Source organism: Schistocerca americana, chromosome 2 (assembly GCF_021461395.2).
Source record: "Schistocerca americana isolate TAMUIC-IGC-003095 chromosome 2, iqSchAmer2.1, whole genome shotgun sequence".
NCBI lineage: Eukaryota > Metazoa > Arthropoda > Insecta > Orthoptera > Acrididae > Schistocerca > Schistocerca americana.
The window spans coordinates 645,938,957-646,072,569 of record NC_060120.1 but is presented as its reverse complement, the minus strand read 5'-3'; the positions used below and the strand labels follow the sequence as shown (position 1 = coordinate 646,072,569).

Here is a 133,613-nt window from a genome sequence, read left to right as displayed (position 1 = left end):
CATCAGTCACTGACTGTTTCGAATAATGCTGCAGCACAATGCACTATTTCCAGACCAAAGTATGTAACAGAAACCTACCACCTGTAACACCACAACCAGCCTGAGAGTGTATAAACACTCCAAATTCAGTCAGTAGCATCATTCCTTTGGCATTGGGCATTAGACCAGCGCTATTTCTGCGCAAGTCTATCAGTCAAACGAGCAGCTCATCAAGCAGTGCCACCAGCTGGGTTAAGCCGCTGATCTAATACCTGTTGGCAAGTCTTTATGGTTCTGGGCTTCCAACAAGATATGCTGATGCAAAGCCACCTCATGGGTGCTATTGTCTGACACCCCAGCCAGTCTCCTACAGCCTAAGATTTGACATGTAGCCTGTGCATTTATCACTAGCATCGCAAAGCATCAGCCATATTCTACCACCATCTGGCTTGGCTTTATGCCACCAAGCTGACAAAGAATCTTGCGTCAGCTAGGTCACTGACCATTGCAAATCTCTGCAGTCCCAGCGTACTGCTGGGTACAACACCTGCTGCTACTAGTGATGACTGGCACCTAGGCCATAACTGTTGTAAAGGGTGTCCATAAATGAATGTCCCAGTGTCAATGGTGTATTGTAATAGTTTAATTTAGACTATTTACTTAGTTTTCCTTACAGATGTTCAATATGTGCACCTTTAGTTATATGGTACATATCCAACCTAAAATCCTAGTCTTCCCATACTTTGGTTAATAAGTCTGGAATAATGGGAGCAACAGCCTCCTCAATTCCATGTCTCAATTCTGTTAAATTATAAGGTAGTGACAGAATGCAGACATGATCTTTTGTAAAGCCCCAAAGGAAAAAAATTCCAAGGTGTGAGGTCAGCTCTGTCGTACTGTTCATTACGATCAATCTAACAGTCAGCTAATTTTACATTCAACAACTTTTGTAAAAAGAGATGTCAATGGGGAGAGGCTCTATCTTATTCCCAAATGAACTTTTTAGGTTCACCTTCTAATTACGAAAAGAGCCATTCTTCATTCTTGCAACATATCCCGCAAATCCACTCCCACTACAGTAACTTCAGCAAAACAAACTGGTCGATACAATTCGACATCAGGAGACAACAAAAAAACATTTAATTTTGGAGAATGTCTTTGATACTACGAGGCGTGTTTTTTAAGTAAGTACCACTTTGAAATAAAAAAGAGACGTGCTAAGATATCTCAATAATTTTATTTTTACATGACATTGACACCATTACGGTCTGATTCTTCCTTGTTTATGTTGTGTGCTAAGTGTGTGAAGTACGGGCTGTTATAAGATTTCTTAGTGCTAAAGGCCTAAAAGTGATCGATATTCATCGAGAGATCTATGCAGTTTATGGAGAAAACATTATGAGTGATGGAATGTTAAGAAAGTGGGTGAGAGCATTTAAAGATGGCCACACAAATGTGCATGATGAACAACTGAGTGGGTGAAACTTCCTGGCAGATTAAAACTGTGTGCCGGACCGAGACTTGAATTGGCAGAAGTAAAGCTGTGAGGACGGGGCGTGAGTCGTGCTTGGGTAGCTCAATTGGTAGAGCACTTGCCCGCAAAAGGCAAAGGTCCCGAGTTCGAGTCTCGGTCCAGCACACAGTTTTAATCTGCCAGGAAGTTTCATATCAGCGCACATTCCGCTGCAGAGTGAAAATCTCATTCTGGAAACTGAGTGGGTGTCCTTCGGTCGTTAATGAAAGTTTGGTGCAGGAAGTGGACAATAAGGTGAGAGAAAACAAGACGCTTTACGATTTCCTCCTTGCGAGGTGACTTTCCTGATGTTTCTCATAGTGTTTTGTATGGCATTGTGACGAGCACTTGAATTACTGAAAATTGCGCACACATTGGGTACCAAAAATGTTGACGGATGTGCAGAAAACCAAATGTTTAGACAGTGCATTGACTTTCCTTGAGCGGTACCACAATGACGGTGATGATTTCTTAAGCCAAATTGTTACGAGTGATGAAAAATGGGTGGCCTACGTCACACCAGGATCATAGCAACAGTCCATGGAAATTGAGCAAGGGCATTGTTTTGCTGCAAGACAATGCCCGTCCGCATGTAGCGAATCAGACCAAAGATCTCATCACATCTTTTCGATGGGAAACTCTGGATCATCCTCTGTACAGCCCCGATCTTGCGCCCAGTGACTACCATCTGTTCCTGCACTTGAAGAAACACCTGGGCGGTCAGCGTCTTCAAGACAATGACGAAGTCAAAACAGTGGTGATGCAGTGGTTAACAAATCAGGTGGCAGACTTCTATGAGGAGGGTATTCAAAAACTGGTACAACATTATGACAAGTGCCTCAATACTGACGGAAATTATGTATAAAAGTAGATTAAGCTACAGGCTTTCATGTAAAAATAAAATTATTGAGATATCTTAGCACGGCTTTTTCAAATTTCAAAACGATACTTATTTAAAAAACACGTCTCGTATATACGCTCATGAGGATGTTCTAACCCTTCCCCCCAGATACAAACATTATAACCACCTCAATTAGGTGCAAAGTTGCCTCGTCACTAAACACCACACAATCAGGAAAGTCATCTTCCTGCTGGAACACTTTACTTGCAAAGTTATAGCATACACCATAGTCATCTGACTTTAAACCATATACCAACTGTAACTAGGATGGACGCATGTGTAAACATTTTCTTAAAAGCGTCCACACTATTGTCTTTGGCAAGTTAAGTTCAAGACTCGCTTTCTGGAAAGATTTCTTAGGACTATGGAGGTAAAATGCTCTGGTAGGGTCAATATCCTATTCAGACATTTTTGGTCATTGCATGCTTTTCCTTTTACACACATCCAGTTGTTTCAATCTGACTACACCAACGATGGATGTCTTTGTCGCATGGAGACTCACAATTAAACTTTAAACGAAATGCAAAGTGAACATAAATTACAGATTCCCTCTTAGCAAACCGCAGAACATAAAAGTTTTACACTCAGGAGTCACCATGTTGTGTATTTAGCACTGCAAGCAAGAGAACAAAAAAGCAGCACTCACTCATCCACTAAATTAAAACTGTTTGAGTTACTCTCTAATTGTGACCTCAAACAAATGCCCTACAATGCTTACAGTTGATACTATTTAAAATTTATAACTGGAACATTATTTTATGGACACCCTGTAATATACCAAATGTATCAAGTAATAACTAACATTTCTGTTAAGTAAGCTTTCCTGACTCCCTGCTTATCACAGAGCCAGAGAACACTTCCCATAACATCGAGCACACACAACTCTGTGGCCACAGCTGGCCATCCCATAGCATTAGTGTCAAAAAGTCAGTATCTATGATGCAGTGACAATCAACAGCATCACCTCAGCATAGTGATGAGAAATGAACTGGTTTTCATGAGGTAGGATTGGGCACACTATGTCTGATCAGCTGGGTAGGTGGGCTGGATGGAAAGTTCAAGCATTGAAAGGGTAACTTGTTGAGGCACAGTGCTTTGAGCAGTCATCCCATGTGATTTGAAGAAAACACTCAACTTCCATTTCTAGATGTGTTGTCAAGCGAAGACCAGATGACACACTAGGACACAACACCTACCATAAACGGACAGCTCGGATTTGCACTTGCATGCCTGCAGCTGCCATGCCTCCTCACAACAAAAAGGTGTCCCAAGTGGACAGAGCATGCCAAGTCTCAGACCATGACAGATTAGTAGGTGAATTGCGGCACTTACAGGTCATGTTCTATGTTGATGGTTACAGTAACCACCAGATACGAAACAGATGAGACCATAGCCTGCTAAGGGCTAAGACAAACTGGCTGTGACTGCAGTTATTCCATATGTATAGAACAAAAAGTGGAAGACTACTCCAGAAACACATTGTCAAGTGTGTGTTCTTCCCACCAACCAAGACAAAAGCTTTATCCACTGAGGGAAAATGTATGTAGGTCACACTATCTGGACAGTACAGGAGAGATGCACTGAGCATAACACCACACAGACAACAAACAGCAAACGAAGTAAACTTTTGGCAGAGCACTGTGTATGTCCATGGTAGATGCTCTACCACAAGTTTACCATGGACATACCATGCATTATGACAAAGCTGTTGCAACAATCCGACAGCTTCTGGTGTTGTATTCTCAAAGAGGCTGCAAAGACCAGACTATGTGACAATCTAGTAAAGAAAGACAGCGGCTATCCATGATGCAGTGCTTGAGACCATGCTTTGAATGCAATCACAGTACATTAGCAATCTATGTGGAATTTTGCTCTCATCATGATAAGTGAAGAAGATGAGAGCATATTGCTGCCTTGCCAGCAGAGATCCGTGTTTGGTGCCAGTCACAGCACTACTGAGCATCCTGAATCGACCCCAGAAATGCACTTTCCCCATGACCGCATCAGGTTTGTGCCCAGTGGTGGCAGCTGAAGCCTGTGGGAGAGGATATAAAGATACCACTCAGCTGATATCAGTCAGTCATCAAGAACAACTAAAGATACCAAGAAGTCAGCATGCTGAAATACTGCATCTTTTGGACTTGAGGGAATTTGTAAACTTCAGAACAAAGGAAATTTTGCTAGTTACACCAGTCAGAAAGATTCCTGTATTGATGGCAGCAGAAGAGCTGTAACAATGCCAGAGGGAGTAGGTTACACTATGCTCCTCCGTGTTGGTGGAAACTGTCTCAAGGACATGTGAAATGGATCTGTTCCTGGGAAGTACAGAGGCAGAAAGATGCCCACTGGAATTATGGAAAAGTAGGATACTATTAAACAGGACTCAATGTAACAGCTTAGCACCAATCTTTCAGCTATCAGTGATAATAACAGACAGTATGACTCTGAATATAACGCATCTTCTACTGTATCTACCTTATAATCCTTTCAAAATCCTGCCAGCAAAGAAGCTAACATACCTGAATGCTAGCCTTGAATTGTCATACTTTGTTCCCTCGACAAGCTGTTAGCACCACATGGTGGGTGCATATGCACAGAACAACTGTATACTATGCAGCAATACCGCAGTGAGTATCACCACCAACACACAGTAATGAGAATTTCAACACTGGAAACTTTATCTTGTTTGTCACTTGTGTGGCCAATGTCCACCACCCACAGAGAGTCATGTGCCCAGTCCATTATCTGCCAACCCAATGGACTGACCACAAAATTTAACAGTAATGATGGAACTGTCAGGGTGGAGGGAAGAAAAACAGACAAAAGCACTAAGTTTAAACAATTGTGCAGGAAAGAGTGCACCTCAGGGGCAGGGAGAAAACTCTAGATATCGTATAAGTAATACCACATTGCTTTAGCAGTTCTCTGGTTCAGTAGGCACCTGGAATTTGATGGGTAGAATTCTCCTATGGGGTTTGTAGTGTGGCCAGAGCTTCAGGAAGGTCTTCACAACCAGCTAAGCAATATGTGGACCAGTCATTGATGAATTCTTTGGTCAGGGTTTATACTTGGACAAGGAAAAAATATTCCAGGATTTCCCGGTTAAAAACACACATTCTCCCCAGTGGGAAAAAAAAAAAAATCCGAAGATCTTTGATGTGCAGCAACATATACGTTACATATTTTCTTATTACGGTATGCTGCATATTTTTGTATTATGAAACTATACATTCAAATTCCACCAAATATAGCAAGTTAATTTCCAAAGCATTGAAATCAAGATTGTATTGCACTTTTGTAAGCCAATCATGGCTCATTGTATGTGGTCGTGCCAACCAATGACAGTACATATTCAGAGCGTAGGACATGTGATGTAGTCAGCCAGTAGCAACATCACCGTTAAGAAATGCGAACACACAAGTTGGAAAAGTTAATGGTTCAAATTAATACACTTATTGTAGATACAAGAAAAGCTAAGCTTTCACATATTATATTGGCCTCTAAGATTAATAAGCTACAAGAAAAGCTATAATATTGGTCTTTTTTGAGTGTGTTACACTTCAAGCTACATCACACAAATGTGCCAATAAACAAATGTCTGGTCTTCTGGGCTTCAAATTCTTCTAAGTGGCTGGTCCTCAAAGAGTTAAGTGTTAAATGAGAGTCAAACACACTGTGGTTTAAGAAAGTCATCGCACATTCTCACACTTAACATAACTCATACAAAAAAGGAAATTTACTGTGAAAGTAACACTTTTCAAACTACCTTTTGCAATATTTTCCCGCAACCTGTTAGAAATACACAACGACGATTATTGAACTATATAAAAAAATGTAAATTAGTTACAAACTATGGTGTGCACACACTTTATTCAACATGTAAATGTTACTGCAGATATTCAGATTTAGGTTATGACATGTTTGAAATGCCAACCATCACTGGCAATGATGTCCCGCAGAAAAATAGTGAAATCCTGCATGACCTCTGAAGTGTCTGAACATTGATGTTGTCAATCTCCTGAATGGCTGCTTTCAGCTCAGCAATAGTCTTGGGGTTATTGCTCTACATCTTGTCTTTAATACAGCCCCACAAAAAGGAGTCACATGTGTTCAGATCCAGAGAATATGGCAGCCAGTCAAGGACCATGCCTGTAGCTTCTGGGTACCCCAGGGCCAGAATGTGGTCCCCAGAGTGCTCCTCCAAGACATCAAACACTCTCCTGCTTCGATGGGGTCAAGCTCCATCTTGCACGAACCAAACCTTTCGGCCCCTTCACGCAGCAAGCATTAAGAGATTTACATTACGTCATAAAGGAAGCAGGACATCAGAGGATACTCAAAGAGCATCGGGATTTCATTAACCATACTCGTATGCAGAAGTTGGCTTAAAGTGCACATTCATATGTCCAGATTCACAATGAAGCATACTGGAACCTGTTATTAAGCTTTTCAGTGTGGTTTTCAGGATGTAAATTTTCTTGAAGTAGCAATAATGTATATCTCATTTTTGGTTCTTTATTATGGCACAATGCCATGTGCCGGAAGATGAAAACATGCACCTGAAATTCAGGGAACAGTTGAAACTAGCCAGTAGTGTGGAATGAAACACTTCGTTTCAAATAAATTGACTACCTCAGCAGAAAAGATTAATAAAAGCCAAATTTCTTCATAAGAGTGACAGAAATGACTTCATTGTTCTGCAGGGCTGTTAATGCTTGACTGCCAAAAACATGGAAACAAAATCACAAAACTGAAACTAACATGTTTTAGCCTTCCATAATTATGTTGAATGTGTTTTAATTCACGTAACAGCTCCCAGCCACATAAATATTTTTTGTTTTCATTTGAGGTAAGCTGTAAACGAAGAGGAAACATTAAAATCACTAAATGTAAATTCGGGTCACGCAGAGACTATCCCCTTCCCACTAAACTCCAGACTGCTCTGTGCATGCTCGATTCTGGCAACTTGGCCACACCAGAAAAATGTTTCCAGGCAGCATGTGACTGCTTGTTGCTACAGCCGATATATGTTAACAGTCACACTTCAATTAGCCAAAAGCTGCAGAAGGTACTGCTCATATGAGACTCGACTGTCCATGCACATGAACCCTTTGACAACTGCTCAGATGAACTTAATGTAAATACCTGTTACGTCATGCTCATTGGGAGCAGTTTGTTGTTATGAAGTATTACAAAGTCTTCATCCTAAAGCCTTTGATACATTTTGCTGTTGGCAGACACTTGTGTGTGCAGTGTGTTTTGTTGCTGTAAATTGCTCATTCCTTTGCAACTTAAGTTTTACTTTTGTTCTCTTGTTTATGTTTTATTGCTGCAGTATTATTCTGCAGCTGCAGAAACAGTAATATTCTTTGTTAGAGTATCAGTTCATTCCAGTCAAATTTACATATATTTAACTGAAAACAAGAACTCCCAGAATTAAAAAAAAAAATTCCTGAGTTTGTCCCAGTTTTCTCCTGGATGAAAAAATTCCTGGATCTTTCCCCCAGATTTCCCGGTTGTCCCGAGACATACACCCTGTTGGTTCAGTGTTGCACGACGTTTGTCCAGCACAGTCTCTGAACCATTCATCTGTCACATGTACAGCTAAACTGCTTCTGCCTCATAAATCAGTGCCACCAAGTAGGTGAAGATGTTGATCAATGATCTTTCAGCTAGCCTTGATGGTTTCAGGCAACAAACTGGATCCATCGAGGCGAGGCTTCCCAGTGGGTGCCATCATCTGACACTCCAGCCAGTCTCTGTGGGTGTTGGGTTTGACATGGGGCCTGTGCAGTTACCACCAGCATCAGAGTGTGCTGGCAGTATTTGTTCACTACCTGGTTTGACTTTGTGTCACCAAGCTGACTAAACATCAAGCACCACCTAGATCACTGCCTACCACCAACTGCCACATACACTGCTAGGGACAACACTCGCTGGCAACTTGCCACAACCAGCACAAGAGTCCCCAAAATTAAAATAGTGCGTGGAAGCCATCAAGTAATAAATGGAGTTCCTACTGAGTAAGCATTCTTGACTCCATGCTGTGGTTCACTTCAAAGTGCATTATTATTGCTGGGCACAACAGTGTCAGCGTGTCTATGCTTCCGTGCAAAAAGAAGCCAAGACAAAGGTCACTTCATTGAAACTGTAAGTGGCGGCGAGGAAGGGGACAGGGGGAGCGAGATATATAAGTGATCCCACTGTCCATGAAGTGTCGTATTGCAAACAATCTCTTTTCCATACATAACATCCTGTATAACCATGCAATAGATACGTCTATATTCTCATATGCTAGTCATGTGGGGGCATCGAGATCCATCAAGGAGTTGTGCAAGGTCAATACTTGCATGATAGTCATGAGCTATCAACCAATAGTAGCAGCAATATAATGGAACAATAGACCACAGTCTCGATAAGCCATGATCCTGCTGCTGAATTCTGATATGTGCTAGTACACATTGTCCTTCATACATGAACCATAACACAATCTTCTCACAACCAATCAGTAGGTGCGATTTCTGAATGAGAAACCCGGTGCACGACCTTTCTTTAGATACAGAATATGGATTGCATTACTCCTACTTACTTTGTGCAGTTGTGCTGAAATGCTACTTATTTGCATATTCAAGCACTTTTAGTACACTTGATGTGAAATTAACACCAATTACAAGCCACCTAAATGGTGTAGAAATTTCCAGGGCCAATAGTGTAAACGGTTGCTGGAACTACATATCAGATTCAAGAAGCACTTTAAGAAAACTATTTTATTACAAAACTTGTGTGTTATTAAGAAAGCAGCTGTGTAATGTGTCCAACACAGAGACAGACAATTGTATTGTACTGTATTGAACTGGGGACCTAGAAACAACAGAGAGGCTTCATCCCCGCCTTAGCCCTCAGGGGTTCACAACCCCACAACAGGCTACAGCAGTCCACTCACCTCACTGCCGCCCCACACCAAACCCAGGGTTATTGTGGGATGTACTGTTTTGTTAGCCATGTTAATGTTTTACCAGAGTGAATTTTCCACAACAAAATCACGCTCACAGCTAAGAAGGAGAAGTTGTGTGCACTTTCTGAATAATTCAAGTGTCAGTTTATCGAAACTGACGGCATCATTCTGCAATATGCTATCTAAGATTAAAGAATGGGGAACTTTGCAAGCTGAAATCTAAGCAACTTACTCTGATCCATGCCTTCAGCTTCAGGATCTGGGAAGCAGCAGACACTGAATGAATTTAGTGTGGATCTTGCCATAAATCCAATCAGGAGTATCAATCCATAAGGCAAAGAATCTCGCATTCAAATTGTTTCTTGAGATGCACACACGAAGGCCAATACCAGATGAGAACACTTTGAGAAAAAGTTACTAACAGCCAATTTATGAAAATTGTTTTAAAGAAAATAACAGAAGCTGTCAGAAAACGTGAGATGGGATTCATTTTAGATGAAACTACTGATGAGCTGCTACAATATAATTTGAAAGTGTTGGTTTTTCCATAATCTGGTGAATGGGTAACATCTATGCATCTTATATGAGCAACTTGAGAAGATAAATGCCTGTACAATAATGTAATCATTCAACTACTAATGTACAAACCTGTGGCTAGGGGACATACAACACGAAAAGGCCAGGCTTGTGGTGATTGATGAAGCACATTATATGCTTTCGGCTTTCCAACAATTGAAGGGCATGTACCCCAACCTCAATCATGTGACATGTGTTGTACATTGTCTACATCATGTTTGCTGAAGTATCAGGGCGAATTACTGCTGAAAAAAGACTTCACTGCTGCTCTGAAAGAGATTCTGGTACAGGCTCCCAGTCATAAAGTTTTGTATCAAGAAATGACATGGCTCCACCTTCCACAGTTTCCTACGATCAGAAGGTGGGTACTTTGATAAGTTGCAGTTTTTTTGTGTGGAAACTTCGATGAAATCCAACAGTTTTTATGTGCCTTAGACTCGATGGATGCAGTAACCATTAAGCAAGCCCAACAATTTGTCAACAACAAAGACCTAGCCACGATATTGCAGTGGCTGTGTTATTAAGAAGAACAACGCAATTTTCTTCTGACATTCATGCAAGTCTGAAGGAACATGCACTGTGGTGACTACAGATTATGAAATACATGAAATGAATTTGCAGTTGTGAATACAAGCAACCATCAGCTGTATAAGGAAATTATGAAAACAAAAATCTGTGCCACAATGGGACTTGAATCCAGATTTCCTCCTCTTTATGCAAGTGCCCACCTTAACCACTTTGGCTATCCACGCATGAGTCACAGCCACATCAAAACTTTCATACGTTGTCATTCCTGTATTTGATAAACATCTGAAGAAACATCATGCTGCTGTTCTTCTTACCAATACAAGCACTGCAATATTGTATTTATCCATGACAACCAGGCAGCAACTTTCAATTAAAATGTACTCTCCCATAGGGGGAATTACATAATGTGTGTACAAGTAAAGGTTGTGATGCAGGAACGATGACATACGTAAGTTTGGGTCTGCCCTGGACTTGTGCACGGATAGGCAAAGTGGTTAAGGTGGGAGTTCTGAGTTTTCGTTGTTGTCATTCCCTTATACAGCTGATGGTTTTTCAAATTCAAAACTGTGAATACATTTCACATACAAACACCTAGAGTTGGAACTTTTTGCACTGTATGGCTACAAGTATCTGCCTGACATGATTCAGAGTTTGGAAGAAGACGATATGGAGGAGGAGAAACAGTAGGAGAAGTTAATGAGCATTAGTGACATTCTTGATGGATTTGTTAAAGACAAATTCAAATTAAATCTCAAGGAAAGTTCAGATGTTGAAACCTCAGAAACTTTGAACTTCCTATATGGGTGTTTACAAGATATGCTCTGTTAGCTTCCTCTTCTTGAGTTACGGCCTCTGTAGGACCACGGGTAGTCTCTTCGTGGACCGCATTTTCCTCTTCTTCTCCCAGAACCTCTTCATTCTTTCTCTTCTTCTCTCCCGCTCTTCTTCCGAGATCTTCAGTTTCCGTTTCTCCTGTCGGCTCCACTGGTGACACACTAATCTTTTCCTGCATTCTTCTCTGTCATTGATCTCCGGCATATTGGTCAGTGTGTATTTGTTCCTCCGATTTTCCTTTCCTTCGACCTTGATCCCCAATTCCATGCGGTCCTTCCGAAGTTCAACAACCCACTTGTTTCCTGTCTCTCCCCTTGTCCTCCCTGTTGTTTCCCACACTCTCTTCGTCATTCTGTCCATACTCATCCTAACAACATGTCCAGCAAACCTTGCCCTTTTGAGTCTCATTTCTCCGGATAATGTTCTCATGTTCCGGTACAGTGCTTCCCTACGTCTTCGCATCCACCTCTTTTGGGACCCAGTATTTTTTTTCCTTCAGTATTTTTCTCTCTTCTTTCTCTAGTTGTTCTGCCCCCTGTTGGTTTCTGTGGATGCTGAGCAGAGTTACTGAGCTCAAAGCACCAGCGACTTATTGACAAAAAATTTAAATGAGGTGTGTAATCCAGTTTAACAAAACTGTGTTAATGAACCATAGAAAGTTATTGTACCTAGTTTAAACCCAAATAAATTAATTTCACCAGCAGCTTTTTGTATTTATTTTCTGAACCTTTTTCCCCTTTTCTGACCATAATTTGCGCATTAAAATCCCTTCACCAGATACGTATCAGGTATTAAATGACATTTATTAATTATATCACATATCACTTGTCTCTAGAGTATGCATTTTTGGATTTCTTCTTGTTAAAAATTATAATCCCATAAACATTTCACTTTATTTCATTCTGAATTCACAGTCATATTCAAAGACAACAACAAAAATACAACACACAATTTGGTTTGTTATTAAGCAATGAAACTGGTACGTGATTGGTTGGTGCTTTTTCAACAACAAAAAATTCAGAAGCGGAAACATTCCACAAACATATTCTTACAAAAACATTTTTACAACTCAAATTAGCATTCATTTTCCTAAACACATTATAAATAACTAGACTCATTACTCATGAAGAAAAGAAATATAGATTTACAAATGTTACAAAATTTCCAGTCAGCTCACAAGTGTTCTAAAATAGACTGCTACATGTTTACTGTATGACTCCTTACATTATCCCATTCAAATATCCTGAAATGTGTTCTAGACACATACCTCTAACCATACGTTAGCTATCATCTTAACGACAACAGTATTTATATATCAACATGAATGCAGGTCCATCATCTTTAGGAAGCCAAATGACTAAGTATTTATTTTACTTACTGTAAGTAGCTGATAATCGGTTTATCTGTTTGTATGTTATTTCCGTTGCAGCCACAGTGCACAACATTAACCGTTGAATATGTACAACTAAAGATGTATGTAATTCACAGCCTCGTAGAACACTGCAATTCGCTTCGATCAACTTGATGCGAACATTTATAAGAAACTTTGTCTCTCTCAGAATGACTGTAAGAGTGGAAGGTTGTAAAAACTGAGTTTACCACCCTGAAACTGCTCCCGGCTAAATCTGACAATGTGGTCCAAGAAACTCCATCACAACACCATACTATAACTACAGTCTCTGAAAAAATTGTGTTGGAGGCTACATAAATGGCCACTTGCTGTACAGACACTTTAAAACTTCTGTCTGTGACTCCTACTTTTGTGCTACTTTTAAGACCAACAATGGAATCAACACCATCTGAAATTGGAGAGCTGACTGTTCACAACAAAAAGGTACTTATCACACTGTCTTGAGAATAATTGTATGTCATTAAGGCAGAGAAAATAATATTTATAATGAGTTTACAGGACCAGTATTAATGATAAAAAAAACTGTTCAAGCGGTAAAAAAAATGTGTTTAGAAAACTATCACATTTTGTATTATAAACAGCTGCTCATTTTCTTATCGGATCACCACTGTACCCTTTTCAACAAAACACACATGTTAATTAGAAATATCTTGCTAGAAGTTTAAAAAACTTTAATCTGCATCAGTATGCATTTGATGTACACATCTGTTAAAAAATATAAACTCTCTAAAATGGATTTCTCAACTACAGCCGAAGTGTTAATGTCTTTGTGTAATGTATTTTCGATTATCATTCACACTGTACACTCACTGTTACTGCAAACGGAGGGTAAAGCAGTTTGACAGTATTTTCTATAATAAAATATATCCAACAAAATTCCATGGTATTTCTACATAAATTTAACAGACTGGGCTGGATCATTTTAATTGTCTATAACAGCAAGCAATCCAAATACTATTCACAGAAATAGACATTGGTGAGCAGTTTTCCTCCACACTGTACACATTAATTTAGGACAAAGTTTCTCATTGCTCAGTTGGCATTATCAGTTTCCATATGTAACCGAGATGTGGATGGGCAGGGCTCATTTGGTGTGTCCTCATCTGACGAATCAGAATTGCCAAGTTCAGAGAAGATGGAGCTTAAGAAGTTTCCTAAAATAACAGAAGAAGTTCAGTACAATGTAAGCTGTTATTGTTTTACCAGATTATTTAACATTTTTTAATGAACAGAAATAAAAAATTAATCAAAATAAAATACAGCAGTATGATATAAATCATAAAAGTAGTTATAACAAGTATCTAGCTTCACACATCCATAATAATCCACAGGGTATGTAGGGTTTTGAAAGTCCTTCACTATTTTCAAATTATTATCACATTACTATCACTTAAATGACCTAATACTAGATACTGAGGTTTTAGCACCAATGTCTCTTCTTTGGTGTAAGTAAAGTATGGTTTGTCAGCAGCTGTAAAACATGGAGCCAAGATGGCTATGCATGTCTGAATGTCTAATGGCATATGCACGAACAGCTAATTACTGTAATGGGAAGCTAATAACAATGGTCTGGGCCGCTGATACGACAGTATCAGGCAGATTGTCATCCACAAGAATCAGTGATAATGTTACCACCATTAAGCTATAGGTCCCAAAGCTTGGGCATAGTATTCTCCACTTTTGACTGATCAGTGGTGCTTTGGTGTGGGGCCAGCTAGTATTTGTTTTTAATTCAACAGGTAATGGCATTGGTTTCTATAGGACTTCATCTTATGGATACACCTTCTGGGATACCTTACGTACACTAAGTATTTATTTAGCAGAACTGAGCAGTACGAATGTTACGTAAAGTAGGTAACTGAATACTTGGCAGGGATCTCTTTAAGACCCCTGGATTTCTTGCACTCGCTTCCAAGTCCGTCTACGCTTGTTGTTGAGTATCAGCTGAACTGCGACATACACAATCACAATATTAAACACTATTGGACTTTACCTGTTTGTCTAAGGTTCACAGTAGAGTTACGTATTCTAGTACATACAGCAAGAAATTATTAATCTCTGCAAATTCCAGTCAAAATTGAGAAGATAACCTCGTTACCCACTTCTTCCGCTGATATTCTTCACGGATTTGCAGCCAGAACATATCGTCGTCCAGACACAATATTTCGGCGGACCAGCTGGCCGCCACCTTCAGGTGAGTTAATACTCGTGCACTGCCTCGCTGTTGCACGAGCATTAACTCACCCGAAGATGGCGGCCAGCTGGTCCGCTGAAATAGTGTGTCTGGACGACGATATGATCCAGCTGCAAACCCGTGAAGAATATCAGCAGTTATTACGCCAGGAAAGTCTACGAAATCACTTCTTCTGCCAATTATCTCATTAACTACTTTCAATGACAGTATTCCTGTAATCTACACCAGAAGAAGCCATTTTCATTGTAAATAGATATCGCTTGTTACAAATGTAGTTATCTATATTCTCTGATAAACACCCTTGTTATCAATTGCATTTGAAACTACTAATACAGTACCAATAACAGACTTTTTTGTGTTATGTATACAGCCACTATGAATTTCTTGAGGGAAGTCCTTTTCCGGGATAAGACATTTTATTTTGAAATAAACACTTTATTTCACCATTTAGCAAATAGCTTATTTCACCCCCTTGGACATTATCAATCACTATCACACATAACAAGGAAAATGACTGACCCAAACAAAAACAACTTAATATAAATGATAAAGCAACACCTTTTTTTTAGCAATGGGTTTCCTGCTAATTCAATAGGCTACATTTAGCTAGTGTAAGCACTTATACACTGTCCCGTAACATTAATGTGACCACCTGTCACAAAACTGAAAAGCCATCTTTTGCAGTATGGACCACTGTGAGATGAGAAGGAAGATAGTCAATGAGGTTCTAGAACATACAGACAGGGATATGGAGCCATGCTGTCTTCAGTGCTGTGGGCAGCTGCACTCTTATTAACTCGTGCAAGATGTTTTAGTAGTAATCTCTGCCTTGCATATTACCCTGTCTGCCACCTTTAAGCTCTCAGATTTTCAAATCTCGTCTGATATAGTCCTCAACAATCAGTCTATCCTTCTAATCCCACACGGGAAGTCTCCCCTGACCCACAGTTCTAGGTGACTTTCCCAAAATCTACCCCTTTTCCTAGACCTCTCCAGTCCTTTTCCTTTATCCTTCTTTCTTCCCCTTCAGCCCTTCTGCCTGACGAAGGAGCCACTGGCTCCGAAAGCTTCTCAATCACAACAGTCTTTTATGTGTGTGTTCTGCCACCACTTGGTGAGTAGATTCTTTGTCTACTCGATTAAATAATTTTATCAATTATTTATTGTTTTCATTGTTAAACTGCATGTAGCGCTGAACACGATCCTCAAGGATACATGCATACTTGTGTTGATCCACTGTGTCTTCCAAAATGACAATATCACCCAGGTATGTCATGAGACCATTTCTCAAATCTTAACACACTCTCCTCCAGCTTATACCCTTCCAACGACTGTTGCAGGGTCACACACACCAACGCCCAATGGAGCTTCTTAAAACAAAATTCATTTGTAAAGGCCACCTGTCGCCACTCAGTGGGCATCCAGTTGTGGTATCGGCATGTGAATTCCAGTCTTTGTTGCTGATGAACAGCTATCAGCATGGGTGCATGAACCAGGTGCCTGCTGTAGAGGCCTGTACACAGCAACATTTGGTGAACAATCATTGAGGTGACACTGTTGGTAGGCCCTTGGTTCATCTGGGTGATCAGTTGCTCAACAGATGCATGTCTATTCACAAGTACAGGTCTCCACAGCAGTCATTCAGCTTGTCATCTACAGCCGTGGTGCACCAAAGTTGCCTCAGCACTGGTTTTGGATAGTGTCATTTCGCTATGCATGGGATACTTTAACCACGGCAAGATGCAAACTGTTAGAAACTTAGTTGTTTCAGAAATGCTTCCACCCTTGGCCTGAGAGTCTATGATCATGCTCTTTTGGACATCAGATAAATCTCTCCATTTCCATATTATGACAATGACTGCATTGTCTTTCTGGATCCCCTGAACATGAGTTATATACCCTCCACTGCTAGTGCTGCCACATGCTATCTGTAAGTGGTTATTGCATGCTGACACTGACCATAGGTAGTAATCACATAAAAGTGACTGGCCCGTGTAACATTAAGCACTATATTGATTGTCTGTTGTTAATGCACTGTACAGATTAAATTACTAATAACAGCTTCTCTACTGTTCAGGTTCTCCTTCTTACTAAGATCTGCAGCATGACATATGCTATGTATGTATGTACGTATGTATGTATGGTTGGATGGATGGATAGACGGACGGATGGATTAATGAATGAATGAAAGACATCAAAAACATTGGATGCATTGCAAGTAAGAATTGCCAATGTGGTCACAAATTTTTCCAAGTAATGTACAGAGAAGAGTAATTGTGAACATAACTGATCATCTACAAAAATATTTTAGCAATGCTGAGGCTCATGTGGAGATTTAATTGATTCCAAATGAAAGAATGTCTTGTGCGTAGTAACTAAACAATAATGTAGTCAGTTTGCAAATTATAAAGTTGCTGTAATTTGACAACATGAAGTTGAGAACTAAACTGCAGATTACAAATGTCACAAAAGTTACAAGTTTCGATATCTACACTGCTCTTCAGTACAATGAAACAACCCATTCAGTTTGGACAATTTAGAGAATTTTGAAGTGCCCAAGCAAGTACTTGTATACAGATCCTTCCACTCATTAATCAGTTAGTCTACGCTACTGAAAACTGAGTAAACCAGTAAGACACTTGGGGAGCAATGGGTAGGAGAGGACGAGCCTGCCTTAGGCATTTAGAAGGGATATTAAACACTTAGGTTCAGATCTACATCTACGTACATACTCCACAAGCCACCATATGATGCATGGCAGAATGTACCTTACACCACTACTAGTCATTCCTTTTTCTGTTCCATTCTCAAATGGAGTGAGGGAAACGTGACATCTGTGTACAAGCCCTAATTTCTCTCATTCTGTATTATCTTTGATGTCCTTATGCAAAATGTACATTGGCGGCAGCAGCAGAATGGTTCTGCAGTCAGCTGCAAATGTCACTTCTCTAAATTTTCTCAATAGCATTTCATCAAAAGACATCCTCTTCCCTCCGAGATTCCCTTTGAGTACACGAAGAATCTCTGTAATACTGTTGTATTGATCAAACCATCCAGTAACACACCGACGGTATGTATCTATATCATTTTGATGTCTTTCTTTAATTCAATCTGGTGGGGTTCCCAACCGCTAAAGAATGGGTCAAACCGATGTTCCATACACTGTCTCCTTCATAGATGAGCTACATTTTCCTAGAATTCCCCAACAAAGTGAAGCTGACTACTACCGACCTTACGTGATAGTTCCGTTTCATACCTCTTTACAAAACAAAAGACTGCATAAAGCAGCGCAACACTAATACTGTATTCGAACATTACATGACTGTTTTTCCTAATCATTCTCGTTAACTTACATTTATCTACATTTAGAGTACGCTGCCATTCAACACGCCAAATTTGGAGCAAGCCACCATTCATCACACCACACAGATACTCTGTTTAAGTTAACATGTATTCTCCGAAAGGCTCTCAATGTTAACACTTTCTTGTACATTACAGCATCATCAGCAAACAGTCACCCCTATCCATCACATTATTTATGTTTATACAGAACAAGAGCTTCACACTTCCCTGGGGCACTCCTGACAAAATCCTTATCTCTGAGAAACACTCACTACCCAAGACAATGTAGTTATGAAGTCTTCGAGCCATTCACATATCTGAGAACCTGTTCTCCATACTCAGACATCTGTTAATGGTCGGCACTGGAACACTATGATGAGTGCTTTCTGAAAATTGTGAGGTTTCCCCTATTTTGAAAAGTATTAATTTTTCCAAATTTTACATTTACTGGAACTTGGCAGAGAGCCGAAGCCAATTTGCTGCATTGAGCAGTGTCGCAGAGTAAGATTGCAGTAAGTAGGTAGCTCACTCCCATAGATATAGATGTAGCAACTGAACCATATGGCATATCAGTAATTATGAGAGGGAGGAGAGGAACTTGAGCCTTGAGAATAGATTTTACTCTGCTGAGTAAATATGTAGGGGAATCACTTGATTCTACTTTATTAAATTTTAATAATTACAGTCCTCTTTTGTCATATCTGGTACTAAGATAAGCCTACGGCTTATCAGAGCTTGGAAACAATGATAATGCTGTGCAGTAAACCAGTAAATTCAGTAAGCATTTGAATACTGTTAATTTACCAAAAGACATGGATTTGCTATGAAGTTTTACAATGTAAGCAAGAGATTTCAGCTGTGTGCTACTCTTGCCAGTCGGTAATAAGATGAACTCTGAGCCTGTTCATATGTGATAGTCACCAATGGGCTGTACACTGAGCCTGTTCTTAACACTTGGCCATCCGGCGACACCAGAGTGGTGTCGTGTGTGAAACAGCTGCCAACGGCCAGCTACACCTCAGTGGTGTGTGCATGGTATCGCTCAGTGGCCGGTGACACTACAATGGTGTCGTAAGCATAGTATCGCACAATGTCTGGTGAAAGAACTTTAGTATCTTTTTCATTCTGTTGGTATTTTGTTTAGTTAACAATGAGTGACACACGTCAATAAGTATTTTTGGTTTTATGAGTACTTGTGCACTCAGACGAAAGAGACGATACGATTATTTATGATGAATTTGTATTCATCTTGTCTGACGTTCTTGACAACTTGGCTGATTGGGAAGACATTGGATATCAAAAAAATGAAAGTGAAGCAGAATTGTTGGAAGATAGTGAAATACGTCCAAGAAGAATTCAGTAAACACTATGGTTGCCAACTGATTCGGATGAATCAGACGAAGAAGACGGACTATGATTTACGGAGGACCAATAATAAATTTGAAGGATCTCCCGGTCCACACGTATTTCCCCAAGATACACAGAGCATCAAGAATATCGTAGAATTATATATTGCGAAGGATCTATTTGAATATATTAGCAATGAAACCGACCAGTATTACAGTCAAAATTGCAATAGAAGGAAACTGAATTTAAAAAATGCCAAATCTGTCAATGTTATGAGATCCGAACTTAGAAAATGGTTTGGGCTTGTTATACTTAAGGAAACTGTAAAAAAAGGAAGGATCGATGATTATTGGTCAACGAATCCATTGATACACACACCAATATTTCGCAAAATGATGTCTCGCAACTGATTCAGACAAATATTATCATTTTTACATTTTTCCGACGACAACAACAATAAACCGGGCAATGCCAACTGGCTATTCAAAGTGCAATTTGTAATTGATTATTTTTCTGAAAAGTTTAAAGAAACATTTAATCTAAGTCAAAACATCTCAATTGATGAAGGAATGATACTGTGATGTGGACAGTTAAATTTTAAAGTTTACAATCCATCGAAAATTACGAAATATGGCATACTCATTCGGATGCTGTGCGATTCGAGTACGGGATAAATTTCCTCATTCAAGATATATTCCGGCACTAGACACCCTTTATCAAAAACAATGATGGAACTATTGACAACTTCTTATGGAAAGTGAAGTCACCTCTACATGGATAATTATTAGAACAGTGTAGAACTTGCAGAGAAGTTACATGAAAAGAAAATTCGAGTTTGTGGAATGATACTGCAAAATAGAGGATTTCTCGAAAAATTAAAGTGCGCAAAAGTCGATATCATGAACGGAAAGGTGACAAGTGGCCATCGACAAGCCAAGTAATCCGAATTAGCACTGCCGACACCAAGCGAATAAATTTGTATGAGACATGCGGATGGCAAAGTGTTGGCTTTACTATTATTTCTGATTTTATTAACTTTTTGATAGCAATCATTTCATAATACTAAAATGCTATTAGTTTACAGTGTTTACAAATAAATGCATTTTAAAGGCCCCCTGGGACTTATTTCACATAGATTAGCTACCAACACCACCAATTAAATTACAGGTCGCTTGCTTGCACCTTCTGAAGAATGCAATGTGCTACAGGAGCCACTTTCAGGGGCAACCTCTATGAGAGCTTCACAGAGAAGAGGTAGGAGGAAATCCTATGTGCCAATTCGCTAAGATAACTCATGAAATGGTCATATTAACTAGTACAGTCTCCAGCAGAAAGGCTTGACCAGTAAACTACACCTATCACTCATACCATTTTTTACAGAATCGCAGATGAACTGAAAAACTTGTATGGAGGTTTGGGACCGTGAGGGGAGTCTGCAAGATCTAGGAATATTAAACCTGGCTCTTGCCTTTCATCCATTGTTCACAGGAAATGGTCAAACCGAGTTTCACGTGGTCAAATGAGTATCACTCTTTTGACATCATGGATCATATTCTTGAACAGACTGGGGTATCATTTTCTTTACATTGGTGAAAATATCAACACCAATCAGTAACACAGAATGCTGAGATTTCTGCGTTGTTTTCCACTGTGGTCGGTAAACAATGTGCTTTCAAATGTCGAGCTAGACTGACTGTCTCATTTAGTACACACATCACTTCAATGAAAGATGCAGTCCCATTTGTTATATGTTGCGAGTAATCATGTGTGACAAAGAAGCAAATCTGTCAATACCTGATCAAAATCTTGCATTAGCCATAAAAATACTATATACAAAAATGGAACTGTCAAGTTGTCTAGAAACCCAAAAAGTATCCTCTAATATAGGAACAATATTTAGCTTACTGATTCATAAGATCATTATTTATTTTTGCTCTGGAGGATTATTTCATGGAAAAGACTGCCAACATCAAAACTACCAGGTTTATTCAGTCCACCAGTTTCTACCAAATGACAACTATGGAGTCAAGAAACAAGGAAAACTGAAAAGGTTACAATGCACCTTCACTCCTATTCAGTCTGTTTCAGAATGGAATGGCAATCCCCGAGGCTTACTACTTCAATTAGTACTCCATTCAATGCATGTGATATAAGAAAAGGAATTTAAAAATACATTTTATGACATGAAAGAGTACAGTGTACAGAGCTTCATTACTAGTATTTCATTCCCGAAAAGCAGAAGGGTAACACTACACAACACACGCCACGTAAGTAGCAAACACTTTACAAATAATGCCCCAGATGTATTGTTAATGTTGTCCAATGCACTTAACATCAAAAAAGTAACGTAGCTCTGTGACACTTGCGTGTAAATGAAATGCAAGAATTCAGTAAACGTTTTCATTACCTAAAAATCCTTGTGTCTTTGGACGGGCAGCAGCGACACCAAAAAATATTTGGGAAATTTTATCAAGATATTCAGTATATGATGGATCCCTTTTTATACTTGGCTCATATTTTTCACACAAGACAATAAAAGCAGCTAGCTTACCACTGGAAGAAAAACAGTCATAATTATAAGGCACACATGACAGACAAAGTGGTAAGTAAACAACTTCACAACTTCGAAATTTTGATATTACAAACTACTACACAAAACAGCAATAAGTTTGATACCCAAAAGAGAGAAACCATTTACTGCACTTAATTTCTGTGAGTGATATTAAACTGAATTAATCTTTTCTAGATATTTGATCACTGTAGCAAAAATTACTATAGTTTTTCTGTTACTGTATTTCTCAGCCTTGGGTCACACTTTTTTCGGCTTCCTATTAAGTCAGTATCAGATATGTTGAATCCTTTACATAATAATGGACACAAAACATCGACTTACTAAAAAATAAAAAGCAAAACTGGTCATGATGCTTATGAATAAAATGACTTTGGATATTAGGCAACGTCACTGTAAAACGCTAAAGCAACTAAACTGCTGATGTTTCGATCAATGTGCTGCAGTCAAATGATTGGCAATTCTGTTCGTTTAGTTTTTTTACAATGATGAGGCCTAAAAGCCAAAATTATTTTATTCAAAAATGACACTGGGTATGGAAGCTACAAACTTACAGAGTCACAATACTTGTGTGAGAAATACAATAAAGGAATTTGTCACACAATAGTTACTGTGTTCTCCCTTGTATAGTACGCCAAGTCTGTGTACTATAGTTTTATTTGAGGAAACAAAGGTGATACTAATATCTCCATAATTAACACTGACATCACAGAAGACTATACACAGTTTAATGAGAACTTCATTACAATTCGAAGTGTGAAAACAAAATTATGATATCTTACGTGGTTCCACAAATATTTGAGGTCAACAGCTTAGGTGATTCATGTAGTATATTACAAAGAAACCACTTAATTTGTTTCAAGTGTCAATACGCACAGTTTAATATCCAACATTAATTAGCTTTCCTTCTTTCAGTAACAGCACATGGTAATTTATGTCTTTGCATTCCTGTAAACTTCTGTGACTTGTAATGAAAAATTTTACTTGCCACACCCTTAAGACCATGCAGATATGTGTACTGATGTGTTAGTACATACCTTTCTACAGTTTGCAAAAGAAACCATATGAAGTTGAGCAGGGGTAAAATATATGGTGGCCCAGCCTGAATATTTGGGTGTTGCTTTGTATAGCACTTAAACGCTTCAACTGCTGATTGTTTATTCTGAAGACAGAGGTACCTGAAATGTTTCAAAATATTTTTTTGTAACATCAATGACAGGAACAGGGCTATTACAGAAAAATGGAAAGAACACCAACAATTTTTAGTTTTTAATCAGAGAATAGTTTAATTTTTTCCTTTCATTCACTTCCCATTCGCCATTTTAGGTTAGAATATCTCACAATGAGACATTTCCAAGAACAAATACGCTTTGTCCAGAATTTGCCCATTATGTGAAAGAACTGAGGTCACAAATGATCATTACTGAACATATGTTTACACTCAATAGTGTTAAATACACTTGGGTCTGTCTTCCTACACCCCTGGAAATTGGTAAACATAAGGCGGTTTATGCTTCCCATCAAAAGGGGTTAAGCTGCCTCATCCATCCATCCATCCATCCATCCATCCATCCATCCAGAGTGAGCAAAAGAAATTGGGGAACTCAAATCTGGACTTCAGGTTTGATACACAGAATTGTCATGTTGCACTTGGCCACAGTCTCGCTCTAATTGGGCCTTATGGTTAGTATTCTTTTAGCAACAGGCTTGTGCCTGCCATCACATCCAAAAACTTGCAATTTACAATACGTATCTGTGAAGTAAATCAGAAAAATGTCACATTATCAACAAATATCAGAATCATGCCTATGACTTCTAAAATAACGTTTATTTCAGTCCTAATATTTACTGTATGTATACTACAGCATGTTCTATGGCTGAATGAGGTCACCAACATAAATGTTGGTATACTTGAAGACGACAAGAACTATCAATGGAATCTAAGATTTTGTCCATGCCATTCAATGTCAATTAAGTGATTGGATTTGATTTTTTTTTCTCATCTCCGTATTCATGAACATCACCTCTCAGCGCGCAAAATAAACAAGTACCCACTACAACGAAAAACACAATTTTCTCAGATTCTGTGATAAGCACATGGTAGTCAAAATGAATGTTAACGTTGTTCACAAGCAGGTAAGACATCTTGATACAATAATACACACAGTATATTTTTATGTATACCACAAAAACTAGAAAACTTTTAGTACACTGCATCTAGTATCAACAATTTATGGCCTCATCTGGTAGACTTCAATGTTTAACAAATGGCATACGCCACATGTCCATTATTTCTTTCTATTCACCGGCTTATCATTAAGGACATATCCAGTAGGGGACAGAAGAAGGCTGCTGTTTCCAACCCCTCCCCTCAGAAAAACGGAACAGTCATCTTCATAAATCGAACATGCATCATGCCCTGTCAAACATACAGATGTATCTCTTCAATTGTCACTTTGAGGAAAGCCACAGCATGCAATTGACATTGAGGGTTATAGCAAGTGTATTGACATCTATTGTGAAACTTGCAAACTTGGTTGGTTGGTTTGTGGGATTGAAGGGGCCAGACTACTAGGGCCATTTGTCCCTTTTTCCACGAACTTGAAACACCCACAAAGAATAAGAACAAACAGTGGAGATGACAAGAAATGACACAGGACAAGAAAGACACAAACAGAGACCAGAAAAAAGGAATTAAAATCACACCAAGTGTGACAGTGGTTGGCCGACCATAGAAACAAAACAGGAAAAGCCAACCACCAAAAAATGCACTAAAAACCCCAGTCTAAAATCGTAGGCCAAAGGCCAGACTCAACACAAAAAAAAGAACAAACACTTAGATCAAGCGATGAAAACCCCTGCACGAATAAAACTCAAAACTAAATCTGCCATCACAATGTCATCTGATAAAAGTGCAGGAAGCATATCAGGCAGCGCAAACGTCTGCCTGAACAGAGTTAAAAGCAGGCAGTCCAACAACCACCGCCAAAGCTGACCCGCAGCGACATAAAGGTGGGTCTCATGGCTCAATAAATAGCTGTGTGTTATCCGAGTGTGGCCAATGCGCAGCCGGCAGAGGACAACAGAGTCCTTGTGAGAGACCCGCAAGGAGGAGCGCCATGCACTGGTAGCCTCCTTGATGGCCCGAAGTTTGTTGGGTAAAGGAAGGATGCGCCATATTTCACCCCAGGTGCGAAGTACCTTCTGTCATAAAACGGACCTGAGGTCACTCTCCGAAAGGCCAATCTCGAAGGTTGGTGAACCGACAGCCTGTTTAGCCAGCGTGTCAACACGTTCATTTCCCAGGATGCCGACATGACCTGGGGTCCACACAAAGACCACAGAGCGGCTGCAACGGGCAAAAGTATGGAGGGACTCCTGGATAGCCATCACCAGTTGAGAGCGAGGGAAACACTGATCGATAGCTCGTAAACCGCTCAGGAAGTCACTACAATAATGAAGGACTCGCCTGAGCAGGAGCGGGTATACTCTAGGGTGCGAGAGATGGTGACCAGCTCAGCAGTGAAAACACTGCAGCCAGCCGGCAATGAGTGTTGTTCATAATGATCCCCTAGAGTAAGAGCATAACCGACACAACCAGCAACAATTGAACCGTAAGTATAGACACTGTCAGAGCCTTGAAATGCGGCAAGGATTGAAATAAAGCGATGGCAGAGGGCCTCAGGAGGGACTGAGTCCTTCGGGCCTTGTGCCAAATCGAGCCGAAGGCATGGGCGGGGCACACACCACGGGGGTATACGCAGAGTGGCCCGGAAAAAAGGTGGAAGACGGAAAACCTCAAGCTCAGAGAAAAGAGCTCTGATGCGAACCGTGATCGTACACCCTGACTGGAGCCACCGTTCCGGAAGATGGACGACCAACTGAGGGAACAGGAGACAATAATTGGGATGCCTGGGCAAGCTACAAATGTGTGTACCATAAGCAGCCAGTAACCGTTGGTGCCGAAACCGCAATGGACGGACACCTGTCTCCACAAGTATGCTGTTGATAGGGCTTGTTTGGAAAGCTCCAGTGTTGTATCAGATCCCGCTGTGAAGGGTGGGGTCAAGCAACTGCAATGTGGAAGCTGATGCCGAACTGTAAGCCAGGCTCCCATAATCTAGACAGGACTGAATTAATGCCTGGTACAGCCATAGAAGGGTAGACCGATCAGCAGCGCAGCTGGTGTGACTCAAGCAATGAAGAGCGTTAAGATGCCACCAGCACATCTGTTTAAGCTCCCGAATATGAGAGAGCCAAGTCAACCGGGTATCAAAAACCAAATCCAAAAACCGATGTGTCTCCACCACAGCAAGAGGTTCACCATCAAGATAAAGCCGTCGCTCAGGGTGAACAGTGCGTCGTCGGCAGAAATGCATAACGCAGGTCTTGGCAGCCAAAAACTAGAAGCCATGTGCTACAGCCCAAGACTGCGCCTTGCGGATAGCGCCCTGCAGCTGCCGTTCAGCAGCTGCAATGCCAGTGTAGCTAAAGTATAGGCAGAAGTCGTCAGCATACAAGAAAGCTGAGACAGGCGTTCCCACCGCCGCAGCGAGCCCATTAATTGCAATTAAAAAGAGGCAGACAATTAAGACAGATTCTTGCGGTACCCCCTTCTCCTGAACTCGGGAGGAACTATGGGAGACAGCAACTTGAATGTGGAAGGAACGAAAAGACAGAAAATTTTGTAAGAAAATCAGGAGCAGACCCCGAAGACCCCAACCATGAGGTGTAGAGGGGATGTGATGTCGCCACGTCATATCGTATGTCTTCCGCATGTCAAAAAAGACGGCGACCAGATGCTGACGGGGGCAAAGGCTGTACGGATGGCAGACTCCAGGCACACCAGAGCGGCCCTTACGGAACCCACCCTGAGACGGACCCAGAAGGCCCCAAGACTCAAGTAGCCAACTCAACCTCTGGCTCACCATGCATTCGAGCAACCTGGAAAGAATGTTGGTGAGGCTAATGGGGCAGTAGCTGTCCACCCCCAGTGGGTTCTTGCCAGGTTTCAACACGGGGATTACGATGCTTTCCCACCATTGCAACAGGAACTCACCCTCAACCCACATATGGTTGAAAAGGTCTAGGAGACGTCGCTGGCAGCCCAGCAAGTGGTGTTTTAGCAGCTGACAGTTTATGCGATCTGGTTCAGGAGCCGTATCAGGGCAAGCAGTAGGGCACTTTGGAATTCCTACTCACTGAACGGAGCAATGTACGATTCAGGGTGGCGCATGTGAAACGAAAGGCTCCGATGTTCCAACCGCTCTTTCAGGGAGCAAAATGCTCCGCTAAGTGGTTTGCAATTGTATTGGAGTCAGTACAGACTGTTCTATTCAGTAAAAGCGCAGGTACGCTGACGGGGGTCTGATAGTCATAGAGTCGCCTAATCTTGGCCCAAACCTGCAATGGAGAGGAATGGACGCCAATGGTGGAGACATACCTTTTCCAGCACTCCTGCTTGCATTGATGAATGAGGCGGCGTGCTCGCACACAGAGCTATTTAAAGGCGATAAGGTGTGCCAGTGGGGGATGCCGCTTGTGACGCTGTAGTGCCCGCCTGCGATCTTTAATCGCCTCAGCGATCTCTGGCAACCACCAAGGCACAGTCCTCCACCAAGGGGACCCATAAGAACAAGGAACAGCAGGTTCTGTGGCAATAACGATGCCGGTGGTGACCGAGTGAGCCACCGCATCAATGGCGTCATTGGAAAGAGGCTCAATAGTGGCAATGGAGGTGAACAAGTCCCAGTCAGCCTTATTCATAATCCATCTGCAGGTGCACCCAGAAGAGTGACGCTTTGGCAGTGACAGAGAGATCGGAAAAAGGTCAGTACCGCACAAGTCATTATGCACACTCCATTGGACAGATGGTAATAGGCTAGGGTTGCAGATTGAAAGGTCGATGGCTGAGTATGTGCCATGCGCCACTCTGAAATGTGTGAAGGCACCAGTATTTAAAAGAGAAAGGTCGAGCTGTGCCAATACTAGCTCAATGATGCTGCCTTGGCCTGTTGCCACTGATCCACCCCACAGTGGGTTATGGGCATTGAAGTTATCCAGTAACAGAAAAGGTAGCGACAATCTGGCTATCAGCGCAGCCAGGACATGCTGCAGGACATCACCGTCCAGTGGAAGATAGAGACTGCAGACAGAAACAGCCTGAGGCATCCACACCCGAACAGCAACAGCTTCTAAAGGTGTTTGTAAAGGGACAGACTCGCTGTAAAGAGAGTGAAGGACATAGATGCAGACGCCACCAGATACCCTCTCATAAGCTGTCCGGTTCTTATAACAACTCCGATAGCCATGGAGGGCGTGGGTTCGCATCGCCAGAAACCAAGTTTCCTGAAGAGCAATTGAGAGGAAAGGGCGAAGGCTGAGCAGTTGTCGCAGCTCAGCAAGATGGTGGAAAAAACTGCTGCAGTTCCACTGGAGGATGACATTGTCCATGGCCGAGAAAGACGTGAAGGGACCGAGGAGGCAGATTACACCGCTGGGTCACTTGCTGCCACCGATTGAGTACCGGCAGGAGTGACATCCATCATGTCTGAGGGACTGGCGAGATCTAGGTCGTCAGCGGATGCCAGAATCTCCACCGCATACTCAGACGCAGAGCTTGTAGGTAGCGGTGGAGTGGGTGCCACCGCAATTTCCTTGGTCTTACAGGTCTTAGATTTCTATTTCTCATGCTGTTCCTTTGGTTGCCCTTGCTGGGAGGGCTTCTTTGATTCAGTCTCCAGGACTGAAGAGGACCGCGATGCCCTATGACCAGCTACCTGGGGCTTCTTCAGCCCCTGGCGGTTGTCTGGTTTGCCACTGGTAGGAACCTGGGAAGGGAGTGACCCAAGGGATCCCTTCCTAGTGAGAGAAGCCGATGAAGACATAAGCTTCTCCGGCTTACAAGTGTGGACTGGTGTCCCCGATGGTTGGCGGGTTGCTGCTCCCGAGGTAGGAGGTGCGGGAGCAACAGGGAGGGAAGTGCCCCCCACTATCAAGGGGCCAGGTGTGGTCCTTTAGCTCTGAGAGCTGACTGTATGTGGTGCAACGGAGCTGTAACAGGAGTGACAGTGGCAGCGTAAGATGACATCATGCACATGGGACGAAGCCGTTCAAATTTCCGTTTAGCCTCAGTGCAGGTCAGTCGGTCCAGGGTCCTGTATTCCATTATTTTCCATTCCTTCTGTAGAATCTTACAGTCCGGCAAGCAAGGGGGATGGTGCTCTCCACAGTTGACACAGATGGGAGGCAGGGCACAAGGAGAATCGGGATGGGATGGACGACAACAATCTTGACATATGAGGCTGGAAGCACAGCAGGAAGACATATGGCCGAACTTCCAACACTTGAAGCATCGCATCAGGAGAGGGCCCTTCTCGGGTAATGTGTCACCCTTGAAGGCCAAGATGAAGGCAACGGAGGCAACCTGATTATCCCTCGGACTCCGGTGGACGCGCCAGATGAAATGGACACCTCATCGCTCTAAGTTGGAGTGCAGCTCGTCATCGGACTGTAAAAGAAGGTCCCTGTGGAAGATAATGCCCTGGACCATATCTAAGCTTTTATGGGGCATGGTAGTAACAGAAATATCCCCAGCTTCTTACAAGCGAGTAACGCCCGTGACGGGGTAGAGGATGCTGTTTTTATCAAGACTGACCCAGACCGCATTTTTGCAAGCCTCCACCTCCCCAAACTTGTCCTCTAAATGCTCTACGAAGAACTGAGGCTTCATGGACACAAAGGATTCCCCATCAGCTCTCGTACAGACTAGATACCGGGGCGAATACGTCTCACTGTCATTCATAGCCTTTTGTTCCTCACATGGTGTGGCCAGGGAGGGGAACGATTTGGGGTCACACATGTTTGCGTTAAAGTGAGCCCTCTAACGCTTCAAGACTGCTGGTGGCTGGCCACCAGCAAGAGAAGATGTGCCATGATTCATTGCGTGTCATTCACCCTGATGCCACCAACTCCGACCAAGGGCCCTCCCCACAGGTGCAACCCAGTCACAGCAAGGGCCACCTGCAAGGATGGCCATTGCCGGGAGTCCCGATGCCCCAGGGAGATAGGCATCTACTCCTTGGCATACGTGGGCAGTTAACAGCGCAGGCATCAGTAGAGCGATCCCTGTGTTGTCAGGGGGCTACAACCAACATGGTACATGGCGGCCCCACCACAACGAACTGGCTACCGTGCTGGATATTAGGTGGCAAGTGGTCCATGGTCATCGTCAGCGCAGAAAGCGACACTGCAGAGTGCATGGCGGAAATCGCACCCAGGAACGTATCCTCGTTCAAGAGGTGGAGAGCAAGCGGGACTGCAATGCAACAACGAATGAGCTAGTTAAAGGTCCCAATGCACGATGGACACAACACACCAAGTAAAACACCCTTCCCCAATTGGCTCGCTCTTCAGAATAATTTTGAAATATGGTAGCCAAACCCAAGAGCGGACCATCACATAGGGGCTGAAACGTTTGAGACTCCTTTTAGTTGCCTCTTATGACAGGCAGGAATACCGTGGGCCTATTCTAACCCCTGAAGCCGCAGGGGAACCTGAAAACTATTTAGCCATTTACTACTATTCTTCTTGCAACTGAAAATACTAAATACTTGTAGCATTGTACTTTCATCCTGGAGTGTCTTTCCTTGTGTGATGAGCCAACAATAAAAACTACTAAAAACATGAAAGTACTATTGCATATATCTGAACATTACCCATCCCACAGCAAAATAATATATCATCATCTCAAACAAACTACGCTCTCTCAGTTCAGTAAAATCGAAGCAGCAGCATTACATTACATTACTTGGTGAGAAATAAAAATAGTTTTTAACTAGTTTTCAGTTTAATTTTGTAAGAAATTGTGACTATTTTCTCACCATCTCCCCATACCACGAAACTAGTATGTGTTCCCTTTTCCTCTCCAGATCATATCCTTCACGCACACACACACACACACACACACACACACACACACACACACACACACACACACACACACACGTCTTCACACAACAATAAAACTTTTCACATTTTGCACTGTATGCATAGTATTGACACTCATGATGCTCTAATTGGACACAGAGAACCCAACACCACAGATGTTCTACAAAAGCAGTAGCTTTCACGAGTTTCCTACCAAAGACTAAATTTCTTGAAGATAAAACAATGTGTCTCATTCATTTAAACCTTTCTTACATTCATCATCTTCATGCCGCTAATCTTTACAGCATTTTACATCTTAACAGCAGTTTTCCCACTCTGAGGTAAGGTGGTGTGAATCTGTAACATCTTTCTCCTTATCGCCTCAGGAAAGACAACCTTTACTTGCCAAAGCATGTGATTTAAACTTAACAGCAGTGTCTGGTATGCCTCAGGCAATTAGTTTACAAATCAAATGTATCACCACCTGATAACTGAGACAATGCGTAGGGCAAAGTCTGAGACATGGAAGTGGTGGCACTTTGGGAGATACAATATATCTAGGTCACGGATGGGAGGCTCTCCTAAGGGCATCACTCTCAACTTTATGTCAACTGGTGAACTTCTTTGACTATCGATAAAGTACTGTGTTACCGCATTCACATATGGAGAGAAAATATACTTTAAGAGAATCGCATGGCTTTCTGCTTACAGACAAACAAATTTTAAACTGGTTATTGGAGTTTGATTTGCTGTGAATAGGAATTTGATAGAAAGAAGGAAAGAAAGAAAAATGAAATTACACTGTGATTACTGGAAATGAAGCTACAATATTACATCCTTTAAATGGAGTTACCAACTGTAACTGACTGGACACACTAAGTTTTCATGTATCAAGCTCATGGAACACTCTCACCTTTATGGATGCAAACAACAAAGTATCTGAATTCACTGTTTTTTTTTTTACAGGTTTTATAAACTACGGAAATGACATTTTATAGCACTAAACTCGATAACAAATGGTTCAAATGGCTCTGAGCACTATGGGACTTAACATCTCAGGTCATCAGTCCCCTAGAACTTAGAACTACCTAAATCTAACTAACCTAAGGTCATCACACACATCCATGCCCATGGCAGGATTCGAACCTGTGACAATAGAGGTTGCGCGGTTCCAGACTGAAGCACCTAGAACCACTCGGCCACACCGTCCGGCACTGGATAACATCTTAGGGTGTTATGTAGTGTTATTTCTATGAGCAACCAAAGTTGGCTTATCATTTCTCTTTATGTACACCATTTTAATAAATGTAGTGATGACTCTTTTGTGGAGACAACACACAGGATTCATAAAACTGACACACTAATGAGTTAGATGTTGCACAGTGTCAAGAAGGGAAAACACACGCACATAAGAACTTTACTCCTGGCCACAGTTTTGCGATGGTCACTCACACGGACAGTTGGTTGGAGGTCATGCCAACATAAAAGGCTGGGTAGAGCTTATAGCGACGTTGGTATGTAACACATTTGTTTTCATATACAAAGCTGCCTCTGACAGTGCAGAATTTTTCCGTGGCAAGACTAAAATAAAATTTGTTTTCCATAATTTTGCACAGGGATTCGATAGATGAGGTGAGGAGTTGGGAGTAGGTAAGGCACAAGACTGGATAAAGATATTTGGTAGGTTGGATGAACAGTGAAATACCACTTTGTGAGAGGTGGGAAGCAGAAGAATGTTCCACTTTTCAGTGCATTATGAATTTTAGTCAAACTCCTGATGGAAGATACGTTTAAGATATTCAAAGTCCAGGGTGATAATAGGTAAGCAGGAGGGTATTCCATTACATCTGGTTAATGAGGTAGATGGAGAATTAGGGGCATAAGTGGATACAGCACCGGAGATCTGTTTGCTGGCTAGTTTTGGAAAGTAGTGTCTGCTTGTGAAGGCCTTACAAAGATCTTCAGCATACTAGACAAGGTGAAACCTGTGTTCCTCTTGGTGTATAAAATGTTCAAACAGCTTACAGGGAAGCAGTCACGTGACATCTTTGACAGTTGCCGATATTTTTACACATGCATGCCCTGCCATTTATATGGCATGATGTAATGAGAGAGCACTTGTGCAAGGAAATTTAAATCTAGTTGTGTGACAAAAGACAGTATACATGCAGGAGACAGCATGAATCCAAGTAGAACTTAGGCAAAAATTCAATGTCACTTGCTATTTTAATCTCAACTGCATTCTTAGTAACACTATCCAACAGCTAAAAGAGCATGGCAGAAACTGTTTTTTTATTTCATAAAATGACCAGTACTAAGACAATTTTCTGCAATAACAGATATACTTTGCTGTTGTAAGCGTGTATGATGCACTTGTTCAGTTCAGTGCAATGTTCCTCCACAGTCCCGATTGTGGGAACAATAAATAATATTTCACAAATGTGAAGGATATGGTTGATACTCACCTTATGCAACCAAAATAATTCTTTGCAGGCTTTAAAACAATTCCTATCTTTGATAGTGGTTGAGAAACACATTGTACATCATGTTTCCACAAAATATGGCTAGTCTTGCTCAAAATGCTACCTGCATAAGGCAAAATGTCTGTAGAATCTGGTGCCACTATGTTATTTTTATCACTCGGTTGATTCATAATTGGTCAACAGTGCAACACGCAGCTGATCTCTCTTTCACTATAACCATCCTAGCAAATGGTGATTTCGAGGTGGGCAAACCCAGCTGACCAACTTTTGGTCTGAGATGACATGGGCCCTATGAACTTCTGTACAAAGTACCATTTCACACTGAGCTAGAATGGTCTGAAGAGACCAAAATGTGAGAGTTGACTTTCTATAAACAAAGAACAGCTTGTCCCAATGTTCCATTAACCTAACAAACACACAAATGAAAGGAAGATAGCTATCCTTTCACAGTTCCATTGAGAAGCAAATATTCAGGTGGATTGAATTCAGATGTTCTAAAATGCCATTTAAATTCTGACTTCCCTTAGGCCAAACAACTGACATATGAACTACATATCTGGGGAGAAAAAAATGCCAGTTTCAATGCCTTTGACTCCAGGGCATGTTCCTAAAAATCTTCCACAAGTAGACTGGCAATAGTAGATGACAACGAACTCCCCATTGCAGTTCCATCTGTCTATTCATAGTTCTGGCCATTCAACAAAACTTAAGTCTTGGTGGTGGTGGTGGTGGTAAGTTCCTATGGGACCAAACTGCTGAGGTCATTGCACTGGTCCCTAGGCTTAACTACTCATTGATATAACTTAAACTAACTTTCGCTAAGGACAACACACACACCCATACATAAGGGATGACTGGAAAACTTGAATGGAAGTCAACACATGTTCTTTAATTCAATACCACACCTAACAACAATTAACCATAGTAAATTAGACACAAAAACAGGAGTGAAAAGAGAGACCACATCAAAAAATCAAAGACACTGAAGTGCAGTCCGCCTAATTGACGTATTAAATCCGCCGAGTTCTTAATGTCATCCACATGCTGACCAACTAGTAGGTTCAACAGAGCAGCAAGGTTTTTTTTCTTCTCTCTCTTTTTTTTTTTTTTTTTTTTTCCACAGTAAGACTGAGCACCAACGGTACTGGCAATAGGCCTAAGAGGAACCCCTTCCTTGTAGATCTTCAGAAGGCCATATAACGTAGTGGAACAGCACAATAGTCATGTGGTACACAAGCTAAGCTGCAACCACTGTGCTGCATTCTACGTGGATATGACAACGAACAAGCTGTCTATCCGCAAGAATGGCCACCGACAAACTGTGGCCAAGAAACACCTGGACCACCCGGTTGCCAAGCACACTCCCCAACACAACGTTCTTCATTTTACTGACTGCATCGTAGATTGTGCCATTTGCATTCTTCCTATCAACACCAGCTTTCCTGAATTGCACGGTGGGAACTCTCCCAGGAGTATATTCTATACTCCCATAACCCTCCTGGCCTCAACCTACATCCACTTATCCCCCTTCCCTGTCCCACTCCTGCACTACATAAGCCCTCTATTCCACCAATGCACCCACAGTCTTTTTACTTCTCTCGTTTTCTGCAGCCCTCCCACCCCTGCCCTCCGTCTAACCTCCTGACTGCACCTAGCTGCCCTACCCTCTCTCCACCCTGATCCCTCTATGCTCCCACAAGCAGCACTTTACTGCCCCAACCTATACCCTGCTATCCCTCCCCCTCCTGCCCCAGCCTCCTCCTTACACCCACTACCCAGATTTTTTCTCTCACCATGCACCACTACTACTACTACTACTACTACTACTACTCGCTGTCTGGCCTTGGCAACCAGAGACTGGTGTGTGTGTGTGTGTTTGACAGTGTTTTTGCTGTGCCTATCTGCGACTCACCATCTCCACTATATGGTGAGTAGCAACCTATCCTTTTCATAATACTGTCACTATTTCATTCTCGATTTTCTATTGTTTGACAATAGAAGTTAAGACTTCTGACAGTCTCTTTCGACAAGGAACTATTGTTCAGGAGGTTGTTAGTCTTCCTTTCAACCCTTGTTGTTGCTCAAGCACTGAGCCTGCAAGTCACGGGGTGAGATAGTAAACACAGCGTCTTTTGAAAGTAATCCTGCTTATCTAAAATAACTGTAGCACTGCTGTTGTCCATGAGTGATATAAAGATTCAGGATGTACCCTGAGTGAATGCAAAGCAATCCTCTCAGGTCCTTTTATTACTTAAGGGTGAATGTGCCCTAGTCACAACATAACATGCTTCTCTCCAAATGTCCTTGGTAGCATCAAGAAGCAGTTTAAAAGCAACCTGTTCTACAGAACTTATAAAATCAACAACTGTGTAAATGATTTGGCATCGGTGCACAGTTTAAACATTTTCCTAGCATGGATGAATCTGAATTGTCCAAAACTTACTCTGTGAGATTGATCACAGAACATCGGGATTCAGTATTACATTTCCAGCTACAGAAACGTTTTATCTTAATTGAATCCCATGTTGTCACAGATTTAATTCCCAGTCAGACTGTGACAAAGAAGCACCATATAGCCAATATTAATTCTCCTGCCTCTAATCACATCAGTCAGTGTGGTGGTTTAGCTCTTGTTTGTGACAGGAGCCATTATAGTTGCCAACACTTGGACTTCATTTGTAAATAATTATTTCACTTCATTTAATGACTGTTTACAAAAAAAATTTATTTTCCTGGTATTCTCTGGATGATGCTTCTTGGTCGCAGTCTGACTGGGAATTTCATCTGCAACTGTCTGGCATTCGGCTAAATTCAAAAGTTTTCATGGCTCAGACTGTAACATTACATCTCAATGCTGTTTCATGAACTCTCAAAGGAAGTATTGGATGAAGCAGCTTCATCCACGCCCACCCAAGCATTTGCCAGTTGTTGATTTTGTAAGTACTGTTGTACAGGCTGTACTTTAAACAGCCTCCTGATGTTGCCAAGGAGGTTAAGAAAGAAGTATGTCATGTGTTGAATGGGACACATTTACTCATGAGTAATATAATAGCAACTTCAGAGCTGCTTTGTTTCCACTTTAGAGTGATCATGATATTGTTATCTTACCCACGGGCAAGGGCAATGCTATTATGTTGGAAACAAGGGAGCACACTCGAAAGAAGCAGTATTTACATCTGATCCTGCGAACTGCAGGCTCAGTGATGGCCCAACAAAAAGAGTTAAAGAAAACTTTAGCCTATCACAAATATTTATGTGCTGTCCTGCTAGATTATACAGCCTTCCGAAGATCCACAAGGAAGGGGTCCTCTTAGACCTTCTGACAGAAACATTGGTGCTGCACATACCGTGTAGCGAAACACATTGTTACTCTGTTAAGGCAACTATTAAATTGGTGTGTGCATCAAACTGTAACAACTCATCAGATTTCTTATGTCAATTAGAGGGACTGCATTTGAATGACCCTGACTTTTAGTATGTTGTCTCTCTTCACTCACTTTCCTTTCACTGATTCGCTACAGTTAATTCAGGCTAGGTTTGGTGTTGGATTAACAAAATCTATTTCAACATTTTTTTACTTCCACTTACTTTTTATTCAATGACCAACACTATGGACATATGACCGAAGTTGTGGTGGGGAGCCCTTTGTCACATACTGGCCAATCTGTTTATGCAATGTACCCTGGAGTCTGTGTCACTGAAAACTGTATGCCCTCTTTGTTTTTTTCCAGATACACAGATGTCACTTTTGGCTTTTAGTCCCATGGAAGTGCAAAATTAAATGGCTTTTTAGAACATCTGAATCCAATCCACTGGAATAGTTGCTTCACAATGGAGATGTAAAGGATAACTGCCTTCCCTTCCTTGAGTGTTTGTCAGGAGGAAGACTGATGTAATGTTGGGACAAGCAATTTGCTACTTATAGGAAGTCAACTCTCACTGTCTGGTATCTTCAGGCTCATAGTTGTCACCATTTGGCTACACATGAACAGATACTTCATACCTCAGCTCCGCATCGTCTCACATCCAAAAGTGTGTCAGCTGAATTAGCCCACCTCAAAGCCACCTTTCACCAGAGTACAATGGTGGTCTGAAAAGTTTTCGATACGGAATAGAAAAAAGTACTTACAACACTGACACTTTTTTATTTTTCAATTTAGTCTCCTTGTAGATTAATGCACTTGGTCCAACGATGTTCCAGTGCCTTGGTACTATCTCGAAAATGAGTTTCCTCCAGGCCTGCAAAAGAGTTGTCAACTCCAGCTATCAATTCTTCGTTTGAAGTGGATCTTTGTCCACTAAGAAAATTTTCGGTTTTGGGAAGAGATGGAAGTCTGATGGAGCCATATCAGGCAAATAAGGTGGGTGTGGCAACAACACATATCTTAGTTCATGTCATTCTGCCATGGCAATGGCATGTGTGTGTGGGCACACACTGTCTTGATGGAAGATGACTTTCTTCCTTGCTAAATCTAGCCTTTTTTCGTGTATCTTTTGTTGCAATTTGTCCTGGAGGTTAGTATACTATTCTCCAGTAATTGTTTGCTCCATGGGGAGATAATCTACAAACAGAATCCCCTTCACATCCCAGAACACTGACACCATGACCTTTCCCGTCGAAGGAAGTGTCTTTGCTTTCTTTGGTGGCAAAAAATCTTGTTCATTTCTCCGAAACGGGCTAAACATTGTTCCAATGTGTCCTTCCTCAAGTGTTTTTGATCCACCGTCAAGAGTCGCGGCACTCATCTTGCAGATAATTTTTTCATTTCTAATTCTTCAGTTAACATGTGATATACCCTTTCAGATGACATTCGACAAGCATGAGCAATTTCATGCACTTTCAATTGGCAATCCTCCATGGCCATTTTGTCCACTTTTGCAATGATTTCTGGAGTAGTGACACATTTTGGCTGACCATTGCACGGATCATCATCCAAGCTATCCCAACCAAATGTAAATTCATTTGTCAACTTGGCAACAGTTCAACATGAAGGAGCAGAGTTCCCCAGTGTATTTGTAAATCAGCATGAATGTCCTTTGTTTTCATACTTTTCTTTACGAAGTACATAATCACTGCTCAAATCTTTATTTTTTCCAGCTATGCAAATCACTATGCGGGAACAACAACAGAACTACGTCACTGCCACAGTTCTCTTCAAAGTGCACTAACGTGGTACATACACTTACAACAGCCAAGCAAATCTGCTATTGCAGAGCACTGCCTTGACATCAGTCATCCTATGGAATATAACAACATTGAGATTCCGCCATGTGCTTCCAGTTGTTTGTAAAGTGTTGTTAAGGAAGGAAGAGAGATTTGAGACATAAGATTTCGCTTAAAGCCTGTTTAGAATCCTGCTCTCTCCCTGGTCACACAACATAGGGACAGAGTTAACGCTAACTGACATTGGTCATTGTTGTTAGCATAGTGAGACTAGTATTTGTAGTGTGTGTGTGTTTGTGTGTGTGTGTGTGTGTGTGTGTGTGTGTGTGTGTGTGTGTTTTTTTCAATTTCTTTGCAGTTTTTTGCACCTGTCGAAATACTGGCAGTCTTGCTGTTTTAGGGATTGCTCATCTCTCTATATGCACTGTCCACAGCTGGACAGATTTTACAGAAGTGACTTTAGTGTAGAATAAATAACAGCTATCAAAGTGGAGGCACTGATGATGGTTGAAAAGCTTGATATGATATGGAGATGTTATATGGAATCACTGGCAAGAAAGGAAGTTAACATCCAGGAAGAAAGTTGCAGAGGTGCAGGTGAAAGGGCAAGAGAGAAGGTGTTTAAGATGTGAATTACCATACCTTAAACTTGGGTCCAGATCATGAAGATATCAATGAACGTGAACCAAACAAGAAGTTTAGAACAGGGATACTTTGGAGGTTACCTCTAGGCGGTCCATGAAGAGGTTGGCATGTGAGGGTGCCATGCAGGTATGCAGGACAATGCCATAGATTTGTTTATATATCTTCCCTCTAAGGAGAACTAGATAGGAGTATGGATATATTGTTCCTCACGTGTATGTGGAATCTGGAGTTGGAAGGAAATTCAGAGATGGTGGTGAGGCTGGAATCATGGGGATGATGGGGATGGTGATGTATAAGAAGATGGCATCCACAAATAAGGATCTGTGTGGAAACCTGGGATGTATTATTGAGAAGCTAAAAAGTAAATAACTTGTGTCAGTATAGGGAGTTGGGATCTGTGAAAGGGTGGGGGGAGGGGAGAGAGATGGGAGCAGAGGAGCCTATAAATGGGAGGGCGGAAGCCACACGAGACAGAGGAGGAAAGGGAGGCGGCGGACTGACAGGGGTGTGGTGGGCTCAAACAGGGAGTAGTGGACCGAAAGAGGGGTGGTCGTGCTTTTTGAAGATATCACCTTAAAAAATCCTCTTATATGCAGAACAGTATCCACACCGCAGACATAAATCACTAATTGCACGGTGTCTGAAATATATGTGGACTCATCAAGTGCAATGGAAAATACAATGAACTCCTGCACTGCACTCCTTAATTGACGGTAAACGTCACCTGCCATGGCACTTATACGAAGACTTACAGTCCGCCGAGAAAGAGTGATAGCTCGAAACTGATTTGCATTCAGTGGGCAAAGTAAATCAGCAGCGTCATTGATGCACTCCATTATAAACTCACCTTCAGCAAATAGTTTTCCAGCTCTCACTATATTAAGCGTAATCTTATAATTTGCACGTACCGCTGGCCTATCATTGTTGTCGTCTTGAAAAATTGAAAACAGTGCTCCATAAGATGTTAAATCAGTTAGATGAGAGACATGACGAAAGAAAGTCGCAGATCTCTCGTGACAACAGCAACTTACATCAGATTCATCTCGTATCGTCAGATCGCTCTTCTTAAGCTCAGTCAATTTCCCCATCCGCTCAGAATCTGACAATAAATTGTACTCGGCCTTGGGAAATTTATTATAATGGCGTTCAATACTAACATTCCGCTGACCAGCGAGAATACTGCCACATATTAAACATTTCGAATTTTCACTTTTTTGTACAAAGAAGAAATGATTCTCCCATTCCTTTTTAAAAGATAGCAAATCTCCACTCCTCCATTTCCTTGAGTCACTCTGCATTTTCCGGTTCTTGAAATACAACGTTGAATATGTAGTGGTCGCTTCGCATCAACGTCCGCAACCTGCTGGCTGTCGCCACTGCCCCGGTCGACGATTGCATGCGAGCAGCACACGTGCAGCGCTGTGCGGTCATGAACCGCGTGCAACGTTTGCCCGCCCCTGTCTTATTCTATTTCCCTACCTGCCTCCCATACGTATCGTTAGCATTCATTCACAACTTTCACATTATGAAACAAGTAAAAAGAATGTAAGAGGTTCACAATTCAATACCCAGTTGAGTTTTTTTATAGGTAATGAGGCATTTAGGCAAGCAAGGAAAAATACATCAATTGTGTCCCATTCTGGAATATCATCATGGCATTTGCCTCAAGTGATTTAGGCAACCGACTGGAAACCAAAATCGACATGGCCAAACAGGTATCTAAATACTTCTCTTAAGTTATTTCAGTTGTCATTCATTTCCAGATTTTCATTATATATGACACACTCAAGAAAATGTTCAACAGGCATAAGCAATTTTAACATCTTTAATTATTCCTTCCTATCAAGATTTATTACAGATCCATTATTTTTTTACATCTTCTAGAATCGAATATCCCTCCAACTGCGTGCATAATTAAAAAAAAATGCTTTTGTAATTTTATATTAGATTGAAAAAGATATATGAATAAAATTACCAGCATTAGGAGTTTGTTGAAATGTTATAATGCAATACATATAAGTTTGCACTTACTGTAAAACGGCTTGTGCAATAAACAAGTCAACTTCACAAGCAAAACCTCTTTGCCTATGGAGTTCAACCAGCATTGTTGCGCATCCTGTGCCATCTTCTGAATGTAAAAAATGATGTCTCGCTAGTGTGTAATTTTTTTCTGAAATAAAATACATAAAAACATGCCAGTATCATGATAATTTACATGAAAAGAATGTTAGTTAAGTTTACTGCATACAAGTTGGGATAACCAAACTACCAGAATGAAAAAAGAAAGCTCAACAGAAATGAGATCAACAAAAGCTCAAAATGTACTGTAGTTTTCTTTCGTTTCTGTCTTCTAAGTGTGCTTGTACACTGCTCATCATGTGCACATTTACCTACCACAATCTTGCCATTTTATAAACAAGCGGAAATAAGCTGAAACCCAACATAGTGGGGGTTTAAATTCTGCTTAGATTCTCTATACCAAGGGACTCAAAAATTCCAACAAGTTTTAGAGCAGCTGTTACTTTGTAGGCAACCAGATATATCACAGTGAAATAAATACGACTGATGAATCACATTTGGGTAAATTCTTCCCTAGCACTGACAGTTCAACAGTTCAAGGGAATGTCTCCATTTCTTGCAGAAGATAGTCTACTTTGCCCAGTTTATATGATGCAGAGTGTTTCACAGAAGCAGTTTCAGTAATGAGGGTGCCCCCTGTCCTGGTCGTTCTGTTACATTATTCACCCACAAAGACCCCAAAGAAGATGATGAGAGAGAGAGAGAGAGAGAGAGAGAGAGAGAGAGAGAGAGAGAGAGAGAGAGAGAGGACACGCACATGTGTGAGTGCATGTGTGGGCGCACGTGCGCACCATACCATCCAATATAGTGATCTAAAGAAACTTTGTTCTTTGTGAGCATCATAGGCGAAAAAAAGATAAATGACGGATTGTATGTCAAATGCAAGAAATGTTACAAAAGGTTTGAACGTACACATTTTGCTTCGTGAACAGGACTGCATGAGGATATGGAATCATCCTTTATTTTCGTCTTGCATGAGCTGAACTCTTAATCAGGAACAAAGATGTTAAAGGAGAGCATACACCTAAATTGTCCACAGATATCTTCAAAGACAGATTTTTTACAATGTACACTGATTCGATGACGTGTAGTGTGTAAAATTCTAAACGTTAAATGGGCAGATCTGCTGAACGAATATACTACTTTACTTAAATTATGCACAACGAGGGTGATGGTGGTGGTGATGATGTGATGATGATGATGATGATGATGATGATATGATACTAATAGCAGCAATGGTCAATCCCAAGCCAAGTTGAGAGATGAGGACGGGGTGGAGTAACATCTCATTAAGAAGTCTTTGTGTGTGCCATGCCTGATAGCACCTCGTGAGGGCCCCTTGCCAAGTTAACAGAGAAGACACCAACAGCAATGAAGGCAGAGATGATCAATGGTATCACAGAATAGGCAGCCCTGTTTTCAGGAATGATGCAAAAGTAGTATGAAGCATCCAGAGAACATCTTGAGGTGACTTCTAGTGCTAAGAAAGCGTAATTGTAACATGGATGCGTAAGAAGAAAGATTCTCCAGGGTAAGTCTTCAGATTGCTCCCTCATCATGAAACAAGTGACAAGTTGGAGCATCTCTGTGTATCACAAAAACTCAAAACCAAATCAAAAACTTTCCTAACAACATTCAACATAAACTCCCTTACACACAGTGCCAAGTTGAAAACTCTCACACTAAAGCCCCTCAACACAAACCTCAACTATCCATAAATGCCACACAGGACACACAGTACCAAGATGAAGAGCACCTTAAATCCGAAAATTACAGTTTCTTAAAGAGCAGAGCTCAAAGAATGATCCTCAAGGTTGGTTGGTTGGTTGGTTTGGGGAAGGAGACCAGACAGCAAGGTCATCGGTCTCATCGGATTGGGGAAGAACAGGGAAGGAAGTCGGCCGTGCCCTTTTCAAAGGAACCATCCCGGCTTTTGCCTGGAGCGATTTAGGGAAATCACGGAAAACCTAAATCAGGATGGCCAGATGCGGGATTGAACCATTGTCCTCCGGAATGCGAGTCCAGTGTCTAACCACTGCTCCATCTCGCTCAGTGATCCTCAAGGTACCTGCAATGTTTGGAACTGCATTTGCCATGAGAACTAGCCTCCTTAAATTGGCCACAAATTTCAAATTAGTGAGAGACAGACTATCTATATTAACAATCAAATGTGCCAACAAGACTTACAGCATAGTTGACATACATCCCCCTAAAAATTATGAAAACAGGTTTAATCCCAGATTAAGCATGAAATTTCTGGGATCTACCGGATGAAACACTACCAAAATAACATGTTGAGCTTCATGTGGGTGATTTCAGCACCCAATCTGGTCAAGAACAAAAGTACAAGAAAGTGACCAGATACTATCTACAGAAGAACTAACCAAGAGACTGGTCTCCATTTGTGAAAGTCAAGACCTGCAGGTCACGCCAACCCACTTTCACGTCTAACCAGAAAGCAGACAACTTTGTAATCCTCCATCCAAACCGTAGGACTGCTCCAAATTGATCATGTCACAATCTCCATGAGAAACAGTCCAGAGATTATGACTGCCAAAGTTAAAAAAGGTGACCTCAGATCACCACATGTCAAAAATTAAATTCAGACTGAGTCCATAATCAGCAGGAACACCCAAAACATATCATATGCTTTGACAATAATGAACTTCGACAAAGGGCAGTGAAGTCGGAGGAAAAAGGCTAGACCATGTGATAATAAATAAATAAATTACCATGCCTGGTAGAAGGATAACAGTGAATCTGTCCTCAATGAAGTTGAAAATTATGGAATAGCCTGCAAAATCCAACACGGCCGAATGATTAGAATGTTAGTATAAACAACTGCTTATTGAAAAGATACACCAAACTTTTATGAGTAATGAAACCAGAGAGTAGTATAGAACCTTTAAATGGAAACTCATGGGCTATCAGCCACCATTCATTATGCTTTCAGCAGAAGGACAGTACATTGGTATCTTCAATGAAAAAAACTGTAACACTGTAGCAGATTAATCAATTGTAACAATATCATGAAAAGGAAAGTTGCTACTCACCATATAGCGACATGCTGAGTCGCAGATAGGCACAACAAAAAGACTCTCACAATTAAAGCTTTCAGCCATTAAGGCCTTCGTCAACAACAGACACACACACACACACACACACACACACACGAAACCCACGCGCGCAACTCGCACACACAACTGCAGTCTCAGGCAACTGAAACCACTCTGTGAGCAGCGGCACCAATGTATGATTGGAGTGCCGACTGGGTGGGGGTAAGGAGAAGGCTGGGGCTGGGAGGGGGAGGGATGGTATGGTGGGGGTGGCAGACAGTGAAGTGCTGCAGGTTAGTGGAGGGCAGAGGAGAGGTGAGGTGGTGGGGGGGGAGTGGCAGCCCCCTGTGTGTGTAGTCTCTATTGTTCTCTATTGTTGACAAAGGCCTTAATGAGCAAAAGCTTCAATTGTGAGAGTCTTTTTGTTGTGCCTATCTGCAACTTCAGCATCTACACTATATGGTGAGTAGCAATTTTCCTTTTCATAATACCGTTACATGGATTTTCCATTGTTTGATAGATTAATCATCTGGTCATTTTGGTTTATTCAAATATTAAAATTTGAGTAAACCAAAATCCTCAACAGACACAAATGAACCTATTCTCCAGTGCCCATAGTCCAGACCACCTAACAAAAGATGACATCAAGCACAGCATTGTCCATCACAAAAAGATCAAAGCATCTGGAGAAGATCAGTCAAAATTTTGCAATAGCAAATCAAAAAATAAATAAATAAATACTGGAGTGAAGAAATCCTACCTGAAGAATAAGAAATAGCCCAAATCCATTCAATGCACATGAAAGACAACATGAAAAACACCTGCAACTACAAAGGAATATTGCTGCTACCATTACCCACAAAATTCTCTCACTTGCCACCCAGGAGCATTTTGAAGCCAAGCTGAGCTTCAAATAGCGTATACTTCGTGAGTATCACGAAAGGTAGTTCAACAACATCGAAAGCACCATCAGATAATATATTCTAAGGTCGAAGTTAAAAAGACCATATCAGCTCATGTGGACTTCAAAAAAGCCCATGACTGAATAGACCGTGAAGTCCTGTATGAAGTCCTGTAAAACATTCTTACTGAATTAAGGGTTGACGTCAAACAGCTGACATTAATTACAGCCAACCTGATGGTTAGTTACTTTCATGTTCCATGGATCATTTTGCACAATAAATCGTCATGATGTAGAACTAGTCATTTTACATTCATACTGCAAATTAATTTGTATTCAAAACATGATCATATAATTGTTTCCAGCACCCCCCCCCCCTTTCTTAGTAATTTAGAGCAGTTTTTGTAGTGCACAGCTACTGCGGGATCTCTACTTGTTCTTGCCAAAAGAAACATTTCCCTTTTCCTTTCACAAGATACTTTAATCCCCTTATTGATCCATGGTTTTTTTACATGGCTGTTTAATGCCCCTTCTGATTAGCTTATGCAGAAAGCTATTTTCAAATACTGATATGAATTTTAAATTTTATTTTTGCATTTGGTTCTTTATAAATGTCATCCCAGGCTGTTTCCTGTAAACTACACTTAAAAACATTTGCCCTGTAGTCATCAATGATTCTGACTAACTTCCAATGAGGTATGTCCACACTGTAAGGCACTATATCATTTATCCTGACTAACTGTGTATCATTATCAGAGAGAGCATTTGTTACTGGGTGAACAATTTTCTTCTTGCTTTGTACCTCATCAAAGAAAACATTATTAATTAGGGACCCACTGTCTTTATCCATAAGAAGATAATGACAAATGAACTACATAGAGATGAGCAACCAAAAAGGAGATGTGGTGCTCCTTTGACAGAGGAGCATAAGCAAGCTGTGAGACATATACACAGTATATGTACCTCAGATGTTTCATCAGTATGCTGGCAGGTCACTAACAACAGTCAATAGTTATTAGTTACACTTCTTTATTACAGTACGCATTTCGGACCTAGCCCACCATCAGAGAATCATGTAATAAAGCTGACGAAACGATTTTAAACACAGTAAGGCATACAAAAGAAAAAAATCATAAATGGAAGCTACTAGTGCCATGTGAACACTATCAATATACATGGATTGACGTCTGTTTTACAAAAAGACTGGGCACATCCAAGTCCTTTGCTCAAAGAAATTACATGGCACATCTGTTAACATGGCCAGCCACAATTCTGAAGCAACAGATATCCACCAGGTTGATGTCAATGATGTCGTACTCCTGAACCTTTCAGAGTCTGATGAGTCATTCCCAGTTCAAACCTGCCACAGCATTTCCACTATGCGGGAATCATCCCGGGCTGTCAGTCACCCTCAATGACCCTCTGTGCATGTGAGTGACTCAAAGAAACTTTTCATTCAGCTGCTTATTCAGAACGGGCTGTGTACTGGAGCTTCAGTTGTGTTTATCAACAAGTGCACATTCAAAAAAGGTCTGCTCCCCATAACCTGAAGTTCCAACATAGGTTCACCATATACACTGGGGATTGCATCGCCATCTTCGGCCCATGGCTTCCGCAGATGCAGTACAGATTTACAATTAAGGCAATCCCAGTCATGGCACTTCACTCTTACAGTAGTCCTAACATTTTTGGCCTCAACACACCTGTGACATTTTCGACCTACAAATCTTGGGTAATGTGGCAACAATCAAGACCCATGTCCCTCACGACAGCATCACAAAGCTCTGTGGCAAATAGTCTCCTTTTTGATGCCTCTTTGGATAAAGCAAAAGGTGGATCACAAGCCCCTCACCAGTTTACTCTACCCAGCCAAATCAGTGCCCCCCCCCCCCCCCCCCAGGACGGCACAAAAACTCCAACGTTGGGCACTTACCCTGGTGAACTACAATTATGAAATCCTCTATCACCCTGTGGCATGCCATACCAATCCAGATACTTTATCCTTTGGGTCAATTCATACTAAGTGGTCCAGCACTGGTTGCTTGACCATCTCAGAAAAATTTTATATTTGCTGGGTGAATTCCGCAATGTTTAATAGACACATAAATAGTTTTTTAAATAATTTATTTTTTATTAGTTTGAAATGGTGGCCATATTTGTTCCAGGCCACATGCGTTTTTTAGTATTTGCAAGCATCTACATTTTTTACAATTATTCAGTAGTGGATTGTCCTAAGCCTTTGGATGAAATGCATTTAGTTCAAAACACTCTGGGCTACAAATTAACATCTTCATCACCTAGCTGAATGTATTCTGTAATATATTTTTAATAGTTCAAAGTTATCAGCTACAAATAAAAAAACTCAATTTTTGATCAGGAGTTTTCCAAAGAAAGATTAACTTCTCAGGCTTAATATTTTTCCTGCTATTACACTGTATAGTATAGTCACTTTTTATAGAGTATCAATGGTGAGCAGCTTACATTTAAAAAAATACACTATTTTAAAAAAATGGATTTTTTTTAATTTTTCCATTTTGTGGCCTGCAATACCTTTGTTGGGGGACCAAATAAAAATCTGAAAATTTCACAGTTAATAGACCTTTGTGATATCAAACTTCAGTATAAATTTCAACTTTGAGATTAAATTGGAAGTTATGGAAAAAATATTACAAACACAAATCAAAAATACGTTTTTTAACATCTGCGATATCTGGTAGGCTAATCAAATAAAGTATATCAATTGCATAATGTAACACACCACATTACATTAACTAACGGTTATTTGTCACAACACTGATGTGGTACTTGTTTCAGCAGGCTAACAGTTGCATCTGCAAGCCTAAACAAGTCTGATTGTTGCCTTCCCCCTTAAACCAACAATTGTCTACTCACACTTATTTAGCTAGAAGTTCTTGAGGTATGCAGTAGAAAAATGGTGTCTCAGTGTTCTGCTGGTGTTATTATTAGTGAAGCATGTCACGAAAGTGTGTATGGAGTGTATTGTAAAGACATTTCTTTAATCAATGATTACAGTGAAGAAGAAAAAGTGTTATTTAACTTACGAGTCGGCCAAGAGGTCAAATCAACATGCAAGTACCACGAAATGAAATACGTAAAAAAAAAAAATTCATCACCTATTTGGTCAGACTTGCATGGACCCTTTTGAGAAACATAAGAAACCTGTAACAAAAGTGAGCGAGAAATAACATTTGATCATTATTCAAAAAATAAAAGTCCTTTTGTCAATCTCATACTATGAAAATCATTGTGTCCAACATGTTATTCTAAGATTTGTAATTCACAAGAGAAAGGATAGTAAAACCTCAGATACAGAATTTTGTGACTTATCAGCAACCATTAAAAAAGTACATACAGCTTTTGAAATCCTGGGTATATTGCCTGCTAGTAAAATTAGAAAACTAAGTCAAGATAAAAGATCAAGTGCCTTGAATACAAAAACTGAGAAAGTGGCAGCTACAGTAAAAAAGAATTTGGAAGTTTCATTTCAAAATACAATTTGTACTAAAACAGATGGAAGTTCTAAAACTTCACCAACTGAATATGATGATTTGATAGAAAAACTAAAAACTAAATGCAATACTTCAAACAAAGAGGATAAAATTAAGATTACCAGTTTACTGCCAAATTCTTGGAGTCGAGCAAAAGTTAGTGATGAATTTAATGTGTCAGAACGTCTTGTTAAGTTAACTAGGCAATTAGTAAAACAACATGGAATTTTACCAGCATTACAAAAGAAAAGTGAATCTAATTTGGTAGATGAAAACACAATCATTAAAGTTATTAAGTATTATGATGATGACAAATAACAGCCATTTGATGACTGGCAAAAAATACTGTGTTTCTGTGAAAGAAAATGGTTCTAAGACTCAAAGGCAAAAAAGGTTAATATTGTGTAATTTAAATTAACTATTCACTGAATTTAAAAAAGAAAATTCTGACATTAAAATTGGAAGATCAAAGTATTGTGGGTTGAGACCACAATGGTGTATTGTTGCAGGGGCATCTGGCACCCATAATGTTTGTGTTTCTTTGTATCATCAGAAAGTAAAGTTGATGATAAGTGGGGCCAATCTTAGAGTTGACTATAAAGAGCTTCTGGAAGTTACAGTATGCAACATTGACAGTTATAATTGTATGATCAAGGGAAAATGTGAGGATTGTCCAGGCAAACAAGCCTTACTTGACATGTTTGAAGAATCCGAAGAAGACGATTTGATGCCCGACAATACAAAATAAAAACAATGGGTGACAAGACAGAACTGAAATGATGACAGTCATAAAAATCATGAGAAGAGTTTTCTGAAGTGTTGGTGGTTAACGTTGAAAATCTGAAAATGCATCATTTTATTGCAAAAGCTCAAAGTAAATTTTTGAAATACAAAACGCAAACCTTGGTAGCTGATGAATGCTTAGTTCTTGCCGACTTTTCGTAAAACTATTCCTTTGTTGTTCAAGATGAAATACAAGGGCACAACGGGGTAAACAAACAGGCCACAGTTAATTCATTTGCATTCTATTATAAAGATGAAGATAAACTAATGAGCCACAGCTTTTGTGTCGTAAGTGACTACCTTGAACACAACACTATAGCAGTGCACATTTTTCAACTAACATTAACAAACTACATTAAACAGCACCACCCTCCCATAAAAAGACTGATTTACTTTTCGGATAGGGCAGCAAGTCAATATAAAAACAACAAAAAATTTATTAACATCTCCTTTCATACAGAAGATTTTGGGTTTGATGAAGAATGGCACTTTTTCACTTCATGCCATGTGAAGAATGCTTGTGATGGTGTCGGGGGTACAACAAAGCGAGCTCTTACCAAAGCAAGTCTGCAGTGGACCTATGACAAACATATCACAACACCTCAATAAATGTTTGAATTCTGTAAAAAAACATATCAAAGGAATTGCCTATCTTTTTGTAAAATGTGAGGAAACACAAGAAGGCTATGACAGTGTCTTGAAGGAAAGGTACAACACTTGTCAGCAGATTAAAGGCACTCGATCTTTTCACTGTTTTGTACCCCATTTACACAACTTATTGAAGTGTAAGATCACATCAACTACGCCTGATAGTGAACTTCATCAGTGTGGAAAACTTGAACAACTGGTTCTTCAAAATAAAGACATAGTGGCTTGTGTTTACAATGAACAGTGGTAGATTGGTGAAGTTGATAATATTGACTGTCAAAACCAAAATGTACATGTATTTTATCACACTCCAAGACCAAGGACATCTTATAAAAAAAATTGAGAAGGATCAAGTTTGGATGCCACTTAAAAATGTACTAAGGAAGCTGTCTTCCATGGAATTTACAACTGTGACTGGGCGAACTTGTAATCTAACACCCAAACTGAGAGAACAAATGTCTCAAATGTTCAATGAGCGATGTACTAAAAACAAATAACAAGAGAGCAATATAATGTAATCAGTAGGCTTATTTTCGATAAAAAAGTAAGTAATCATAGATATGATTAAATTATAACTGATACATTTTATTCCATAAGCCTAGATATCGCAGATGTTAAAAAACGTATTTCTGACTCATGTTTGTAATATTTTTTCCATAACTTCCAATTGAATCTCAAAGTTGAAATTTATACTGAAGTTTGATAGCATAAAGGTCTATTAACTGTGAAATTTTCAGATTTTTATTTGGTCCCCCAACAAAGATATTGCAGACCACAAAAGGGAAAAATTTTAAAAATCCATTTTTAAAAATAGTGTACTTTTTTAAGTGTATGCTGCTCACTATTGATACTTTATAAAAACTAACTATACTATACACCATAATAGCGGAAAAAATATTAAAGCTGAGAAACTAATCTTTCTTTGGAAAACTACTGTTCAAAAATTGAGTTTTTTTAATTTGTGGCTTATAACTTTGAATTATTAAAAACATATTAAAGAATACATTCAGCTAAGTGATAATGATGTTAATTTGTAGCCCAGAGTGTGTTGAACTAAATGCATTTTATCTGAAAGGCTTAGGACAATCCATTACTGAATAATTGTAAAAAATGTAGATGCTTGCAAATACAAAAAATGCAAGCGGCCTGGAACAAATGTGGCCACCATTTCAAAATAATAAACAATAAATTATTTTAAAACACTATTTATGTGTGTATTAAACACTGGGGAATTCACCCAGCAAATATAAAATTTTTCTGAGATGGCCAAGTAACCAATTACTTTTTTCTTGGACCACTTGGTATGGATTGACCCCTTCCTGTCAGATCAGATGCTGTGTTTGATTCCTCTGAGGGCCCCTGCTTTCACACTGACCAGATCAATAAAGCCATGATGCTTACCTTTCCAACTGACTACCATAGAAACACTACAGCCAAGAAGAGGACAGTACCCTCCGCTCCTTCACCAGTTTATTCCGTCAGCATGGCCTGTAGATAGGAAGCTACTTCCCAATGAATCTCTTTGGTGTTGGTTTTCTCTGTGGAGTGTCTCTTCAGTCCAAAATGGAGTTGTGCTCTTTTACACACACCAAATAACAGACTTTGTTCCTGATCCTGGCATCTCCGCAGCAACATGTGTTGGACTTCCATCATACAAAACAATGGGGCGTTACCTATACGAATCAATTGGCCAGGTTGCACTGTACATAGCTGGGGACAGACAAGGACATTGAACACATGATCATTCATTGCTGACAACATGCCTGTTCCTCATCAACAGTTTTTTGACTGGCTCGTACCAGTTGGCCGCTGGCAACAAATTCACACCAATTTTGCAGGGTCATTTTGGAGTTTCGTGGATGCTTTTTCAAAATGTCCTTTTTGGTCACAATTCATTCCTTGACATCGGCCAGCATGTTTGAGCTCTAGTAACTATATTCTGCCAAGAAGAATTACCAGTTACTATTGTATCTAATAATGGCCCACAACTGACTTCAGCGAATTTCTGTCTTTCTGTAAGGCCAATGGCATCACCTACATCAGATCAGCACCATTCTCACCACAATCTAAAGAAGCAGAAAATCATACCTTCAAGGTACAGATGTCAAAATTATGGCATTTCCACAACAAAGAAAATGCTCTGCTCCTTTTCGTATCAATACCATATGATGTCTTATGGAAATAAGTCACCAGCTGAATTTCTGCATCCTCCATCCTCCTCCATCCACCTTGGTCCCAAGGCACTTTTCTGTATCCCTCAAAATTCCAGGTCAGTACCCAAGTATATGTTTTCAAAGTGGTCACTGATGGGAACCTAGGATTATAATCAGACATGTGGGCAGAGCAACCTATGTTATTTGGGAGGATCAGGACACAGTTATCACAGACACCAGAATCAGTCGTGGTCTCATGCTATCCCCAATCCTGCTGCAAACCTTTCTGTTTCTGAGAATGTTCAAACTGACTGTTTCTCCTCCAGCAGTTATCCACAGCAGGTTTGGTACCAATTGCCTGGCACTCCCAGCAGGGTTCCTGCATCAAGGACACCACCACCACACCACAGCCATAGCAGCTTGTGTCATCTCAGCCACGGATGTCGCACCCTCCATCGCTGCAGCCCCAGCCGTTGCAGGCCCTGGTGTTGCAGCCTGTATCATAGCAGTCCACGGCACTGCCATTGCTGTAGTCGTCACCATAGGCATCGTGCCTTCTGCCTTCCCGGCCATCCTCCTCTTCGCCGTTGGCTACTGAGACACCTCTGGACCTGGATTTGCCTATTTCAGCAGGGGATTGCTCCCACCAGGATGGAAAGGAGGTGCATTCTGTCACCTGTTTTTCCAAAGGCCTTTGCAGCAAATGTTGGAACGCATGTCCGTCACTTCCGGACAGAGCTTCTGCCCTCGTTTTGAGAAGGAAAAATGCGGTGTCATCAATCCCTACAACATGGTGCTTGATGCCAAATGGCTGCAGGTCAGCTGTCTCACAGCCCATAGCTAGCAAATCCAGTTCACACACAGCACCGTCCATCTGGAAGGCACACGCACAGCTGCTGCACATAGCTGCCTCCACAGCACCGTAGTAACACCCAGCCGCAATGTTCTCACAAAATAGCTGCACACCGATGACACTCTCGTCACACCATGCCAAACACTCAGATCACCCTCAACAGGACTTCGGCTGTGTTTGGAACAGGACTATTTTGGTATTTCTTCAACTCGGCACTCTGATCACCAGTGTCACCCGCTGACTTTGCGAAGTGCCATCCCAGTGGCAGTGCCTGCCAATCACATAAGTTGTATATAATTCTGTTTCGTGTCTTTAATGGTAGAGGAATAAACCTTGCTGATTACTCATGCCTTCTGTAATTAGTTGTGCCTCCATTCATGGATACAACAGAGACTACAGGTCCTGCCTACAACCACTTCTTTTCCATTAGTACCATAATCAGTTCTTCCACTTCAGTCTGTCCTTTGACCCATTTGGTTTCTCTTCTTGTACCTCTCTGTAATTCTCAATGTGCATCATTCAGCTTTTCACTAGCTAGCCATGCTCAGTTTTTTGTTTTAACTGTTTCCCACCAAAGTCCATGCCTCGCTCCCAGTCGTCAAAACTGGTGATACAAAAGGACTGTGGACTTTCCTTTTCAGATATATCAAAAGCTTAATTTTTAGAAACCATATTTACCTGTTTTCATTTAAAAGCACAATGTTATCTGCTGGGTAAAGATGACTGTGTGTGTGTGTGTGTGTGTGTGTGTGTGTGGAGATAGGGGGGTAGGGGTGTCCAGGAGAACATTAACCAAAAAAGTTCCAAATACTGATTATATGCCTGTCAATAGCTCGAGATCTCAATTAGAATGTGAATGATCATATTCATTCTTTACATTGTTTGTATTCCATCACTCCACCATACAGAATATCCAAAAGTGCACTAATTTGTTTGTTTTTTGGTTTTGCATTGTTCATGTGTTCACTGTTTCTCTTATCAATTTTTTTCTTTTTCTTTCTCCAAACCTCAAGATGCTCATAGATTCTGAGGGTTATCTGCCACAACAGGTTTTTAACTGTGATGAGACAGATTTATTCTGGAAGAAGATGCTGAAGTGTACCTCTGTAACAGCCAAGGAGAATGCACTGCCCAATCACAAGCCAATGAAAGACTGTCTAACATTGCTATTCTGTGCTAATGCAAGCAACAATTTGAAAATTAAACCACTACATGTTTATCATTCAGAAACTCCATGAGCCTTCAAGAAGTGTACAGTCCATAAGAGTAGGCTGAATGTGATGTGGAGGACCAAGAACCAGATCTTTTTCGGGTTTGGATCAATGAACTGTTTGCTCCTTTGGTGGAAAAATATTTCCTTGAGCTAAATCTGCCACTCCATGTCTTGCTTGTTATGAACAATGCTCCTGCCCTTTCTCCAGGCCTACAACACCATCTCCTTGAAGAATTTCAATTTATCAAGATCCAATTTCTGCCTTCCAACACCACTCCATTACTTCAGCTGGTGGATCAACAGATTATTTCGAACTTCAAGAAACTCTACACTAAAGCACTCTTCAAGCATTGCTTTGAGTTAACTGAAGCTACCAATCTCACTCTCAGAGTTTTGGAAATATCACTTCAACATTGTTGCCTGCATCAAGATGATAGAAAAGGCTTGGAAGGGGTCACCAAGAGAACACTCACTTCTGCTCGGAAGAAGCTTTGGCTGGAGTGCGCTGCCGAATATGACTCAGACATTTGAGACAGTACCTGTGGAGCCTGTAGTTAATGAGATTGTGTCTTTGGCCAAGAGCATTGGACTAGAAGTGGATAACAATGATATCTATGAACTCGTGGAAGATCACAGCCAAGAAATGACCACTGAAGAGCTCAAGGAGTTGCAGTGTTTCGCAGCAAAAAGTTGTGGAGTTCTTAGGAGGAGGAGGAGGAGGAGGAGGAGGAGGCAGTAACAGCAAAGCAGCAATCTTCTGGCGCAATAAGAGAAATGCTAAAAGCATGGGAACTGGTTGCACCATACGTCAAAAATCATCACCCTAATAAAGCTTCGGCTACGTACACTACAGATTTATTTGACAATAATACTGTGTCACATTTTCACCAAGTGTTGAAGCATCAGCAGAAACAAATGACTGTAGACAGCTTCCTAGTAAAAAAGAATTAGTTACATATCATGAGTAATAAAGAACATAACACTGCATGTACAATTTTCTTTGAATGAATAGCATGACTAAGATAAAACTTTTAGTACTTTCTGTGCATGTAATGCATTATTATGTTTACATTAATTTATATGGGATAAATTGTTTCGCTTAAGTGTTTCACTCTATGAGTAAGATTCTGGAACAAATTATGCTCACTATGTGAGGTTTCACTGTATTTACGTCATATCTCTTTTACTAAATTTTAATATTATTCTTTCAATTCAGTCAGATTCCTATTTTTGTATATACCCTTTTAACATTTTTTTCTGTTACAGGTGAATGAAATGTTGAGTTTTCACTTAAGCACAAGGGAATGAAACAGTAAGCCTGGAGGTCAAATGGCATTGTGGAAATGCTGAATACAATGTTTGTTTAAAATGTAATTTGAATTTTGCATTATTTCATTTGTCTGTGATGTTCACATATTTTTGTCAACATCATATAAATAGAAAAAGACCTTAAAAGCTTAACTTTAAAAAATGGTCTTTGGTAAGTAGTAAATGTAACAATGTCAATTCACATGTAAAACCATTAACATGTTATTTAGACCAAACACTCAGAGCTGGGAAAAATTTGAGGCAAACATCCCATGATGATTACTGATTTTTTCCAAGTATTAAGAGATGTTGACAGTCACCTAATGAAAATGTTACTCGATTCTTGTATGACACTGACATTCCAGTACACTTGTCAAACTTTGCACCATCTGACTGCAGTAAACTTCAAAACTTTTGGGCACCCTTCATCTACAGCCCATTTACTTGTTTGCATAATAAAGACTCAAGAAGGCCTGCAGCGATGAGACACTTCATGTGTGTGCACCTGCAAGAAGACACTCAGCAAAACAAAAAGAGATATGGTGATTGTTTTTAAGAATTAAGAGCTGTACTAGTTGTACCGAACATTATTCTGAAAACTGAATGATCCTGCACTGCAAAAGCTTCCTAGTACACATTTATTGTCTTTCCTCAGAATGATTTTTACAGTAGCTCCAAGAAGCAGAAAATATTAACAATGTTCTCCACTTAATATAGGTTCTTATAGAGAAAAACAAAGAGTACTGTATTCTGTAGAACAGAAAAAATAAACTTATAACCCACCTTTCCAGTAAACTTGTGCTATGTACTGATGTAAATTTGGATGTCCATTTCGGTGTTCCTTCAATCCTTTCGTGGACCACTGTAAAGCATTACTGAGGAACGTTTCCCTTTCAGGTATCTCTGGTCCTATCATTTCAAAAAGCCTGTAGGGAACGAGCAAAATAAATAGCACAGAAAGAAATCATACATTACAAGTGACCTTTAAAATAAAAACAAAAATAAAAGTGCACATATTTGTCTCTAATTCACAGAAAAATTAGAAGGTAACAATCCCTTCATGGTTGGAAGCAATACAATCTGAAGGTTAATGTATCATTTTGATGGTTGATAAAGAATTTCCGTTTAGTATTTTCCGGCTCTATAATTTCACTTTCCAAAAAATACTGATTCTGCAACATCACAATGAAACTGACTAACATTCCCACTCAGAGTACAAATTTCATTGGAACAGGAAGCAGATTCAGTGGAATATTTTCACCTATGTGCTCTTTTTTTTAATAAAAAAATGCAGTGATAAAAAACATATCAAGAGGCCATCATTATATGTTTCTCACTAAAATTTAGCTTTTGCATGGGAGAGACTTAAAAACAGGGGGATAAAGAAAAAGATGGAAGTAAATGCTCATGTTTTATCTTACAGATATAGTCCACTGCTTGCATAATTGTCAGTGTTAGTTTTCAATGTGCATGCTACTGAATCACATAGATTCGATTTATATTATGAGGCCTACCACAGACAGTTTTCCAAAATCTAAGTGTTAATCAAGAGTGATGTTTGCTCTTTTAAATAATTTAGTGTTTCAACACAACGGAATGCCCTGCTTAATTCACAATCAAAGTAATATATTCACATCAAGACAGAACTATTTAACAAAAACCTCTTGGACCCCAATTGGTGAAAGTCAGTATACAATAACTTCACAAAATTGAGAGCTTTTGCAAATTTTTTTTCTCGCATGCATTTTCACGAAACGCTGTACTGCCACCCCTGAGCATCTGGCCAACTCTCTCTGGTAGAGGCGCTTACAAATAGATTTTAATCTGTAGGCTGTTGACAACTGTTGATATGCAAGTTACGACGTACCACATAAAATTTTGCGAATACAGTCACACTTTAGGAGATTTGTTTTAGGTCTCGTAGCTACACAGAAAGGCAGCATGACGAGTCAAAACCAGCTATCTTTTTCTTGGCTAAATGTATTGGAGGAGACATACAAAAAGATAACTGCTAAATGATGATATCGCTAGACATGAAGAAACTCTGCTGGGACATTATCATCACGCAAACGAGTAATGTTGACCCATAGCTCTGAGATTAAGAAGAACTCCAGTCTGAGCTGAGACTGCTCTGAGCATAGCTCTATCAGAAAGGAACACTGTTCACATATCTCACCAAATTCAAACTATTTGAAAATCTCTTCTGTGAGAAAATGAAAATATGATAAGAGTAACAACAGAAAATGACAAAAGTATGATGAAGTTTGAGTAAGACTACACAGAAATGTATGTTTTTAGATACCACATTTGAACAATTCAGATGGCAGACAGTATGATTACCAAGAGAGAGAATTGTACCAACATACCTCTTTAAATATCAATTTTGTTTGAGAGATTAATCAGAAATGCAGATTAGTAATAATGAAGAAAATGTAACTCTGTAAGTAATGCTTTATGATGTGTAAAAAATCCTGAAGAAAGGAAAGACACTATGAGCTGACAGCGCTTCAATGGAAATTGAAAAGCTTGGGGCAAAGTTATACAAAAGAAATTTGCTCAGTTCTTAACAAATGTCCGAAGTTGAAAGCAATTCTTCAAACTCTAACAATGCTGTAATTATTATATTATGCAAAAAGAAGACTTGAGAAAATAATCTGTAATGTAGAAGACATTCACTGAACTAACCACACACAAAAAAGTTTTCTTTTAATCAAGGAAATGAATAAGCTGCCTTTGGAAGTGGATACAGATCAATGTGTCACTTGCAAGTCATGAATGAAATCACAGAAAACAATGATGAGCATGGAATACTACCACTTCTAGGATGCAGGGACTTTGAGGAAACTTTTGGCTTGGCTTCAACATGATCTATACTACAGTAGTACCCTCCAAGAGAGGAAAAAAAAGCTGGTTTAAGCTACGTAAGTTTAATAAAGAATATATGCATCAATGCTTCCATTAGACTTGAAAGCTGTAGTGAGGAAATCAGAACTGAGAGAACAATCAGTCAAAGAAACTATATAACGACAAAACTATTCATAGCACTCTTAGATGAAATTCTCAGATCCCTGAACTGGTGAAATAAGAAGGGGGATAATATTGTGTGTTAACAGGGTATACCTGAATCAGTTTTGTTTTGATGATTACACTGTGATGTTTCAAGACACAAAGGAACAGCAGACATTGGCTGTGAATGGGCACTGACTGAAATCAATGAGTACCGTATTTACTCGAATCTACGCCGCACTCGAATCTAAGCCGCACCCGAAAAATGAGACTCGAAATCAAGGAAAAAAAATTTTCCCGAATCTAAGCCGCTCCTGAAATTTGAGACTCGAAATTCAAGACGAGAGAAAAGTTTTAGACCGCCCCTCCAAATCGAAAAACAGTTGGTCCATTGTAACGTGAAACACAATTGAGGTCGAATGGATGAAGATACAATTACAGTAGTTTGGTTCGAGTCGTAAGCTTAACAGTTAAGCTTTACCAGGTAGCCATTGCTATGCATCATACGCTCCATCCGTATTTATACAGGTACCCTTACTTTTTCACGTGCTTCGTCTGGTTTGAATTGATTGCTTATATTGCTTTGATCTGTTAAGTGCCGTTCTCTTTGTTATAGGTATTTATGTCACTCTAAGCTGAAAATGCATTATTGTACTGTATCATGCATTGTTGGTTACATTCTGATAATGCATGTTTAAGACCTGTCGCCGCTCACGGCATGGCTTGCTTTTGTGCACGCTACCGCGGCTTACAATTTAAAAAAAAAAGAAAAAAAAGAGAGGAATTGTCTAATAAGCGAAACAATGGCGCGAGTCTGCTATTTGTTGTTACTTAAACTGCTGCTTTCTTTGATAATGATCAACAAGAATCAAATAATAGACTGCGTATGATAGAAGATGTTCTGAACGAGAGATTGGCAAAAATTTTTCTCCATTTGAAAATCTTTGCATACGACTCTTTAGTACATTACATTCTGCACAGAAATTAGCGTCATCTTAGATTTAAAAATCTAGTCAGTTGCCGTGCTTAGTTTCTGACTGTATCACTATTCAGCATAAGAATAATACAAATATAAACATAACATTATATGCATATTCTTCCGCGTTTGCTGTTCTAGTTTCGTAGTTTATTAGGCAGACAGGATTTAAATGAAATAGCAGCAAACATGAAAGAATACATGGCATAATGTTTACATTCTTCTACCTTTTAATTTATTTACCGGCGCAGAGGTTTTGGCGCCAGTATTTATCTTTGTGCCTGCAAAGCATCCCTGTGTAGCGCGACATATATTTGACGGCAGAAGTTAGTTGTGGCGACACCTACCAACATTTTTCAGAACTTCCGCTTACTTTGCACTCGATTCTAAGCCGCAGGCGGTTTTTTGGATTACAAAAACCGGAAAAAAGTGCGGCTTAGATTCGAGTAAATACGGTAAGTCGAAAATTGGTGCCACACCGGGATTCAAACCCGGGGCTCATGCTTATTCGCAGATGCTCTAACCACTAAGCGATCTGGACATAATGGTCATCGCAACTGCTTCTACTTCTGGTGTAACAGAATACAGGACAACACTAGCACACACAGATGAGAAGCTGAAGTAATTACAATGAAGGCATGTTAAGTAAGTTGGTTTAAGATTTTATATATTTTTTGTATTATTGGAATTGTTTATTACATGAATGTTTGTTTCTTTGTTGCACGTTGAGACGAAGACTGACATAGTAAGCCATCGGTAAACTCTTCGTTGTGGTGGCAAAATATGCTGTATCCGCCCATTGGAACAAAGTCCCTTCTCATGTGATGTCAAGAAGGTTCTGCTTGTGATTGTTGCTAACGTCTAGTTTTCACTGAACAGTAACTGGCACAACTGCAATTAAATGAAAAAAGTGAATGTCTGTACATCTTTAATGGAAATATAATCATTTAGTGAGTGAGTCAGTCTGCTGATGACAGCTAGTCAAGTCATCCATACTGTCTTATGAACTGTGAAAGAAATAAACATGTTCCGAGTTGAAATTCAATTTCACAGTGTTCTTAGTTGTGGACTGGAAAGATTGTTTACTTTCAAAAGATGATTTGGCAACAGTTAACATGCAGTGCGTACATATAATTCCGGAGAACTTGTTGAAGAATTTTAGTCTGGTTCATTTATTGAGAAAGTTTACACAGTGCGAGATAGGCGAGTCTGCTGCATATATGAACAATACATAGCACCTCTGACTGATTACCATAAAAATTAGTAGTTTTTATAATAACAAGCGAATTTAATTTTGTCCAATCCAGTCCTACCCTGTTAAAATGGAGCTGCATGTTTAAGAAGGAAAAATTTAGTAATTCATTTCATAAATTTGGTTGTGGCTAATGCACTAGTAACTGAAATTTGCACATGGTCAAAGTGATTTATTGAAAATGCAAATTATTCTAAATCCAATACTTTGGACCAGAATCATTACACCACACCTGGTGACACACACATAGGGCACTGGACAGACTAAGACTGGAGAATCAACTGAAGAGGGCTCAAATGAGCTGGTTGTACATGTGGGCAAAAGCGTAACCTGCAACTGCCAATGACTTTGAGAAGAGGTCATCAAGCTGACAATGCAGGCTGCAGATGACAATGAGACATCACATCTTGATGGTGACTGCCAGACATATTTGCTGTTTGGAGATGGCAATCTACACCACATTCCAGCCAACAGTCAACCATTAATGCCGGCACTGGAAGAGTTGTGTAGTGTTGTGTAAAACTATAAGGTGAAGTGTTGTGCAAGCTCGAGAAGATAGTTTAGTGATTATGTATTTGTATTGTGATGTGTCTAAACTATAATTAATTACCACATCTGTGGAAAATTTTTGATGAGGATGACATGCTTTTGCAGGTCCGAATAGTAATGCAAAAAAAGGACAGTTCAAATTTGCTGTTGAATAATCTCATCATACATGTTAATAGGCTAAGTACACAAGTTGACATTTCAAATCTACAGTTAAATAGTCTAAGTGCACAAGTTGTGAATATCCAATCACAATTGCAAGTGCATATTCACAAATCAAATGAACCAGGATATATCAATGTTAAGCAAAGAGATAGGAAATTTAAAAGTACATAAGATGAAACTGACCAAAATAATTTTACAACAAGTAAGGATCAAACTGATTTAGTTCCTAAACTGTTATTAGAGTCCATCAAGGAAGTATCATTAGATGTTGGAGGGAAATCGGAAAAAAGAATATGAAATTTGAAACCATGTTTAATCATATCAAAGAGAGAAATAAAGCATTAGAAAATTTTAAATCCAAGGTGAAAGGAAACTGCAACACATTATCTTACAGACCAGTGCAAGAAAGAGTACTCGTACTGTGGAGAAGATCATGGGTTGGAAAAGACCGCTCTCTTTGAACATACAGAACATGCAGCAGATCATTTTCAAGACACAAGCTAACAGGTTTTAAGTCTTCTATACAAAAGAGTCGTCCTATTACAGACAGAAAACATAATCTGTACAAAACCATACTAGATTTTTTAAATGGTATGGAGGAGCCACTGATAAAAATGGTTCATGGTGTTTCCACCATACCAGTGAGAATAAACCATGTTCACTGAGTAAATGGTGGAGAAGCTTAGCTCAGGCAATAGTAGACATATGGCAGGTTATTTCCCATTTTATGCCAGAAGGAGAGCTTCACCCGATTATATCTGAGAATCTTGGGCAGAAGCTACAGAATGGGCAGTTATTCACGTGCAGGACTTCAAAAGCTGGGCAGATTTCTCACAGCACTTTAAATGCAACTATTGCTCAAAAAGCTAAGAACAGAAACTATCTCTGAAATTACTAGATTGTGGCCCTCATACTAAAAGATGAAGGTTTAGGAAATATTTTGAGTGGCACTTGAACTGAAGAAAGTTTTTAGACAAACGTATTAGTGAAAGTCAAACAATGGAAAATCCAAGATGGAATGTAACAATATTATGAAAAGGAAAATTGCTACTCCCCATACAGCAGAGATGCTGAGTCACACATAGGCACAACAAAAAGACTGTCACAAATATAGCCTTCGGCCAGTAAGGCCTTCATCAAAATTAGATGACAAACAAACACACACACACACACACACACACACACACACACACACACACACACAACTGCAGTCTCAGGCAACTGAGTCCACAGTTGCCCGTGTGCGAGTTCCATTTGTGCGAGTGTGTGTGTGTGTGTGTGTGTGTGTGTGTGTGTGTGTGTTGTGTGTGTGTGTGTGTGTGTGTGTGTGTGTGTGTGTGTGTGTCATCTAATTTTGACGAAGGCCTTACTGGCCAAAAGCTATATTTGTGACAGTCTTTTCGTTGTGCCTGTCTGTGACTCAGCATCTCCGCTGTATGGCGAGTAGCAACTTTCCTTTTCACAATATTCACATTAGTGAAAGCCATCTTAATAGGGCACTTTCCAGCAGATCCTAGTATATGTGAAACAAAATAATGATTGGAAGAGATTGGCCAAAGGCTACACTGAGCTACTTACACACAAACCTCCTGATGTCAGGGACTCAGACAGGTACCAAATGTTGTGTGTCAAAGTATCAACCAAAACACCGATTTTGAGCATGCTGTGTGCTTTCGTCCAGTGGAACATGTGTAAATCATAATTAAAAGTAACACTAGAACTACAGACTTTAGGAAATCGTATCTGTAAGCCGCTGACATTGAGACCTCTGGTAGGTGAGTTTGTAGAGAAGCAGATTGTCATACCAAAGGTCCTGAGCTCGAAACTCATTGATGGCAGATTTTTTTTTTTCTTTTTCTTTCACTGTTATATGGGAGAACATTTTTTTGACATCTAAAAGGACAATTCTGAGTTTATAGTACTGTTCTTTTGGAAGTCTGCTTTTGCTTCATTAGTTGAAAGTAGCAAACCTATAGTGTACATTTGTACACGTAGGTGTGGTGTTATCTATACAAATGTACGCTACAGGTTTGCTACTTTCAACCAATGAAGCAAAAGCAGACTGCCAAAAGAACAGAGCTACAAACTCCAAAACGCCCTCTTGGATGTCACAAAAATGTTTTCCCATATAACAATTTCACACGTAAACTGTTAAAAAAAATTCGCCATGAGTGAGTTTCGATCTTGGGACCTTTAGTGTAAGTGCCATTTTGAATATGGCAGAGTAAAATCCTGCATTTTACACCAAGGAACTGGATGAGTATTAAAATGTTAGCCAAAGTCACTTCCTATGAGGGGAGAGGGAACACACATTAACAATAAGTTTCAAAGCAATCATCTATACCAACATAAACGTCCGACACTTGTTGGGATGGGTTGTTTCGAGGAAGAGACCAAACATAGAGGGGTCTGACACTTGTGAGGCACTCACAATGTAGCTATTATCTTCACTAAAAGAAAGAAATGTTGCTAAAAAAGGGTTAATAATGGTATGGGAGGAGAAACCACTGAAGTATAGGCAACATTCGGACCAGGTAGCAGTTTCATGTGGAGGTTTATGTGGATGCAGATACGATTTCCTTGGGGACCATGGGCATCTGGGCTGAAGCAGCAGAATTGAGATAGTGTTAACTGTTTCACAATGCACGAAGATGCAAATTCACATTTCAGTTCTACCTACATATTTTTGTACCACGACCAGCTAGGAGACAGCACTCCAAACCTGATGGTGTAACATGTGCTTCATGTACAATAGTTTAGCACGTGACATCGCACACATCTTCAAGCTATGCACCTTTCGAAAAGGAAGTTTTACATGACACTGTGGAACATTCAGTGAGTAGGCTGTATGTTTTTGCTCTCCAGCCACGTACATAATTATTTACCACTGTAAAATAGTGAAATCTAAATAGTATTGGGTTTTTGTGCAATGCTACTAAGAATATGTAAACAGGATGTGCTGCTTTAAAGCCACAGTGACAAAGGAACTTGCCATAATGTCTATTTACAATTAACTGTATGAAGTGCGACCCAAAGTATCTGAGAATTTCACTGTAAAATGTCCTAATATCCAAATACCCTCAAAGTAGGCACCTTGGGCATGTACGCAATAATCCCAGCATTGTTCCCATTTCTGGAAGCACTCCTGGAAGTCCACAGGGTGAAGGTGTTCAGGCCATGCTGCAATTCCATTTGGATGTCTTCAATCAAGTTATAACATCACCACTTCAATGCGATTTTCACCTTCAGAAACAGGTAGAAGTCACACGGGGCTAGGTCTGCTGAGTAGGCCGTTAGAAGTAGTTTACCTTGTCATGAAACTGAAGCAGATAGTTCCTGTGGGTTAGTATGGGCACTGATGATGGTCGAAGTAGAGAAGGTATAAAATGTAGACTGGCAATGGCAAGGAAAGCGTTTCTGAAGAAGAGAAATTTGTTAACGTCGAGTATAGATTTAAGTGTCAGGAAGTCATTTCTGAAAGTATTTGTATGGAGTGTAGCCATGTATGGAAGTGAAACATGGACGATAAATAGTTTGGACAAGAAGAGAATAGAAGCTTTCGAAATGTGGTGCTACAGAAGAATGCTGAAGATTAGATGGGTAGATCACACAACTAATGAGGAAGTACTGAATAGGATTGGGGAGAAGAGTAGTTTGTGGCACAACTTGACCAGAAGACGGGATCGGTTGGTAGGACATGTTCTGAAGCATCAAGGGATCACAAATTTAGTATTGGAGGGCAGCGTGGAGGGTAAAAATCGTAGAGGGAGACCAAGAGATGAATAACTAAGCAGATTCAGAAGGATGTAGGTTGCAGTAGGTACTGGGAGATGAAGAATCTTGCACAGGATAGAGTAGCATGGAGAGCTGCATCAAACCAGTCTCAGGACTGAAGACCACAACAACAACAGTATGGGCACAGGTCATTCTTGGCAACCAGAATAAAATAACTGGATCCTATTAGCGACCTCCCAATTCAGATGATACAACTGCTGAAAGGTTCAAAGAAAACTTGAGTTTGATTTCAAACACATGCCGACTCATACAATTATATTTGGTGGTGACTTCAATTTAACCTTGTTATGTGAGTGAAAATACACGTTTAATTCTGGAGGTATGCACAAAACATCATCCAAAAATGTGCTAAATGCATTCTCTGAAAATTATTTCGAGCAGTCAGTTCATGAACCCACACAAATAGTACACGGTTGTGAAAACACACTTCATCTCTTAGAAACAAATAATCCTGAGCTAATAACGAGCATCAAAACGGATACAGAGATTAGTGAACACAAGGTTGTCGTAGTGAGGCTGAGGATTGTAACTCCCAAATCCTCCAAAAATAAATGAAAAATATACCTATTCGAAAAAGCAGATAAAAATTCACTTGACACCTTCCTGAGTGACAATCTCCCTCCTTCCAAATTAACAATGTAAGTGTAGACCAGATATGGCTTGAATTAAAGAAATAATATCGGCAGCAATTAAGAAATTTATACCAAGTTAATTAACAAACAATGGAGCTGATCCTCCTTGGCACACAAAATGAGTCAGAACACTGTTACAGAAACAACAAAACAAACATGCCAAAATTAAACAGATGCAAAATCCCCAAGATTGGCGGTCTTCTACAGATGCTTGTAATTTAGCGTGGACTTCAATGAGAGATGCTTATAAAACTTTCCACAACGAAACTTTGTCTCAAAATCTGGCAGGAAATCCAAAAACATTCTGGTCGTGTGTGAAGAATGCTAGTGGAAAAACACAATGTCTTCTCTGCACGATAGCAATGGAGATACTATCAAAGACAGTGCTGCCAAAGCAGATTTGCTGAACACAGCCTTCTGAAACTCCTTCACCAAAGAAAAAGAAGTAAATATTCCAGAATTCAAATCAAGAAGAGCTGCCAACATGAGTAATATAGAAGTAGATATCCTCGGAGTAACAAAGCAACTTACATCACTTAACAAAAGCAAGTCTTACGGTCCAGATTGTATACCAGTTACGTTCCTTTCAGAGTACACTGATACAATAGCTCCATACTTAACAATCATATACAACTGTCCGTTTGATGAAAGATTCATACCTAAAGCCTGGAAAGTTGCACAGGTCACACCAAATTCAAGAAAGATGGTAGAAGTAATCCACTAAATTACAGGCCCATATCATTAACATCGATATGCAGCAGGATTTGGAACATATGTTGTGTTCAAAAATTATGAATTACCTTGAAGAAAACGGTCTATTGACACACAGTCGGAACGGATTTAAAAAACGTTGTTCTTGTGAAACACAACTAGCTCTTTACTCACACGAAGTGTTGAGTACCATTGACAAGGTATTTCAAATTGATTTCGTATTTCTGGATTTCCGGAAGGCTTTTGACACTGCACCACACAGGTGGCTTGTAGTTATGGAATTTCATCTCATTTATGTGACTGGATTTGTGATTTTCTGTCAGAGAGGTCACAGTTCGTACTAATTGATGGGAAGTCATCGAGTAAAACAGAAGCGATTTCTGGTGTTCCCAACATAGTGTTATAGGCCCTTTGCTGCTCCTTATCTAGACAAACAATTTGGGAGGCAATCTGAGCAGCCATCTTAGGTTGTTTGCAGATGATGCTCTCATTTATTGACTAATAAAGTCATCAGAAGGTCACGACAAATTGCGAAACGATTCAGAAAAGATACCCGTATGGTACGAAAATTGGCAATTGACACTAAATAATGAAAAGTGTGAGATCATCCACATGAGTACAAAAAGGAATCCATTAAACTTTGGTTACACAATAAATCAGTCAACTCTAAAGGCTGTAAATTCAACTAAATACCTAAGAATTACAATTACAAATAACTTAAAATGAAAGGAACACTTAGAAAATGTTGTGGGGAAGGCTAACCAAAGACTGCATTTTATTGGCAGGACACTTAGAAAATGTACCAGAACTACTAAAGACGTTGCCTACACTACGCTTATCCGTCCTCTTTCAGATTACTGCTGTGCGGTGTGGGATCCATACCAGATAGGGCTGATGAAGTACATCCAAAAAGTAGAAGAAGGGCAGCGTGTTTTGTATTATCGCAAAACAGGGGAGAGAGCGTAACTGAAATCATACACGGTATGGGGGAGGACATAATTAAAACAAAGGCTTTTTTGTTGCGGCAGTATCTTCTCATGAAATTTCCATCACTAACTTTCTCCTCTAAACGCGAAAATATTTTGTTGACACCAACCTACGTAGGGAGAAATGATCATCATAATAAAATAAGGGAAATCAGAGCTCACACAGAAAGATATAGGTGTTTGTTCTTTCGCACACTGTATGCGATTGGAATAGTAGAGAATTGTGAAGGTGGATTGATGAATCCTCTGCCAGGCACTTAAATGTGATTTGCAGAGTATCCATGTAGATTGCTATGTTGTTTTGACCACAAATTCCTTCTAAATGAGACACATGTGCACAGGTGCATTGTCATGATGTTCCAATCAGTCTCTGTTTTTCAACAACTCTGGCCATTTCCACCAAACTTTTCCCCTCAGTCATCTCACAACCTTGCAGTTTAACTACCCACTGACAGTCTGACCAGGTGGAACACACTCCTTATGCACTATTTTCCGTATATCAAAAAAATGATCAGCACTGACTTCCTGTTGCTGTGAACCTGTCTTGCTTTTTTCGGCCTTGAAGAAGATGGCACTTCCCATTATGACGACTGTTGCTTCATTTCAGGGTCATAACTACAGACCCAAAATTCATCACCTGTTATGACTCTGGATAAGGGTTTTGGACACTCTCAAACTCTTTACTACAGCTCAGTGCACAGCTGAATTCTGAGGTTCACTGCAATTCATCTCGTGTTCGGTTCATCTGCTAGAACTCAAAGTCTGTTACAAACAGTATGAATTGTCTACCTTCAGTATTTGTGAATCACATCATGCACTTCAGTGAACATTTACCGTATTTACTCGAATCTAAGCCGCACTTTTTTTCCAGTTTTTGTAATCCAAAAAGCCGCCTGCGGCTTAGAATCAAGTGCAAAGTAAGCGGAAGTTCTGTAAAATGTTGGTAGGTGCCGCCACAATTAACTTCTGCCATCGAATATATGTAGCGCTACAGAGGCATGCTTTATAGGCACAAAGATAAATACTGGCGTCAAAACCTCTGCGTCAGTAAATAAATTAAGGTGGAAGACGAGATTTTTTTCCTCCGTCCCGAGTTTCGACCAGTGGATTTTCATACATTATCCAACGAAGTAAATACAAATTCCGTATTGTTCATCTTTGAATGTAGCAGCCTTTCAATGTACTACGAAAATCCGACTGAGAAGACTGTTTGGTATGTTTGTCAATATGGCCAACTCTACGTTCCGAATTTTTTCCTACTTGTGACAAGAGATGGTTGCTAATAGGAACTTTTATGAATTGCGAATCACATGCAGTATTCTCTTCACCATAAGAATAATATGAATATAAACATTTTGCCATGTATTCTTTCGTGTTTGCTGCTATCTCATTTAAATCCTGTCTGCCACGAAACTAGAGTGAGACAACAGAAAACGCGGAAGAATATACATATCATGTCATGTTTATATTCGTATTATTCTTACGCCGAATAGTGTTACAGTCAGAAATGAAGCACAACAACTGACTAGATTTTTAAATCTAAGATGACTCTAATTTCTGTGCAGAATGTAATGTACTAAAGAGGCATCTGCAAAGATTTTCAAACGAAGAAAAATTTTCGCTAAACTCTCCTTCACATCTTCTATCACACATAGTCTATTATTTGCTCTCTCTTTTTTTAATTTGAAGCCAGCCATGAAAAATTATTGCACATGGTGTGCAAAATACATGAGAAAGAGTAAATGTCACCAGACTTTGTGAACAACATAATTATTCAAATTCCAAACCAGGAATATGCTTAAAGGTGTGAATATTATCAAACTGCAAGTTTAATAAGTCATGGTTGCAGAATACTGAGACTCATTATTTACAGTACTGGTGTAAGCTGACCTTGGGGAAGATCTGTTTGCTTACAAGAGAAAAGTAGGAAAATGCGAAACAATGCTGATCCTCTGATTGATCATAAAAGAAATATTTAAGAAACACAAACCCATATTTATAGTGTTTAAAGGATCAGAGAAAGCTTTTGACAATATTGACTGAAATATACTCTATAGAATTCTTAAGGTAGCAGGGATAACACTCACAGGGCAAAAGGTTATCCACAACTCGTACAGAACTCACACAGCAGCAATAAAGGGAAGCAATAGTTGAGAAGGGCCCCTCCTTGATCTTATTTAGTCTGTATACTGAGCAAGTAATAAAGGACACCACGGACAAATTTGGTAAGTGGATTATAATTTAGGGAGGTGAATTAAAAATGTTGATGTTTGTTGATAGCATTACAATTCTGTCAGAGAGAGAAAAATCAGTTGAATGGGATGTCTTGGAAAGAGGTTAAAAGTGAAGATCAACAAAAGTAAACCAATGGTAATGGAATGTAGTCTAATTAAATTAGGTGAGGCTGAGGGAATTAGTTTAGGAAATGAGACACTTAAGGGCTGATTGCATAAATGTTGTTGACTGGACATCAATTTTCATCTTGGTTCAGAAACCGAGTTGAACCTGGTTCCATAATTCGTAGTGATTCAAGAATTTCAGCGTAAATTCTAGAACCACTCGCCCTTCTACCGCCTCGAACATACAATATTTTAAAAATAAGTGTGTGAGAACATACATACTGTGCAGCACATGTATGTGTGTGCAGGCTGGAAAGGAGTCACAAGAACAAGGTAGGCGCAATGGTCGAACAGCATCGACAAGTGTTTGCCGCTTGCACCACGGAAGCTGTATTGGAAGAACAAGAAGTAATTATGCAGTATTCTTTGCTGTTTTAGTGACTGTGATTGTTGTTAGAGAAAAATGAACAACTGATTATAGACTTAAGTACTTAACGTACAGTACTCGCTAGAGGCAAGACAAGTTCATAAATTATGTGGTTGTTAAACCAACTTTATTGGAGATGTATTTTATAGATTCTAACGCAAGACAAATCGGTTGACTTGTGAACATTCAAATACTCATGTGAGAAATGGTGAATACGTTATTCATGGAAGTCGAAATACACCAGGACTGAACTAAAAGTATTCCTCGAGTACTAAATTATTTCAAAAGTAGAGAGAGAGTCATAAATTCCTTTTAACCAGCAGTATTCTTCGGAGAAGAAGTTTTTGGAGGTCGACATAGCAGGCAATCCAGAGAAGAAGATCGACTGTATGTAACAAGTAAGTCAACCGATGTGTGAGAGGAGTGAATGTTGCAATCCAACTTCACATCGCTTCTTATCATCCACATCGTTAAAAACTTCCCGTATTGTATAACATTTAAAAACCTTGCGAAGCAAGAAAAGCTTTTTGGAAAAACAGAAATTAGAATATAAATCTATGTTTAGCAAGTGTATGTCTACATGGGGGAGTGATAACAGCAGAGGGGAAACCAAGGCTTGAAATACAGTAGGCAGACTCAATGGATGTGGGTTGCAGTAGTTTTGCTGACACAAATATAGTTGTAGAGGATAGTAGAACAGAACTGTTAATTAATTAAGATTAGATTAGATTCAGTTTTTGTTCCATAGACCCAAAAATGAAATAATTCTTGTGGATGTGGAACATGTCAGAAACTGGAACCAGAACATAAAAACATAAAACATTTGAATACAATACTCACTATCCTGATCACTTGTCAGGTTGTCAAAATAGGTGAATACATTACAGTAAACTGGAACTGCTAATATTTACAGAATTAATACACTTGCAGAATGAAACATTGTTATCCAATTTTAATAAATTTATCATGCACAAAATACCTCATCTCAACTGCTGTCAAAACTGAATCTAACAGACATTTTTACTTAAGCTGGTCTAACAATCCCTGTTAAGATATTCATCTATAGAGCACAACAGATGTTCATTAATGCTTTCCAACCAGTTCATTGTCATTGCTTACTTTCACTGTATAATGGCATGCTGTATACTATTTTAGTGCAAACAATCAAGCTAAGTCAAAGCTCTCCAAGTCCAAAAAGCACATAATGTGAATAATTTGTGGTGTGAATTCAAGCTCATGCAGAATCCCATTAACTGCTGGCTCTCAGCATATTTTCATTTCCTGATCACACTTGTTGTAAATGATACACCATTCTTTCACACCTACAACAACACTAGGAATAAAAAAGAATCTACATAGAGACTTAAGATTACTTACTTTGACGTAGGTAAGTGTCCACTAGTCACAAACACACATTTTCAATAACTGCCAGTAACTATACAAAAGTTTATGATACACTGTAAGAAGAGCTTACATGATTTGTTAGTTGCCAAGTCCTCCAACTTCACAGATGAATTTCTGATAAGAACCAATTTATCTGTATGTATAATTTATCAACGTCACATAATGTGAGTTCAATGTGATATTTGACTTCCGTACTTCTTCAGAATTGTGATGTAATGTGTGTGAGAAATGCAAACTTTTAAAGATCACTACTTATAATATTCTAAGAATTACCATGTGCACTGTAGTAAGTATATATTTACGTATCACAGTTAATTTCGTATAAATTTTAAAAGTAAAGTATGTTTAAAATTTCATTCATTCTACATCCTCCATGACTGTTTCACTTGTGATTAGTTCAAGGAGTGTTAACATCCCCCCCCCCCTCTTGGTATGTTCCATTTCACTGAATACCTCCTCACCATAGGGCTACTGAATGAACAGTGTTACATATAAGAATATCATCCAATGTACTAAGAAAAATACTTTAAACAACTAGCGGTTATGATAATATATCAACAAAGTCAATTAAAGTGGGTCCTCTTGAGCTTAATAACATATTAAGTTGTATGTGTAATCAGTCATGCTCACTGGAACATTTACTGATTTACTGAAATACACTGAAGTTAAGGCAGTGTATAAGAAAGAAGATAAAGAAATACCATCAAACTGCCATACAATTTCATTTGTGACAGTATTTGTTAAAATTTTAGCAAATATAATATACAAGTGGGTTTCTTAACCATGTAACTACACACAATACATTGTTGAAGATATAGTTTGGATTTCTAAATGGTTTCAATATTGAGAAAGCTATTTGTGCATTCAACAAAAATATACCAATTGTTAGAGAACAAATTACAGGTAACTGGTATATTCTGTGATCTGTTAAAGATTTTCTGTGTAAATCACAACATCCTTTTATGTAAATTAGAATACAATGTTGTAACAATAAACCCTGCAAAACAGCTCAAATGTTATTTCTTTGACAGGATGCAGAGGGTTTCAACTGGAAACAGTCCTGTATTAAGCTATTAGTCATCATCCAACTGAACTATAAAGATATGGTTGCCCAAATAAATCCAACTTTGTGCCCTTACCTTTTTCTTGTTTCTCCTTTGTGTGTGTGTGTGTGTGTGTGTGTGTGTGTGTGTGTGTGTGTGTGTGTGTGTGTGTGTGATATTTTACTGATGAAAGGAGATTAATATGGATATAGTTCCCCCCCTCCCCCAAGTGCTGATGCTATAAACACTGCAAAAAACTAGCAAATCATGAATAGTTTCTGAAAGAATGCTTAATGAAATTTTCACTGATAGCAATTAATGGTTCCTACACAATTCTCTGTCACTAAACTTTGGAAGGCCATGATATGCAGTTCGGAAGTTTTGAGAGGTTCCCCCAATCAGTTCCTCCTTTCTCCTAGGAAGAAACTGTTTTTGTGAAAGCTAGAGATATTATTATTTCCTTGGACATATTTCTATTGGCAGTATAGGGCATTACACTATAACAAACAGACACATAAAATAAAATATGAGAGTGCTAGGCTTGCAAGTACTAGAAAATAATATTCTTAGTGAAGATTTTTAACTTTCAGCTTACCGTGACAGTTTCTTAAAATAATCATCAGATGGTGCATTCTCAGACTTTTGAAGAACATCGACAAAGAGAATGGATAAATCAGCACCACTGGTCAACTGCAACAAAGACAAAAAGCATACTGCAATGTAAGTTCTGTTATTCAAGAAAAACATGAAGACAAAAAAATCTCTTCCATTGTTTTGTTTGGCAACATCGAAGTTTTCTATATACAGAAAGGATCTTCAGACACTGCCTGTGGCTGGAACAGATGGCTGTACATGGATATAGTACAACCAGACATGCAGCCGACTTCCAGGTTCATGCTGAAAACATGAAGCAGATACAAATGAGAAAAAGTGTGCCAGATTTACTCAATGAGATGTGCCACGTGGTTGGCACGGCAGACAAGCCCAGAGAAAGTACAGTGTTTCCCATGTTAAAATCCTCTTTTGCTTGGTTCAATTCAGCAATTTGAAACCAATGTGCTTTGTTTAGATGTAGCTCTACAAAATCTTTAAAATGTCATCATTTTAAAAATGAGTCACTTACTTTATTGTTCATCCGATTTGACATTTGTGTGTTATGCTCTCTCCAGGCACACCTTCAGCCAAGAATCTCATTGACTGCAGTAGTATTGTCTTCAGTGCTGAGTCCCACTTCGAATTGAGACCCGATGACAAGCACAGACGTATCTGGAGAGAGTGATGGTCTGGGGTGTCATTTTTTTTTTAGCAGGACTACTCCTGTTGTCGCCGAACTCTTACAGCAGTGTTACGTCAATGCTATTCTATGTCCCATTTTGTTACCCTTCATAGCAAGCCATCCTGGGCTTTCATTTCAACAAGATAATGCCCTTACATACACGGTGATAGTTTACACTTTTAGTCTTCATGCTTGCCAAACCCTACCTTGGCCAGTAGGATCGCCGGATCTCTCCCCAACTGAGAATACTTGGACCATTATGGGCAAGGCCTTCCAGCGAGCTCGGGTTTTCGACAATCTAATGTGCCAACTGGAATTTGGCACAATATCCCACAGTACATCCAACAACTCTATCAATCAATGTCAAGCTGAATAATTGCTTATATATGGGCCAGAGGTGGACCAATGCACTGCCGACTTGATCAATTTGTAAAGCTCTCTCTCTTAAATAAAACATCCATTTTTTCTGAAATTGTAATCATTTGTTTGTCTGTACAAATACATCATCACATGTACATATTTATTTTGGAATACTCTCTTTCACATTCTGAAGGTGGCAGGAGTAAAATACAGGGAGCGAAAGGCTATTTACAATTTGTACAGAAACCAGATGGCAGTTATAAGAGTTGAGGGGCATGAAAGGGAAGCAGTGGTTGGGAAAGGAGTGAGACAGGGTTGTACCCTCTCCCCGATGTTATTCAATCTGTATATTGAGCAAGCAGTAAAGGAAACAAAAGAAAAATTCGGAGTAGGTATTAAAATTCATGGAGAGGAAGTAAAAACTTTGAGGTTTGCCGATGACATTGTAATTCTGTCAGAGACAGCAAAGGACTTGGAAGAGCAGTTGAACGGAATGGACAGTGTCTTGAAAGGAGGATATAAGATGAACATCAACAACAGCAAAACGAGGATAATGGAATGTAGTCAAATTAAATCGGGTGATGCTGAGGGAATTAGATTAGGAAATGAGACACTTAAAGTAGTAAAGGAGTTTTGCTATTTAGGGAGTAAAATAACTGATGATGGTCGAAGTAGAGAGGATATAAAATGTAGACTGGCAATGGCAAGGAAATCGTTTCTGAAGAAGAGAAATTTGTTAACATCGGGTATAGATTTAAGTGTCAGGAAGTCGTTTCTGAAAGTATTTGTATGGAGTGTAGCCATGTATGGAAGTGAAACATGGACGATAACTAGTTTGGACAAGAGGAGAACAGAAGCTTTCGAAATGTGGTGCTACAGAAGAATGCTGAATATAATGTGGGTAGATCACGTAACTAATGAGGAGGTATTGAATAGGATTGGGGAGAGGAGGAGTTTGTGGCACAACTTGACTAGAAGAAGGGATCGGTTGGTAGGACATGTTTTGAGGCATCAAGGGATCACAAATTTAGCATTGGAGGGCAGTGTGGAGGGTAAAAATCGTAGAGGGAGACCAAGAGATGAATACACTAAGCAGATTCAGAAGGGTGTAGGCTGCAGTAGGTACTGGGAGATGATGAAGATTGCACAGGATATAGTAGCATTGAGAGCTGCATCAAACCAGTCTCAGGACTGAAGACCACAACAACAACTACATATTTCCATCCCATTCAGATTGTTCCTTCATGGCATGTTTCTTTTCTCTTAGGTGTGTATTTGGATAACATTATATTTTCCAATGCCACTGGCACAGCAGCAGCCAGCAAAAGTCAGTGTGAGACAGGCTAAAAGTCAAAAATCAATACTAGTGTTATTTCCAGGTGATAGGCTTCTAGGAAGGAAATATTCAGCAGTAGAATGAACAAGTTCAGGCACATTCTACAGTCAAATGCCAGCTTCATTTTGTTGCCTTCAGTGTCCAAGAACATCCGACTAGCAAGTATCTAAAAACGTCCCAGAGGCGTGTAGGCCACACATCTCCAGTTTGTTAACAGAGCCACTTGTTTATAATGCAAACCTGCTCTAAGTACTTTGTGAGCTATCAGATGCAGTGTGCGACAATCCCACGTCTAGAGTGGACAACTCACCTCAAACTTAAATCTTATTGCGCAAGCATGGGACGCACTGTAGCAAAGTATTGCAACCCATAAAACTGTCACTGTGGACCTTTGTTGACCTCAATTGGCTGCTTGTTACAATATAAGATTTTGTGGTACAGGTTGTCAGCCTGTTCATTTATTATTTTTGTGATTTTCAAGACCTGGACTTTCAGTTAGTTCACAAATCATTTTCAAGAGGTGAGATGGTCCTGCCACAAACTTCTCAGCTTTCAAATTACACATTTATCTCAGCCAAATTGTATTTTTTCTATATATCATTCAAATATTCAGTGAATGAAGAAACAATTCGTTATGTAACACTGAAATATTTATTATAATACCGAAGTTCATAACTCAATCGTATTACAAAACAATGAACCTTGTGTATAACCTCTGTTTTTCACTCCACCTTTGAACGACAAATGTTTCACACAGTATCCAGTTATGTTTTCGAGCTCACAAGATAAAGAGGTTACACGTGAGAGCATATGGGGACTAGTTGTGATCTACAATTGAATAAAATAGAACCATTCATTAAAGTTACTTACTGAAATTGTATTGACCTGTGATTAATTTTAAAAGAATTGTTCATTACAAATCTGAGTCCAAAGATCCTAATGAATACCTATCAATCAATGATACACTGGACAACTGCCAAGGATAATTACATTATTTTATTCTGCTTCCTTTTTGTTTAGTTAATTTCTTCATTTACTACACTATATGCCCATTGCACTACAGGGTATAGTTTAAAAATATGTTAACTGAGCCATTAAACTGCAAACAGGGGAAGTTCCATTATCCGACAGAGGGAAGTGGCTTGATTCACTCTATGAAGAGCTGTTATGCATCCAGTACTGCCATGTAAGAGCAGTACCCCCCATATTCGCTTCCTGTACGACATTGGCAGAGGTTCACAATACATGGTAAGCATGTTACAAACAAAATCATTATTAAGTGGAATTTTTTGTGCCATTCGACAGAGCAGTACTAGATTAGTCTAGTGCAATATTCATCTAAGCAATACGTATTAACAGTAAAACATGAAGAATAATGAGTACTCCAGCAGTGACAGCACTGTCCTGGTCCATGCTGACTGCTACCACCCTACAGAAACACGTTACTCAGGTGCTGCTGGGGTACTAATTATTCTTCATGTTTTGCTGTTCCTGGTAATAAATATCGATAACATAAATAATGCACTAAACTACTCTATGAAACAGGCACATAAAATTCTGATTTAAAAATAATTTGTTGGTTATGGGGAACAAACTGACGGTTTCCCTCAACACCGGGCATTGTATGAGACATGATGAACAGGATTTGATTGAGCTGACACCAGCTACATGTTGCAAAAACAAATCAGCAAATATCTGCCAAAACACAAGAGAAAAACAACTGACAACCCATAGGAGACATACCCAATATATAATTATGAAGAGAAAAAAGAAAACCACAATAAACCAAAGTAAATACAATAACTGATAATCAGGTGCAGTCAATAAAGGGAAAAAAGAAATACCGAGCTGGCAAACTGCTGCAGATAGGTCTGTCACTTGATCCCATATTTTTAAAAAATAATATACAATCAAATGTGCCGACATGTGAAAGCTGACACATAGCATGGGCATGTTTAATGGGCTCCATTCTATGATACTAGAATTAAGCCAAAATGTTTATATCCATAGCATATTTTAACTCTAAGCAGAATTATAACCATAACATATATTTTGCACCTCTAATGAAGGAGCTTGGAAAGGTCACTAACTGCGTCAAATTATTTGACCAAGGAGACTGTTTTCCAACATTAATGGGTTAATAAAGTGGTCTGTGTGGAATATTGGACCTCCCCCCAAATCCCATTAAATCTTGGTTGTGGTAACTGCCTGATCTGTAGCATAGGTTAAGTTGAAAGATCACAATTTGCTCGCAAGTTGATGAAGGCAACGAATGTGAATGGCAAATAAAGGTCGTAGTAAAAAAAAAACGGCCTGCAGCATTGGATAATATTTACATTTAGGTTACACTTATCCAAAATTATCATATTTAATGCCCTTTTCATCATAAAAAGTGAAACTGCAAGGTAAATTAAGATAATGTACATTAGATAATAGATAAGATTCCAACAAGTACTATGATGCCTACTGTGCACATGTATAACACACAAACTACAGAAAATGCCAAAGGGGGAGGGGGTGCCCACTAAGTGACTTTCACTCAGTGTATTAAAGTTTTATGTTCAAATACTTTCGACTGCTAGAAAGGCACCAATCTAAAACATGCATGAGCATCTCGAGTGTTACTGTAAATAACACTTTTAGAAAACACAAAAGGAAAAAAATGAAGTAAAATTACAGATTTCCTACTCAGTGTTTATTACTGTCATTATTCAATGCACTTTATTCATATCCACTTGCTACAATGACATATTTAATGCATGTGTGACAATGTTATTGTATTTCTACAGAATAAATGATTACACTACACAAGAGGATGCAACTTCTTTCCCAACCCTCCCAAAGTTCTTGTCTATTTCTAGAATGAAGCTATTACAGTCTCTGTTGAAAAACGTATTTAACAACAATAATACACCCTAATTCGTAAAAATATTGGTTATCCTTGAGTAGATACCTTGAAAATTCAACAAAACATAAATGTTCAATTAAAAAGCACCACCTAAATCTATAAACAAAAGAAAAATAAAGATGTCCCATCAAGCGTCCTACAATGTGTCAAAATGAATGACAACCCCAACACTGAACAGGAGCACAAAATTTGGTGTTATACGCTCAAGCTGTGATATCTGTTAAAATTATTTGTAGCATTAATACAATTAATAGCTTCATTTTCAAAATGTAATTAAATATATTCCAATAAAACCATGAAAACAACACACACACATATACACACTGCTAAATGTTGCCAAATAAATTTAACTCCCTCTTACATTTCATTCATACTAACTTTTACTCTCTGTTTGTGTTGACCAAATCGCTTAAAAACTGAATAGAGAAAATTGCGTGTTCACTATTACGACCACTGGCTTTAGTTCTACAACTAATCAAAACATACTCTGCACTTTAAATAGTGTGTACCTGATCGTTTGTCAAAAGCCATGTAGCACCCTCGTGTATCAACTGAAGCAATTCTTCATATTTTTTCTGCGCTAAGTATCTGAAACAAAGCCCACCAGTGTATACATCTCACTATCAAACAATTCGACTACTTGTTATGGTAAATAAACAAGGTTAGATCGTCACTGATTCCTTGACGCAACAAAATCCGGTGACGATACAAACATCCATGTCTTTCAGTACCTAAAATATAAAGTCCTGTACATTTGATGAGCTTCATAATAGTCACCGGCCTTAACCGACGATTCCAATTTAGTAAGGACTCTTTGTACACCATGGGCCCTTCTGGCTGCCATGTTTAGATTTCCGTGCGTTTGTCTGTTGTTATCGTACACTATTAGCAAAGATGCTTGTATCAATCACACCACGTTGTGGCCCTCGTCATGCTGTCCTAAGTAATTAAAAAAAAAAAAGATGGTGAACAATTACTTGCAGTAGAAGTTGGAGAACAACTGTGTTATTTCAAATACGAAAGTCATAACTTATTTTCATGTTTACCAATTAAGGTCATTACACAGGCTTATCATGCACTGAATTCAGTGATGTTCATCATCAGTTAATGAAAAATATCATTTCTTAGCTACACGTCAGAATTATCAATGCCACACAGTTGCTTAGTGACATTTCGCGCTATGACGTTGGCTAACTTGTTGGTCCACAGCGCGGAGAAAGCTGTCGCCTAGCAACGGTGAAGCTGCTGTCATTTTAGTGAACATACAGACCGCCGGAAGGTCTAGGCGCAACTAGCGACGAGATGTTGTTAACAAACTAAGTGACAGGCGTGACGGCCAATCGAATGACAGTGTGAGCGGAAAATATAAAGTTCTCAGCTCTTCTTATAGCCTGTGAAGTTTTTACGAGCCACGAAAAGTTGTGTGATGTGCAGCTACCGACACTATTTCTGCAACAAATTGTTTGGAGTATATGTGTGAACTGAAATTTTAACGACACATTAGAATGCCCGGCCGCACACTGGCATCGTGGTTCGGTAGGTGTATGAGCATATTTTCTTACTAATCCGTAATAAAATTACTTTTTGTTTGTCGATACTCGTATTCCAAGAAGGTCAGTTTTTTTACTTCTTTTTTGACACTACTCTTAGCAAGCGCAGTTCTGTGATAGCTTGGCACTCAAGAGTCAAGATTTGTTCAGTGAGGGACATTATCTCAGAACTGAGTAGATATTTTAATTACTTGGGATTTTATTTATTTTGGCTACGTTCCTTTGCGTCAGTTAATTCGTTTACTATATAGTGTAATATCTTACTTAGCCAGATACAGGAACTGTCAACGGATATAGAGCCACGGAAATTGCGTGGCCTAGACAGTCTTGTTCAAAACAAAACTTTGTTTATTGATAGTGGACTGATACAAATGGTTTTAGAATACTTGGCGAAAGATGCAAATCGATCAGTTTTGCTCAAACTGCGAAAATTCACTTTCATTGCCGTTTTCAGTTGCTTCGTTTAACCTCTTTATCGTTAATTACTTAAGCAATCATAGTCAAAAGGGGAGGTAAACAAATTAGAATAAAACTGAGAGTTTTTGGCGTGCGTAGAAGCAAGACGTAAAAATTTAACCCCAGCGCTGCAATAGGAGCTCCATTTTTTCACGTGATGTTCCGATTTGAGGACGCTAATTATTGTTCGGATGCACTATGCAACTGTCCCAGACTGCCGGTGGATCGATCTAGCATAGCTGAGGTCGCGCATTTACGGCCAAGCTACGTTGCCACGTTAGCATATCCTACTAACGCTTCAGGCACTGTCGAAGAGGAGAGAGGAAACTGAGACTAGCGTCGCATTTGTGGCATCTAAAAATTCTTCAGAACGACTCAGGAACATATCAATTCAAATACTGCTTTCGTTACCCAATAATGTATCGGAAACAGATGAGTAAACGAAGTCGTAAGTGCCTTATCTTAAAGCAGCCGCCTTGGAATTACACCAAAGTACAATCACACGGGATGCACAGCAGACGTTCTCCCCGCACTCGCCGTGTCCTTCACCTTTACAAACCCAAACTTGTTTTCGTTTTACTCCTCTCGGGAGAAATGCCCTTGCCCGTACGCCTACAAACAACAAACCAGCTAGAAGACAGTGAGTCACGTGGAAAACCACAACGACCAATGCGTCAAAACGTGTCTATAGAGCGACTATGGTAAAGCATCACGCGCCTAGCCAAACGTGGTAGTTTCTTATGTCAAACCGTCTCGAGCATCTTGTTTGTAATTTGTCAGTGGCATTACTACAGTCACCAGTGTGAGAACCATAAGTAAGTAACGAAAGTTTCTCCGTTTGGAAGCTAACATTCAGCTGTCATAAATGAAAGCTATCTAAAATAACAGCGGCTGGGTTAAAACTATTACAAATGCTACAGGACATGTTTCAGAAAAAGTTTGGTACTAGTAAATAGTCAATTTGGGACTACGTTTGAAGGAATGTTGTACGTTAACTTCCTGTCTCCTTCGAAATCAAGAGACAGAGCACAAACACAGTTCAAGATAGCAACAGATCGGCCGCGACCATTCTTAAGAAACCGTCCAAGACCCAACGATTTGCCTGAAGTGGTTGAGGCAAACCACGGGAAAATTAATTTGGGATTCGGATCGAGTTGGGAGGGGGTGAGGGAGATAAATGTATCCCTTTCCTTAGGAAAATGTTTCGATCTTCGCAAAGCGGATTTGTATCCTACCCCGACGTACAGATCATTCGGTATCAGTTTCAAGAAAGCCCGGACATGTAATGGATAGTGACTAGTGTCAATGTACCCAGAGTAGAGTCGCGCTCTACCAAAACTATAGTTCGATAGTTTTGGTACATTTCATAAATGACGAAGTAAATGCTAGGATTATTGGTAGTATTAGTGGGGAAAGAAACATAAATGAATGTCTAAGAGAGAAACTGGGAGCCGACGACTTCTCTTTGGTTTTTTGTTTGTTTTAAATATAATTAGAACCGAACATCAATCAGTGTTAGTCAACTGCGTATTTTATATTCTTACAGAACATAGAATGCATTTTATAAGTAACAAGAATTAGCTTAATACGTAACTTATGCACTTATATGTAACCAGAGCAAATTACTTTAGATGCAAGTACAGTTTACGTGTGCAAATATATGTAACTATAGTTGTTATTTTGTACTCAACAGAACGTTCTTCGCCATGATCAAAGGCAGGAGTTTCCCGTTATTACTGATAATTGCGAAGATTGTTTATGGATAACAGAAACATGTTTTATATAAGTTTGACGAAGTAATGTTTGATATATATCAATTTATTTTTATTTTACCTTTTTGTTGAGGAAGTTGCGTTTTCTAGCGCTATATGACAAATCTGTATTCTTTTCTTTATTTTTACTACAACATCCCTCCGTTAAACGTTAAAAATCAACAGTTTTCGAACAAAACTTGTATTAAACATTGACAATTCAGTTTTTCTGTAAATGCTGTTTCTAGACAGTTCACTGCTTCCGGTATTAAGGGGAACCTAGTAAGACAATGATCGCACGTGTAAAGTAAGCGATCGTTGTGAGGTAGCGCCCGACAAGTGACTAACACACCTAGCGCACAAGTAATGCAGGTACGACCTTAACTGACCAAAGCTACAAGGATAACTACCGTAGTCTATATCTACTTATGATGGTTTATGGTGGCTTACAGTCGTTTTACAACTCTGACCCACAGCCATTTGTCAAGAAATTTCAAAACTGTTTCACCATTCGATGTTATTCTCCTTGCAAATGAAAATTTCAGCTGGCTCTGAGATCTAAAATCTTCTAGCGGAGTAGGCCCTTCAGTTCACAATATTTGTTCTAATGTTACCATGCAGTGTGGAAAACTACTGAAACCGTGTATATAGAGAGTATTAGCAAGCATCTGAGTATTACCTGCCCAAAAACACAAACAGCGCATGCTCATTTAAGGTACCTATTATAAAGTAGTAGCATCAGTACGTTTGTTGCTTAAAGAACACAATTATTAAATAGTTTAAGTATATATATGGACTATGATTCGCTCCCTCCACACATCCTCTTTCAATAAAACTAATATGAGTACTCCTCCACATCCCCGAACCCCCTTGTCCCTTGCCCTAACACATCAGATCCTGTGTACGCTCTTAATACGTGTATGGGTGGACACGAATTTGAAATCCACTCATCGCAAACAGGAATCCAGTGGATTAACTACTGCAACCCGTCGTGTGATGAGTAATAACGTGCCCACAACACACACTGTAAACGCACTATACTCGAGAGTGAACAATGGGGGGCAGAAACATAAATACTCATGAGTTGTCGCTGGATGAGTGCAGTATTTAGCTTTACAAACTCTGGTACCAGCATGGCATCATACTCTGCAGTCGCTTTGGCCTGTGTGATTGGGACTGCTGAGGAAGCAAACGGGAGGAGCATCCTGCATCTTCCACTGTACTCCGCAATCTACCTTATGATGTGCGGCGGAGGGTGTTTCCGGACCACAGTTACAGTATTTCTCTCCTTTCCTGTTCCATTGGAGAATGTTGCAGGCCAAGAACGGCAATGCATAAGCATCCATTATGATGACTGTCTCTACGCTACAATCCCACCGTGCTTTCCACCCGACCACACTTGTAAAATACAGATGAAATGTTTCAGTACTTTGTCTTTGTGTCGGTCGTATGACGGCCCGCTGCCCAAGCCTAATTTGATCTGTACTTCTCCAGCCCCTTCATTCTTTCACTATCCGCACCTACATTTATCAACTGCCCTTTCTCATCTGTTGTCCAAGTTCTTGCCTGTTGCGATACTTATTTCCACCTTTTTGTACACTCACATTCTTCCCACTGCCTACCGTAAAACCACATGACTGGCTACCTAGAAATTGGAACTACATTGGTCTACAAGTACTCCTTCTTTACGAAACTTCAAGACACCATCCTTCGGCCACGCCTTGGCTATTCTCCAGTTTAGGTTCTCCTGACAGTGGAATTCGCAAGCTACGATAAGCTTGTTATCGCGGCTGCCAGTCATGTTACGAGGGATATTTGATAAATAATGCCTGGGGTGGTATTACTGTGGATTGTTTGATCTAATAACAATGAAAATTCGTTAGAGGTAATTGGGAGCTTGAGGAAGAACACTTGTTTCTGTTTTTTTGCTGTATACTCTAACATAAAATTGGCGACAGGTAGAAATGGACCCTGTAGGGGTCTCTGGTGCTGTGACTGATGAAGACCAGAGTTCATAAACCAAGATAGGAAAGCCCTACAGAAATCCACAGTGCGTTAAGTGAAGGTCGTGGCGAGTTTACAGTAGGCCGTAGTACAGTTTCACGTTGGGTTAATCGTTTTCTTGATGGCCAAGTGGTTCTAGGCGCTTCAGTCCGGAACCGCGGGACCGCTACGGTCGCAGATTCGAATCCTGCCTCGGGCATGGACGTGTGTGATGTCCTTAGGTTAGTTAGGTTTAAGTAGTTCTGAGTTCTAGGGGACTGATGACCTCAGATGTTAAGTCCCATAGTGCTCAGAGCCATTTGAACCATTTTTTTTTCTTAGTGGCCGTTTGAGCATAGACAATAATCCAAGATCCGAAAGGCAAAAAACGTCGACAGATGAAGTGTGAAACGTGTGGCAGATGCTCTTGCAGAAGATCACATTGTGACTTTTGAGAAACTCTCTGAAGCCAAGGGAATTCCCCCGACATCAGTATTCCGTATTCTGACAAATGATTTGAAGAAGAGAAAAATCTCAGCGAGATGGGTCACACATTGTTTGACCGCTGAAAAGAAGCAGAGACGCCTGGACATTGGAAACTTGCTCAGGCAACGATTCGACCTTGAAGGTCAAGGATTCTTGAGTCGAATTGTCGCTATTCATGAAACGTGGAAGAGGGACTTTGATTCAGAGTTGAAATCAGAGTCTAATGAGTGGAGAGCTTCAGATTCTCCAAGTAAAAAAAAAAATAAATAAATAAAAAATAAAAAAAAATTCAACGCGTTCAGTCAAAGCTTAAGCAAATGATGATTTTCGCTCATGATCAAGCAAGGAATCGTCATGACAGGTAAAAGTACCATGTGGAACAAGTGTCACAGCAGTGTATTGTTGTAACTTCTCACAAAACCTGCACAGAGAAACGCATAAAACCCGAACTGAGTTGCTCGAGGCTGGGTCACTCATTCTCCACGAAAATGATCGCCCGCATATCGGGAATGTGTGCATTATTTATGAAATGTACGTCGTAGAATTCACAGGACTCCCTACGTAGATACACTAATCCGGTTGGAACATCTACACGCCCTACTGTCCGAATTATGTGCAAGTTCCTGCGACCAGTCTCTTATGAGGTTGGTTGGTTGATTTGGGCGAGGGTACCAGACAGACAGGTCATCGGTCTCATCGGTTGAGCGAAGGGTGGGGAAGGAAATGGGCCGTGCCCTTTCAAAGGAACGACCCAAGCACTGCCTGAAGCAATTTAGGGCAATCACAGAAAACCTAAATCAGGATAGCTGGACGTGGGTTTGAACTGTCATGCGCCCGAATGCAAGTCCAGTATGTTAGCCACTGCGCCGCCTCGCTCGGTTTTATATGAAGATACTACAGAAAGTAATTAAACATTACTATGGCAGGCCAAGTAACTTTAATAAAATGCTGCATTACACTTCAGAATGACACAGATATATGACACAATTTTTCTGCAGTCACCAAAGCTCTGTTTACAATGATCGGAGCGTTCCACGTACCATTTAATTCCTCGACAACAGAAATCCACTCTATGGTCTCGAAGCCATTCCTCATTGTCAGAAAATCTGCGATTGCTGTGGATCATATCCTCGACTGCCTGGACACTGTCAACTGTGCTCAATGTCGGTGGCTTTTCTTCGCGACCAGCGTCGCCCACGCCTGTGCAGTCTTTGTCAAATTGTAGCACCATTACACTACGGCCGGACGCGACATTGTGTTTGGTCCATATACTGCGTGAATTTCGCAGTGAACCTGTGAGCAATGTAGACATTTTGCCCACAGTAATCATACCGTCACGTCTACTTCAACGTTGGGCTCTACATATCCATTTCAGTCCAACATTGTCATGCGCTGTATATCTTCACCATAGCATAACTGTGTCTGCAGCGAACTCGGAACACGTACTCCCTTCTGACAATGCACTGCTCTTTTGGTCAATGGTCTTAGCATGAGATGACAGGTGTAAATTGGTTTCTGAAGTCGCCTCGTACTAGTGGCTACCTGCAGAAAATATCCAAGTCACATCGTTTTCATTTCCCATCGACCGTTTGCTTACAAATTCCTAAGGCATCAGGTTATTTATCTCTTATATAGAGAAATTTTGTTATTACAGGCTCCTCTAACGCTTTGGTCTTCTGTCCACTGAATCCACACATGCATTACTCTTAACAGTGATAAATCTTCACGCATACAAGTAGCTTCGGTCCGGCCTCAGGGAAACATTACACATGAATCGTTTAACTGACCTGTGGAACACCTAACTAACTAACCAGCTATCTATGATTATCACTATTCACAGTAGATGTGGGTGACTTAGTAGATAACAACATCCGAAGCTGCATGAGACTGCAGATAATGCTGTTGTGTGTAGAGATGTCACAAGCCTAGAAAATTGTAACAAAATGAAGGACACCTGCAGATGATCGAAGCTTGGTAATTCAGAGGCGTACTGCCAGACCGTTAAGTTCGAGCAATGCGCGAGTATTATGCAAATACTTCGTGAACGGAGATGGAAATCCCTAGGGCGAAATCGACATTCTTTTCGGGTAGCACTGTGGAAAAAACTACCTGTTGGCTTCTGTCTCGGGTTCTTCGATCGACATGTGTTTGATGATGTTTCTGACGTTTGGCCGGCCGGAGTGGTCGTGCGGTTCTAGGCGCTACCGTCTGGAACCGAGCGACCGCTACGGTCGCATGTTCGAATCCTGCCTCGGCCATGGATGTGTGTGATGTCCTTAGGTTAGTTAGGTTTAATTAGTTCTAAGTTCTAGGCGACTGATGACCTCAGAAGTTGAGTCGCGTAGTGCTCAGAGCCATTTGAACCTTTTTTTTCTGACGTTTCGCCAGCACAAGTGGCTGGTATTGTCAGATTTCACCATTCATTGCCTGTGGTGGACTGGAGTCGAGTTCGCGGTCACGGATTATATGTACCTGGCGCCCCAATATCCAACGGCTTTTCCGTGGTCATTTCTGGTGCGGTTCTCCTCTTGCTACCTCCAACGTTCTTTCACTGCAGCATGAGAATCCAGGCTCCGTTCACCTTGAGGTTTTCTTCTTTCTTTTTGATGCTATTCTCGTGTTTGTGTATTTTTTTAGCTTGTACGAACAAGCGGTTGTGATAGCTCGTCTCTACAACCAGAAAATCATCAAAATAATGGTAAATGGCTCTGAGCACTATGGGACTCAACTGCTGAGGTCATTAGTCCCCTAGAACTTAGAGCTAGTTAAACCCAACCAACCTAAGGACATCACAAACATCCATGCCCGAGGCAGGATTCGAACCTGCGACCATAGCGGTCTTGCGGTTCCAGACTGCAGCGCCTTTAACCGCACGGCCACTTCGGCCGGCCAATCATCAATCAAATGTCGGCCGAAGAACCAGAGACAGAAGCCAACAGGCCGTTTATCAACAAGTGGCCACAAAAGCCTTGACGATTTTGTTCTACGCCTCTACGGGGAGGAGATCTGCTGATTGTACCGATGCCTTGACCAACGACACAAGAAGAAAGCGCGATTGATGTCTTCTCTCGCCCTTCTGACGCGATGCCCATATGATGGGGCTACACCGAAGCTCTTGAAATGTAAGCGCCTTTTTACCACTGCCCAAGCACATCGTATCTATGACAGAGTGCAACGAGCTTTCCGTCTTGAGAAAATTCGTGTAATATAGAGTTACTTGGCAAGAACGGATAAGGAACGCGTGGACTTCTTCTATCATCTAAGAGGCAGAATGCTTAAGTTACAAGATGATGGAAGCAGATTGACAAGGCGATTCCCGACACAGTGGTCAACCTCACTGAACGACAACTGACCAAAGAGGAACTGTCTGTCCTCCAAAAAGAAGGGAATTTCCCTATCATCTCGAAAACTATACCTGTGAAGGACATCATTGCTAACACCGAAGCAGCTATTCGGATCCCTCCTTGTGAAAGAGCTGAAACAGCCGGGATACTGCGCCGAGCGAAACCACCAACTGGCAACCGGAAAAAAGAAGAGGTACAAGCTATCAAGAGCCTTAACGCCGACAAGAATATATTGGTACTGCCTGCCGATAAAGGAAATCTGACCTTATGAAGACCGAAGATTATGAGCAGAAGATCCAGGACCAATTAGACCTGACGACGTACCGAAAACTAAGCCCAAATCCGACGCAGCGGATCACACGAAATACGAATCGGTTAATCAAGGCGTCTCCTCTCGGCTGATATACAGTGATATACAGAGGAACCTGCGCGATACAGAAGCCCTGCCACCTCGGCTGTAGGGATTACAAAAAATCCATAAGAATAACGTTCCAATAAGACCGATTTTCTCCTAGCCCACCGACGTATAAACTAGCAAAACACTTGGCCTCTCTGTTCCAGCCGCACGTTGAGAAGACTGACACACACCCAAAGGAATTAGGAATTTCAATGAAAAGCTGAATAAACTAAAACTTGGACCAAATGACATCCTGGTCAGCTTTGATGTTGTTTCTTTGTTTACCAAAGTGCCACACAGTGACTCTCTGGAGAACATTGGTTCCATTTTCACGCAAGAGATCACCAAACTCTTTCATACGTGTCTCACCACGAGCTATTGCATGTGGAATGGCAACTTCTACAAACAGCTCGAAGGCGTCGCCATGGGTAGTCCCCTTAGTCCAGTGATTGCCAACTTTTTCATGGAACATTTCGATGCACGGGCACCGGACTTGGCACCTTGTAAACATAAGGTGTCGTACAGATACGTCGATGATACTTTCGTTGTGTGGAGCCATAGTGAGAAACAGTTAGATGACTTCATAAGACACTTAAACAGCCTCCATGCCAATACAAAATTTACCATGGAAGTAGGAAAGGACAAACAGCTACCCTTTCTAGACGTGCTGGTCACAAGAGATGCTGAAAACCTAGGACACAGCGTGTGTCGAAAACCGACACACACGGACCAATTCAAATCACTACCCGAGCCAGAAAAGAGGCATGATTAATACGCTCGTATCGCGAGCAAGACGAATCTGTGAGCCACAGTACCTCAGACGCGAGATGCCACACCTGGAAGGCGTTCTGAGGAGCAATGGTTCAAATGGCTCTGAGCACTATGGGACTTAACATCTATGGTCATCAGTCCCCTAGAACTTAGAACTACTTAAACCTAACTAATCTAAGGACATCACACAACACCCAGCCATCACGAGGCAGAGAAAATCCCTGACCCCGCCGGGAATCGAACCCGGGAACCCGTGCGTGGGAAGCGAGAACGCTACCGCACGACCACGAGATGCGGGCGAGGAGCAATGGACACTCCACCAGTTATACAGGGTGTTACAAAAAGGTATGGCAAGGCTTTCAGGAAACATTCCTCACACAGAAAGAAAGAAAATATGTTATGTGGACATGTGTCCGGAAACGCTTACTTTCCATGTTAGAGCTCATTTTATTATTATTCTCTTCAAATCACATTAATCATGGAATGGAAGCACACAGCAACAGAACGTAACAGCGTGACTTCAAACACTTTGTTACAGGAAATGTTCAAAATGTCCTCCGTTAGCGAGGATACATGCATCCACCCTCCGTCGTATGGAATCCCTGATGTGCTGATGCAGCCCTGGAGAATAGCGTATTGAATCACAGCCGTCCACAATACGAGCATGAAGAGTCTCTACATTTGGTACCGGGATTGCGTAGACAAGAGCTTTCAAATGCCGCCATAAATGAAAGTCGAGAGAGTTGAGGTCAGGAGATCGTGGAGGCCATGGAATTGGTCCGCTTCTACCAATCCTTCGGTCACCGAATGTGTTGTTGAGAAGCGTACGAACACTTCGACTGAAATGTGCAGGAGCTCCATCGTGCCTGAACCACATGTTGTATCGCACTTGTAAAGGCACATGTTCTAGCAGCACAGGTACAGTATCCCGTATGAAATCATGATAACGTGCTCCATTGAGCGTAGTTGGAAGAACATGGGGGCCAATCAAGACATCACCAACAATACCTGCCCAAACGTTCACAGAAAATCTGTGTTGATGATGTGATTGTACAATTGCGTGCGGATTCTCGTCAGCCCACACATGTTGATTGTGAAAATTTAAAATTTGATCACGTTGGAATGAAGCCTCATCCGTAAAGAGAACATTTGCACTGAAATGAGGTTTGACACATTGTTGGATGAACCATTCGAAGAAGTGTACCCGTGGAGGCCAATCAGCTGCTGATAGTGCCTGCACACGCTGTACATGGTACGGAAACAACTGGTTCTCTCGTAGCACTCTCCATACAGTGAAGTGGTCAACGTTACCTTGTACAGTAGCAACTTCTCTGACGCTGACATTAGGGTTATCGTCAACTGCACGAAGAATTGCCTCGTCCATTGCAGGTGTCCTCGTCGTTCTAGGTCTTCCCCAGTCGCGAGTCATAGGCTGGAATGTTCCGTGCTCCCTAAGACGCCGATCAATTGCTTCGAACGTCTTCCTGTCGGGACACCTTCGTTCTGGAAATCTGTCTCGATACAAACGTACCGCGACACGGCTATTGCCCCGTGCTAATCCATACATCAAATGGGCATCTGCCAACTCCGCATTTGTAAACATTGCACTGACTGCAAAACACGTTTGTGATGAACACTAACCTGTTGGTGCTACATACTGATGTGCTTGATGCTAGTACTGTAGAGCAATGAGTCGCGTGTCAACACAAGCACCGAAGTCAACATTACCTTCCTTCAATTGGGCCAACTGGCGGTGAATCGAGGAAGTACAGTACATACTGACGAAACTAAAATGAGCTCTAACATGGAAATTAAGCGTTTCCGGACACATGTCCACATAACATCTTTTCTTTATTTGTGTGTGAGGAATGTTTCCTGAAAGCTTGGCCGTACCTTTTTGTAACACCCTGTATAGGAAGTGTAACAGAGCCAATCACTCAGCGAACTGACACATCGGAAAAAGAAATGTCGGGTACGGCGTTTTTGCCATGCATTCCCAGAGTGACAGACATAAACGGCCTTATATTGCGCAAACACAGCTAAAGACTATTTATAAACCGGCAAAGAAAATCAAAGAGTGTCTCAAATCGGCAACGGAGAAAAGGGGACCACTTGCTGTGTGGGAAATATACCGCATACCCCGTACATGCGGAAATGTTATGTTGGAATGAGTGGACGATCAGTGAACATCAAGATCACAGAACTCAAAGCGGCATTGCAAGTTGGTGCAGGCTGAGAAATCGGCCGTGGAGAGCACGCGCTCTGTGAGGCCACATAGTAAAATTCGCCGACACGGAAGCCCTAGCTGTAAAGACGAACTGTCACACAACTTGTTCAGAGAAGCTATAGAAATACACAAACGTGAGAATAGCTTCAACAGGAAAGATGAAAGCCTCAAGGCGAACGGAGCCTGGATTCCTGTGCTGCAACGATCGACCGTTGCAGATAGCAAGAGGAGAATCGCACCGGAAATTACTACGGAAAAAGCGTTGGACGTTGGCGCGCCAGGTACATATGATCTGCAGCCGCGAGCTCAACTCCAGCCCACCACCAGCAATGGAGCCTGAAGCTTTGAAAATTCCAACCACTCGTGCTGGCGAAACGTCACAAAATCGTCAAACAAGCGTCGGCCGAAGAACCCGAGACAGAAACCTATAGGCAATTTGTCAACAAGTGGGCACGAAGCCCTTAACAGCTTTGTACTGTTGAGAAAATTTAGAGAACCGGCTCACTCCAGACTCTCCGCAACGTACATTTGGCATAAGGACCGCGCGGACAAGGTAAGAGAAATTTTGCATTGTCCATTTGTAAATCGAACAGGCTAGCAGTGGTACAAGGTACCCTCTGCCATGGACAATACTTTGGTTTACATAGTATGTAAGTAGATGTGGATCGCCAGTTGACACTTAATCAAATATAATGTATTTGCATAAATAGACGGAAAGGTCAGTTATTGTTTGATTACACAATCTGAATAATCATTGGAAAGAATGGTTCAAATGGCTCTGAGCACTAAGGGACTTAACATCTGAGGTCATCAGTCCCCTAGAACTTAGAACTAATTAAACCTAACTAACCTATGGACATCACACACATCCATGCCCGAGACAGGATTCGAACCTGCGACCGTAGCGGTAGCGCGGTTCCAGACTGAAGCGCCTAGAACCGCTCGGCCACTCCGGCCGGTTCATTGGAAAGAGTCACATTCAGTAAATATTTGGGAATATGCGTCAGAAATGATACAAAGTGGAGCAACTGCATAGTCTAAGCCTAGTTGTAGGAACGGCAGGTGCCACACTGAGATTTATTGGAAGAATCCTAAGGAGATAGAGTCTACCCACGAAAGACGTATTTTACATGCCTCGTCCAACCGATACTAGCGTGTTGCTCCTACTCAGGGATTTTTCCAGGTTGGACTGGTAGAGGAAACAAAAACGATCCGAAAAAAAAAAAAAAAAAAAAAACGCAGCGCGTTTCATCGTGGGTTCATTTAATAAGAGCGAAAGCATCGCGTGAGTGGCTCATCTAACTGCACTGACAGGCGCTACAAGAGAGACATTGTACATCATGCTGTAGTTTATCGCTAAAAGTCCGAAAGCGTACGTTCGTAGTAGAGACAATCAAAGACCATAAAGATAAAATCAGAGAGATTCGAGCTGACACACAGGCTTAAGAACAGTCGATCTCTGCGCGCACCAGTCTTGAGTGGATCAGAGACGGGAAGATGTGACAGAGATAAATACAGATAGTACCCTCTGCTACGCACCACAGAGTGGCTTATGCGCATAGATGTACAAAGAGCACTGTCGTTGGAACTTAATGCACAGTGCACGAGCCTTCAGACAAGAAGATCACAACGCAAGAGGATATGTATATTACAAATTCTGGGAGATCTCCGCAAACTAACAAGGGCACCACACAGCAGTCGGATTTTTGTGCTTTTTTATATTTATGTTACATGAAGGTGAGAACTCAAGTATTAAACCGGCAAAACAGGCCGATGTAACTCTCAAAAATTCTCGGAAAATCGAGTTCGAAGTTGGCCGTTTTTAATATGCTAAAATGTGTTCGATTTTTCTCGATAGGCTGTGTAATACAATATTCGCTTGCCATATAGGATTTTTAGGTTCGATTCCTGGCTGATGCAAGTTTTTAAACAGGGATCCCCGCCCTACTAGCGATTCCGCGAAGTTTAAAATACACAAAGATGAAAAAAATCATTAGCGGTCGAGATTGGTTAGAGTCTCGCTTCTCTCATTATTTTTTTTTTTCGTTTTTTCCCTTTCAGTTCGAATACCTACGTCATATAACTACAAATTTCATCAAATATGTACTAAAAAAACAGCCCTCTAACTGCTATATTTATGAAAAATGCACGCTTTCTTATTTCAAATTACATATCACACACTAAAATCTAGTTTACATTGCAAATATACGAAAATGTTTTGTCACATGATTGCGTTCCTTTTAAAATTTATTTAATTATCTATTTTACGTGTCAGGACATGAATACGGCAGGGCATTTATAACATATATACAGAGCTTTATTAATACAAAGAATCAGTTACAAAGAAAATCCAATGAAATGCAGGCAAAGAGTGATAACAATAAAAATACACGGATTAATATGCAAGACAAGAATTTATAAAATACAGACTGGAAGATAAAAACAAATAAACAGCAAGATAATTCTCTACGATTTATGGTGGCACTGACCGCTGTTTTGTTGGGTGCAGCTAGATCACTGGTAGTACATGTGTCTCGATATTTCTCGCAGGCTAGCAAATGTTGTTGGTCCTACAGGACATCACACCGGCAAATTTCATCAGCACTGCTGAAATTCCATTTCCTGAAGTTGACGTTGCTTCGTGACACCGCAGTTCTCAGTTTGCTCAGCCTCCTCCCTGTATAGTGAGGGAGGTGCAAACCCGTGGCAGGTTCCAGTTTGGCATCCGTTCGCCGTTCTGCAAGCAAACACTCTCACCAAAGTTCTACTCGGCGAGTTCCGGGGTATGAAAGGATTTCTGTAGTTGTCTACATGAAGCTCTTTCTTGATCTGAGTTTTGGTCGTTGAGGCTCGTGTCCAAACGAGGTGCGGCTGGGATCTGTTACCTGTTTCTTCTTCTCCACTTCTAAAGCTGCTTTCCTGCGAATACCTTGTGGTAATGTATCCACAGTCACATACAGTTTACTGATATGAGTTCGACGTAGGCAGCCTGTCTGAGTACGTCAGCTACACCAACCGGTTTGGCATGTACAGAATTTCGCCAAGCTGATGCTGCCGAGAAACGTAGAGCCAGGGCATTGAAAAAGAGGACGATGTGCAAAAGCAACAAAAGTTGCTGACAAATACTTCGATTAGTGATATGAGGAGCCTGTACCAGCCAGCCAAGTGCAAGGACACTTGCAGAATGAATTTTGTAGAACACTAGGGCAGAGTAGCGACTTCGTTATGCTCCTATTGTGGAACACTTTGCTGCTTCAGCTGATGTCGAGGCACTGCGGCTATTGCCGAGAGTGCGCTCAGAACTTTTGTCCTGAGTTTAAGCGACAATGATCAGCTGGAGGGACTGCTGGTAAACTCAGAGCCCACTCCTCCTGCTGTCTTCAACAAGCCATGCCTGCCACAGGGAAACGCTGTTGTTTCACAAGTTACTCGAAGACAGCACACTACGTACCATCTTGTAACGAAATGCACAAACGAATCAGAGTAAAAGTCCGGCTGACAATTAATAACTAACACTGGGGAGAGGTCCAGAATCCACAGGTGTCAGAGCGTGTCTGCTCTTTCGGTAGAATTTCGCGCGAAGAGAAACGCAAGCCATATAATCATTATAAGAACATGAAACTTCCAGGCCGATTAAAACTGCGTGCCAGATCTGGACTCGAACCTGGGGCGTTTGCCTTTCGTGTGCACAGGCTCCACCGACCCTTGTTTTTTTCTTCAAGATAATGAATTATTTTCTTATTCGTTGTCAGGTAGAAAAACAGCTATAAGCATAAATACACTGGTGCGCAAAACTTAAGAACGTGATGTCTCGCTGTCAAGTAACATAGCCCGATCAGACTTGGACCACACATAGAAAGAATTACTGCAGTATAGTGCAGAAGAAAGAAATGCGCAGTGAGATGAACAGAAATGACACTTTTATACAAAGACCACTGAAGTCATCGTGATTTATGATTGTCTCTTCGACATTACATATGCCTGGACACGGTTATTAACACGGTGTGGAACCACTAGGGATGGCAATACACCTTCTGCAACGTCCTTCTATGATAGCCACAAGGAGTTCTTATGGTAGGGGGATCCATTCCTTCAACAGCGTGGTTGCCAACTGCTGTGCGGACGTACTGCATTACGACTCCACAACACATCCAACACGTGTTTGATAGGATCTAAGCCGGGGGAACTGGCAAGACAGACCGTCCGCCGAATATCCGCTCCTTCAGAGATCTTCTCCACTTGCGCTGTTTGAAGCGGCCGCGCATTGTCACCCCTAAAAATTAAGTCAGACCCGAATGTACCCTGAAAATACGTACTGGGGAGGAATATAGTGTCACAATATCGCTGGCCAGTGAGTGAACCGCGAACAAAGATTTGGACGACAGTACGCCCATGCAACATACAGCCTCCCCACGCTATGATACCTCGACCATCAAAACGATCATTTTCGACAATCTTCCTGGGTGCATTAATGTTCCCATCTCTCGCTATATGAAGGAACGCACAGGTTTGTCGAACAAGACCGTTATGGTGGTCCAAGTGTCATGGTGTGAGCAGGTACAATGTTGCAAGGGCGTACTGCCCTCCAAATCTTTGAACACGGTTCACGCACTGTTCAGTGTTGTTGTGTGACTGTAACCATGTATGTGTCAACAACCGTCCAGCAGTTGTCAACCCGCTCGTGGAAGAATGGAACGCACTACTACAAGAACTCCTAAACAACTTTATGACCAGCGACCAGCTTAGGAGCACGCTGCAGACCATAATTTGCCGGCCGGTGTGAGGAAAAAAAAAATAATAATTTAAAAAAATGCGTAACGTTGCAAAGTGATATGAAATGGAACGACCATGTAAGAATTGTACTGGGGAAGGCGAATGGTCCACTTCGGTTTATTGGGAAGTTTTAGGAAGTGTGAGTTATATGTAAAGGAGACTGCATATAGAACACAAGTTCGACCCAGTCTTGAGTACTGCTCGAGTTTTCGGGATCCCCACGAGGTCGGATTAAAGAAAGACGTCAAAACAATTCAGAGGCGGGCTGTTAGATTTGTTATCAGTAGGTTAGATCAGCATGCAGGTATTACTGAGATGTTTCGTGAACTCAAATCTGAACCCCTGGGGGGTAAGGCGACATTCTTTTCGAGGAACGCTGTTAAGGAAATTTAGGGACGCGGCATTTGAAGCTGACTGCAGAATGATCTTACTGCCACCAATGTACATTTCGCATAAGATCCATAAGATAAGAGAAATTAGGTCTCGTAGGGAGGCATGTAGATAGTCATTTTTCCTTCGCTGTATTTGTGAGAGTAACAGCAAGGGAAATGACTAGTAGTGGTACAACGTACCCTGCGCCACGCACCGAATGGTGGCTTGAGGAATATGTATGTGCATGCAAACATAGAAAATTCAGTTAATGTTATAAACAAAAAGTATATAAATAAATTGCTGGTCCTTTTGAAGCTCTTAAACGACGCTGTTGAATTGATGTGTATTACAGTGAAGTGTCACGTCCTAGCAACGTGTCGGACATCCGTAGAACAGCAATTCGACGTGGCACGGACTCAACAAGTCGTTGTAAGTCCCCTGCAGAAATAATGGGCCATACTGCCTCTGTAGCCGTCCATAATTGCGAAAGTGTTGCCGGTGCAGGATGTTATCCACGAACTGACCTATCAAAAATGTTTCAAATGGCTCTGAGCACTATGAGACTTAACATCTGAGGTCATTACTCCCCTAGAACTGAGAACTACTTAAACCTAACTAACCTAAGGACGTCACACACATCCATGCCCGAGGCAGGATTCTGACCTGCGACCGTAGCGGTCGCACGGTTCCAGACTGAAGTGCCTAGAACCACTCCGTCACACCGGGCGGCAAACTGACCTATCGACTGTGTTCCGTAAACGTTCGTGGGAATGATGTCGGGCGATCCGAGTGGCCAAATCATTCGCTCGAATTGTCGAGAATGTTGTTCAAACCAATCTCGAACAATTGTGGCCTGCTGACATGACATCGTTCTTTGGGAACATGAAGTCCATGAGTGGCTGCAAATGGTCTCCAAGTAGCCGAACATGACCATTTCCAGTCAACGATCGGTTCAATTCGACCAGAGGATCCAGTACACGCCATGTAAACATAGCCATCACCATTATGGAGCCACCATCAGCTTGCACAGTGCCTAGTTGACATCTTTGGTCCGTGGCTTCTTCGGGTCTGCGCCACACTCTAACCCTGTCATGAGCTCTTACCAACCGAAATCGGAACTCATCCGACCAGGCCACGGTTTTCCAGTCAACTAGGGTCCAACCGACATGGTCACAAGCCCGCCGCAGGCGTTGTCGTGACGTTAGCAAAGGCCCTCGCATCGGTCGTATGCGCCCATAGCCCATTAACGCCAAATTTAGCCGCACTGCCCTAACGGATTCGTTACTGTAAATATTTTAAACAGTGTTGCTTGTCTGTTAGCACTAATAACTTCTACGCAGACGCCGCTGCTCTCGGCCGTTACGTATAGGCCGTCGGCAACTGCGTTGTCAGTGGTGAGAGGTTATGCCTGAAATTTGGTGTTCGCGACACACTCTTGACACTGGATCTCGGAATACTGAATTCCCTAACGACATCCGAAGTGGACTGTCCCATGCGTTTAGCTCCAACTACAATTCTGCGTTCAAAGTCTGTTAACTCCCGTCGTGCGGTCATAATCACGCCGTAAATCTTTTCACATGAATCACCTGAGTACAAATGACAGCTCTCCTAATGCACTGCCCATTTATACCTTGTGTACACGCGACTACCGCCATCTGTGTATGTGCATATCGCCATCCCATGATTTTTGTCACCTCAGTGTAAACAAGTAGTTTGAGTAGAGCTGGAAGTAAATGTGAAATAAGGAGCGCATATAGTACATGGATTTTGGTAACGTTCTTTACATACATGACATACACCGAAGCAGTTAGTACTTAGTGTTCATCTTTCTCCTACACTTTTAGTAGTAGAATTTAGGTCAAGCTTCAGTTTCATTTCAGTACTCATTTATTGTTCACAGATGAAATATTGTTTTTAACCTACTGCCAAAATGTGTCTGACGCTCTTCATAGAAGTCAACTCCAGTATAATACACAACTGGCCATTAAAATTGCTACACCACGAGGATGACATGCTACAGACGCGAAATTTAACCGACAGGAAGAAGATGCTGTGATATGCAAATGATTAGCTTTTCAGAGCATTCACACAAGGTTGGCGCCGGTGGCGACAACTACAATGTGCTGACATGAGGAAAGTTTCCAACCGATTTCTCATACACAAACAGCAGTTGACCGGTGTTGCCTGGTGAAACGTTGTTGTGATGCCTCGTGTAAGGATGACAAATGCGTACCGTCACGTTTCCGACTTTGATAAAGGTCGGATTGTACCCTATTGCGATTGCGTTTTATGGTATCGCGACATTGCTGCTCGCGTTGGTCGAGATCCAATGACTGTTAGCAGAATATGGAACCAGTGGGTACAGGAGGGTAATACGGAACGCCGTCCTGGATCCCAACGGCCTCGTGTCACTAGCAGTCGAGATGACAGGCATGGCTGTAAGGGATAGTGCATCCACGTCTCGATCCCTGAGTCAACAGATGGGGACGTTTGCAAGACAACAACCATCTGCACGAACAGTTCGACGACGTTTGTAGCAGCATGGACTATCAGCTCGGAGACCATGCCTGCGATTACCCTTGACGCTTCATCACAGACGGGAGCGCCTGCGATGGTGTACTCAACGACGAACTTGGGTGCACGAATGGCAAAAAGTCATTTTTTCGGATGATCCAGGTTCTGTTTACACCGTCATGATGGTCGCATCCGTGTTTGGCGACATCGCGGTGAACGCACATTGGAAGCGTGTATTCGTCATCGCCATACTGGCGTAACATCCGGCGTGATGGTATGGGGTGCCATTGGTTACACGTCTCGGTCACCTCTTGTTCGCATTGACGGCACTTTGAACAGTGGACGTTACATTTCAGATGTGCTACGACCCGTGGCTCTACCCTCCGTTTGATCCCTGCGTAACCCTACATTTCAGCAGGATAATGCACGACCGCATGTTGCAGGTCCTGTACGGGCCTTTCTGGATACAGAAAATGTTCGACTGCTCCCTGGCCAGCACATTCTCCAGATCTCTCAGCAACTGAAGAAAGTCTGGTCAATGGTGGTCGAGCAACTGGCTCGTCACAATACTTCAGTCACTACTCTTGATGAACTGTGGTATCGTGTTGAAGCTGCATGGGCAGCTGTACCTGTACACGCCATCCAAGCTCTGTTTGACTCAATGCCCAGCCGTATAAAGGCCGTTATTACGGTCAGAGGTGGTTGTTCTGGGTACTGATTTCTCAGGATCTATGCACCCAAATTGCGTGAAAATGTAATCACATGTGCGCTCTAGTATAATATATTTGTCCAATGAATACCCGTTTATTTTCTGCATTTCTTCTTAGTGTAGCAATTTTAATGGCCAGTAGTGTATTTGTATTCCTCAATTGAGTCGGATCCTATATTATTGATTACGTATTTGACAAAGTTACCGACAGCAATATTCAAAATTTTACTAAAGCTTTGTATCTAAAGAACTGGGATCATTTACTTCAGTAGCACAGCAACACCACTGATTTCTACTGTTTAGCGTAGTGTCTTAGAATTGATTCCATGAAAGCTGTCGTCGTTATTTCTACTATCTTTCAACATTTGAAGTTATCAGTTGGTTGTCCATGCCAGACTGTCCTCGTCACCTTCTATTTCAAAAATGGTTCAAATGGCTCTGAGCACTATGGGACTCAACTGCTGTGGTCATTAGTCCCCTAGAACTCAGAACTAGTTAAACCTAACTAACCTAAGGACATCTCAAACATCCATGCCCGAGGCAGGATTCGAACCTGCGACCGTAGCGGTCTTGCGGTTCCAGACTGCAGCGCCTTTAACCGCACGGCCACTTCGGCCGGCCCTTCTATTTCAGTCGCCCGATCCGGTGTACCTAAGATCTTCATTCTTTCTTCAGATTTTCTTCTTCTCGGAGTGAGATCGTTGGTTGCTGGGCCTTCTGCGACGTTTGTTCTTTTTATTGGGCAGACAGAGTGGTTGCTTCCGTTGTCTTTCTTGCTCTGACTGGTGTTGGAAGAATCGGCGATGTCTTTCTTCCCTTCTGATATGACGTGAGTTTGTTCTTTGTCCTTTAACGTGACGTGAACTGTCTCTCGTTTCGGGGACCTAAGGTTCAGCTGCTGGACGAGCCATCTTACGAGTCTTTGCAACATGATATTCAGATCCATTGCTCCCCATGTACAAGTCATTTACCTCATCTGGTACGGATTTCGGCAGGAGAACTGCACAGTTTTCTGTGTTCTCTGGAGATCGCATTTTCCGTTGACTATAGTCGGTATATCCTAACTCAGCGCCCGTTTCTAAGGTTCCAGTCTGTGAGACATTCTCGATATTTTTTTTATTTGTTGGGTTTCAGGACGTGCCCTTACAGCCATCCAACTATTGTAATGTCAGTTACAACGATACGAACGTAAGGACAACACAACACCCAGTCGCCTAGCGGAAAAAATCTCGGACCCAGTTGCGAATGGAACTCGGGCCTCTTTGGCTAGCAATTCGCCGCGCTAACCGTGCAGCTCAATCTCGATTTTCGTTTCCGGGATATTGTTTGTCGTCACAGGCGAGGGTTGCGTTGCCATGGCGACCGCGCCCACTTGCGTCAGCGGCATGCGCCGGCCGTGCGCTCGACCGCCTCCTTGTGCTGCAGCTGAGCCACGCGCCGCAGCGAGCACTCGGCACCCGTATTCTCAGTGGAGCCGTACAATGCACGCGTGCTCGGCTGTCTGTCGTAGATAACTAATGCACTGTAGCTGGGAACATCTGTAAATGACGGAACGTGTTTCAATAAATCAGTCGCAGTTTGCCTAGCTCTATTGAGAACAGGCAAGTTAAATCCCGTTACTACCTCATCACTCTTCCTAAACAGATATTACTCGTCCAAAGTAGCTTAAAAATTAACTTATGTGATCACATGGGGTTTCAAAGGAGGGACCTCACTTATACTTCCGCCAGCGTGTGTAAATTTCACAGTGCCTACTGTTTCTTCAATTACACGACTGCAGATTTGCAAATTTTTAAGCTTCGCATAAGCGACAGTAGCAAACTGCGAAAGGTGTACACCAGTATCTTCTAAAGAAATTCTAACCTTCTCAACTGCGGAACTATGAAACTTACACGCACTAAGCTTCACCCAATTATGATCAGTAGTAAACTAAATTATATCTGTTCTCGAATTCAACGGCGTCTTCAACAATTAACAAAAACAAATGTGTATTAGTCATATACCCAATGATCAATGCAGCAAACCTCTCTGGATGGTAGGAGAGGAGGTACTGTCTCGTAAGACATGAAATCTCCGACATCGCTGCGGTCGGAAAAAGATTTTGCAAGAACGGGACCAACGACGACTGAAGAGAATCGTTCAACGTGACAGAAGTGCAACCCTTCCGCAAATTGCTGCACAATTCAATGGTGGGCCATCAACAAGTGTCAGAGTGCGAAGCATTCAACGAAATATCATCGATATTGGCTTTCGTAGCCAAAGGCCCACCCGTATACCCTTGATGACTGCACAACACAAAGCTTTATGCCTCACCTAAACTGTTGCCTGGTCGGGCGAGTGTCGTTTCAAGCTATATGGAGCGGATGGAGGTAAACGGCGTGGAGATAACCTCATGAATCCATGGATCCTGCACGTCGGCAGGGGCTGTTCAAGCTGGTGGAGGCTCTGTGGGGCGTGTGCAATTGGAGTGATATGGGACCCCTGATACGTCTAGATACGACTCTGACAGATGACATGTACGTAACATCCTGTCTGATCAGCTGCATCCATTCATGTCCATTGTGCTTTCCCACGGACTTGAGCAATTCCAGCAGGACAATGCGACGCCCCACACGTCCAGAATTTCTGCAGAGTGGCTGCAGGAGCATTCTTCTGAGTTTAAACATTTCCGCTAGCCACCAAACTTCCCAGACACGAACATTATTAAACATATGTGGGATGCCTGCAACGTGCTGTTCAGAAGAGATCTCCACCCTTTCGTACTCTTACGGATTTATGGACAGCCCTGCAGGATTCAAGGTGTCAGTTCCCTGCAGCACTACTTCAGACATTAGTCGAGTCCATGTCACGTCGTGTTGCGGCACTTCTGCGTGCTTGGTGTACCAGTTTCTTTCGCTCTTCAATGTAGTTTAACCGTTTACTTACTGTTAAAAGCACAAGAAAGTTGTAGATGACCATTCATTATGGTTACATACCTTTTTCTGTTACCAGAGGAGGTGGCGCAGTCCTTAAGGTTCTGTGCTCGCAATCTAGAGGAGCAGGCTTCAAATCCCCGTCGGACCCTCATGATTCACGCTTTCGTGTGGTTTCCCTAGATGTATTCGGGGGAATGCCGGGATGGTTCACACGAAAAGGTCACAGCTGATTTCAGGCCCGGTCTTGCCCAGTTCCAGGCAGCTCTCAGCTCGTACTGAACACTACTTCAACGAGACGCTAAACTCTAATGTTTCGTTCCGTTTACTGGCTGTTTTATAAATAAATTTTCCCCGGTATCGTATTACAAACATTGACAGCCTTGATGAACCGATTTGGTACTTAAGCCTTCGCAATATATGTTGAAGATGGAGAAAAACAATCGTTCACGAGGTTTGTTTGAACTTTAAAGTGCTGCAATAGGCATGGCCGTGTTGTAGATTGTACGTCATTGTCTTTGCAGACTCTCGAACGAGCCCTCCCGTTCACTGTGGGCGGTACTCTATATCTGCATCTACGTCTGTACTCCGTAAGTCACGTTGCGGTGTGTGACGGCGGGTACTTTGTGTACGAGTGGCACTTCCCCCGTTTCCTGTTCCAGTCGCGAAACGTTGGCGGGAAGAACGATTGCCACTAGGCTTCCGTGTTATCGCGAATATCTCTGATGTTGTCTTCAGCGCTTTTTCTCGAAATCTGGGCAGGAAGAAGAAATATTTGTTGGCTCTTCTAGGAACGTTCGCTCTCAGAACTTTAAGAGTAAATCACACCGTCGTGCAGAGCGGCTCTCTTGCAGCTCCTGGCACAGGAGTTAATGAGCATCATCGTGACGCTTTCACGCTTACTAAATGAAGCTTATTGAAATGCGCTTCTCTTCTTTGGATCTTCTCTATTAGGCCGACCTGGTTCAAATGGCTCTGAGCTCTATGGGACTTAACATCTGAGGTCATCAGTCCCCTAGAACTTAAAACTACTTAAACCTAACTAACCCAAGGACATCACACATATCCATTCCCGAGGCAGGATTCGAATCTGCGACGTAGCAGTCGTGCGGTTCCGGACTGAAGCGCCTAGAACCGCTCGGCCACCGCAGCCGACAGTTCGAACTGGTACGGATCCCATAATGACGAGCAATATTCATGTTTCGTGAATTTGTTCCCATGGCCATCTTCCGCAGCAAGCATCTTCCGCAGCAAGCACAGAAATATTTGTTTTGTAAATAAAGAACGCCATCTTTTGCTGCACTGTATTTCTCCCAGGCGCGTTTCGCCTTTCTTCACTTTATGGCATCATCAGCGGGATCTAGAATGACACACTTTTGCGTTTTCACATACGTGTTATTTGTAGATTACAAAACAGTTCGCGTCTCTTTTTTATATAAATAAGTGCTGACTTACAGTTCTTCGCGTTTTTAGTTGGCATCTGCGTTTCCTCTGATCTGGTCACAAGCTTCAGGTCGCATTACAGCTCTGTTTACGAAACATAAGCATGTTTCTCTGTTCCGACTAACAACTAAAAACACGAAGAACTGTAGGTAATTATTTATTTTTATAAGAAACGAGACGTGAACTGTTACATAGTCTACAAGTAACACATGTCAAAACAGAACAGTATCATTCTAGATCCCACTGATGACGCCCTAAAGTGAAAAAAGGTGGAACGCGCCTGGGAGAAATTGTTCCAGGGTAAAAGCCAAGCGCCGGCACGACGGTCAGGAACGGTAGGCAGAGAGGGCTGTGAAGGAGACTCTGAGCGACCCATCCCTAGGACGAACCGAAACGGCAGCGGCCTCTAGGCGAAGAGAACATCAGCGCCACCCCGCCTGGCCGCGGCCCAGTTGAACACTAGCCGTTCTACGACCTCTATAGCAGCGACTTAGGAACTGTACCGTTTCACTTGTATTAGGACTTGTGGATACTGAAGAGTTTTTCTTATTCTTCCTGTCGCCCATTGCTTGAGACACCCCATTGTAAATTCTCAAAGTTAAGTATTCTCATTTATCTTACCGTAATGAAACTTCATTAATACGATTTGCTTGAATTGTTGGCTAGCTATCAGAGAAGGCAGGTCTCCTAGGCACCCTATATTCGACGGGTAGGCAGGACACAACAGAAATAAAATACAGTGCAGCAAGACAAGGCATTTTTTATTTACTAAACAAATATTCATGTTTTGGTCGAAGGAGTGTTTTGCAAGTTACGTCCTTTGCTGATGGACTGCATTCAGTCTGGCATCTGACTTAACCACAATTAATTTTAGTGTGCGTTCTACTTTCAGATTAACTGGCAATTCAACACGAAAATTTCACTCTGGGTTGAGTTGAAAATGAGTCCGAAATACGATCGGTATTCACATTTACACGAAGTCTTGTCAACATTGAAAGTCGTGTTAAATGACGAAAAAATAGCGAAGTGCCAATAAGAGGAAGGAAAATTGGAATATAACGTCCCATCGAAAACGAGATCATTAGAGACGGAGCACAAGCTCGTATTATTTCGTGAAGGATGGGGAAGGAAACCGGCCCTGCCCTTTCAAAGGAACCTTCCCGCCATTTGCCTGGCGCGATCTAGATAAATCATGGAAAACCTGCATCTGGATAACCGAAGGTAGTTTTGAACCATCGTACCCCACGAATATGAATCCAGTGTGCTAGCCACTGCGTCACCTCGCTTGGTAGCAGCGACAGATATCGGATGCAAACGTATGTCTTCGGACTAGCGATCTAACTAATTGAGGGCCAGACCTAACTTTTGGGCAAAGAATTGTATTTATCACTGAATGAAGATCGAAAAACATTAAACTCTAATGACGATGATAAAAAAATCGCCTGTATCTACCTACTTTGGTTTGCTTTTATTTTCACAGGGTGCGTTTCGCCTCTTTGCATTAAAGAAGTGTCACTGGTCCAGTTAGATCTTTTTTTTTTTTTAAAAAAAAAAAAAGGATCATTTCTACATATGTGCGTCACTAGAATGAAAGTAGTTCTGGAACATATACATCGTTATTTTTATGTTTATGCACGGGATTCACGTTTTGGTAGACGTCCTTATACACTTCACTTCCGTGCCGCTCCCTGTCTTCGCTTAGGCAGTGACGGGCCCGTAGTTGGACTTCTTATCCGCATTCCTGTGTGGTACGCTTCTTATCCGCATTCCTGTTGGGTATGACGTTTATATAACTAATCTATACCTGTACACTCGGTTGGCACATCACCTAATCACCACTCAGGACCCATCAGTCATCTTTGGTTTTTGACGAATTCTTTTTTGTGTTCAGTGTGCTTGTACGGAACGTTTGTTGTATCGTTTCTGCTGGCGCGGAAGGATGGTCACGTGCTGTGTATTCGTTGAAATTTTATGTAGCCTATTCTGTCGGTGTGCTGATCTACGATTGTTTTAGTCGCATTAAAGAGATAAATGTCTGATATGTAGATTATACAATATCGTTCGATTAAACTGAAGGAGATTCGATACCCGTTAAGGAAGCTACAGTTTCCTTTGCCAAAGTTTAAAGGTGCAATGCACTGTTACAATCTAGTTCTTGCTGATCACACTGTACAAGAGAGTCTCAAGTGAAATTATAAATCTTTCCTTGCTATCTCGTGGAGCAAGACCTTCCCTTGAGTGTGGGATTAAATTCATTGGCACATTAGTCACCTCAGGAAGTGGTGTTCGATGTGCCTTTAAAATGCTTCTTTGTTCCTATTACATTCATTTCCGTCCTTTCCCACAGCAATAAAATCACCACATTTGGACGGTGATGGCCGCTCAGTCGAACACCACAAATTCAAGCAACGAAAACATGAACTGCTAACTGCTGTAACGTACAAGGGCGCCCATACCCGGGGGCAACGGGGACCGCCCCCCCTCCCCCCCCCCCCCCTCCCCCAGCTCTCAGTCGATATGTCGCGGTTTTGTAACAGGGTTGATATTAGAAATCTTTTATGTCTAATTGCATGTGGCCATTCGTCTTCCAGAATATTAAAAATACCCCATATGCTAAGGTCTAGGCCTCCTTCCCCTACAAACTGTCGTATGTGCGCCCTTGGTAACGTAAGCCATTTGATGTTCTGTCGTGACTAAGTGGTTTTACAAGATACACACGTAGAGTCAACTCATTAGATTCTTAGTCGATTCAAGAGGGTTGTAATGATACAATGTGTCGTAGAGCAGAATAGCTAGTAGAATATGATGAACAGCGAGAACAACCGAGCGTATGTATGGAACAAAATGGGCGTAAATCGCTAGCGATGGTTGGTTGAAATACGTTACAGTAACACTAAATGCTGTAATATCAATGTCGTAACAGATTCCAAGCGCACTGTTACAGTTTGTTAAACGTGTAATATCAAAGACAGACCTGAGGAACTGCATACCAATTTCTATAGAACATTGTCCAGAACGACAATTCAGAATATCCACCTTTTGAAACTCTAGTTTAACATTTTATTTCAGGTATACATGGCGAGAGATATTAGAATTTTAGACATTCATAAATTGACATCGAATAATATTTTTATTATTTTTAACCGATTTAATCACATTGTGCTTCCTCCTTCGCCAGATCTATTACCAATAACGGCACCAACGACTTTTTTACCGGGGAACGTAAATATTTTACCTGGCGAGATTCCATCCCTTGTTGCAAGTTGAGCAGTAACAATTGTCGCAGCCTTTAGAAATAGATGGCAGAACATGAGGTGCATAGCCGCTTGCTGTAGCTTATCGCAGCTTTAAGTAACTGACATTCGGAGCAACTTTTAGTTCCGACTGTCCACTTATTACACGAAAAAGGTTGGGTGAAATTTGTGATGGTTCAGACTGCAATTTCATGGTATGAAATTTAGCCTTGTACATGGTGGGGCAAATAAAAGTGACCCGGCGAATAGAGTTCCAGAGTACAAAGAAACACAGCAAAGGAAAGGAAATACAGTACTAACATGACTATGGCAGATGTAGAAAATGACCACCAGTCATGTCTTGGCACTTTTGGGTCCTGGTCAGCAAGCTACTGAAGGGGTATCGAAGCTGGACCGCTGGAACCGATGCAGTCTTATCCGCAATGTTCTGCTGCAGATCTTGAAGACAGTGGGGGTTGTTGCAGTATGCCTTAGACTTGAGGGCTCCCCACACAAAGTAACTGCACACTGGCAGATCAGAAGACCTGGGTGGCCAGCTGGGGCAGCGACCAGACTGATCTCTGCTAACGACTCTGTCAGGCGTGAAGATTGTGTAAATGTGCTCCAAGGTTCGGATGGCTGTATGGGCAGTTGCTCCATCCTGTTGGAAGTAACTGTACGTCTTTTCCTCCTCCGTTAATGCTGCCACAAATGGTTTGACAATGTACCTACTCGTCCAGGTCACTTTTATTTGCCCCACCCTGTATTAGTTTCTAAGAATTAATTGCGGCCAGCCGGCCGCTGTGGCCGAGCGGTTCTAGGCGCTTCAGTCCGGAACCGCGCTGCTGCTACGGTCGCATGTTGGAATCCTGCCTCGGGCATGGAAGTGTGTGAGGTCCTTAGGTTAGTCAAGTTTAAGTAGTTCTAAGTCTAGGGGACTGATGACCTCAGATGTTAAGTCCCATAGTGCTTACAACCATTTGGACCAATTGCGGCCAAAGATTATGTGAACATTGACCACGTGTAGATTATGATTCACAAAATGATCTTGCCCATGATGAGCCAAAATACTAGCGATATGCGCATTTGTGTAAATCTGTAGTGTGAATGCCATTCATTGCCAGTTACAACTGGAGGTGGCAGTGTCAGTTAAAACAGCAAGGATGTTGCTCCAGTTCGTGCTGTTATCTATGTTAAGAAGAATTTCAGAACGTCTTGTGGCCCACCCCAATCAACCTACCTAAACATTATACAGTATCTGTTACCATCAGCCAGATAGACTCCTCCTCCAATACTCGTTGAACAAAGTGAGGACCGCTCTGCGTGGTGTAAGGCACAAAATTACTCTGAAAACGCTCCTTGCTTGGCTGCATCCTTTCTGCGACAAATCAGCATATCCGTTCTTGCATTTTGCATTATTGCTAACTATTTCTTTGTGAGGCAGTACTATTTCAAGATAAAACATTTCTGTATTGATGTGATATAAAAAATTGCATCTACTTTTGTCCAATCCCATGAAATCTGTTCAATGGAATTGTTCGTTTTGTAACGTGAACGGAAACAAGAAGTGGAATGTTTGTATGGCAACAAAATGAATGAGGTGAAAGTAAACACAACATCGTTCTGCTTAGTGAGTTTACCTCAGCGTTGATAGCCATAGCAACTGGTCATCAGGAATGAGTGAGCACGATCAACTGGTGATGTCGGACTCTTGGTCGGGACTTTTCATGGACCGATCAAAGAGAAAGGTGTTCATCTCCACTTCCTGGTTGATTCTGTCAGGTATACAAAGAAGCGGGAGGAGAGGGGGGCGGCACTGCTATACAAAAAGAAACAAAAGAAAAAGTGGACAGGAGAGACTATGTAGCGGTTCTAAGATGGACAAGCCAAGGCTCAACTACGCCACGGCAGAAGTAGTAGTGCAATGAAAGATGGCACTGAGGAGACTAAGGCAAGAATATAGATGAGTAAGAGAGCTACCACAATAGCATTCCGGTGTTTTTAGCGACAACAGTGAAAACAGTCGAGTTACCGAGAAATTTTCATTGTGATTTCAACAGTCGAACTCTCGTAACCTTCACGAAACCTACCGCTATACTGCGACATTAAGTGACATTGAAAGACACTTTTAATCAACCAGCGGCTTCTGAGTCCTGAATCCCGCCTCTTTCCGTGCCCGCACCGTCGTGTCCTGCACGCATTTCTCCTCATCTGCAGCTCGTGCGAACACGAGACAGCAGAAGATAGTAAACCCTCATGCTGACGATGCAAGACGATCCACGCATGCGCGCGCGCACGCACACACACACACACACACACACACACACACACACACACACATACACAAAGAAAGAGAGACAGGGAGAGAGTGGGGAGAGAGCGAGAGGGAGAGGGGGGAGTAAGTAAAAACAACCACGAGATAGCGAAGATATACAATTCAGAAAAAAAAGAAAAAAAGAGCATGTGGCTGGTAGATTTCTGCACTAAAATAAGTGATACAATCATTCTGCTAAACATTGAAACGTCCAACATAAATGTTAAATCCACACAACCCACAATATTATATCGAGTTCCACACGTGTCTCATTATCAGCTAAGCAGACAGCCTGCCAGTTTAAATCCACATTTGCACTCTTGTCAGAATGCGACAATTGTATCGGTTAGTTACAGCTACAGTTTTTAGAGTGAAGTATTTGTAATCCAGAACGTACCGTATGTTGTGCAACTGATGATGATGATGATGATGAAGTCCCATACTCAGTGACAGAGCGTAGGGGACGATGCGGGAGACCGGCACCACTGTGCTAGGCAAGGTCCTAGTGAAGGTGGTTTGCCATTGCCTTCCTCCGACCGTAATGGGGATGAATGATGATGATGAAGACGACACAACAACATCCAGTCATCACGAGGCAGGAAAAATCCCTGACCCCGCCGGGAATCGAACCCGGGACCCCGTGTGCTGGAAGCGAGAACGCTACCGCAAGACCACGAGCTGCGGACGTAGCGCAATTAAAACATTTATTTGATCATGTTAACAGAATCTTCCGTCGGTTCTTGGTAGAACAACATTGTAATAAATGAAAAGCACCAGTTTGATGGTGCTTTTCATTTATCATTATGTTATTTCTATTATTTCTATTTTATTTCTATTATTTCTATTGTGAAAATGCTTTGTAAATGTATGTCCAGCACCCTAACGTATAAATTAGGAGCGGCGGACAGTCAACGTTGCTAGGTGCTCAGCAGTGCGGATGCGAAGGATAGAGTACTAGAACAGCCATTTTAGCAAATGGCGAGTATTCAACATTTACCTATTACTGATTCAACTCACTGTTAAGGTAGACGAGAGAGGACGGTTTTAATTGTTCCATATCTTGATGCTGATTCTGATTTCATTTACAGATGGCTTGCGGAGCTAATGGGTACATATTTGAATTGTGGGAGAAGTAATTTGTCTGGTACTGTCTTCACCAGCCCTACAGTACCTCACATAGTAAGGCGCAACGTAGTCTTAGCCAATCGGTAATTGAGTTAGACACACATAGCAAATAAAGCGTAACACTCCATTCCGCCACAATGGGGCATTCTGATGCATCCCCCCCCCCCCCTCACCGCCACCCCCACCCCCTCACCCCCCCCCCCCCCCCAGCTTCAGCCCGTTACTCACGGAGAATGATAGGAACTGTGTCGAGGGCGCGCACATCTCACTCGATGGCGTCTCAGAAATGCGCAGTAAAAGTAAGGTGAAGTAGAGGGAGAGGATGGGCGCGAGGCGGTGGCGTCTAAACACGCGGAACGTCCGTGGGGCTTTCCTCAACCATTTCGACACAATTCAGGAGTGATGAGATGGTACATCGTCTTGGTGAAAGTGCTTGTCTCGAGAGAGCTGTTGTACGCAAGAAGATGGAAGGAAAGAAGGAAGTAGGAAGATTAGGGTTTAACGCCCAGTCGACGACGAGGTCATTAGAGACGGAGCACAATATTGGAATATATCAAGGATGGGGAAAGACCTCGGTCATACCGTTTGACAGGAGCCATCTTGGTAATTACTTCAAGCGATTTTAGGAAAGCAGAGAAACTGTATCTAGATGGTGGGACAGTGATTTGAGAAGTCCTCGCTTGGCACCAACAAACGGATGCACATGTTTAGACAGTAGTTTGCTGTATTTTTCGCTGGAGAGAGACGATGGTAGACCGTCAGAGGCCTTCCATGTAAATATCCCCAGCATGAAAACAACTCCACCACATGCTTTCTTGCCAAAGGTTTTGCATCATCTCACGTCGTTAATGACGTTCTCGTACCGTCACCAGCGTGTGCCAACGTGTATTACGAGTCATCAGTCCAGCTGGACTTTTCCACTATTGTGACATGACAGTGTTTCCGCGCACATGCTAATCTCTTTGACGTGCAGATTGTATAGGAACACTTGTTGGGCGGTGTCTACCGTGGGTCGAATGTGGAGGCCAGGGAAGACGTATCAATTCACTCTCATTTTCTTCAAATAATTTTTGGAAATTTTCAACTCTCTCTCTCTCTCTCTCTCTCTCTCTCTCTCTCTCTTACACTCCCTCTCCGCTTCCCCTGTGTATATGTGTGTGTGTGTGTGTGTGTGTGTGTGTGTGTGTGTGTGTGTTGTGATGAATCTCATTTTGGTTTACCCATTAAGCGAATGTGGCCGAGCGGTTCTAGGCGCTACAGTGTGAAAGCGTGCGACCGCTACGGTCGCAGGTTCGAATCCTGCCTCGGGCATGGATGTGTGTCATGTCCTTAGGTTAGTTAGGTTTAAGTAGTTCTAAGTTCTAGGGGACTGATGACGTCCGATGTTAAGTCACATAGTGCTCAGAGCCATTTGAACCATTAAGCGAATCTCATTTAGTAAGTACTGGAACACTGTGCGGGGCAAAGATGCAGTATAAACATGCCCGCGCCAGAAAGAGATATGTACGAAATTAAAAATGAAGATTTAGCTATCTTCTAATGTTTCTTTAGCCGATATCAATTTTTTCACTCTTCAACTATCTGTCTTTTCCTATCCGTGATTCTGGACGGACATGTGTCGTTTAGTGACCTATATGTATTTGTGTAAAAGCATTTTACAATATATCTTTCGGAAAGGGAAAAAGCTTTCTTTCATTTCTAAATTATTCCTACTAGAAACTATACCTACACCTGGAAGCACGAGAACCTGCGGTTTTCTAGAACAACGGCGACCTCACTTGTGATTGCATTTTACTGCGTACTTTATCATGGCGGTGGAAGACGTTCCCTTTTCTTCAAGAAAGAAAATATAAATATCATTCGTTTAAAACGAGAGTTAATATAATAGTCATTGTACTGATTCGGTGGTAATCGTAGCGAGAGACTGTGAAGGTACGAACTTCGACGCGCGAATTTTTCCTGGTGAAAGCATCCGCCAGCCACATACCTCGAAACAATACCGATTATTCACATCTCCATTACGTCGCCAATCTCACAATAACTGCTGCAGTGTGTGTGTGTGTGTGTGTGTGTGTGTGTGTGTGTGTGTGTGTGTGCGTGCGTGCGTGTCTGTGTGTTCGCGTGTGTGTGTAAACGGTGGGGAAGGGGTATTAGCATCTTCAAGAATGTACGCCCCTCCTGGGAGCAATGTCTGCGTGGGCGAATGAACGGGAGCACCGAAAATGGTTTCATGGATTACACCAGTCACCTATCCTTTTTTTATGACCGTAGGGATAATTGAAAGCTGCTGTATGACCAACCCAGACAATTACAGAATTTTGTCTTTCGAAGTCGGGGGAAACAGTTTGGATTGCACACCTACCCAGTGGTCACCACAAGTAAACTCGTCCTGTGGCAGGGATCATTCTTACGGTTGACGCGCTGCTCCACTCTACCTACCTCCCTTGGTCTAGCTTTTGTGCTCCTTGCAACGCTGAAGCCTCTTCTGCACATTCACCTCGTTGGCGAGAGATTTGGCATCAGCAGTTATTATTACGTGAATGTCGTACTTCTGCTCTTTCTCTCTTGTTTTCTATAACCTATTTTGACGCATGTTAAGCTCAGCAGCGACTTTCGTAGCAGTGGTCTTGTTTTTAAATGTTTCATTCCTCATTAATGACGTCCAGTAAGTACGAGTAATTTTCAGTTTTGCTTTCTGTGCTTTGTTCAGAAGACGAAAATTTTCACACGAACTCCCGAGTGGTATCGTGAGATTTCCGTAGATTTAGTTGTTCTGTCAGTTTGGGACCAAGTGACTGATATCGGAATGTAATCGTATTTCAAACGTAAGTCATGCCGCACTGATTTTTTATTAACAGGTACCGGTTTCAGTGCATTCACCACCACCAGACCTTTTCTTAAAAATCATTCACCACAGCACAGTCACTGAGCGTGATATTAATGTGTAATAGGTACATGTGATATAATTGTGTGATGCAAGTAAATAAAGAAGAAGTAATACTTGGAAATTTATTTTATTTGCTCGTCGTATGAACGTCAAAATGACCGTGAGATAGACAAGCAACTGAAATCGTTCAACAGAGGAAAAGGCCACTGGATCTGATTGGAAACCAATGCGATTCTACATAGAGTATCAAAATGCTGGACATACCATCATATGGCAAGAGGTGGGAACATGTATGCACCCAGGAACATCGCTGAACATAATCGTCTTGGTGAACGAGGTGTTACGGTGTGGGGAGGCAAAACGTTGCATCGTTGTAGTGACCACCAAATCTGTGAACACGGTACAGCCTCAGGTCGACGTTATTGTGCGTTCTTTTAGCGTTGCATTCGGCTCTGACTTCATTTTTGCGGATGACGACGCTCGACCTAGGAGCTCTTGGAATGAGAGGGTATTTGGCGAATGGACTGGCCTGTCGGTTACCCCGACTTAAATGCCACCGAGCACGTGTGCGATAAGTTGAGGAGGGGTACTGGAGCACGTCCTCATGCACTAACGACCATCCATCAGTTGTCAACGACACTGATGGAGGAATGGAACGCCCTACCACAAGCACTCCTGAGCAACGTGGTGGCCACCATGGTAGATCGTTGCAGAGCATGCACTGCCGTTCGTGGTAATCACACACCCTGGTAAGAGTTCCGCCTTTTGTAATGTCCAGGGGACCATCATAAACCGCGGTGACTTTAGCGTCATCATTGTCTTTGAATAAAAGTGTCATTTCTCTTCGTCTCATTGCCTATTTCTCTCAGTTACCTTCTGAACTGTACTGGAGCAGTTCTTTCTATGTATGATCCATGCGAAAGTTAGTTTCTTCCTTAAGTTTCTCACTCCAGCGTATATAAATGAGCGAGTGGATAAAGTCAGAGGTCCCATGAGACATTTCGCGGATTGATGCCTTTGCATACAGGGAAGCCGCAACCCTAGTAAATTTTACCGAAATACAGGGAGATGCGATCTGAGGCACCTTGTCACGATTCGCGCGGCTTCACCTGTCGGAGGATCGAGTCCTCCCTCGGGCATTGGTGTGTGTTGTCCGTAGAGTAAGTTAGTTTAAGTTAGATTAAGTAGTGTTTACGCCTAGGGACGGATGACCTCAGCAGTTTGGTGCCATAGAATTTTACCACAATCTTTTTACAGATCTCCAGAGGATCGAAACTTTGTGCAGGAAGTGGCAGTTGCGACTTAACACAAGCAAACAAACAGGCAAAGAAGCCCATTATTGTATGATTACACGGTTGTAGAAAATCACTGGAAGCAGTCATATCCACAAAATATTTCAAAATATGTGTACTGAGCGATTTAAAGTGAAGCGACCACAGAAAATCACTCGCAGTTAAGGAAGATGCCAGACTGAGTTTCATTGAAGGGATTTTCGGAAAATGTAGTCCACTGACAAAAGATTTGGCTGACAAAAACCTCGGTTCGATCAATACTTGTATATTGCTCCTCGGTCTGGGATCTCTACAATATAAAAATTGATTGAGGAAATAGAGAAGATTCGAAGAAGAGCAGAACATTTGGTTACAGATTCATTCAGTAAATGTGAAAGCGCGACGGTGATGCTCAACCAACTCCCGCGGCAGACGATGTAGGAGAGGCGTTAAGGTTCCGAGAGCGTACTTTCCTGGAAGTGTCAACCAATATCGTTTACACCTACGTTAACTTCGTGAAAAGGCGATGAACGTAAAATCAGAGAGATTTGAGCTTACACGGTGGCTTACCAGCAGTCCTTCTTACTGCGAACCATTCACGACTGGAACAGGAAAACGGCAGAGAAACAGTGGTACACAAAGAAACATCCGATACACACTTTAACGTGACTTGCTGCGTATAGATGTAGATGCAGATGTTCCTAGTCAGCACAAACCTACAGCTGTTGATGACGCACGAGCTGACTGGGTGTCGACATTGTAGCATACCATTTTGTAGTCGTGCTTGTGAGTTCGTATTATGGTTATTGTGTACGCCAGAGCTGGTTTCCGGTATCTGGCGCTAGGAAGCTTTGGAGCTGAGTGAAGAGAAATCCGTCTAAAAGGGTTGTGGCCTGGGCCGACCCTGCTGACTTCCCCAGTATGGTTGGTGTTTTCCAGCACCTGTTGGAAATAAACAATGAGAAGCTCGTGGTCTAGTGGCTAGCGTAGCTGCCTCTGGATCGTGGGGTCCCGGGTTCGATTCCCGGACGGGTTAGAGAGTTTCCCTGCCTTGGAACTGGGTGTTTGTGTTGACCTCATCATTCCATCATCATCATCATTCTTGACAATGGCTCAATTAGATTGTGTGAAAATTGGACTTCGTAAAAATTGGGACTTTGTACTGGCGCTGATAACCGCGCAATTCAGCGCCTCATCATCATCATCCAACGAATATGAATACATTTTCCCCGCTAGTCTGATTGGCCGTAAGACCTGAATGTTAACACAGTTTCGTGCAGTACTTTCAGAGCTTGCAATATCGGCAGGTCGGCCGCCCAGTGTGTGGCTACGAACTTTTCTAGATGTTTTGTAGCCACGTTTTTGGAAATAAATCATTTAGTTGATTGAAGGCAAACTCTCGTACCGATTTTGAATATAAATGAACGACCTTCATTAGCAGAGGATCTGTTGGTTTTTTATCCGGAAAAATCATCCAGAACTTAAAAGTTTAATTATTTTGTAAGAGGATTTATTAAGGAGCAAGTCTTGTTTCGAGTGGTCTATTATTTGTATACCCTCGTGGGTTCCGTGCCGTCCCAAGTGCGTTAAAGCTGTACGCGGCGTCATGACGTGCATAGTAATCGGATGTGGCAAAGAATCCTCTGTGTGAACCATGGTGCAAGGAATACCAACAACCAGAAGATTATAGCAATGATGTAATTACTGATTGATTTATACTCTTATATTTTTTGGGATTTTTTTTTTTTCAAAACGAGTCGCAAATAGGTGATTAACTACCGATCACAGTGAAAGCGTTCCTGTAATTCAGAATTGATGTGTCCTGGCTTTGGCAGAAGTGGGGCTCTTCTACAGACATAAGAAGAGTTATCAACGAGTCGGGGGTTTGTAGGTTTGTAGACTTCTCGGAGCTGGAGACCAGTAACGAAGTAATTTATAAATTAACTGAAATTCTACAGGAAGCGGGTTGTGTGTCCGATGAGGCGTAGACGCTGTTTTAAAAGTGTTACGTGTATAAAAAGTCGGGAGTGAGTCATCCTCATGGAACAATAAAGTTAGGCTGCTGGTGCGGAAGCCCACGGGAATTTTACAGCGCGTTCCCATGAGCAGGGGTGGAGTCCAGCTTTGTCATTTCTCGGTTTTCTGGGCGATTAACTGAGGGAGCAAGTGCTCCGTGGAGAGAGGTCTCGTATCTGATCGCAGAGCCAGCAGCTAGCTGGATTTATTATTGCTACAGCAGTAGTGAGGATTTTAGCCTTGTCTCCCGGAACAAGGATAGTCTGACGGCCCTAATTTAGAATGATTTAATAGTGTAGCAGTACGGAGGATTAATCCAGCTCCGCCAGTAAACGTGTCCGCGTAAATCTGTGGAGCAGTACGTCACGTGGTACGTCCCGCGCCACACGCGGCAAAGACTGCGTGGATTGTACGTAGCTGACGCCGCGAGTAGTGCCTCTTTTTCAGTTGCGCTGAAATTCAACGAGCTGGAACATGGTACAAATGTTGGTACGCTGCCCAGCCACGTTAATGTGATTATCTGTCGAAAGCCCGAATAACCACCTTTCGCAGCGCGGATCGCTGCGAGGTGTGCAGGGAGAGTGTCAAGTTCCACACATTCTCCACTGAGTTTAAATCCGGGAAGTTTGTTGGCCAGGGGAATACGGTAAACTAATCCCGGTGCTCTTCGATCCATGCAAGTGCACTGCGAGCTGTGTGGCACGTTACTTGGTCCTTTTCGTAGATGCGATCGTACCAAGGAAAAACAAACTGCACGGAGGGGTAGACAAGGTCCCCGAGAGCAAATGCATACTTGTGTTGGTGCATTGTACCTTACAGATGACAAGCTCAATCGGGGAATGACGCGAAAATATTCCCCAGAGTATAAAGCTCCCACCTTCGGCTTGGATCCTTCTAATGATCGTTGCAGAGTGCTTTCAAACGTTCCATGCCGTACACGTCAACGAGACTCTGCGTGACGGAGCATAAAATTAACGTGATTCATCTGAAAAGGCCACCTGTCGCCATTCAGTTGACGTCCAGTTGCAGTAGAGACGTGCAAAATTTCAGCCTTCGTCGCCGACGAACAGCAGTAAGTACAGGTCCAAGAAGAGGCCCCTGCTACGGAGACCCAAACGCAGCAACTTTCGCTGAACTGTCGTTGAGGAGACACTGTTGGTAGCTCCTTGGATCATATGGGTGGTCAGTTGGTCAACAGTTGTCCGTCTATTACCCCTTACACATCTCCGCTGCCGTCGTTCAGCCCTGTCATCTATGGTCGGAGTTGCAACAAAGTTGCAAATGTTCAAATGTGTGTGAAATCTTATGGGACTTAACTGCTAAGGTCATCAGTCCTTAAGCTTACACGCTACTTAACCTAAATTATCCTAAGGACAAACACATACACCCATGCCCGAGGGAGGACTCGAACCTCCGCCGGGACCAGCCGCACAGTCCCCTCGGCGCCGTTTTGGATAGTGCTGTTTAGCCATGCACGATATACTTTACCATGGCGGCACACGAACGGTTTGCAGACTTAGCCACTTCGTAAATGCCTCCACTCTCGGCCCGAAAGTCAATGATCAAGCCCTTTTGGACATCAGACAAACCGCTCCGTTTCCGCATTACAGTAACGGCTGCACTGTGTTCCGAGTCCGTACGACACGCTTTATATAACTTGCTCTGCTAGTGTTGCCACCTGCCGTCTGTGAGTGATTATTGCGCGTTGACGCTGAATATCGGCGGTGGTCACATTAATTTGACTGGACCGTGTTTAACTGATATCAATACATACTTCAAATGATTTAGCTTAAGCAAAGAATAGAAGAAGTGACATCAGTCTAGTTCATTTTCTATCCACAAGAACGTACACTGCGTGAGAAAACAGTGAAGCAATGAGGGGACATGGTCGGAAGTCAATGTAACTTGCTACACGTACGTGCCATCGATGATATTTAAATGATTAAGATTTGCAGTTCTCTGCGACAGGTAGAATGGCTACCGGAGTGCATCAGTGTTGTTTATGTTGTCACCAGGCCTGGGAGGGTGTACTGGCAACGCGAACAGTTTCCGATGTTGAGTGATCACTGTGAAGACACACAGATGCCGCGTACTCGTGTGAGACCGCGCTGTCAGCAGCGCCTGGCCAGTTGAAAGTGACCTCACTGGCAATCCACCTGGCGTGCTGGTCGAGTCGTACAATATCCAGATTTGTGGGACAGTCAGACGTGGAAGTGCCACGATGTTGGATTGCATGGAAACGTGAGCGCAAGCATACCGTAACCGTCGTCAGCGTTCCGCTCGACCACGTCTGACCCCCACAAGAGAGAATGTGCAACCAGCACATCGTAACCCATTAATATCTGGGCCTGCCATCCGAGAACAAGAACACCATTCTGTGTCAACCCACACTACTCGTTGGAGAGTAACAGCAGCCGGACTAGGGAATTAGCATACCAGCGTAGGCTGCCATTAACACCGTAACACAAACCGCTGCATTTGGAGTAGTGTAGTGACCGTGGACTGCCAATGAATGGCTTCGCAATGTATTCAGCGTTGAATCACGGCTCTACACTAACCTGGATGACTAACGTCGTCTGTCTGCGTGATGTTGAGATATTTCCGTGGCCAACAAGATCCCCAGATACGTGTGCGATAAAACATGTTTGGCACCAGCTCGGACGTCGAGTCCGTCCCAGTGCAAGTATCCAAGATATTAAGGACTTGTTACAAGAGTTATGAGCCAGCTTGCTTCAGGAGAGAATACATCGGCTTTATGACACACTTCCAGGCCGAATCAGTCCTTGAATTCAGACCGAGGAGACACACCTCACACTGATAAGTGGGCCCATACTGCAAAGCTCTTTGTAAAAAATTCAAATGGCTTAACATCTGAGGTCATCAGTTCTCTAGACTTAGAACTAATTAAACCTAACTAACCTAAGAACATCACACTCATCCATGCCCGAGGCAGGATTCGAACCTGCGACCGTAGCAGCAGCGCGGTTCCGGACTCAAGTGCCTAGAACCGATGATTGGTCACAGCGGCCGGCAAAGTTCTTTGTAAATTGGACTCGAATTGTAATCACTGAAATAATATAACATACTCTCTCAACTCTGAAGGTTTTATTTCGTTTCCTCCTCCCTACTAGGTGCTCCACATTTTTGTCAGGCATCGTAATTTTTTAACACCGTAAATGGATTTTATCTTCTTCAATAGAATATTTTCTCTGTGCTATATTAATAAATTGTTTCAACTGATTTTACACGTAAATTATAGAAATTAAACGGCAGACCTGCAAAAACTGTCACATACCTACACTAGGCTTTAAGCTAAAATAAAAATTTTGCTTGTACTACAAAAAGTTAGAATGTCATATTTATGTTGACATGAGTGATTTGTTCCAATTGGTTGTAAATGAATGTAGTCGGTTTATATTTTCGTTTACCAAGCTAAACTTTCGATATAATAAACTTAATCTATGAAGTACAACACTTATTATTTTCATCGCCTTCATAATTAAAGAAAAAAAAACAATATAAATCGGCGGCCCTAAACATGAGAGTTGACGCGTTCGGAAGATCTTTTGTGTGATGCTCCCTGCATCTTCCCTGGGTATCTTGACTGTTTGGGAAATAATATCTTGCCATGGAGGTCTGGATTTGCCGACCCCCATGGATACACAGTTTGGCTTTGTTGAGCAAAAGCAATTTGGACAAATTGAACCTCCAAAGATACGACGCCGCCACCGGAAGTCTTCTACGCTCTATTTATACTTCGAATGTTTTGGTTTCTTAATGTCTTTTAGATTGATTGTGCCTACTCCAATTGCGTTCTAACATGTACCTGGTATTTATCGTATCATGATGTTGAAACGTCCCCTTAGAAAAATTATTGAATTACTGTGCTGGTAAACCTCTTACATTATTTGATTTTCAAACAGCTGAGCAAAACTGAACGTACTCAGACATTTCGCTCTTTACCTATTCCGATCAACACTAAACTGGCACACAATATTTTTAGCGCAACGCAATCTGACTTTTAAAAATCCCTACAAAAGAATGGCCCTGACTAACAATAATCACTTACCTCACAAAAATCTTCACTATTCGAACTACTGCAATACAGCGAGCGCCACTATTGCCAGCTAAATACAATATTCTAACTACTGAAGGCACTAACTACTGATAGGCATAGTTGGCAAATGAAAGATTTTGATAGAGAACAAACAATGTATTAACCTTAATAGTGTTCAAAAGTCATAATATATATAGCAGTTCATGACATCCATTCTTACAAATGTACTGTTTCTGACGGACACACGTCCAGATCATCCGCTCTCAAAAATCCGCCATCTCATCCCCCACATCCACCACTGCTGGCGGCTCACCACCAACTGCTCAACGCTACGCGCTGTTAACATTCAGCTGCCCAACACTACAATAGCCAACAACAATGCAAACAAGCCACAGACTACACGCAGCACAGCCAGTGATTTTCATACAGAGCGCTACGTGGCCGTGGCGTTACCAATATAAGAACCTAAACAGCCTACTTACAATGTGCAAATGAAGTTATTTGTCCACAGTATGCAACCACTAGTGTCGCTCATAGAGGGAATTAGGTCCTACGTGGAAGCAAACTGTTTCACCCACGGTAATTCTTGTTTCACTGCATCACTGATATTCATTGTGCACGTCACCTGTGCTAGCGTCATCTTATTCATCATTTAAAATTGGACTGAGATCATATGCGTACTCGTTTACTGCGATAACCCACCTCATAGATACAGGGTACGGTCAGCGCGAACTTCAATCTTTTCATAAAAGATTCCGTTGATATCGCATAGAGGAAAGTCGACTATGACCAAATGTGACGGGCGTGTGGGAGGGATGGTCGGTGGTGGGCGCGAGATGTGGGGAAGGGGGGGGGGGCTACGGAAGGTCAGAGGCAAGGAAGAAAGAGAAGAAAGGAACGTTTTATAAACAAAGAAAAAAAATGTAAATAGGCGGTCCTAAACGTGAGAGTTGACACATTAGGAAGATCTTTAGTGTGAGCTCTGTAACATCTGATATGACAATAAATCAGCAAAACGCAACAGTCACAAACGTACAGGCCGGCCGAAGTGGCCGTGCGGTTAAAGGCGCTGCAGTCTGGAACCGCAAGACCGCTACGGTCGCAGGTTCGAATCCTGCCTCGGGCATGGATGTGTGTGATGTCCTTAGGTTAGTTAGGTTTAACTAGTTCTAAGTTCTAGGGGACTAATGACCTCAGCAGTTGAGTCCCATAGTGCTCAGAGCCATTTGAACCATTTGAACAAACGTACAGTTTCAAGAGGTGTTGTAACGGAAGTTCACTACTGGAAGCAACATTAGTGTTTAGTGTCCCGTCGACAACTAAGTCATTGGAGACGGAGCACAAGTTCAGGGTAGGAAATGATGAGGAAGAAAATCGGCCGTGCTCTTTCAAAGGAATCTTCCCAGCATTTGCCTTAAGTGAATAAGGAAATTCACGGAAAACCGAAATCTGGATGGTCACAAAGGGATAAAAGTTCGCGAGAGACAAATCATAATGCGAGTTCCAAGCACGAGATGTTTATAATAGGATGTTTACGTAATCATGTCCGACCAGTGTGTAAGGGCTCAAATGGTAGTTGTGTTTACTGTACAACTATTCGGAAAGTAAACTCGGTTTTAATGTAACACAGAGAGCAGGGGGAAGGAGTAACGGAACAGTCGCCGCTACAGGGACTCACGCAGTAGGTCAGTGTGCTCACAGCTGCGATGGAAAGAGTCTCTTTCTTTTTCGTTCGCCCATAGTAGCCGTTCAAAATGAGCAATGCAACTGATAATGCCGCCATATTTGAAATACGTTCTGTAACACTGTTCTCAGTGGCAGGAAGGCAGGAAAAATGATTAGAGTTTAACGTCCCGTCGACAGTGTGCTTGTTAGAGACGAAATACACTCTCGGATTTGGGAAGACTGGGTAGAGAATCCGTCGTTTCAATGCCAAAGAACCATCCTGGTATACGTCTTAAGCGATAAATTGTCGCACCTTTTGATTCTACTGACTCAAAAGCTTCAATTTTTTTCCCACCAAGGGACTATAGATCTTAGTAGGTGATATAAATTTCAACATGATACGTCTACTCATTATCGAGAGAAGGGTTTTCAGGCGTTGGAGGAGGAGGAGATAAGTGTTTAACGTCCCTTCGACAACGAGGTCATTAGAGACGGAGCGCAAGCTCGGATGAGGGAAGGACGGGGAAGGAAATCGGCCGTGCCCTTTCAAAGGAACCATCCCGGCATTTGCCTGAAGCGATTTAGGGAAATCACGGAAAACCTAAATCAGGATGGCCGGAGACGGGATTGAACCGTCGGTCGTCCTCCCGAATGCGAGTCCAGTGTGCTAACCACTGCGCCACCTCGCTCGGTCAGGCGTTGGACAGACAGACAGACAGATATGTGGACGACAAACTGAACATATAAGGGTACTGTTTAAGCATATTGAGGCACGAAATCATAAAAATGGACAAAATAATTAGTGAAAGTCGACGTTTCATAAACATCTCTAATGTCGGGCTACATTCCACAGATTATCGGAGTGTTCTACGTGCGCACATGACTAAACAGACAGGGTGCTACAACCTCTGTGCTCGTTTCGACCCAAAATTCCTTTCTGACAACCAAATAACTTTATGTGCGACTTCTTCTCTGGACTTTTCTTTGTTACATAAAGTCCGCAGCTCGTGGTCTTGCGGTAGCGTTCTCGCTTCCCGCGCACGGGGTCCCGAGTTCGATTCCCGGCGGGGTCAGGGATTTTCTCTGCCTCGTGATGACTGGGTGTTGTGTGTTCTTCATCATCATTTCAACTAAAAAGGACTTGCAATACGGCGGCAGAACTTCCCCGCATGGGGCCTCCCGGCCAACAATGCCATACGATCATTTCATTATTTTTTGTTACATAAAGACGTGGAAGGCCTACTGAAGAACATCAGAACGAATGTCAAGACATGCAGTCCCGGGTTAATGTGAAGACAAAAGAGCTGTCAAGGCCGCAGGGCAGTGGTAGTCAAACTGCGGCCGGCGGCTCACATGCGGCTACAATTAAGTTAGTTAAAATGGCTCTAAGCACTATGGGACTTATCTGCCGGCCGGAGTGGCTGAGCGGTTCTAGGCGCTGCAGTCTGGAACCGCGCGACCGCTACGGTCGCAAGTTCGAACCCTGCCTCGGGCTTGGATGTGTGTGATGTCCTTAGGTTAGTTAGGTTTAGGTAGTTCTAAGTTCTAGGGGACTCATGACCTCAGCAGTTAAGTCCCATAGTGCTCAGAGCCATTTGAACCATTTTTGAACTTAACATCTGAGATCATCAGTCCCCTAGACAGAACTACTTAAACCTAACTAACCTAAGGACATCACACACAGCCATGCCCGAGGCAGGAGTCGAACAGCAGCCGTGTGGTTCCAGACTCAAGTGTCTAGAACCGCTCGACCAATGCGGCCGGCCACAATTAAATACTGGTGCGGTCAGTGGTTCTAAGCAGTATTTTATAATGACATGCATGTAGCAATTAACAGCTGAGTCCGGAAACGACTTTTAACGTTAAGAGCTTATTAAGAGTACGGTATAGTTTTTCTTCTCAGTAACAAACCCTTGCCGTCCTCTCCATCTAACCATGAAATATGGAGTACAGACTTTTTTTGCATTACGGAATTCTCATTTACTTCTAGAAATTATTGTCTATGATACCGCTAAACAGCAGGATCAGGCAACTGTAGCGTAACGTGGGCTGCCGCTATGAGAAATATTGGACGAGGGCGCGTTGAAATGTAATGTTTCCGAATCTTTTTAGTTAAAGCCTTTTAAATACAACAAACATTATTAACATTCTACATCCTTATTCTTCATGTTAACATATTTATTTCTCAACATAGTCACCGTGGCGACGAACACATTTCTCCCAACAGGAGACCAGCATGTAGATACTCGCAATGTAGAATGTTTGACATTGTTGACGGAGCCAAAACCGCACCTCTGGTTGCACGGCTTCATCACTGTCAAAGTGAGGTCCTCGAACGGGTTCTTTAAATTTTGGAAAAAGGTGAAGATCTCGGATGGGGCCAGCTCAGAGCTGTGTGGAGGATTATCGATGACAGCGAACCCAAGGCGTCGGATTGCTGCAGTGTCACAGCGCTCGTGTGTGGTCCGGCATTGTTATGCTGAAGGACAGGGTGCCTCATGTGTGGACGAACTCTTTGAATTCGAAACTCGATAAACAGCACGTTACTTCTCACGCACCAACGAAGTTACGTTACACATCACAATGTTACACATTACAATGCTGACCCTGCTAGTGGCAAAGGGCTGCAAATATGAAGATGTGAAGCATAAAGATGTCGAATGTGTAGTGTTTGGAGAATTTCTGCGTAAATTCTAGAACCACTCAGCCTACTACCGCCTCGAACACACGATATTTTAGAAGTCAGTGCGGGATGATTGAATCCTACCTACTGCGCGTCACATGTTTGTGTGTGCAGGTTTGAAATTCAGTCGCGAGAAGAATGTAGACGCGGCGGTCGAACGCCAACGACAAGTACTTGTCCGGCGATCCATGGAAGTTTTAGTGAAAGTGTGCGGAAGAACCATGGAGCGTCTATGTTATTCTGTGTTAATTGTGTCATTGACCATTGTTATAATAACGAGATCAGTTGAGAAGGTACTCCTGAGAAAAACTCTTGTCTTAGCCTTGTTGAAGGGAAGACGTGTATTATGGTTCATGTCGGGACTGGTTATGGTGTTTAAGCCAACTTTCTCTTATATTAAATTAGTTTGTTTCTAACGTTTGGATACACGAGAGGCTTACGAACCGGTATCATTTATATGAAGAGTGAGATTTGTAATATGTCTGAAGTTCAAATATACGTCGTTAGTTAAAGCAAATAAAATTGGTATGTCTACTTATTTTTTATAAGTAGAGAGTCTTAAGAAATTCCTGTACCTGGTAGCATACTTCGGAGAAGAAAGTGAAAGAGAGTTTGTAGCAGCAGGCTAACCAGCAAGGAAAGTCGGCCGAGTATGTCAAGTAAGTCATCTCGTAAAAGAAGTGGAAGATAGTATATTTACTTCCCACTTACACTGTCGTCCAAAGCTGTTAGAAATGTTAATAACGTTTGTTTTATCAAAAAGCTTTAAGAGTTTTCACATAAGAAGTTCTGAAGCTTTATAAATCGTTGTATGTATTACGTTTGTTTGGTTATCACACCGATCACGGGAAATTATGCTGTTTTCGCGCTGACATAAACTCAAGTGAGGTAGTAATCATAACAGAACAATGCTGGAACAGAGCCCACAATCTGTTTCTGTCGATTTTACGTACCCGCTATTGTTGGCTTCAATTCTGTAGAACATTCCTTTGACTCTCTGACTTCTTTTTAAATTTTGGATTCTTTTGATAGTTTTTCCTACCTTATTTGTCCAGTATAAATTATGTAGCTGTGTACCATGTAGCCTCTTTCTTGGGACAAGGAACATTATAACAATAAAACATTCTGTTCGTCCGCTGTGGGTATGGTTCTGGGAACATAAAATTCTTTTGCGTTAATAACACACAGAAGAAATAAATAACATTTGAAATTGCAGTAGTGTCTACGTTCTTCTTGATTCATAACATTACTCCAAGTACGCACTTTTCTTATGATAAAGTTAATTATGCCGCATTATAGTAATGTTAATATTACACTACATTGTTATGGCGGATTTCTGATAACAGCGGATCAGTTAACAAAATGCGTCTTATTGCTTTCATTGAACTAGAATTAACCTCTCTGGCATCGTCTCCATCTTCGGAAAGAGAGAGACAAAAGAACGCGTAATGCGAATCTTTGCCCTGCGATGTCGTAGGTGCTAGAATCTATTTGATATTTAGATATCAGAATAATTTGTTGTTACGTTAGAGACACAAAAAAAGCAAAGGTACTACACCCGGCGCGTGGAGAATAAGCAGTTCTACAAGGCAGATTGTTTGGCTGGCTCTCGAAGATTTTAGTCATGTTATAGCTTACAGTAAGTGGGTATGTTTCATTGGCAGCAATGTCTTCGTGCAAAATCGCCAGTCTTCTGAAAGGTAAGACACGTTTTCTGAAAACTTTAACTACACATTTTTGTCCAGCTCGTAATCCATAGTATGAGTAACATACTTTCGTACAAAATAGACAACATTTCTATGTTTTTTAAAGATTACAACTTTTTGGATGTTTATAGGTTTTTCAGGAGAATAAAAATTCTTTTAAGATTTGATGTAACCATTTAAACAGGCTAGTGAGGGTCCGGAATGGTCCTGGGTAGATATCATCTTTTCATCTGACTTCGTTAATCCTTTTTGAAGGACTGTAACTGGAAACAATAATTTAGGCAGAAGAAGGTGTTTCATTACATAGGATGTCATTTGAGTACAACAGTAATGTTCGTACATACTGCGAAGTCTCGCGGCGAGAAGACTGCGTCGGTTAATATCAGAAGCCGATAATTGGTATTGACTCGTATGCGATCGCTACCGGGATTAGAGAGTCCACTACACTGTGTCTGATGGGGCTAACGTGTCAAGAAACGAAGAGATTTCAAAATCAATCACACGTAACTTTTCAGTGACCGTTAACTCAGCACAACGCTTCTGCTCTCACAGCTTTATTAAACAATGTCGTCTGATAGTTCAAGTTAACAGTATAAAGAAATCAGTTAAACCGGTCGACGTCATTTGATTTCAATGGACTCAAATAATACCGTCGTCCACCAAGCCGAGAGTACTTTTAGATAGGTGCACAGCAAACAATTCATACTTTAGAAAAGCGTGTAGGACACAGGGTCTACTCTATGTTCCATAGTATGATATAGCAATGTACGGTTCGGGGAAATTGAGTACCCCAACACTTGGGTTCGTATATGTCGAAGAAAGCAATATTGGAAGTTGGCATGGCACAAAAGAGAGGCTTTTAACCCTCTTTCTTTTGTTGTGCTATACAGCAGCGATTTAGAAGCCATGGAAGCGAGAACAACTCACAAAGGAATGAAACCTATGCCCCATAATCCAGCGCCTTATTGTACTCTTTCTCAGTACTTTCTAACAGAGAAGATGGTCTTCATGCGCCATAAACTGAAACTTCTGTTAATTAAATTCGTCCTTGTTAATTCAGACGTAAAAAAAGGTCTAATAAATGCGTGATTTTCGGGTCCCTTGGAAAAGTCACAACCGAGTCTTTGCGGAAGCCATAAATTCTCTGGGATTTAATAAGTTTTCCGTGCAGCATATAAAATGTAGTTCTTGTAGCACAGCACAGTTCCATAAATATTTAAATAAAAAAAGTTATATAAAAAACTGATTAAAAGTATAAAATAATTTCTCCTAGCCTCATACAGATCCTAACCACATACAGATGGTCCTGAAAATCTCTGGTTGTGAATTTTTAATAGCTATGACATTACTTATAAAATTCAAAACAAAAGTTGTGGGGTGCATGCAGTAGATAACTGACGTATGAGTCGTTCACCTAAGTTGCAATTTTATTGCACTGCAAATGTTACGAACTGTAGTGTGGTTTTGTTTCCACGACAGCTACTCTTTACATTCTTTACGATTATGTAATGCATGCGCCCCACATATTTCGCTCTGAATTTTAGATAGTCGTAGCTATTAAAAATTTACAACTACAAATTTTCAGGACTTTCTGTATGGGGTTAGGAATTTGAATACTGCTAGGAGAAATGATTTTATATTTTCTAGTCCATTTTAATAACGGGTTATATTAGTAATATTTTCATTTAATAATTATTCTCTGCGTTTTAATCTCGTGTGTGTAAAACTTTTCTATCGATTTCAATCACTTTGAAGAGAAGTTTTTTATTTATATTTTTTATTTTTATTTTTTCAGCAGAAAGGGGCAAATTTAAGGTTTATTTCATTTCTCCTCGCCTGATTCAACCAATATATTGCCTCCTCCTACGCATATCCCGCGAAAAGATCGCGAAAGTAAAAATTAGAGGGAGTCGAACTCACACGTAAGGTGTTATAGCAATCATTCGTACTGCGAAACACTCGAACCGGAACAGGAAAAGTGGGAAATATCAATAGTACAAAGTACCCTTCGGCGCACACCAAACAAAAAAGAGCGTGTTAACGTTACATTTTCATCCAGTTCTGATCTGTGTTGAAAGTTTCAAGTCTCTAGTTCATCGGGAAATTTGTTTGGGATCAGTTGTAAAATTTGCAGTGAACAGGCAAACAGACAATAAGGCGACCTCATAAAAAAACGTTACAAATAGCACTTTTACTTTTTACAATCTTGTCCCTCTTCCGCCCCCCCCCCTCCTCATACCTCCCCTCCCCCCCCCCCACCCCATTGGGTCAATTTTAACGGACGTCCATGATCATATAGAAAGTAGTGCCAAGGCAAAATTTTATTTTTTTTCAAATAAATTTGTTTTAAGTAATCCAGTATTTATTTATTTATACCCCAACGGAGATTTCTTTTCCGGATACTCCTACCACCCAAGAGCATACCCAAAATGTGAACTAGGCGCAGGGACAAGTCAGTTTTGCCGTCAGTGCCGAAATAGTTTTGAAATTTCATGACAAATGTATCCAGGTACGCGCGATACTAGTCAGTACGCATTACATGTTTTGCCTTTCTTCCAGCTGACACTGGAACGATACGGGATCATTATTTTTTTTTTTTTGCTAAGGGAGCAGCGGGTGCAGCTGGCAACTCCTCCCCCTCCCTCTCCCCCTTCCCTCCTCGCCGCTAGGTAAGCCAGTTTTCGTAGCATAATTTTAATTTTTGCAACGCCCTCATAAAAGGCTCGGAGTGACAGGTGGGGTTTGTTCCGCGATTAAAGCGCGACTGATGGCTGCCATATGTGAGCGCCTGTCCGGCGAGCACAGTGGTATCGTGACGTGTCAAGGGGCAGCGGCGAGCGGCCGCGGCGTGCCAGAGCGCCGTATCGATCGGGCCGTGGCCCGGGTTCAGGGCCCGGCGACGGGGGAGGACGCTACCCCGGGACTCCCTACGTTGGCACGCACTATCCATACGAGGTGAGACACGAGTAAATTTCTAATTTTCCTGTTACGGATACTGTCGGGGGACGCAGGGTCGAGAAAATAGACCGGTGGGACCCCTGTCCAGGACAAGAAATTCTGCCCGATTGACGATTCTGCCAGCTGTAAGGTAAACGCATGGCCCCGTCCACGAAGACTCGTTGAAATCACCTCCCCATAACGTACTCCCAAATAGTCAGAGAACCATCGTGTGTTTCCACGGGGAACGATGTGTTTACGTTGCTCAGTAATTTACCATATCCCTATAGTGCCTTTGAACTTCGCCATATAGACCGAATTTTAAAAATCTCTCTAATAGAGTAAAAGAGCTTCTAGAGTGTGTCTTTGGTATAATGACCAATACATGGAAAATTCTCTCCGATCTATCAGGGTCACTACAGATTCTACGGTTGGCATTATCATCTTCATCAGCCATTTATCAGCCTCTGTTGTATATAGGCCTCTTACAGAGTGCTAATAGACTGCAGTCTTCAACGTTTCGCATTCTGTTTTGTCCTGCTTATATGTTTCTCATAAACCCGTCGTTCATTAGGGCGTCCTCTGAGTCTTTTCCGGTCATGAGGAAACCAAGAGTTAATCTGCCACTACGGTTTTCAGTCTCTCTCTCTTTCTCTCTCTCTCTCTCTCTCTCTCTCTCTCTCTCTCTCTATTTATCACACACACACACACAGACACACACACAGACACACACACACACACACACACACACACACACACACACACACACACACACGTACATCCAAGCGCACGCATGTACGCACCACCCGTACCTTTGCAGTAACGAATGTAATTGAAATCGGTCTGCATATTTAATATCATCAGTGTGCAACTGTTGAAAATGAAAGCGCTGACCAAGAAAAATTTCTGCTCTAACACAAACTCTTTGAACATTAACTTTAATCAGACTACTCGGTTTGTTTATATCTTGCAAATAACTTGGAATTGTTGCTTACGGCAATATTTATATAGTGCTGTTCATTTAACGTAACTGGAAAACACAAATTACATTTTACGGGGTAATGTGTGCACCAGGATTAAACTCATGGATGCTAGTAACTGTAAGTAATGGCTTCAAATCGATTTTAAAATGTAAATACACTGACCGAAAAAAATGGCAAAACCAATAAATAATTAATGTAGAGTAATGAAATTTCGAGAATACATTTGTCTAGGTAACATATTCAGGTGATAACATTGCAAGATCATAGGTTAATGTAAGCGCGAGATAAGGCATTTCAAATGTGGAAATCTGGTACATTAATAACCGTTGTAAGCGCCAGAATGTTGAATGCAAGCATGCAAACGTGCATGGATTGTGTTGTAGAGGTGCCGGATGTCAGTTTGTAGGATGTAGTTCCGTTCCTGTTGCAATTGATCGGTTATTACAGGGACGGTTAATGGCGCTGGAGTAGTCGTCCGATGATGTGCCATATGCGCTCGATTGGAGACAGATCTGGTGCTCGAGCAGCCCAAGGCAACATGTCGATACTCTGTAGAGCATGTTGTGTTACAATAGCGGTATGTGACCGAGCGTTAGCCTGTTGGAAAACACACCTTGGAATACTGTTCGTGAATGGGAGCACAACATGTCGAATCACCAGATTGACGTACAAATTTGCAGTCAGGATGCGTGGGATAACCACGAGAGTGTTCCTTCTGTCGTACGAAATCGCATCCCAGACAATAACTCCAGGTGCAGGTCCAATGTGTCTAGCAAGCAGACAGGATGGTTGCAGGTCCTCTACTGGCGTCCTACTAACCAACACACGGCTGTCACAGGCACCGAGTCAAAACCAGTTTTCAGTCAGAAAACACACCAGTCTTCCAGCCTGGCCCCCAATGATCTCTCGCTTGACACCACTTCTGTCGCAAATGGCAGTGGTTTGGGGTCAGTGGAATGCAGGCTACAGTGCGTATGGCTAGGAGCTGTCCTTGAAGTAACTGATTCGTAACAGTTCGTTGTGTCACTGTGGTGACAACTGCTGCTAAGGTTGCTGCTGCAGGTGCAGTACAGTGCGCCAGAGCCACCTCGTCGAACACGATGGCCTTCCCTCTCGGTAGTGCCACGTGGCCGTTCGGAGCCCGATCTTCCTGTGACCGTTCATTTTCGTGACCACCTCTACTCGCATTCATGTATAGCGGCTACATTCCTGCCATATCTTTCTTCGATACCGCGGAAGAAACTGCAGCTTCTCGTAGCCCTATTACGCAATCCCGCTCAAATTCATTGAGGTGTTGATAATGGCGTCTTTGTCGCCTTAAAAGCGTTCTTGACTAACATCAACCCATCACGTCCAGTTTCAAAGATAGCTAACGCTCACGACCGTCACAGCGTGTGTTTGAAGCAAACCTAATTGCGTCCTCATAGTGGCGCAACTAGCGCAACTTTTATGCAACTGGCGCGAAATTTGAGTAGACATATTGTCTCAGATGTAAAAACACGCCCACCAACTTTCGTTTATGTCGCACAGCTCCTTCTTGGTGCTAAGATTTTTTTTCCGTTAGTGTAATTTCTGATGCTCGCTACATTCAGTAATCATTTATTTCGATTTTTTCTATCTTGCCAGAGCTACCCAACCCTCAGAATGCTACCAATAATCACTAAACGGTGTGTACCATCTGATGATGAGTCGCCAGGCGACCTGAAACCGGTCATGGTGTAATAAAAATTGAACAGCAGACAAGGTGACTGGTTGCAGTTATTTCTGAAAACGTTTCTTCGTCTCAGTCATAGTATTCCACATCCATTATGAATAAAAGCTGTAATCTCTCATCATTTCGTCTTAGTATACGCCCAGTCTATCGCCATTTGTTTTGTAACAGTCACTATCATGTCTTCAACTCCTGTCTTAGCTCTCATCCATTTATTCGTTTATGTATGCTTCCTTGTTATGCTCAAAACGAATCTTCCTGCTGCTCGTTGGGCAACTCTCAGATTTTGAACTGCACGCGCAT

At 41.5% G+C, this 133,613-nt stretch overlaps 1 protein-coding gene across 1 annotated transcript; it reads right to left on the bottom strand.

The window, feature by feature from the left end:
- Positions 1–12,160: 12,160 nt before the first annotated feature.
- LOC124595854 (Golgi to ER traffic protein 4 homolog) lies at positions 12,161–79,923 on the bottom strand. Its single transcript, XM_047134760.1, has 8 exons — positions 79,766–79,923; positions 79,544–79,622; positions 73,750–73,844; positions 56,656–56,798; positions 41,401–41,539; positions 23,187–23,327; positions 21,988–22,133; positions 12,161–13,851 (listed from the first exon to the last, which is right to left on the bottom strand). The coding sequence occupies exons 1-8, from the start codon at positions 79,876–79,878 to the stop codon at positions 13,730–13,732; spliced, it is 978 nt and encodes a 325-aa protein (XP_046990716.1). The 5' UTR covers positions 79,879–79,923; the 3' UTR covers positions 12,161–13,729.
- Positions 79,924–133,613: the final 53,690 nt, after the last annotated feature.

Excerpts from the sequence above, each read along its gene's own strand:
- LOC124595854 (XM_047134760.1), bottom strand. The coding sequence starts at position 79,878 with ATGGCAGCCAGAAGGGCCCATGGTGTACAAAGAGTCCTTACTAAATTG. Across the intron at positions 56,799-73,749 it reads TATTTTAAGAAACTGTCACG|GCTTTTTGAAATGATAGGAC; the intron begins GTAAGCTGAAAG and ends CGTTCCCTACAG. Across the intron at positions 23,328-41,400 it reads ATTGCACAAGCCGTTTTACA|GTACCTCTGTCTTCAGAATA; the intron begins GTAAGTGCAAAC and ends GAAACATTTCAG.